At 39.8% G+C, this 137,288-nt stretch overlaps 9 protein-coding genes across 13 annotated transcripts in view; 4 read left to right on the top strand and 5 right to left on the bottom strand.

Moving 5' to 3' along the window:
• Positions 1 to 26,710: 26,710 nt before the first annotated feature.
• On the bottom strand, positions 26,711 to 35,598 carry csrnp2 (cysteine-serine-rich nuclear protein 2). The gene is made up of 5 exons (XM_042409254.1): positions 34,853 to 35,598; positions 32,277 to 32,449; positions 31,867 to 32,129; positions 30,386 to 30,682; positions 26,711 to 28,993 (listed from the first exon to the last, which is right to left on the bottom strand). The coding sequence occupies exons 2-5, from the start codon at positions 32,434 to 32,436 to the stop codon at positions 28,028 to 28,030; spliced, it is 1,686 nt and encodes a 561-aa protein (XP_042265188.1). The 5' UTR covers positions 32,437 to 32,449; positions 34,853 to 35,598; the 3' UTR covers positions 26,711 to 28,027.
• A 398-nt stretch (positions 35,599 to 35,996) lies between these two features.
• Positions 35,997 to 45,567, bottom strand: tfcp2 (transcription factor CP2). Its single transcript, XM_042410109.1, has 16 exons — positions 45,222 to 45,567; positions 44,665 to 44,853; positions 42,789 to 42,940; positions 42,236 to 42,312; positions 41,996 to 42,101; positions 41,609 to 41,715; positions 41,161 to 41,313; positions 40,949 to 41,059; positions 40,585 to 40,673; positions 40,323 to 40,371; positions 39,431 to 39,524; positions 38,918 to 39,008; positions 38,707 to 38,813; positions 37,623 to 37,765; positions 37,382 to 37,433; positions 35,997 to 37,293 (listed from the first exon to the last, which is right to left on the bottom strand). The coding sequence occupies exons 2-16, from the start codon at positions 44,784 to 44,786 to the stop codon at positions 37,256 to 37,258; spliced, it is 1,491 nt and encodes a 496-aa protein (XP_042266043.1). The 5' UTR covers positions 44,787 to 44,853; positions 45,222 to 45,567; the 3' UTR covers positions 35,997 to 37,255.
• A 211-nt stretch (positions 45,568 to 45,778) lies between these two features.
• pou6f1 (POU class 6 homeobox 1) lies at positions 45,779 to 57,034 on the bottom strand. 3 transcript variants are annotated; one of them, XM_042410425.1, is made up of 11 exons: positions 56,512 to 57,034; positions 55,732 to 55,827; positions 54,534 to 54,708; positions 54,247 to 54,383; positions 53,336 to 53,561; positions 51,290 to 51,549; positions 51,038 to 51,166; positions 50,077 to 50,310; positions 49,710 to 49,845; positions 49,458 to 49,626; positions 45,779 to 48,167 (listed from the first exon to the last, which is right to left on the bottom strand). In XM_042410425.1, exons 2-11 carry the CDS (start codon positions 55,783 to 55,785, stop codon positions 47,822 to 47,824), a joined length of 1,866 nt encoding a protein of 621 aa, XP_042266359.1. In that variant the 5' UTR covers positions 55,786 to 55,827; positions 56,512 to 57,034; the 3' UTR covers positions 45,779 to 47,821. The 3 variants fall into 3 exon arrangements, with proteins under 3 accessions (XP_042266359.1, XP_042266358.1, XP_042266360.1); XM_042410424.1 differs by lacking the exon at positions 56,512 to 57,034 and adding an exon at positions 56,417 to 56,474; XM_042410426.1 differs by lacking the exon at positions 56,512 to 57,034 and adding an exon at positions 55,092 to 55,171 and having other exon boundaries at positions 55,732 to 55,820.
• A 5,464-nt stretch (positions 57,035 to 62,498) lies between these two features.
• dazap2 (DAZ associated protein 2) lies at positions 62,499 to 68,174 on the top strand. The gene is made up of 4 exons (XM_042409764.1): positions 62,499 to 62,642; positions 64,664 to 64,782; positions 64,886 to 65,134; positions 65,295 to 68,174. Exons 1-4 carry the CDS (start codon positions 62,630 to 62,632, stop codon positions 65,421 to 65,423), a joined length of 510 nt encoding a protein of 169 aa, XP_042265698.1. The 5' UTR covers positions 62,499 to 62,629; the 3' UTR covers positions 65,424 to 68,174.
• A 6,301-nt stretch (positions 68,175 to 74,475) lies between these two features.
• bin2a (bridging integrator 2a) lies at positions 74,476 to 82,115 on the bottom strand. 3 transcript variants are annotated; one of them, XM_042410195.1, is made up of 13 exons: positions 81,857 to 82,115; positions 78,788 to 78,898; positions 78,605 to 78,685; positions 78,305 to 78,359; positions 78,127 to 78,221; positions 77,868 to 77,963; positions 77,577 to 77,684; positions 77,399 to 77,484; positions 77,233 to 77,308; positions 77,050 to 77,132; positions 75,993 to 76,554; positions 75,824 to 75,890; positions 74,476 to 75,709 (listed from the first exon to the last, which is right to left on the bottom strand). In XM_042410195.1, exons 2-12 carry the CDS (start codon positions 78,869 to 78,871, stop codon positions 75,846 to 75,848), a joined length of 1,371 nt encoding a protein of 456 aa, XP_042266129.1. In that variant the 5' UTR covers positions 78,872 to 78,898; positions 81,857 to 82,115; the 3' UTR covers positions 74,476 to 75,709; positions 75,824 to 75,845. The 3 variants fall into 3 exon arrangements, with proteins under 3 accessions (XP_042266129.1, XP_042266130.1, XP_042266128.1); XM_042410196.1 differs by lacking the exon at positions 81,857 to 82,115 and adding an exon at positions 80,354 to 80,478; XM_042410194.1 differs by lacking the exon at positions 81,857 to 82,115 and having other exon boundaries at positions 78,788 to 79,944.
• On the top strand, positions 80,751 to 84,246 carry si:ch211-210c8.6. The gene is made up of 5 exons (XM_042410199.1): positions 80,751 to 81,038; positions 82,124 to 82,229; positions 82,494 to 82,600; positions 82,831 to 83,003; positions 83,091 to 84,246. Exons 1-5 carry the CDS (start codon positions 80,882 to 80,884, stop codon positions 83,367 to 83,369), a joined length of 822 nt encoding a protein of 273 aa, XP_042266133.1. The 5' UTR covers positions 80,751 to 80,881; the 3' UTR covers positions 83,370 to 84,246.
• Positions 84,247 to 85,925: 1,679 nt separating this feature from the next.
• On the bottom strand, positions 85,926 to 94,016 carry racgap1 (Rac GTPase activating protein 1). The gene is made up of 17 exons (XM_042410343.1): positions 93,845 to 94,016; positions 92,949 to 93,051; positions 92,636 to 92,838; positions 92,366 to 92,508; positions 91,838 to 91,907; positions 91,673 to 91,726; positions 91,487 to 91,564; positions 91,218 to 91,335; positions 90,562 to 90,704; positions 89,970 to 90,134; positions 89,774 to 89,869; positions 88,826 to 89,024; positions 87,756 to 87,861; positions 87,217 to 87,349; positions 86,522 to 86,648; positions 86,307 to 86,406; positions 85,926 to 86,050 (listed from the first exon to the last, which is right to left on the bottom strand). Exons 2-17 carry the CDS (start codon positions 93,028 to 93,030, stop codon positions 85,975 to 85,977), a joined length of 1,893 nt encoding a protein of 630 aa, XP_042266277.1. The 5' UTR covers positions 93,031 to 93,051; positions 93,845 to 94,016; the 3' UTR covers positions 85,926 to 85,974.
• Positions 94,017 to 95,965: 1,949 nt separating this feature from the next.
• Positions 95,966 to 122,262, top strand: LOC121895691 (inactive dipeptidyl peptidase 10). Its single transcript, XM_042409102.1, is given in 26 exon segments — positions 95,966 to 96,023; positions 96,026 to 96,108; positions 101,988 to 102,102; positions 102,997 to 103,092; positions 103,267 to 103,361; positions 105,305 to 105,376; positions 110,723 to 110,775; positions 111,358 to 111,439; positions 111,947 to 112,067; positions 112,189 to 112,343; positions 114,053 to 114,150; positions 114,326 to 114,449; positions 114,856 to 114,897; positions 114,979 to 115,083; positions 115,764 to 115,855; positions 116,657 to 116,704; positions 118,178 to 118,296; positions 118,388 to 118,435; positions 118,747 to 118,845; positions 119,336 to 119,402; positions 119,543 to 119,737; positions 119,819 to 119,873; positions 119,979 to 120,078; positions 120,188 to 120,246; positions 120,606 to 120,678; positions 120,767 to 122,262. Coding segments are annotated over 26 exon segments (2,454 nt in total). The 5' UTR covers positions 95,966 to 95,983; the 3' UTR covers positions 120,985 to 122,262.
• Positions 122,263 to 125,787: 3,525 nt separating this feature from the next.
• cs (citrate synthase) overlaps positions 125,788 to 137,288 on the top strand; it is a 12,501-nt gene continuing 1,000 nt past the window's right edge. Inside the window, exons 1-11 of the mRNA XM_042408684.1 lie at positions 125,788 to 125,965; positions 129,359 to 129,409; positions 129,672 to 129,779; positions 130,734 to 130,799; positions 131,061 to 131,192; positions 132,286 to 132,474; positions 132,763 to 132,962; positions 133,869 to 133,998; positions 134,558 to 134,659; positions 135,816 to 136,025; positions 136,113 to 137,288. The exon at positions 136,113 to 137,288 is cut by the window's right edge and continues 1,000 nt beyond it. Of these exons, the coding sequence (XP_042264618.1) occupies positions 125,915 to 125,965; positions 129,359 to 129,409; positions 129,672 to 129,779; positions 130,734 to 130,799; positions 131,061 to 131,192; positions 132,286 to 132,474; positions 132,763 to 132,962; positions 133,869 to 133,998; positions 134,558 to 134,659; positions 135,816 to 136,025; positions 136,113 to 136,283 (1,410 nt within the window). The 5' untranslated portion in view covers positions 125,788 to 125,914 and the 3' untranslated portion in view covers positions 136,284 to 137,288. The remainder of the gene's footprint in view (positions 125,966 to 129,358; positions 129,410 to 129,671; positions 129,780 to 130,733; positions 130,800 to 131,060; positions 131,193 to 132,285; positions 132,475 to 132,762; positions 132,963 to 133,868; positions 133,999 to 134,557; positions 134,660 to 135,815; positions 136,026 to 136,112) is intronic.

Here is a 137,288-nt window from a genome sequence, read left to right as displayed (position 1 = left end):
CCGGGCAGGCTGGAATTAGTGACTGTTGGTTTAGCTGATTCACTCGAAGCCTCAGGGATTGAACACAGGGGCCAAATTTGGCTGTGTGGCAGTAGCAACATGAACTCTCTGTCAAGTGCTGCTCATATTTATAACTACTCTGAAGCACCCCGACACAGGGGGGGGGCGAAGAGTAGACCATACAGACCGGTGAGGGTAATCCTGAGTGTCTGGTAGGGGGGCCCGTTCACAGCTGTTGGGGGCACTTGATGGTTCACAGCCCTAATCCTGGAGTGGTCTCATTCTCTCGCTCTGTTTTTAGGTCTAAAAGACGAAGATGAAGGAGAAATGGGCTCCCAGGCGTGGTTGGGAGCCGTCAAAATGAGCCCAAACTTTCCCACCGGAATCGTGATTTGTTGTTTCGCAATAAACATGAGAAGATGTTTGTGCATCTGCCACAAACATACCAATGATTTTAAAATAGTGCGTCAGCTCATGCCAATTTGATTTGTGTATCTGGATATTCCAAAGGTCTGAAGCCATAGGTGGCCGTCATAGTCATGTACACAGAGAGCCATGACCTCATGTATGAGGTCAGTCAGAGGGGACAAACACATACTTTGGAAATAGATAATACTGGTATCAGCTGTTAGTCATTCTCTCCTTTACTGTCTGCCTTGAACTGAACAGCTCTTGTGTTATCTACACACACAATTATCTATTTGATCCCTTAAAGGATCATGATTTGACAAGAGAAATATTCCTTTCAAGTGTTTTGCCCCCTCTGTGTGTGTGTGTGTGTGTGTGTGTGCGCACGTGTGTGTGTCATCCAGTAGCAACTTAACCTGCAAGCCAGCACATATAAAAGTGTATTCCAACCGTTTGCATATTTTGTGTGTGAAGCCAGAGCCTGATTCTGCTTTTGGTGATGCGTAATTGGGTCTGGCTAACTGAACAATATTTTCCATCTTGCTCTAACTGTGATTTCCGTTGAAAAAAGGGGGTGTGGTTTTATTCCAGTGCCTCAGCTTTGACATCATCACTTGGCCGCTATGGCAACAGATCTGAAGTGCAGCAAAACACTTATGGAACATTTCACAGGACTCTACACAGCTGGCCGACTATTTTAAATATAGACCTGACAGATTGGCACTTCTGCAAGGCCAGGCGCGTATATATTGTATGTACATGCACGTAGACACACACACAGTCCATGAACACACACATTCAGCGACTCCTATTCCTCCTCTCTGGTAACTGAGCATATGTTTTCCGATATATAGTGAGACAAATTATTAATAGAGTTACCACAAGGCCTCTTAGTGCCGTCATCTTCACACGGTTATATCAAGATATGGGGGTGTGAACTTAGTGTGCTCACACTGCTTCTCAACTTTTTTTTATTTTACATATTTTTAACAGTTGGCATGATAGGTGTTATTAGGTCTTCTTATCTAACTAACTAACAAGAAAAAATTAGGAACTATTCCTTTAAAAAGTGGCAGACTGGTGACAAGTGATGTTTCCTTTCATATTTAATTAAATCTGTGTAATTGCCATATAATGATTTGTAATGTGTCACTGAAAGGAGAAGCAGCTGCTTGAGAACAGAGTTCACACCTTCATATTTTGATGACTGTGTGAAGATAATGACACTAAGAGAGGCCTTTGGGTGGTGCCCAGATGTTGAATGATTACTTTAAGTGTAAATCTAACTTTTACAACTCCTTCGCCTTCAGCGAGCAGTCACTATTTTTATCTTCCTCTTTCAAATGATCTTTATACCCGGAGTCCACAGCCTACACCCCCGTCCTCATCTCATTTCTCTTTCTGGCACAAACGGTGAGCTGACGTTGATGGGCTGCATGGGGGCGGGGTGGAAAGACACCCTGGTGGCTGCCATTAGGCAACTGTTAGCCTTTTAAGTCGCAGAATAAACACCATTTTACCACTCGGGAACAGACAGTAAATAAAGACCACAACAAGCGACTCAGTAGTTTGTACACACAAGCCACCAGTCACAACAATCAGGAGGATTTCACTTCTGTTTGTTCCTTTAAGCAGTTTGCCAGCTCCTTTTTGGGCTGTATTGGATTTGTGATTTAGTTGTGGATAAAAAGACTTGTTGAGTGAGGAAATTGGGGGGTAATGATGGAAAATGTGGTTGGTGAACAGAGGGCTATACTGTTGTGAGAAACAGAGGTCAGCTCTGAATCATATAAATCTCGGATTCAAACCTGCTCTTCATCTAAACCTTGAGCCAGAAACCTGTATTGAAATGCCTTTCAAACACACAGTGAACATTTCGCTTCCTCCTCCTCCTTCCTCTCTCTCTCTCTCTCCGTCTCTCCTCAACTGTAGAAACGCTGTGATACACATCTTAAAGGCAGGAAATTCCTCCAATGTAAAAGCCTGCCTGGGCTTCCTGTTTCAACGAGTTCCTTCTCTTTGCGTCTCTGTTCAACTCGCACACAAACACACACACACGCTTAAATACACTTACAATTCCTATCCTCTTTTCTTTCCCCTCCTGTTACATTCCCCATATACAAGGAGGAAGGGTGGTGAGGTGCTGCTGATTGCTCCAGCCAGTCCGAGACATTGCATACTGGATGACAGATTTGTCATGAAGAGGTGGAAGTCTTGAGCTGGCCAATGTTGCTGAGTGGACCGTCCATTGTTTTCAATACAAGCTCTTAGCAACGTAGTGGCTGAGTGAATCATATGATTGTTTTAGATGGAGAAATCATCCCGGAGGCTCCTTACAAGGCAAAGATCACCCGCCCTCCTGCATTATGGTTTCCTCTTGTGAGCTTTTACTGTCAATCCAGACAAATTGAGACAACGTGTGTGGGGAGCAAGATGATCCAAACAGTGTCCATTGTTTAGTTACCTTGTTAAAACAGCCACAAAAACGCTTGAAAATGAGCAGTTGTGTTTTTTTTATGTACATCTGCTAATCAGTCTGAGGGAACAGAGCAGTAAAGCAGCAGCATACAAGCTGCTGGGGGGGGGGGGGGGGGGGGGGGGGGAACTACTGTGCTCCCAGCGCCTGCAGCCTCATCCTACACCCAATAACATACACAAGTATCCCGAAACAGTCAACATTTACTGCCAGCGATGCGCTTCATGCAGTGTTTAGTCTCTGTCCTACCTCACTGAACTTGTTTGCTTAAAAAACGCAACTTTTTAAGAGACTGCATAAAATGCTTGACATCATTTAATGAGGGGTCACTGAGGCAGAGTGGCAAACCAAGACTAGATGCGAGCACTCGACTGCAAAACATGTTACAAGGTGGGCTTATGAGAAAATCCTTTTTAAATACCAGAATCAACAGTGAAACATAAAACTGGATCACAGCAGGCGATATTCGCAGGTTAGCATAATGAAACAATGAGAAATAAACCACAGGAGGATCCCGAAACCAGGTCAAACCCCCGTTATAGTGAACAGGAATGTTTGAACTGGAAGATAGCTTCGAACAAGACGTGCGTGCACAACCCGTGGTCCAGTTTCACGTTCAGGTCCCGTGTTCAGGGTGTCATGTTTTATTTGGATGGCCTATTTGTCTCTCAGAGTAATGGTGTGCCCCCTGACCCCCCTCCTGTGTTTTCCTATTGGGGCGGCCGTGCTGCAGGGCCGCCGACAGGCCTCGGAGTGAAGGAATGCGGCTGTAAAATGTGTGTATCTGGGGGTACAGCGGGAGAGGGCAGTGAATCAGTGTGATCACTGGAGAGCCTCGGGGTATTGTTTCACACACAAATATACTCACACACACACACAAACACACACACACACACACACACACACACATATATAACCATTCACACATTCCCTCCAATTTGCTGCTGTTGCTTTCCCACACCCACACCGCTGGCAAAACATGTCTGACACAATACATATGGAAACAGTCGCACCCGGCTTCCCATGACAAAAACAAACTGCACTTAATGTGAAAATAGATAAGTATAGCTACTGCTTCTTCTTATATTCACAGACGTAAACATAAACATGTTCTTTTTTTATTTTTATAGCCTCGGGATAAAAAAAAACAGAGTCAAGCGCATACATGTTTGTAGATGAAAGATTGAAGAGGGCACAACGCTCATAAAAAGGCCCTTGTATTCTGACTTGATGACAATCGTGCTATTTACAAATCAGGAATAGTTGAACCAATACTCCAAAAAAAACAGTTGTCCACACCACTTATCCACACCCTCGTTTCCTCTCGCCCAGACTACTCTAATTCTTCATTTACTTATCTGAGCAATGCAGCAGTTGCCCGACTACAGTTGGTACAAACACTAGACATAGAGAACATATCTCTGCAGTCCTGGCCAAAATACGTTGGCTCACATTTGGCTTACATTTGGCTTACATTTGTTTCAGAATTCAACTGAAGACTTCTCTATGTTTGACCACTCCTTGAAACTTCTTCTATATTCTATGATATTGTATTTTTCTGTGCACTTGTGAAGCACCTTTAAACTCTGGCGCTATCGAAATAAAGTTCACCCACATACTTACTTACTTGAGAAATCTCACGGTAAAGAATTGTTGATGGCACCAGTAGACACAACACCACGGTGGTGCCTTTCAACATTTCATCAGCCGAATGGCGACATGTTTTTCCTGCACTGATGGAGACATTTCTGGATGAGACTGATGGAACAACAATGACGGCAGAAACAAAGGCTCCCTATGTCTCCGCCACATGTTTGTAATAAGACAGATGGACAATAGAGCATGTTATTTTTTCCTGCATGTATCATCTACATTATAACAGATTAGACTTGAGTTTCCTCAATCTTTCTGTTTAATACGTTCAAGTTGTCTCCTCCCTCTTATAGTGGAAGTCCACATTTATCACTTTGATTTTTTTCCATACACTCATGCAGCAACAAAGTACTCAACACAGCCTGCCAAATGCTTATATACAGTACTTTGATTGTTTCCTTTTTGATTCATGTAGTAAAAACAGAATCCAAAACCTTTAACATGATGTGTTCTGGGGACTCATACTTTAAGAACTGCAATTATTTTTGCTTTATCTGTCATCTGACTCTACTTCCTGATGTATTGTGTGGTGCGTCCTGTCCAGACTACGCTCGAAAGAATGCACCCTACTTCAGCTGTGTCACATTCTGTAAACATTAAAAACAATGTTTGGGATGGTGAGTCACAATGTCCGTTAAAATGTTACACCTACCCCCCTGACTCCCCTTAATCTGTCTTGCTCCTCCTTATAAGTCAATGTTGATGTTAATGCTGTCCAGACCACCGAGGTGTCACACACGCTCGCACAGCCTTATATAGAAGCCATCAGGGGTTTATGATCAGTGCATTAGTCGTATCAGCTGGTGTGAACCAACATGCATGAGGGTATTCTGTCATGTTACTAATGTACAAGTCAGAGCGAGGTCACACAGTGGTGGTCTGGTGAAGCTGTTTAGTAAAAGCTCATACCCTTCCCTTATACAAGTCCTTCCCCCCCTGCTCAGCACAAGCATTGGACGAGGGGTCCTGGGATTTGATTGGCATGGTAATATCAGTTTTTGTGGTGGGTTCAGATGAATTAGGGAGTCAGAGGAGACTTGGCACGTATAGCGTGTCCTCTATCTAGATAGGGTTACATCCCAAACAAACCAAAGCATGCACACAAGCAAACAGCACAGAGGGGAAGTGAAGTGTCCTCTCTAATGAAAGAGTGTGAGGTCAGCAGCGTTATTATGGTTCAACTGCAGGTTTTTACCTCCACTTGTGATCTGACTCACCCTTCAGGTCCATGTGTTAAATACCAATAAATCTCCAGCTGTTTTCTGAGTCCACCTTTTAGTTTAAATAAAAAGAATTTATTTGTTCAATAATATGATATATATTGTGAAAAGGTTGCTCCTCTCCTAATATTACTAGTGCTTGTGTTTGTGTGTTTGTCCAATATTTATATCTATTTATTATATATCTTATATTTATCAGTCATGCTGCACAAATAACAGAATGCAAGGTTCAGTTGAGTAATTTATTTTTCACAAATTTAAGTTATATTTGTAGAATTTCTCTGGGTTCATTTTTGCCCGTCCCATTAATATTTTTGTTAAACATCAGCGCTTTTCTGCTTCGTCAACATACCTTTTTTTATATATATAGTTTTCCAGTTCCAGACAACATCATCTGCCCTTTTATACACAGACACACACACACACATATACATATATCATACATACATACAGACATGAAGTAAAGAGGAGTTGATATGAACATAAATTCATTGTTGAAATTCTTAAAACAATAGCCAATAGAGTGAACAGGCAGGTATTTTTATTGTTGCTGAATCGAGCTCTGGCACATCTCCATGGAAAATCTTTTTAGTAGGCCGTTTGCTTTTGGGACAGTCGTTAATTCTGAATCTGCTACAGCTTGTACGACTGCTCTCCTGGCTATAAGGCATCCATAATTCAAACAGCCTGCTCTTGACTAAAAATAGCTTCTCCATCTTGCTTTTTATTTTGCTCAGTATAGGTATCCAAACTCACATCCCAAGCACAGAGCGAGGTCCTGTTCACCTCTGTGTAACGCTGAATTGTAGAAATCGTATCAATTGGACACTCTTTGGTATGCTTTTATCAGGGAACACATGCTGCATCATTAGGAGGTTGCCATGTTGCCACAGCTCAGGACTGCAGTCAAACAATCCTAGATTTCCTGCGTTTGTGTTCAGGAATGTTGTGTTTTGGTCCTGCTGATGAATCGCCAGCTCTTCAAAGGGAAAAGAGACTCATTTCACAGCTTATTTAACGTCACATGTTGTTCGGGGCAAAAATGTTGACATCTCTATGTGTGACTACTTTATCTGAGGCCATAACGAATGCTGCATTAATGCGGTCATTGGAAAAACATGACAGTCTCACCCACTTTTCTTTAATCCACCATTTGCGTAACGCTGCTATAATTATATTAAATGCATTATGGTTATTATGGGTATAGCATTGACAAAATGCATTTTCCTGACCACAAACCGTATAACAGGCATAACTGGTAATGTAATATAAAATAGCCTAGGGCTCAGTGAAGGACCACCTACACACTGGAGCTACAGTAGTGTCTTCCCTGTGGGGAAAAGGACAAAATATACATTTTTAACAACAAAGCTTCCTCTTATTTCACTAAAAACAAATTTCAGGAGTGGAACACCCAGGTGGAAAACAACAGGAAGACATTATCTTGCCAGTAGATAACTTCCCATAAAACTAGTACAGGAGACGGAAGGTTTATATCACATATTTCTCATTAGGGTCAGATGCAACCAATAAAACATTCAGTAAGTTAGAGGCTCTTCATTTAACCTTTTTGGATATATATAGAAATTTATTTTAGACCTTTCTTATCAGGTTCATTCCTATTTTTGACATGTTTTTTATGATTTTCTGTTATTTTTATACAGATACACATATGATGTTGGATGTCTATGTTAAACATGGTCAAAGTTCCAAAACTTGTGGAACTTTGAATGTGAACGTAAGTAAAAATGCTGCCTGAGAGTCAAAAGCCTGGGCTTCAACCTGTGCTGAACACTTGGTCTGCAAAGTTACCTCCACTTCCTCCTCATGATGACATCAGATTTTCCATGCACGCCAATAAACGGCCATGCATTCAATAGCATTTGTTGCTAAGGTTGTTCCACAGGTTGTTCACATTGTCCACTTGCATATTTCAGATCAGATTTGGGCTGGAACATGCACAGATGTATCTGAGAAGTTTATACTTCGAGTAAAGAACAATAGAAAGAGAAAGAGCTATTGTTTGTTAACGTAGTCTCCAGAACTGCTGCAGGGAGCTGAAGAGACGGGCGCTAAAACTGCCTGTTTCAAGCAGAGGCTGATCTGAGGAGCTGCATAAAGAGCCAGTAAAAAGTAAATAAGGAGATTTTGCTAATCTTCCAAAGTTATACTAGTACAGCCTCGAGATATAAATATAGACCTGGAAATGAGTCACTTTGCAAGGCAGCTGGATGCGCGAGCTCACAACATCCCAATATCAAGAATCCATCTTGTCAGGTTTCAAGTTATGCGCTTGTTATGACCAATCAGCATCCTATGAGGATATCTCATGAGATTACAAGATCACTCAAACCCAGCTGCCTTGCAAGGTAATACAACAATAGACAGCGATACACAGATGGTTCATCCAATCATTTGCCAGATATTTTTTGAAAGTGCCTGCTCTTTTCCAAACAGTTTCCATGGACGACTTCTCAGATGGTTCTGTGAAACAAACCATCTAACGCGTCAGATTAGGAAATGAGCATGACACGTCACCTTTAATGAGTTTCATGGACACAATAAAGCATTTATGAGCAACTTGCAGCTTTTTCCATATAATCATTTCATTGCAGATTTTTTAAAAATGAAAATGAAATAATACATAACGATCATTTTACCAGTTTTTAAGACTTATTCGGGAAGTGATGGCCCCTGCTCTGAATGCTGATTCATCTCTTCCAACTGGAGACTAAATGCCTCACTTCTAGCAGGAATTGACCATTCATGGTCATACCTATCTTATGTAAAGTCTGCAAAGCATAAATACCAACACCTAATGTTTGTACTAAAATGCTGATTCATTCTCCCTAACGAATTCCCTCGGGAGAGATTATGCTGCCGATGCCTTGTGACTCAAACCGCCATCCAAATGTGATTCTAAATAAGGCAGTGTACTTCTCGGTACCGTTTATCAGCGTGTTCCCCACTCACTAGCACTCACTGTCCCTGCTTATGACCTGACTAACAGTACAAGCAGGCAGAAAAAGACTGAAGTGGAGCCACTGTTCTTACACAGCGGATGCCTCACACATGACCAGCATGGAGCTTCTCCAGGAGGCAAAGGGAGAGGGGTAAGATTGTAGAAAATATGAAACGGAAGTCTGCTTTATACAGTAAAAAAGAGGAGGAGAGGAGAGGAGAGGAGAGGAGAGGAGAGGGGAAAGGCAGCTGTAAGGAGGGTAAAAGGTCTGGTGGTCTTGAGAAAACATCTGATTCACAAAATTACAATGATGAGTCATCTGATCTGATGTCCCAATGTCCCAAATTACACAAGTACTTAAATTCTTCCCCCTCTATTCCCATATCACACATAGTTTGTCTCATAAGAAAGCATGATTACACCATATTCAACTTTTCACATGTGCAGTGGTTATCTTCTACAATACTGATGGCTATGTTTCAATATGCTAGTAAGTTCAAAGTTGAAGAAGCTGGGTGGTTATTGTGTGTGTGTGTGTGTGCATGTGGTTGTAGTTAGGAGCTTTATCCGTTAAGCCAATCAAAAAGATGTCAAGTGGTGGAGTATTTTCTCACATATACAGTAGACTGAGTTTTAAAGAATTATCTCAGTTAAGTGCTTTGCTGGCTTCCTCCTTATCAGTCAGCAGTACTCATCTTGTGAGTGGATGGAGAAATCTCAGATACAAAAAAAGGGAGTTAACGCTCCCGTCTCAGCCAGTCTCCGGGGGGTAAATGATAGTTGAAAGTTTGTTATCTGGTTCGGTTTATTTCTTTCTTTCTTTCTTTGCCTCCTTGACTTACCCTTCCCACCTCCTCCTCCTCCTCCTCCTCCTCCTGTTCTCTTCGGTCACTCCTCCAGTGGTTCCCTCTGGAGCTGTGCAGTGAAAGCCTCACTCCTCATGCGCCATGCGTCTGGTTTCTATTAGTGATTTGGCGCAGGCCTCTGCGTGCGTTCTGCCTAGGTACGGGAGCTGTTAAGGCAGAAATTTCCCTTTTACAACACAGCCCCCATCCCTCGGTCTGTCTCTCTTAGTTTGTTTCACGCACATATGCACATACAGTATATATATACGATGCATAAATCCACATCTGCCCCCCCCCACTGTCCCACCCCTGCGACCAGTGGACAGGAACGACATGGAACATCTGAGTTTCCAAGTAAACTTGTGTCCATTGGTTTCCACTGGTAACAAGGAGGGGTGGACTCCCCGAGGAGCTGCTGTCATGGGCGCGCCCGGCTTTTTTGGACGGACCCTCTTCAACTTGTCATGATCTGGCCGAAACACGGCAACTGAGGAGTTGGGTTAGTCTTGGAAGAGGTACCTTGTTTTTTTGTAATACCCCATGTGATGTGAACGATAATGACCTCTGCCTGAAGGAAAAAAATAGCACTGATATGATGGGAGGATCTGAGAAAATGCTGGATAAGCCTGTGAGAAGTAAGTGGTGAAGAAAAATTATCGTCTGGATTCGGAAATGATTACATGGACTTTATGAGAATCAAAGTCGTTGGTGTGAATCCAAGAAACAAATAGTGATTTCAAGGACCATATCATTGGTCTTGCATTTTTTTAGCCCATTAAGAACAAATTGCGTATACTTGACATTACTGCTAACCATTTTCAAAGCGTACCATAAATTCCTAGATTGAAATGCTTTCCTCAAGTCGTTACATTATGAGTGGGACTTGGGGATTCAATCATTCATCATCATCATCATTCAGCTGCTTTAATTTGTCAACGTTAAAATATTGTTTCATGGCACTGCGAACTTAAGAAGGGACAGCTTTTAAAAAGTCTTTTTTGGCTGCTCTGACATCTCAGTCAGCGGCTTAAGACCATTGCACATGTTGCATTGGGAAATCAATCCAAGGAGAGATAAACAATGATGAAAACCTGTGAAAAAGATCGTATTACTTTGGTCATTTCTTCCAATAAATTTTGGACATTGGAATATCCTTGAATTCAGTTTTTTTAAAATACTTCGGTCTCAACTTTAAATTCTCTTTTGGCTCATGTTCATACTCTACTACTAAGATGAATAGAAGTCAATCAAAAAATGCATGAAGTGCTTTGGAAAAGCATTGAAGGTGATGTAAAGTATAGATAGTTTGTAGTTAATGGGATAAAACATGCAAAAAGTGGGGTACTCCAGAAATGTATTGCTCCTTACTGTTTAGGGAAACATTTAACTTTACAAAAGATTCATTTAAATCAATGCAGCAGACACAGACTCCATTAGACAAAAGCGGGAAAGAGACTTAAGTAACGAGGAATGGTCTTTTTATGTTTAAAAACTCCAGACTGTTTCTATGATTTAAGGTAAAGTATGAACTCTCTCAAATCGAAACTGTACATAGAGGATATTACACAACAGAAAAAGCTCCATAGAATCAACTTTTATGTGTTGGCACTTTAAAAAGCAGAAGCAAATTTTTCCTTTAAATGTTGTAGCCCTGCAGTGTGTTACAACATTTCTTTATGTCGACATTTTGATATTCAAAAGTCACCTCGCCTTTGTCTATACTCGGCACAAGCAAGTCAGACCCTCGGGATAAGATTTTAAAAGAAATATATTGATCTTTCGCTTTTAGCTGCAAGAAAATGTATAACAATTAACTGGAAATCTGAATACCCACCTACAATCTCACATTGGCTAAATGAAGTTTCAAGTCACACCCCCCATTGACAAAATTTATTATAACATTCATTGTAAAAACCTTTTTGAAAAACTCACATACAGAGTTAATGGCTAACAGAGCTGCTGGTATGAAAAGGTTCTGATTTGTGCTTTGCTGCTGGTTTATATTGCTATGCATATATACATGTAGGTATACTTTTTATTATTATTTATTCATTTTTCTTTCTTTCTACTGTGTTGTTTGTGTCTGTCATAAGTTTTTGCATGGCATTTCTCCAGGGGTTGGGTCAAGTTTGAGGATGGGGAAAGAAGGACGGTGTCTATATTTGTTAGGCTTTTTTGAAAAACTTAAAAATAAGAAAGAAAAATCAGTGCAGCAGAGGCTGAGATATCACTGACTTGTACTCTGTAAACTACACTTACTCTCTAAACTACACTTACCCAAAATGTAACTTGATAGCATCTTTCATTATACCTCCCTGTCTGGTAAATGCCCATGTCTTTTAAACTCCACGCCCCGGTTGGTAATGTAATTTTCCTTTCAAAATTGAAAGTCTCCAAGCCCAAGTTGAGATCACTTTGATTTCATCATCAGGGTTATTTTTATCACTATAACTTCTCAAAACTTCTGCAGAGCCACAGAAAACTATACAAGTTTTCACAGGCTGAGTATTTCCTCTGATAAATGACCTGATCCTCTTGAGTAAAATAGCTGCCCCGTTAACTAACATACGCTCAAATCCCTTTGTTTTCCTGGTACGAGACATTAACAAAAAGTAAGTTTTCCTTCTCCCAACACCACTTTTCCTGATAATTTTCTTAGGTTTGCTCAGATTTGACTTCACCCTGCCTATACTGTATGTTCCTGTGCCTGCTGCTATAATTGCTTCCATGTCTCTCAGTTGTGGTGCAGGCCATGCTGATGATGTTAGTGAGAGGTGGAGAGGGGAGGTTTTGGATGAGCACAGCAGAGCCCAGCTGGGTGGGGTCATTTACTGGCTGTGGAGAGCTTATTCTCTCAGCTGAGAGTCCTGCACGCTGATGACACAGCTATGGAGACCTCTCTGTGTGTGCTGTATGAGTAAGGCTTTCCTTTGCTCATAACGTGCTATTTCCATGGCAGTCATGTCGGGCGTCCTTACGTCTTGAACCGCAACCTCCTACAGCCAATTAAAGTCACCACACGCTTAGCCAAAGTGGAATGAAGTAAATTCAGCACATGAAAACCTCTTATAGTTTTTTTTTTTTTTTTTTTGAAAGATCCTCAGATGTGAAGTGGAGATAGTTAGATTTGAAACACATTGAAAAGAATTTTTTTAGTATCATGCTTCCAGTTAAAGAACTCTTTTTGATCCGTGGAAATCTGCAGAAGCTTCTGAAGATTTTTTTTTTTTTTCACTTATCAACACATGTCAGACTGATAAACCCGCAGACAGACAGACCGTCAAAGTCAGGTATTTTTAGGGCAAACAGACTGAACTCAGTGTCCAGACTGTCTCCAGGTGTTTGGACGGACGCTCCACACCCCCTGACAGCAGGTGAGGAGGCTGAATTCCATCCACAGGTGAGATCTGGTCGTCCGTCTGCCAGGTGTTCCCATTTCTCAGAAGATGCCCTTTGATAAGAGCAGACTTTGCAGTGATACCAGGACAAACATGTGTGCCTTTCTTGAGAAGCAAAAAGAAAAAGGCACTGACGATTGAAATGATTAACTGATACCAACCTAATTCTATTCCCACATCACAGAGAAACTCAAGCAAGTCAAGCTGTAACAGCAATTTCATGAGAACAACCAATTGTTCCCCACTCCTGGGATCTGTGTCTTTATCCACCACATTACCACCAATTTGAGGGTGGCCTGCACTTTCTTTTCCAATGTTTACCACATAAAAAAACACTCAGATCATCTGTTAATAACACAACTCAGTGTGTAGTTAAAGGGGTTTGGTCGCTGACAGAGTCTTACATATGAGAAAATGTTGCAGTACAGAGAAATAGGATCTCACCCGCGTCCTCAGTCTGTGACTCCACACCTACTCACTTCCACCGTCTGGGGGTCTGCTGACTCTTCCCGTGGTTGCTTTTTAAACATACTTGACAGAATGAATAACAGGATAGCTGTTAAAATTGTTTATTTGTTTGCTCACAGAGTGGTGTGAGAGAGAACAATTTCACAGTTGTTGAAATACGAACCAGACAGGAAAATAAATAATAAAATAAATAAATGAGATACATGAGAGAGACAGAGATCATCTGTGACCTGATTCGTGACTGTGATGGGCACAGATTACTTAGAAATCATTATAATGTGAAACCTTTAAAAGAAAAAGTTAAAGGAATAGTTCAACATTTTGATTTTGTTTTTTTTTTATCTGCACAAAAATGTAAAAATGACAACTTGTGGTTTTACAGGGAGTTATGCTGTAACTATCTGCGGGGTACAGGAAAGTATGTATTAAACAAACAAGATATATTTCGTTAAATTCTACATTTTAGAGGTGCTGGTAGGTGGATTTTTAAACTTTAGACAGAACCAGGCTTACTTTTGCTCCCTGCTTCCAGTCTTTATGCTAAGCTAAGCTAACCGTCTCCTGACTCCAGCTTCATTTATAACAGACAGACATGAGAGCAGTATCGATCCTGTCATCTAACTCTCAACAAGAAAGTGATTAAGAGATTTTCCAAAATGTGAAACTATTCTTTTAAACTATGAGGGCAAAAAGAAAGGTTCCCTGTTTTACAAAGAACATTACACTGTACAAAGATATTTTATGTATTTTATGATGCAGCACCATTGCAAAGTATGGCAGTGCACAGGAATACAATTCAATCTGTACAGTAGGTGGATGAACATCAACAGAAAGACTAATAAAGTAATGTGCTGTAACACCATGAAGGTTGTTTGACCACAAAAAGCAACACCATGCAGAAATTCAGGGTGTGTATCCTCCTGTATTTGACTAACACATCTATGAGAAAGAAAGCAGTTTGAGGTCGTCACATTTGACACAATGACTAATTTTACTGGGTAACTTGCAAAGGTTGTACAATTTGAACCGACCTTGGGGCGTCTTCGAGACAGTGCTGTCTTCACTGCGAGTCTGTGACTTTATTTTCCTTTCAAGGGATAAAAAAGACAGATTTAATGCACTACGCTAAAGGCTCTGTAAACTGGAATGAAAAAAGCAATAAAGCTTATCTTAAGAGCGCTATTCTAAGAACACAGACCGATGTATGACGCCAGTATTCCTCAGGCCTCCTATTTATGTAGATATGTACATACACAGTAGCTGAAGAAATCAAGGGTCAAACAAAAACAGATTAATGTAAAGGAATAGTGCAACATTTTGGGAAATATGCTTATAAATTTTCCTGCCATGATTAAGCTAAGAAGATCAATACCTCACTCATGTCTGTTATATCAATCTAACGGTGGCAGCTGGTTATCTTAACTTAGCAAAAAGACTTGAAACAGGGGATACAGCTAGCCTGGTCGTTTCCTCTGGTTTCCAGTCTTTGTATTAAGCTAACCAGCTGCTGGCTGTACCTTCATATTCATAGCTGCGAAGCGTATTAAGTGTATTTCCCAAAATGTTGAACTATTCCTTTAAAAAATGAAGTGTTTAATGTTCATACACACTGTTATACAAACAGCTCAAAGTGTCCTTATGCTGACTTTCTATAAGACTGTGGAACATTTTTTTCTCAGTGCTTCTGGTAAAGAAATGATCCCTGCCCTGATCTTGTACACTTCCTCACACTGCAGCTCAATTTTCCCGCAACCTCCTCCGCATGCAAGAGCACCCATGCTGAGTTAAGGCACCGGGTACCTTCATTAACACAGCATGGGGCTCCAGCTTCCTTATTCTCAAATAGGGGACACACCCTGCTCCAGCAGTGATTTAAAGCCAAGCGTTAACGACATGGGTTCCTAAACTTTCCACATTCATATATCACTTCTATTTCTTCTAACCTCTCATCACTCTTCACCCTCCCGCTTCCCCTCCATCACCATTCTCCCTTTATCCCTCTCCTCTATGTAATCTGACTCATTATTTTCTAATCTGCTATAACTTTTGTTCCATTCATCACTTTTTTTTGAGGCATAAATTAAAGATGATACAGACAGAGAGAAACTGGAGCATTGCTTGGTCTGATTCTAAGCACGCAAGCATAGATGACCACAATAAATACAAGAACATGCCTCAGAAGAGTCCTCCCTTATGACAAAGAAAGAAAGGAAACATTAATGTAATGAACGAGCTGCAGCTGTTAGTTCAAACTCAACAAAGGTACTCTGACTCACCGGCTCTTACCCCATAATCAGCCAAAAAAAAAAAAAAACAGTCAGGGAGAAAACAGACATTCAGGTGATTCGACAAAGAGTGCGTTGATTCACCTGCCAGCTGCTGGTGAGGGGGGGTCTGGCTGCTCAGGAGGGGAGGCTGTGATTAGTTAAAGGCTGGGAGATGACCTCTCCTCCCTGGGTGAGTGGCCACACTCTGCAGGGGCCTAATGAAGGGGCCTGAATGCAAAGAATGGCCTGCAGGGTCAAAGTCTGATGTCAGTGAGAAACTACAGAACCCTCTAATCTAGTGACACCAAACACAGGGCGCAGAGGAACGGACACGTGTGTGTGTGTCTGTGTGTGTGTGTGTTTGTATGAACATATGATGTACCTGAAGGGTTCTTTAAACTGTTAGCTCACCCACAATGCAAAAACAATATTTTCTCTCTCACTGCAATTATTTTTACTAATTTATGTGTCTTGTAATTAATACTCAAAATGTAAAAACAACAACAAGTAATTTTGCGGTGGGTTACAGTACGAGTTTGAACAATTTCTTTGCCAGGAAAAACACGCCAACAACACATAAAACCGTAGCAACAACATTGGCAACCAAGGCTGCAGATCAGAGGGCTGTTTATGGGCATGTGTGAGCCAACATCAGCTCGTTTGCAAGGTAGAAAAAATCGTCATAAACAAAGTGTTCAGAGCATGAAGCTCTGGCTTTCGACTTGCAGGGAGCATTTCTACATACATTAACCTCAAGTTTTGTAACTTTGACCTTGTTTAACATAGGTATCTGACGTCATAACAGCATATAAATAACAGAAAACCAGAAACGGCATAATATGCCCCCTTTAACGGTTTTTATTAGGTCTTTTTACTTCAGGAGAGCAATTCCCATTAAAATAGGCTGATGGGGACACTGTTTAAGGAGGGAAAAGTTGCTTTGGTCATTTTCCAGCATTATGAAAACCCAAAATAGAATTTCACTCACCTCACTTGTGTTGGAGGGGAGACAGAAATCTCTTGACAAAAATCTCTGGACAAATAAAACCAAAATTGTTTGTTGGCAGAAACAATTTCACCTCTTGGTCCATTTAACCCAATTATATTATATGATCTTCATCAGCAGAGTTTGCTAAATTGTCATGGAATTGTAGAATAACTACTCGTAGAAATCTTTCTGCACGTGTACAGCGCCGGAGGTAAGAGAAAAAATATGTTTTCGTAATTTGAGTGGACCAACCCTTTAAAGGGCACGAAAGGTTTCACATGGAAACCAGACCCTTTAAAGAGGAAATGTATTTTAATAGTGACTCAGTGGGAAAAAGTAATTCGGCTAAAGATGTGAAATACGGGGATTACCCATCACTCACTGGGATGTAAGCCACGGTGTCTGCTCAGAAAAGGATCAGTATAAAATAAGTGTATCCGCTAACACAGTCAAAACATCCCTAAGAAGTCTGTGCCCACCCCCTAAAGATCCACATTCCCCCAGGTCTTCCAACACCAAATATATACAAATTTTTCACTTTAGTGTTTCATCAGTCCAGGGGGAAAACGCTAATGGCACCTATTTTTAAGCCTTTGCGCCACACCAAACAACGTCTTTTCAGCACTCGAGCTACAACATGATGGAAAAAAGTGGTGGCCTGTGGGAACCAACACCAGAGGGTGAAATGAGGCGTATCAGGACATATTCTAATCATTAACCATCTAGCTGCTCTCCAGTTCACATTACTTCTCCGAGAATTTATGGCAGTTTGAACTCCTCATCTCTCTCTCTCTCTCTCCATCGGTATCTCCGCTGGAGTTTAATCTCGGGGAGGTCGTTTTGGGTTTCTATTGAAATATTTTATCAGCTCCCAGGATGCTGTCTGACACGGGAGTCAAGTAAATCTGTACCAAGATCACAGCGGAGCCTTCTGATGTTTTTCAGGAACGCCTCGTCAGTCTCTGTTAACTCTTAAAACCCAGACAAATGAAGATCCCCCGGTAACCAGATTTCTTTTGCGATTCCCTTTGAGGCCCGGTGGGAAAACCATGAACCATGACGTTTTTTTCTGGGAGCAGCTGGGAGTGTCTGGTCAAGAAGAAGAAGGAGATCAAATTGACATTCAGCAGTGTCGTGACCCTCTCGCTTTGCCCTCTTGCTGCCACATAATCTCCCCTCTTTACCACTTTACACAGCTCAGGTGACTCTGCGTGCCAGTACTGGTATCTTTCGAATCCTGCTGACATGGATACTTGCAACATCTTCTAGAGTGGGTGTTTTTTTTAAGCAAAGCACATTGTAAAGCAGGGAAATAGGATTTTTCTGTTCTGCCGTCTTTATTTTGCACCTGGTTTAGTTTTCACTGATTTATTCTGAACATAAACTTTAAAAATGATCCAGAACAGAGGAGCAGCGTAAACAGAAACCAACTCGCCATTCCAGAGCATTTAAGAGCTTAACCCCGTGTTCATTTGGTTGAACTGATCTGTTATCTGTTACTGATTGCTAACACTTAAAAATTGACATCAGCTCACAGATGCGGAGCAGATCTTTAAACAGCCCAACTCCGAATGACCTCACATTACTTTGTTAAGCCCACAAGTCGAAGGGATGTCACTCAGTGTCCGGATGAGCGGTTTATTCCTCATAGAGAGGCCTCCGATACTTCCATTCTCTCAGAGGGGATCTGCTTTCCACTAAAACCCTAGAGAGAGGCTATAAATAATCGTCTGAAGTCATCCCTGATGTGTAATTAATTTTCAGTAGTAGTCCCCTACTGACGAAGCGCTGCAGTGTTATGACAAGCCCCTCCATCAAGCCCATCACCTGTTGGACTCACGCTACGCCTGTTTTTCCAGCAGTAATCTGAGAGCAGGCCCTGATTCCCACTCAGCACAACTTGGCACCAATGAGACAGCAGGTAAAAAATAGCATTTGTGCATTTCCTGACATTAAGGACACAAAAATATATTTTTAGATTTTGTTATATACCAGTTAGGATCTAATATGTAAAATTAGAATTACTAGCATTTTTGCTGGTGAATTTGAACCCGCTGCAAACTTTTACCACAAAAACCTAAAGTTTCCAAAGCAGGAACCATGTGGGAGTACTTTATAAACAAACCAGTGTGTAACACGGATGTGCAATTAGAATCCGTTCAGTAAACTTAAAGGGTTTACCAGAAATCTGTGATTAAAGTTTAAATTTTATCACATCACTTTAATCACCATTATCACTGCTTTTACGGGGAATAAGAAGCAGTCAGCCAAAATACAAGATTTCTTATCAGCATCAAACTAAACTGCACCTGTAAGCTTAAGCGGCACGTTTCCTGAGTAAACTCTACCCTTTCAGGTTATTCCACGAATGGAAAACACCCTCCACCCTCCAACATCCCACACACACATAAACATACACATACACACACCTCTGCCTGCTCCTGTATACATGTTTCCATGACACCACAGGCAACGAGAGGGGGAAAAAAAGTGTTAGCCCAGGGCACACAGTATGGAAACTCTTACCCACAGAGACGACAGAGCAAAGCATTGTTTTTACAGGTATATCAGCGAACCCCTCTGTAACAGGAAATGAGGTCATTTGGATAAAACAATCAATATATAAGACCGCTACTGAAAACTGAGCTACCATAAATGCCAGCACAGTCTGACTCCTGCTGGGAGTGACTATGACTGACCAGTTTTATACCATGAGAGAACCAAAAAGTACTGCAGGAATATGGCATTAATTAAGGAGTGATTTGCCTGCCGTGATGGGGGGTTAGATATTTGCCACAAGCAGGGACTTTTACATGATTCACTTAATTGTCCATTAGGGAATAGGGCACATGGACAGGAAGTGATTCTGCTTCCTTTCCCAGATTTTCGCAAACACATATCCCACTTATTCCCACAACTTCTCCAACACAAAGTCTGACCCCCACAAACATGCCATTGATCATGTGAGCCTGAGGCGACAGCAGCGGGACAGAGTTACAACAGCACTGTTAGAAAATGTAAGTGCATTTAGACAAAGGCTCATCTGTTGTAACACAGTGTAAACACATTGTTTCCCCTTCTTTCTTTTTCATTCTCAGGCTTCAATGTTTTGAAGGAATTACTGTAAAAACAAGAGTACACAGCCACACTAACAGCTCTGTGAGGGTGCTCTTAGGCACAACGTGGCCTCAGTTTGGGCCTCTCGTTTATTACGTTACAACCACGTCACAGAGCTTAGCATCCATTTCTCTTAAAAATAAAGATTTTTCAAACATCACTGGATATTTAGAGGAACAGATGCTTAGCTCTGTAATTTGTATATAACACTACATGGGAGGCACAAACCGGAGCTAAACACAGCGGTGCTTTCAGCTAAATGCTACCATCTGCGTACTAATATCACCAAATATTTACCAGCTTAGTTTAGCATGTTAGCAAGTTAACATTTGCTAATTAGTACCAAACACAAAGTACAGCTGCGGCTGATGTATTTGGTCATTAACCAAAGTATTGGACAAATAATAATTAACATAACCAAAGTTATTACAATTCATCTTGAGGGCAACTTGAATTTGATGGTAATCCATGCAATAGCTGTCAAAACATTTCACACAAAACCACAAATGTCAGCCTAATGGTTGCACTAGAGGAACAGTCAGGGGATCACCAACTAAATCATGATATACTAACTTTTGTGGCACTCCAACCAGTAGATGTGGAGATATTTCACTGAAAAAGTTTAAACTTCGGTTGACTGACTGACATACCGACAGTTCCATCTCTACAGCCTCACTGCTAGTGTGGCTAAAATGTGGTTTGGAGTGTAAGAGCATGAATTACATTCTTATGTAATTTGCAACATCATGACATAACAATACCATACTAGGAGGATGATATCACACACCACCTATGAGTCCCTGAACCTTGAGGTCTTTTGTCACATTACCGTCATTCGCTGTGACTGTTCACGTGCCATCTGACACCTTAAAAAACAAATAAAAGTAACCATGAACAAATCCTCAAGCAGGGATACAGTCAACAACCAAAATTACACACCGCTTTCATCAAATTCAAAAGAGACAATTTGTAAAGACTGTCTTTGTGTTTACACTGATTAAAAGCATCCTCAAGGCTTCACGGGTCAAACAAGACATGCGGATTCCTCTTTCTCCAGATACCTCTGATATGAAGTCATTTCTTTTCTGTCCTCGGGTAAGAAAGAAAACATTCAGATGAGGTTACCCACTGGTTGTTGTTAAGAGGCTATGTAAGCATATAGATATTTAAACTTCCACCTCGAGGAAAGCTGGGCACACAGCCAGTTGCTTAGCTAATGGGATGGTTTTTATTACAGGACTGAAAGGAAGCAAGAACATGTAACATTCAAAAAAAAAAAAAAAAAACCCACACACAAGGAAACATGCATAGAACAGAAACTACATGCTGATTTTTTTTTACAGTCACCGCCGTAGTGTATGCTGTTTTACAGTCATTGTTGTTTATACTTTATTTTTTTCAAAACTATATTCATGACAAAGAAAATGTGTAATCAAATGTGTTAAAGTGAGCAAACAAAACCAAAACCAAAAAAGAGGGAGATATGACCAACAGGTTTAACTTTTTGTAGGCTTTGTTAAATACATTCACATATAGGCTACATATATATATGTGTTTCCCATACATATACATCTGTGTATGCACACCTGAGGATACACGCTAATTGTAGAAAGTGGTCAGATATTCAGTAACATAGTCGTCCATAGTAGAGAAGAGTTGTTGCTGTTGTTAGGGAACTTGGATGTAGCATGACGGACATGTCCTTGGGGACCAGCAGGCAGAGCAAGACACGCCATATTTCAAACAGCTGTGGACACACAGCTGTTTTTCTGGTTCGGCTGGGAGTCACTCGCCTGTGCTGCCGTGTTTTGTTTTCATTTTTCACTTGTTCTGGCAGTGCCATCTTATAGAGGCTGATGACATACAAGAAATCATCTGGTTTTAGCTTTAATTTTTCTCGCATATTGAAATCCTTATTTAAAAACAGAACCTGGACTGCATTCATAGATATAGTGTCAGCTATCACAAATGAATTGTATACAATGTTTTGTTCTGTTACATGCACGTAAAACATATTTTCACTGGTGTTAATGATGATTCAGCATCTTTTGTACAGAATATTTTCTAGTTATACCCTATAAGTTTTTCATTATGACCACCTTCTCCCCTGTGATATGGAGGACCACAGGTGTCATGGCACAGTTTTAAAGCATTGTTTTAATTTATATCTAATTGAACAATAAAAACAAATTAATATTTCGATAAATTGATTGAATTATTTGATTCAATTGAATCAAACTCTCTGCAAGAAGTCAGTTGATCAGTGTACTTTATCTTCTGTTCCTCGCTATCTCTAATCTGACGCACCAGATGGTTTGTTTCACAGAACCATCTGAGGAGTCGTCCATGGAAACTGTTTGGAAAAGGGAAGGCACTTTCAAAAAGTACTTGGCAGGTGATTGAATGAAGCATCTGTTTATCACTGGATTTGCAATGCTGATTGGTCCGAACCACTGGTGGTTTTGGACAATTTGGAGAAGCTCATAACTTCAAGCCGGCCAAAATGGATTCTCGTGTGTTGTTGTAATGTCGTGATCTTGCAAATCCATTGGCCTTGTAAGGTATGACTACAACATCCTGTTGTTCTATTAGTACAAGGTAGCAGTTAAATATACAGTATGTGTCTATATGAGTGATGTAGCTATATTTCTATATGTATATGAGGATAAATGTAATGTCAAATGTACTTATATGTTTTTTTCATTCAACTTGTTTAATGTGCTTTCTTTTAATTTATTTTTGCTTTGCCTTTTCTGTTATGAATACTTCTACTCCATGAGTTGTTGAAATTGGAAACAGCATGTATAAAGACAACAAACAAATCAAAAAAACACATAAAACTATCTTCATGTCTAAAGCAACCCTTTAAGGCAATGGTTTCCAACATGGGGGGCCGTACCCTCTCAAGGGGCCGCAGGACAAATCTCACAGGTCATTAGATGACTAAGAGGATGTAAAAAAAGAGAGAGAGAAAAAAAACATTCATGTTCCACAAAATTGATTATCTTTCTCCAATTTTTTGTTTTTACTTTGTGAAATACTGGCTCATTTCACCTCTTCAGGCCTAAAAACGCCTCAAATGAAACAATCCGAGAGAAAAAAAATCTAATCTCTAATGTCAACATGAAGATTATAACCTGTGACGAGGTATCATTCTCTTTTTATGGGGTCACAAGGTCAAAAGGTTGGAACCACTGCTTTAAGGTTCCTTATAATATACAGTACATATTCAATAGGTACAATATGTACAGTACCAGTCAAACATCTGGACATGCTTCCTCATTCAAGTGAACAGGAAACTGTGTCCAAACTATGACTAGTACTGTATTAGAGAAACTGTGAAAGCATATATTTAGGGAAAGTTTAGGGATATATATATATTGCCAAAGAGAAAGTTTAAGTAGCTACAGGTATTGTTGACATTTACTGCCCTCATTGTTTCCTTCTTCCTGGTTTCAGGAGAATATTTAGATCCTCCCTCCTGAGCACACAGAGTGAACTTTTGTGCTGGAGGGTCTGGATTTCCCTCCTCAGTTCAGCCAGCATGTGAAGAGCAGTGCAGACTAGTGAAAATACCACGGACCAGTTTTATGAATAGTGCCATTTAAAAGGGATTGGTTTCGGTGAAGGCCTAATGATGCCATAGTGCTGGCGTCACAGAGAGAGAGGGGGGAAAGAGAGAGCATTCTTTCCAGGCGCTGGAGCAGCACTTTCAGACTGGTAGACTGGAGTGAGGTGGTCTGGCAACTTTCCATTTCACATACGTCACTCCTAATGCCCAGTTGCTCTCTATGTCTCTGTCCAGTCACAACAGTAAAATTGAAGCCCAGATAAAGCTGGTGATTTTGCACATCTGTCAACACCGGAATTTCTGGTGAGCCTTGAGATGACTGTGGGAGCCATTCTGTCCCCTGATTATGATGTTTTTTTAATGTCCTCACAGAATATTTCCACAGTCTTGTGATGGGCTCTATCACCAGCCCTGAAACTATCAGACCCGCCTAAGTTCTTCCGGCCATTGGTAAGGTACAACAATAGAAAACCAGAGGCCGGAAAGGTTAAACAGATGATGCATAGTTCTCAGAGCTGTGGACCGCTGCCACAATTGTTCCATGGGGTTCCAGAGGTAATTTGTTTCTGCGTGTTTGTGGTGTTTGTGTGAGCCTATTCCCAGTCCACTGGCTAACTAGATAATGATGTACACACAAACACAAACATACGGTTACTGGCAAAGAAAGAAAGAGACGGGGAATTTTAACTTCAAGTATAGAGACCCTTAAAGAGTTACTTCAGCAATTTAGTGTTTCACTTCCACAAAACTTCCAGGAAACTTGCAAGAGGCATGTTGATAACAGAAAGGTTCCCATAATGCAACTCAATAGCATCTTTTGTTAGACCTTGATAAATACCCACATCTTTCAAACTCCACAATCTCAGCTTGTAATATAGGTTTCTCTTATAAATTAAATAAGTATACCAACCTAAGATAACCCTGACAATGTCATCGGGTTTTTTTGGGGGGGGCGCGGGGGGGATTTGGTTATTTTTTGTTTATTTAGAAACCTCTTCTAGAGCCACAGAAGACATTATACAACAGGGATTTTACAGGGTGAGTAATACTTCTCAGGGTAAACACACTGAACTTCATGAGTAAAATTAGTGCAATTCCCTTTAATACGACAATATGATCTTCCTCTTTACGATAATAGCTGTCTCTGAGGAAGTCTCACAGTCACTGATGTTAATGTTATCTGTTCTAGGGTTATCAGTATTTATTTTGGAAAGCTAGTTTAAGGGAAGTAAATGAGTCACCCTGCGTACATCCTGCATCCCAGAGCAGAGACCTCACAGTTGTGTGGCACATTGGCAAAAGGCAGCACATAGGAAGCCACTTCTGGCTCATGAGCATGGGTAATAAAGGGGAGACATTGTGTCACTTTACCCAGCTAGCAACTTCCTGCTATTGAGGAGAAAAAAAGAGCAGATATTTTGGCTTCTGCAATCAGTTTTTATACCCAGTGTATAAACGAGAGGCTCCCCTATAAGCTATCAAATAATGTGTGATCTGCTTGTACAGATGCTGAAAAAGGTGTTTACTTACAGACACTGATCATTTAGAAGAATTAAAGTCAGGCTAGTGAGGGTGGAAACTGGTTTGTAAAAGAGGCTGTCCTACTTTAACAAAGTCTGCATCACATAGGTAAAGGAAACACTTTAAAGATGGATTATAACTGGATATGTTTATATCTCCTTTGGTACTGTAAGTCAGTGGCATGGATAAGATGTAGAGCCTCAGATTTCAGAGGAACAACTGGACTGAATGAACACTGCATGCAGCTGCATGCATGGAGCAGGTTGTGTTTAGTAGGAATTTGCTGAGTTTATGCTGCCATCTAGTGGCCAATAACCGTGCTGCACCTGGCAGACAGTCATTGTCATGACCTCCAGAGTCTGAATGAGGACAAAGGCGTTTCATTTTCTGCTATGTTCCCCTCCCTTTAGTGTGACTAAACTTATCCTACAGATTTGACACATTATTAGGTCAATCACATCAGTTCCAGTGGAAATAATCTTTCCTTAGATGCACACTATCAAGGGAAATTGATTAGATTCAAAGACTCCCTGTTAGTACAGTAATATTGAGAACAGTAAAAGCACAAAAATAGATCATCATTATGAGAGTTACCCATTTTTGAATACATTTTATATATGTCATCTTCTACACACTTCAGAATAGTTCGTTTTACATATAGTTACAGTTACTTCTGTGTATTAGTAATCCTACCAAATCCAACTCATAGCAAAAGGTGATCAAAGGCAGCATGACCCTGTAACCTCTCAGTTGTGATCACTCACCTACTGAAATCAACAAAACACACATGAATCTTTTTCCTTTTTGAAATGAGTACTTTATTGTTTTTATTTTGTATAAAAACCTTTTTGTCCACTTTAGGCAACAGTTAGCATGAGAGTACTTCTCACAGCTTTTAGATGAAGTCTAAACTTATCAGTCTTTTCAACAATCACACACACACACACCCCTTTCACACAGAGAAACACACAATCACATAGTGTACTGGAGTTAATTTGATGCAGTGATCCCAAACCTAAGTCTATTAGTAGAAAGCCGAGGACAATAGCTCAACGATAGGCAGCTTGTAATCATCATCACTTCAAAGATGGTACTATGTCAAGGCAAGTCACGCGAACACAAAGGGCCACAATCAATCTACAGCCTCACAACAACAACAGGAGACTGCTTTGTTAAAATCTGATGGATGAATGCATCGTTTCATTAGGTTTGAAACCACTGCTTTGGTGCAACTCTTAAGCGGGTTTATATTAAGACAATAACACAAAAAAAGAAAAAAAAAAGGCAAAGAAATACATCAGACATCTCATACACAGCAGCACATCCCCTGTTAGGCAAGCCGTTGCAAAAAAAAAAAAAAAAAAAGCAACAGCTGTAATTGTAGGCAACAAAACAAAGGACTGGTTTTGTGTAAGAAGAGTCGGCACACTTACGCAGATCAGTATTAATCAGACATAGCTTAAAAAAGACATTTAATGACCAGAAATGTTATACGATTGCATTTTACATACTCAATGACAAAAAACACCTCATTCCATAATCACCGTGTTAATGATTTGCAGTGCAGTAGCTATTGCGTTCCTACGAAGAGGCTCTCCAACCCTTTCGCTTCTTTAACGTCAGTCATCGAGAAACATATCTCCTTATTCGTTATCATTATATTTCTCGTGATGGTAGGGAGAAAAAGCAGTGAATTGTAAATCTGTAACATCAGCACCTTTCAGGAATAAAATATGTATCCTCACTAATATACTCCCCCCCGCCCCCTCCCCCATTCCCCTAATACAGTACATACACATGTACATGCACACACAGATGCATACACACCTTTCTCTCTCATACAGACACACACACACACACATACAGATTGAACAAAAAAAATATACAAATTCAGGGTGTCGTCAATCTGCTCCATAAATTAGTAACGTCACATCATGTCGTGTAACTACTTTCACGTTTTTTTCTTTGACTCTTTAAATGCTATTTTCTTCATATGAAATTTGACTCGGTTCAGAATTAGCTCTTCCTTCCGAGCACAACTCGTCGAAAGAGGTGAAAGACTAGGAAGGTCTATTCTGGTGTTTTACCGTAACATGACATGACTGACTACATGGCATTACAGTCTAGGAGTATTAAAGAAATAACGTTTCCTTTCACTCGAAAAAATAATAATAAAAGCAAAGACTGTGAGGACCTCAGCTTGCTCAAAACCAACAGTATCTAATCCACAAAAGACACGTTACTCAAAGAAATAATAAGTAATATCATAGGCATTGCAACTATTACAGGTAAACTAGTTTTTTTTTTTTTTCTGACAAATCGACTGCATTTGCAGCCCAAGGTGAGCGAGAACATCAGCTAAGGCCAGTGCTCGTCTGCTGCTCTGTTTGGGTTTACCTTCATGTCTCATTGCAGCAGAGCCACAACGCTCGCTGCCCCCCCCCCCTCTGTTCACAATGTGCATACAGATCAAAAAAAGCAGCAACCTCGGCTCTGTCTTGCACATTGTAAATGCATATACAGTACACAAAAACAAGTATTTCCAGGATTATTAGGTCTATTTTCAGCAGAGGATACTATCAGAGGCCTTCATTTGGCTTGACTACAGCACACGAGTTTGCTGTAATGGAAAGTGAGCCAGTAAGTATCTAACTACATCAGCTTCTTACGCGCACTGCAAAACAATTTTGTGTTTAGTGTTGATAGCTTTAAACATCACCAAACTAAAGGCTTATGTCAGCATTCACACACTGTGTTTTCTGTTTGCTTGCGTTTGGAAATTAACAAAGCACTACGAGCTGTACGGTCTCGTCGACAAATGACTCCTAAACACGAGTGTTTTTAATTTTTTCCATTAAGGCCGCATTCATCACCCCCGACAGAATCACATACGATGTTGCCCTGTAACTGCATCCATATTACTTCTGGGGAGTGATCTCTATGTGCTTTCAGCATCCCCCCCCCCCCCTCGCTCATGTATTGTAATACTCATTCTCCACATAACTCAATGACAGTCACTATTAGAGATTGCAACCTGTAATCATTCTTGATGATAGCAGTAATAAATGTGAAATGTGTAATTTATTCATCTTAGATGAAGCTATTGTGCAAAATATCTGCAGAGACGCTAATACTAAACTTCAGGAGGCAGTGGATCCACTTCTCCCTCCAAGCAGGACTCCACGTGGCACTGCTCTTCGGGGAGGCTCTGCTGCAGACTCGAGGGCCTCTCCTCCACTACTTCCACGCATTCCTCTGAGCGCAGAATCACATTGGTCAAAGACTTGCCCAAACTCTGCCTGCAGGTGACCTCTTCAGGACTATCATCCTTCGACTTCTCTCCTCTTTCTAGTTTGCTCTCCACACACTCGCCTCCTCCTGCGTCTTGTTCTCTCGCCGAGCGCTCCTCCTGCTCCACCTCCGCTGCTCTGGGCAGGGTCTCAAAGGCTACAGGCTCTATGGGACTGAGCTGGTAGTAGAGCAGAGAAGAGGAGTCTTTAAGGAGGTCGGAGGGGCTCTCCTCCTGGTTGTCAGTGATGCAGAGCACTGTGGCGCCCGTGGGGAACGGACCCTGCAGGAGCACCTGATCCACACCCGGCACCTCTGCTTGCTCGGGCAGCTCCCCTCCCAAAGCAGCGGGCAGGAGGCAGAGAGGCTGCTCGGCGAGACCTCTGGCGCCCAGCTCCTGCTGCACCGCTTCCCCGTCGGCCTCCTCCCTCTCCCTCCTCTCCTGCTCCTCGGCGCTCTGCAGGTGCAACACGGCTGTCTCGTTCTCTCGCTCCAGAATGTCCTGCTCCGCCAGGAGATCCTGAACCTCCATGACCGTCTGCACCTCGCTCTCCTCCAGCTCAGAGTCCAGGCCAGCGACTGAGGATAGGTCTGGCGATGTGGGGCAAGTGGAGGAAGGGGAGGACGTCGGGTCAGATTCAGCATACTGGTCCCCAGTCCCTTGTATCAGCATCCTCCTCTTCTCCAGGTCCAGCTTCATGATGGTGTGCAGGTAGTGAGTTCTGACACGGAGAGGGTTGAACTCGATACGGCCCGCCATGTTGCCACAGCCATCCCTCGAGCATCCACACGGGAAGGACATTCGATCCACCTGAGGGAACAAAGCAGAAGTTATTTCAGTTTTACTTGTATTTTAATCCAACAGGAAATAGTAAACACCTAGATTTACTGACTTACAACATGACTTATAACAACTTCCATAACACAAGTGGCATGGAAGTTGCAGAAATGTTTATAGCTTGACAGATGACACAGTACATGTTGCGGTAAGGAAAAATAAATGAAACTGAGAGATTATCTGGTTACTGTGTAATAAGTCAGGTTGAGACAGATGTGCATTTTCTACTAACAAGTGAAAACAGAGTCATTTATAAAGTTAAAAACTCCGATTTCTAACCTCAACTAACTAATCAAGCTAACTGGAGAAGAAAAAGAGCAGCTCAGGCAAAATATATGTCAGTATGTCATAACCTGAGGGACCAAGCATAAAGAAACCGCCTTTAATGTTTTATTCTCCTTCTTTTTCAATATAAAAATATTAAGTATATATCTTTTAATAGTTTTATTTATTCTAACTTCATACACACACAATCATAAACACTACTTATTGTTCAGTAGAAGGAACCAAATCATGCAGCAGCTCTGATCCTTCACTGTCAACACACTGACTCATACATTTACACACAAAAGGGTAAAATGATCTTAATATTCTGACTGTATCATTGTGTATCAATGCTATCTTGTCTTGAGGTTTTAGAGAGACGAGGTCAACAAGTAGATTGATTGATGATGGATTCCATACATCAGCGCATTGATTTAAAAATAATTCTGATCTCACTTTACTGATCAATAAACAACGGATGCATTTCAATCTCAATCCATCGATCTGGCGGCGAATCTGTATCGTACAGAAATGCTTTGAATATAATCTGCGTTTCTTGTCTGTATCTCTACTGTTGCTATCGAATGAAGGCAAAAAGAATGAAAACAAACAACAAAATGACACAGTAAAATCTGCCGTAACTACTCTGCACATGTGCGACGGGTGAACTACAGCACGGAAACTGGATTTCAATGCCAACGCAGACAGACAGACGGAGCGATCTGGACGTTTTCAGTTGATGGCAAGCAGCACTGTGGTTTCCAAAAATATCACAGTCAACTATATATACATATGCAGTGTGTAAATTTAGCAAAATTACAATGAAGAACTGCAGGAACACATGTGATCTATGCGATCACTTTTTAAAGCGACACGTTTTCATCTTTTCAAACAATATGAATAGTCTAAATGGAATAAATGAGCATGTTTATTTCATGCATATCCAAAACTGGCTGATAATTCAAGCAAAACATTTGCTCTTCAGATGAAATAAATGTGAAAATAAATGCTGGTACATATGACTTTACTGAGCAGTGAAGACTGACTCATTCGGGTTTCTTCTTCCTTCACACGCACACGAGATAAGCCAGCAATCCTTACCTGGCACTTAATGCCAGCTTGGCTGCAGCCACAGTGGCGAGGGTCACAGTACAAGCGGCAGTCGCAGCCACATTCCTCCCGTGAAAGGCGGATCGCTCTGAGCTCAGCTTTCTCTCGCGCGTCTATGCGGGCGATGCCAGAGGCTCGCAGGAGGGCTCGGCGGCGTTTAGTGGGTAAAGGCTGGAGGAAGAAACAGTCGTCAACCTCCACCCCGTCCACGTCCAGGTCCTCGTCTGATACGTCCTCCAGAGTCAGCAGGTCTGCCTGAGCGCACTCCACGGTGCCGTTCCTCGTCAGCTGTGGATGACAGTCGGTGTAGAACTGTGAGCTGAAGACAATATGAGACTGATTCTCTATTCAAAGCACAAGTGGATGATAATTATCCTCAACACTGATACTTCAAAAACAGCTTCATCTGCAGCTTCATAGTAAAACTTTTAAACAGAAAATGGAGGAACAAGTACTCAGATCCTTTATTTAAGTAAAAGTAGCAGTACTAGATTGTAAAAATACTCCTTTATATGTAAAAGTCCTGCATTTAAAACCCTACTTACATAAGTACAGGAGTATTATAAATAAAATGTACTTCAAGCATCAAAAGTAAAAATATTTGCCCTGCAGGAAATCTGCCCCTGTAGTTAACATATTATTATAAATGTATATTACATTATTAGATTGTTAATACTGTTGCCTTTATATGTAAGCAGCATTTTACTGTTGCACTACTACTACTACTACTACTACTACTACTTTACATATAATTTGGTAGCTTAGTTTCTAAACTGGGGTTCGGCTCCCTCTAAAGATAAACCTGAGTGGTGGTGAGATGATTAATGGGGTAGGAAAGGAGAAAAATGTTCTGCCACACAAATATTATTCATTTTTCTCTAATCTTTTTTATTTTTGTGAAATATTGAAGTGGTTCACCTCTATTGAGCCTCAAACAATAGTGGTATTGAATGAAAGGGAAGTTTAAATGGTGGAACTGCTAATAAATAATGTGACAAAGGGCCCAAAGTAGACGCTGCTCGTCAGGAGTCACAAGCCAGAAAGATTGGGATTACATGAAATCTTAATCTGAAGAGTAACTAATAACTGTAGTGGGATAAAAAGTATCTCAAAACTGTACTTGAGTAATTGTGCTTAATTACTTTGCACCGCTGCAAAAGGAAACATCTGCTTTTCAAAAGAGACCCCTGATTGGGCCAGAAGTTTTGTCAAGACACTTGACCCAATTCCCGACTAGATCTATATTTACAGTTACAAATAGTAATGTACCCTCATTTTTTAAGATGTTCTACATGTCAAGTAAAACAAGACACAGGGCTCACTAACAAAAATTCTGATCAATAAAGGCTACATAACATTTTGGAAGACATCATGTCATGCCGTATACTTGACCCAAAGAAAGAAAGGCACAAGATGTTATTATCAGACTCATCCCTTTAATCCACCGATCAGATGAAATGTCTTAAATCTACCTTCATCTTGCGGGCATTGAGCTTTTCTTGGCGCAGATGCTGGCGTAAAGTGTGGCGGTGGCTGGTTTCCTGTTCGCGGGCGAACTCGCCCAGCGTGTAGCGTCTGATGGAGGAGTGGTGACGGGCCATACCCAGGGAGCTGCCCCCTTGGCTGGGCACGCTGGTGAAGCCCTGCCGCCGGGGGAAGTAATACACCGTCACCACGTCGAAACGTACCCGTTTCCCCCCCGGTGACGGCTTGTGCTGTCTGAGGATGGAAGTGGCTGATGTGTGGGGGGGGCGGGGGGGGAAGAGGGAGAAGAGATTTGGGATGCGATGTTACACATGAGTAATTCAATACGTGTGCTAATTAACTGTTTGATTTCAAGTGGGTATATTGCCTTTAATGTGTGTCTTCTGTTGTTCCTTACGGGTAAATGCGGTGCTGGAGGGAGGGTTGAGGCTGTCACAGCTGTCAGCGCTGTCACTACTGGAGATGTCATCGTCAGAGTCCTTAGGTGTAGAGAATGGAGAGCTGTTGTCCACCTCTTCATATCTTCGTTTGAGGCTGAGGGACGAACCTGCCTCCATGGAAACTCGGTGTCTGAGGGGCACAGAGTCGAGCCACAGTCAGCATCGGGGTGTATAAATGTGATGAGGATGATGATAATTTGCATCAGAGAGAGACTGAGTGAATATTAATTTGCGGAGCTGTGTTTAATACTTGTTTACTAACTGAAAAGCTTAAACACAAACTGTTCCTGTCTAAGGTCACAGAGGAAAAAAAAAAAAAGTGACATCTTGACAGCTTTTGGCCCTGTCTCCTTTCATCTGTATTCCAGCTCCATCATTTCCTGTCTCTGTACCCCCCCCCCCCCCCCCCCCCCCCCCCCCTTCCCTACACCCCCCTCTCCACTTTGAAATCATCAAGTGAAGAAACGTCACCATGGCAACTAGGCAAGCACGGTTTATGCGAACAGCCTTGAAGCAAATTATCTGTATGGCTTCACAGTCATTTTTTTTCTTCTTCTCTTAATTCAGCTATAAACAGTGCAGGGAGGGGGGGCGGGGGGGGGGGGAGTCAATATGAATGAATCTGAAAGCTAATCAATCACATCAGAGGGGGAGGTCAAACAAGGTGAATGAAAGCAACTGAATATATTATATCTTAGACTATATAACGTCCTGAAGGTTTGTGGTCGAACTGCATCTCACAAAGTTTAGTATCTTAAAGATCAATCAATCCAGATGAATGAATACTCACACTGACTTTACATAAAGACTGTGCCTTAAGCTTATCTTCCTAGTATGAGTAAGATACTTCTAACTGTAATTAATGATTCACTACGTCTGCACACATCTTTACTGGGCCTGTGTTAACATGTCACACGCTTTATCTTCATTCCTACATGGGACATCAAATGAGCTGTTATCCATTCTGGTTTCACAGTTATCAAAGGGAAAATGCAAACTTAAAGGATAGGTTCACAATCTTTCAAGTCTGCCCTTTAAAACAACAGTCAGGAGCCCAAATGAACACTGAAATTCTTGCTGTAATCATTCCTCCTGTTCATACTGACCGTTAGAAGATCCGTCGTGAAATGTGCTTACAACGTAAGTGATGGTGGACAAAATCCACAGTCCTCGTTTTGAGCGAAAATGTATTTTAAAGTTTATCTGAAGATAATATGAGGCTTCGGCCATGTGAGTTATTCAAAAAAAAAAAAAAGGGAAATGTTCCACAGTTAGTTATTTTAGTAACAAAAATTACCTCTTTGTGTTTCCTCAGACAGTGTTTTCCTGTTCAGCTGCAGTGGGAGGATTGTGACTAAAAAAGGGAATTTTGGCACTAAAAAGACTTTAACTTTACAAGATATTGACTTGATTTGACTAATTTGGACAATTGAAGCATATTACCTTCGAATAAACTTTGAAATGCACTTTTGCACAGAAGGAGGCTTGTGGATTTTGTCTCTCATCACTTAAATTGTTAGCGCATCATGAGGCTGATCTGTTAATGGTCATTATGAACAGGAAGGAATGATTACAGCAAGAAAAAACATGTGTCAGTGTTCATTTGGGCTCCTGACTGTTGTTTTAGGACAGACTTGAACAATTGTGGATCTATCCTTTAAAAAAGGTTATTACTATGATATTTTACTGTACAGTGAAGTTTGTCCTTAAGCCAAACAGCGAAGACAGACTGTAGCAATGATGTCACACAGAGCCAGATCCTGGAGCTGCTCTGTGGACAGCGAATGACGAAACACCTGCCGTCGTAGTAATATTACTGGGATATGAGGATGCTTTCTGTGGAAAAAATACAAACCTGATTTAATACCTCTAACACGGAATATGTGCTCTCTCTCACCGATTCATGTCTTCATGCTCGGAGAGATGCTGCAACTGTCTGACATGTTACTGTGCACAGTCACTGAAACAGCGCAGAAATTCAGTTTTTATGTGGATTTTCCCTTTTTGAATGAGGTTCTGAACTAAATTTAACCCCTGAAGAGGCTGTGACGAACATGGGTTGGTCTTAAAGGTTCCTGCAGATCCAAAAATGAATCGTTTTGCAACTGGGACTCCAGTATAAATAGAGCAAATAGAGCAAGAGGCTGAATTTTTGATAGTAGGTTCATTTCCCTTATGAAAATCAAGAATCACCCTCCTGTTCCTTTAAGGACTTACAGTAGTTGGACTGTTAAGAGTGTGGCTACAGTGTGTTTACAGACAATTGTGACTTGATGGTGTATTTACATGCAGTGTGGATGAGGTATTTGTATAACTGGGTACACCTTTGGTGGATGCAGCGACTGACCAGGCCAACTGTGTTGGGGGAGGTTGGATGTTTATCAGCCTGACAGGCAAAGACAACCGCCCTCTCTCTCTCTCTCTCTCTCTCCAGTATACTGCCCAGTTTTTACATACACATACACACACACACACACACATACAGGCACACAATGGCAAACCGCCCGGTTAATGTAATACTAAACCCTCTTACCTGGGGCAGAATCAGGGACCCTTTTTCCAACCAACTCGTAGGTCGTTTCCCTTTTCCAACGCGAGCTGCACATCAATCTTTTAACGCCCTATGAAGATGCCTTTTTTTGTGTGCCAAAACCGATATCCCTGAACCGAGTATCCACACTGCAACCGTGGAGCAATGGTAACCCGAAGTGATTCGCCTGAAAGCTTTCCTGATTGTCAATCTGCAACACTTAACATCTGACTATAGAATAGGCTACTTAAGCTCCATGCTCATTGTTCTGCACACTGAAAGATCACGAAGAGAGCAGGGGCTTTCTGTGAGACCTGCGGGTTTCATTTAAATGTTGCATGCCTATCCACTAAAAAAAAAAAAAAGAAAAAAAAAAAAAAAAAAAAAAGACAGACGAAAGGGGGAAGAAAAGAGGGACGTCATATGATTCGCTGCGATTTATTTCCCAACATTTTCGGTGCAACATGAATAATGTAAACAGTCGAATGTCTTATCTTCCTGATGTAAGCCTTGAATTGCTTGCAATGGAGAAATCCGCTGACATCTGTGTTCGTTTATCCTTTTTTTTTTCTCACCGGGGCGGGTTCAGTCGGTTAGGCTTACTTCGTAGTCTTCTTGCATTAACGCGGATTTGGCCCCGTTTCGTTTAGTGTCAGAAATGTTGCAGTGTGGGTTTTTTTTTCCTAACGAGAAGACGCCTTTCTCCCCGTTTCGCCCCTGCCCCGTTTGTTACAATGTAACAATGGAGGAAGAAATTCTTCCCTGTAGCCGTATATATACTTATTGTGACATCACAGGCATGCCCGGCGCCGGGGCATGCTGGGAAATGAAGTGATTTTTCTTTTTTTTTTTCTTCTTCTTCTTCTGTTTTGTTTTGCAGAAAGCAAAGCAGACATAAAATTTTTACAGTCTAACCACATGGATGGCATTTAACACAAAGCAGCATCTTCTTCACTCATCCTGATTTACAGTGACATGACATTATCATTATTATGTCTTGTCAAAACTAGTTTCCATGGCAACAAAATGACTGTGCATGTGTGTAGTAAGCCTCCACATTTGTCAAACAAAGGAAAATATTCTGTGTATATTAAATTATATCACCTTTGAACATTATCTGAGGAGCTTAATAACAGTTAGGACGTTGTTTAAAAACCACATTTTTTTATTTTATTTTTGCAAATATTACCAGGACAGAGACAACAGATGGCGGCCGTTACATGGGTAAGTATTTTAATAAGGCTGATGAGATGGGGCAAAGATATCTAAAATGTCAAGCTATCGATTTCATGTAAGCAGTACAATGGATTGAACATAAACTAACCATATCTTTTCACATGCAGCTCTGGTGTGCCCAACAACTCATTACATGTAGTAGTATCTGGAAGTGGTATTATCCAAAAAAACAATGACGGAGAAACATAAGTATGTTAAAAAGATTATAAAATCTGCCAACATAATGCATGATTCATTGAAAAAAAAAACATTTAGAACAACGATCTACATAAAAAAAAGTTGGAAAATGCCAAAAAAAAAAACAAAACAAACAAAACAAAAAAACTTAATGAAATGCTGATGTGCTAAATAAGCTGATAGGAATAGGAAGGACAAGGACCGGAGACGATTTGCTGGTGTTGCCGTTGCGATCGCTAACATAGACAGTGTTTCATCGTCATTCAAGATTCATATGTAACAACCATGAGTGCCAATACTACACTAACTACAAGATCCTAACAGTGTTTGGGAGTCTGAAAAGACACAGTTAGCCTTCCGAAGGAATCACAGGACAGCTGGATTCATAACAGCTTCGCTTAACGTCCTGATTGTTGATGCCTCTTGTGGTGCTTTCGTATAACGGTGTGATTGTATGAGCTATATCGTGTTTCTTGCAGTCCGGCTTACGTGAATCCCAGTAAGGCCAAATTCTTGTCAGTTTAACTGTCTCTCTTTTGTCGCTTTGACTTCTTTTTTTTTCCCTTTTTGGTTATTGTTTTCATAAAAGAGACAACAAACTCGATTCTGAAGCACAGAGCTTTGGCACACCAGATGCTCAGCAAGCTAACAGCGATAGCAGCTGTAAGTGCCACTAACCTCTTTCATGAGACATAAGTGACAAGAGGGAAAATGCAACCGTTTTAAGGGAGACGATGGCGGGGGGGCGAGAAGGAGAATGTGTTACGTCGCTGTGGTAACAGGGTCACTCCCTCAAAAAAAGTAAGACAGTAAGTGAGGAGAGGCCAGAGGAGAGGCCAGGTGCTTCAGTCGCGTGTTCCTTCTAGCAGCCTCGAGAGGTGTCTTGGGGGCATCTCCACATATTCCAGGAACAGCAGGGAGTATGAAGCTCTAGAGGGGCTGACTGGATCGGGTCTAAGGAGAACAAGGCTACGCTATTGTCCTGCCCAGTATTCACTTCAAGATGATGTGGTAGCCGTCATTTGTCTCATCTGGCAAGAAAAGGAAAAATAATCAGTAATAAGAAAGTCCATCATGGGTATGTGTTAAATATAGAAAAAAAAAACAACGTTCAAATACCTTTCATTGTGTCCAAAACAAAACATACTTCATCTTGGAAGTTTTGAATCATCTATGAAGAGGAGAGCAAATGTTAAAATGCAGAAACACTCAGTAGTCCATAATCTCATTATATATAGTATTAATTCACAATATGTATGCGTAATGACAACTAGTCTCTATAGGTGTCATCTCATACGTCAAAGTGTCGCCTTGGTGGAGGTAGAAAGCAGAGGCAGCATAGAAAAGCACAGGGTCTTACCTCATCACTAACGAGTACATGGATGCCGGTGGGGCCCTGTTTAAAGATCTGGTTAATCTGTCTGGGTGAGATGTTGAAGAGCTGAGCGATCTTTTCTGTCAGCTCAGCAGCTGTGAGGTCCTCCAGGTAAATGGCGTGATATACTGCGGGCAGGTAGAGAAACAGGTCATTCGTTTTTTGTGCCCGATGTGCACAGCAAGTAATGCATTTTACTTTTTAGAGCTACACCAACAGCAACTTGTTTGACATAAATTCATTATCCGGGGGGAGTAGTCATGAGCAAAAGCAGCAACCACAGCTTAACAAAAAGCCTAGAGATACACTCGAATGTAAAGGAATAGTTTAATATGTGGGAAAGATTGCTACCATTGCTACCTGACCGTGTCAGTATGCTAAATATATAGAGCCAGCAGGCCTGCTTAGCTTAGCATAAGTTAGCATTGACTGAAAGCAAGGGAAAACAGCTAGCCTGGTTCTGTCAAATGGTAAAAATATCCCTGTACCAGCACCACAATGAAGTGTAAAAAACAACAATTTGTGGTTTTGTTGATTTCTATTACTTGATTAATCTTTATACAATGCAAGAAATTAGTGAAGAATGCCCATGACAATTACCATAAGCCTGAGTTGATGTCATCAAATCACTTGCTCTCCCTGAACAACTCTCCAAAACCCCAGAAATATTCAGTTTACTATGAAATAATAAGCAGCAGATTTTCAAAATTGAGAAGCTGAGACTGGAGATTAATCTGTTATCAAAACACTGTTGTAATATGATTATTGTAATATATCAACAAATAAGAATTCATGTTCCAACATTCTCCAATTCAAGCTTCTCAACTGTGAGAATCTGCTCTGAATAATCAACTGATTGTTTTTAGCTCTGTTGCATTTCAGCAAAGATGCTGCCAAAATTTAAATGAACATAATCCTCAAAGTGCTTTATGTGGATTACCACTTTTATAACTTTTTATTCCAATGCAGTGATGTGCATAACAATGTCTGCTAGACAGACACTGACGCCGTGTATATCAAACATTCATTTATTCACTTTGCTACCCATGAACTATGAACGTGCGCTCACCAAAAAAAGTGTTGGCGGCAGCGTCTCCGTTTTCATGTTTCGGTTGCTGCTCGCGTGCCTGCTGAGACTCCTGGCATACGTAGATGGTCAGCCTCGGACGCACCACCCTGTACGCAGCATCCACAGAGAGAAACGACAAAAACGCCTGTAAATTCAGACTTGCTTGCTATGTTTCGTAAGTGACAGGACTACAAAAAAAAAGAAGACCCACCGTCCCTTCAGAGCGTTGAAGAGTCTAATACCGTCAGCTGGACCACAGATCTGAATGACATCCTCCCTGGTCAGCTTCAACAGGTCTGCCCCTGGTACACAAAACAAGATATTATTCCCAACATCTATATGGTAAAATCCTTCCCTCTAAATCTAAACCTGAATTATACAACAAGTTTGTTTTGGAGGAGTGCAATATTTTACTACATGCGCAGCAAAATTATATAAAAAAAGACGACAAACCACAGTCATAGGGGGCTGACAGGGATTCAGTGTCTTGCTGAAGGACACTTTAGCAGATTTGTGTCATGCAGGTTGAGGCCTCGATCGACACTATTCTACCCTGCAACACCTAAATAATACCAGATTTCTTCTCTATGGCTCTTTAATTTCTAAAATGTTACACAGGACCAGCAGCACCAGCAAGGGCTTCACTCAAGGTACACCACCGCTGAAAATGAAAGTGCTGAATTTGTAATAATTCTGCATTCGGGGGGGGGGGGGGCTGTTTTACCTGAGAAGTTCGTGAAGAGACGACAGAAGGGTGAGAAGCGGTTTCTAAGAAGCCACTGTTGTGCATCCTGCGGTGTGGCTGTGGGTAACAAATTCTGAGAAAAAAAAAAAAGACAAGAGTTCAAGTCAAAATAACAACAGTGTCAAAAGGTGAACGTTCTCACTGAAGTTGTGTTAAAATCACCGGAGTGTTTTTACAGCCACTTTATGTCATATCTGTCCTGAACTTGAAAAAAAACATTAAAATAGAAAAAAAAATGTAGAATGCACAAAGATGATTAGCAGATTCATCCTGTTTCATTAAAATGGAGGAATTTTTGAATAGTCATAATCTTGTGATTAGACAAAACAAACAATTACAGAAACTGACAGAACATTAGACTCTTGTTAACCAATCTTGCTGACCAATCTTTGTACCATTGATTTAACTTGGAGTTAATTTATAATGTGGGCAACAAATTAATTTGTGCAGAGCTTTATTAATGTTTATTCATCCTACTTGGGTTACATAATCTTACCATCATTTCTCAATAGGTCTATGTGGGTAAAGCATAAAAACATATCAGCCAGACAGCTGCCTAAAGTTTCACACCAGAAGCTTTGAATCATTGGCTAGTTTAAGGTATAAAGAATTTCTCCAGGAAGTTGAATCTGACCCTTGTATTTGTGATTTATCATTAACAAATGTTATCACTCACACCTTGAGGCAGGAAAGGCTTATTTTTTTGTTTGTTTTAGGTTTTCTTTTGGTGCTTCAGTGAATCTACCGGGAGGCAGAGGTTTAACATCGAGATGTCAGCTTTGCGTTTGTGAATATTAATACGCAGCGGTTCGGTGCAGGCAGGAGGTAGCCAGGCAATAAATCCAGAAAGTGAAAATACAGTTGTACTCACGTCTGCTACCTGAACGACAGGCTCCGGCTGGTGGCTTGGTGATCCGTTTCTAAAAAAGGAAATGTGACCGTGTTAGAAAATACTGAGATCATGATGGTTTCCTTCCTCGTGGTCATCTACATTAATAAGGAGAATCCGAACGTCACGTGTTTTCCTCACTAACTGCATACAACCACAATGTGGGTTTTACGGTTAATTACATTAACGTACTGCAGCCAGCATTCATCGTGAAGTATTGATGGAAATTGTTAAACACACATACCCTTCCGCGACTGGGAAGCTGTTTTGTGTGCTGTTGAAGCCGGGAGATGGGGAGTTGTTGACATATGTGATCTCAGGCCAGGGAGAGCACTGCGAAAGACCAACACTTGTTATTATGACATTTAAATAACCTCAGAAATGAATTTTTGCTGCTGCCAGTTATGAGCTGCAGTTTGCTCCTCCGTCTGTTTGTGTGTCATCCACACCGTGGTCGTTATTTGCAGCTCTAGATGGAATACATACAGACTTTTTGATGTTGACCCACTTCCTATCACACATACAGTATATTCTTCATTGGCGTTCATGGGTAAATAAAGCTATGTTTATCATTGACGACCCTTTAAAGTTTAAAGTAACATGCTAACCTCTGTAAGGATTGTGGTTTCATACGAGGGCTGATACTTCTCCTTTTCCTGCGGCGCTCTCTTCTCCATTTTCTCCCTGTCTGTCTTCTGCTTTCTGTCTGCACCTTTAGGCTGAAATAGATCATGTAGAGGTCATTGAGGTGGCACATCACCATCACCAGGGACGATTAAAACAAATGTTTCCAAGACTTTTTTTTTCTCATCCCTCTCACCTTAAAGACTTTGACCTGGCAGGAGGCTGAGTGGAGATGTTCTGTGTACTCTCCACTCTCGTTCTCTTTGAACGTGTCGATCTGAACGCGAAAAGGAACACCCTTTTCCCCTCCGTGCTTGCGCATGGTAAATTCTGTGCTGATGCAGTGAACCTAAAAAAAGAATAGCGATGTAAAATTAAAATATATACAGGAATGATGACATAACACCAAACATAGATCAGAAAAACCGGTAACTTAACAGGATTTTGGCAGAATTGTATTAGTAATTCTTGCCTGCAGAATGACATTCAGATTACTTGCCATTTTGCCAAACACAATAGATGAGTAAACTTAATATTGACAAGCTTAGCTCTAAAATGCCAGAATGCTCTAAATTACCTCAGATTACTGTCATTGCTTTTAATGAATCAAAGTAATTCAGGATCAGTGTTGTCCATCATGCTACCTGGATAAAAACTGAGGTTCTTTTTGATGGTTCCCAAAGGAACTCCACAGTGTTAAGCTGAGTAGGGTTAGCCCTGGGGTCGATTATGCCAACTGACATGGGGATATCTGCAATGGATCAATGTAAAACAGGCTGTTATCAAACGAGTTCTTAATGCACACCATCTTGTCCACAATATCAGCACTGTCATCTCAACCTTGTGTTTACATTAAAGGTTAACAGTCAATATTCGAAACTGATTTAATCCAAAAACTATTGGATGGTTAATATACATACAAGGCAACACAGCAACATACTTTCCACACACAAATCTAATACAACACATAAGAACCAGAACTTTCTGGAACAATCAAAGTGGACGAGACATTTTTCTCATCCAGTGCTCACCCAGGTCCAGGATACGATCACCAGGCCTGTTCCAGCGCCAGCCTTCCAGCTGCTGGTGCTCTGTGTACTGAAGTCGTCTGTCGTGAAACACCACGCGGATAATGCTCTGAAATTAAGAAAAAAATTATCTTTACAAAAGGATTTAAGGCAGATGTTAACGCTATTGAAGCTAACACATGTATGCTTGTCCTGTGCAAATATATTGTAACGTATGATTGAACCGGCGTGTCAGAATCTTACCTTTACCATTTTACCAGTGATTTCCGGAAGTTCCCCAATTTTCCGATTGTCAAGCATTATAATTTCATAGGACTGCCCTGCAATGACGAGTCCACATGTGAAAAAATCACTTCATTCCAACAAGGCTGTCACAAAACACCAAATATTCACAGCTGATATCTAACCTTGGTAGTCTAACTAATCACAGTCATGCTAACACAGTAATAATTTGCACACACTTGTTTGGTCACTGTTTCCCGTGGTAACTATGGCATTACTATATAGCCAATTTTAAAATACCACATACAGTACACTGCCAGCAGGTAATCATTTATGATACATCACAATATCTGTGCTACAGAGGAGGAAAAGATATCTTATAAACTATTTACAGGCTTAACTGCCAGACATGAAAGTATTGCTATATCGGTGCCAATGTATCAAAAAATATTCATAGTCATCCAGGTGATAAATTATCTATGAGTACCAGGTTTGCCTCAAGGCACTTTTGACTTGGTATAGATATCAATAGATTTACTGAGAAGTACACTGTGGCTGGGATCCACATGCTGACCTTGGTTGAGGTAGGTGAGTGTTTCATCATGCAGTTTAACGGCTGGCGAGGTAGCTGCACACAGAACATACTGGAAGGGAAGGATCTTGTTGTCGGTGTCTGGAGGCAGGTTGGACTCCTCCTGCTTGAAGATGGGGAGGGCGAGTACATCGCTGGAGAACAGGCAAAACAAAAACGACGCTGTTAATAAACTGCCAGAGCTGTGACAAATTCACTCTTTCCTTTTCATAAAACAATTCTACAGGAAATGAATGTTGACAGCTGAAAACTGTTAAATTAAAAAGGAGACTCTCACACTGCCCACCGTCACCAGTTACCACTCGAGGCTGAATGGCTGGTTATTGTGTTCTCTAGCTTTGCAGTTCATTAGTTATAATGGAGGCAACTAGGGCAACACTACCAAATACCAAGGTATCCAGTCTGGATCTCATTGCTCCTCTCAACAGAAGAATTTCAGGAACAAGTGGGCACTTTGCAGCTTGTACAGTATCATATAACAGAGCACTTAACCAGCCAGGAGAGGGACACAAAAGAGAAGGATCTTTCACTAGCCGAGCAATAAGTCAGCAAAATCTAAATTGATTTTACATAACTTTCAATATCTCTGCATGAGGACATTTCAAGCAACAGGGGTCATTAATATCTGTTTGGACATTAAAGTCTTGAATAAGTCCTCCTCAAATGAAAAAACACCTAGCGGAGAACAGCTCGAATCATATTTCATCTTTCATCTGACTGTCAGAAGTGTATTGCTTTCCAATTCATATGCATTTGGTAATTAATTTTCCCTTCTGCTATTCATGTTCAAATCCAAAGTGTAAAGACATTTCTCTGCTCAAAAGGCACACAGACATGGACACAAAGCCCAGCTCAGAGGGAATATTAGTATTATTATTAGTAGTAGTGGTATTAATAATAATAATAATAATAATAATAATAATAATAATAATAATAATAATAATAATGTATATAGCGCCTTTAAAAACAGTTTACAAAGTTCTTTGACAGACAAAAAAAAAGCAGGATACTCAAAAGGTAATATAACTACAAAAAGCCAAACAATAAGGCCAAACAAAAGGAACACAAAATGAAAGTAGTTCAGATAAAGTTAAAACGAGAAGACAAAAGACACAAAAACACAGTAGAGAGAAGACAGTAGGATGATGAAAGAAAAGACGGTAAAAGAGACAAAAGACAATTAAAAGAACATTAAAAAATGTAAATATAAATAGATATAAATAAAAATAATAAAAGCAATAAAAAATACAACATCACATAAAAGCAGGTCTGTAAAAAAGGGTTTTTAGAGATGATTTAAAAGAAGTCACTGATTCTACGAGCCTCATCTCCTCAGGCAGGTTATTCCAAAGCCGAGAGATCCTGATGGCAAAAGTGCGGTCACCCCTGTAGATTTCAGCCTCGACTTGAAATGAAACACTGCACGTGAATAAATTTGATAACTAATCTTTAAACTAGAGCAAATATCTTCATAAAACAGCTCATACCCACAAAAACATGCTCTGCCAATAATTTTGAATAATAAAAACGTAAGGAACAAACTACAAGTCGAGGTCAGAAGTCATAAAATTGTCCTGTTAAAGCTCCGGGTCAAGTGAAAGCACAAACTGCTGACGTTTAAGGTCAAGCAGGTGAGACAGTTTCACTAACTTTAGAAAGTGTCAACAGAAAGAGATATATCACTTTGTGGGTCGCATTACTACCACTGCCTTTTACAACTACACCCCCTTGAAAACACATAAACAAACAAGTTTTGACTGTATTAAATTAAGTCACAAATACATATCAATGAACAACAGAAGCAGAAGAACTCAGTCCAACAATATTCTTGACACTGAGGGCTCGACTTATACTGTACCTCATGCTGTATGCCCCAGCACCAAGCTCCTGACCAATGCCCGACAGACTGGCATCAAAGTCCTGGACCAGTCCGGACTCAATCACTTCATCCGTGAGAGGCAACTTTAGAGCCCAAGCCATGATGACGATCTTACGGAGTGCCTTCCCGGTTAAAACTGGAGCCAAGTTTCACCTGTTTCCCACCAACCTTCAGTGGAGAAAAGTGAAGGAATTAATGTGCCATCACTGAAATGTGGCTGCAACTTGAATCCAGTTAAAATAAAGCAACAACTAACTACGTCTTTAATCGACATACGCACAAAACAAACAAGACACAGGGATCAAATTAGCTGTTTGTGTGCTTGTCAGTAACAGGTTATCATGCTGAACAATGCAAAGCTGTTGTGGTTAACGGTAACGATAGTCTGTACTCATGTTTTATGCAACCGTGCATTGCCGCACAGTTAAGATGCATACAACTTGAGTTAAGCCATATTATTATTATTATTATTATTACGCGTCTTTATTTTTTTATTTGGTTAAGTCACGTTAAACAAGCAAAGACATATAGCTTACCTTTAGTGAAAGAAGTGCAGCCACTTGCTATCACTGCGACAGTTTCATGCCATCATGTCGCGCTCCTTCGCCCAGCACTAAAATAAACATGTCGAGCTAAACACTTAGCTATTTTAGCCTGCAAGCTAACTTAGCTAGTCTGATGTTAGCCCTTCTTTTTTACTGTTATTGGGGCTTCAAGGGAACAAATTGTCCCCGATATACATGCTTTAAATAAAATAACGTCAATACATATCTCAGACTACGAAATAAATGTAATATAATATCTTGCTTTTGTTTGTTTATCTAGCTTCGTCAGGAAAAGGAGCTGCCGTAATTTCCGCTTCGTCTTCTTCGTGGTATTATTTAATAGTACTAATAATGAACACGCGGGCTCATTACCGCCATCTACCTCGTCTACATGATAAAACACGAGGTTAGTTGTGTTGTGTTGTTACATTTTTCTTGAAAAAATAGCTTTTTCTCCCAGTTTCTCCATTTTATAATAACCATTGGACACTATCAGCTACTCTAAAGGATACAAATGAGTTGTATGAACACACAACAATACAAAGTAATTAATAAAGACAGGGTTTATTTTATTTATTTGACAAAAAAAATGACAAAAACTTATGTCCCCCTCCCCATCTCGCAAAGACCTGAACTTTGTATGTGCTTTGCAGAGTCAAATGACTAATAAATGATATCTTATTATTCTAATTTAGCTCTTCTTTACTCTAGTCATAACTTAGTATAGACTATTAAACAATATCATATATTGTCTTCCCATATTGAACATGAAAGTATAACACATGTTAAAGCAAGACCTTTGCAATATTAATTATTGTTTAGGTGTATGTCCACTGAAAAATAAGCCTACTCAAAAGGCAAATATGAGATGGACCATAAAATGCACCATTCAATGTGTCACTGACAAAACCAAAAATCTTTTAAAGATGTGATTAATGCATATTAGCTTTAATATTTCATCTGCATAAAAATTACATTAATCTTAATTATCGATGTTGCTTGTCATGTTGATGATTGCAATTTTGCCAGTACTGCTACATTTTGCAAAGCTTTTTGCTGTCCAAGAACATTGAAACACAGAAATTAAATTCTCTCCCAAACATGACTGGAAATTTGCACTGTACAAAACCATTCGTAACCCTTTTACTCCTCCTGCTGTCACTAAAGTGCAAAGAATTCTTGAAGAATTGCCAAAGGTAAAAATAACTGCCATTATATTGTTCCTACAGAAAATAACTCCATACTGCACATGCAAACACACTCATTCAACTTAAAAGTCATGACACATTAAACCACAATACCCCTTCCTTGGCTGAGCAGTTATTCAAATAAATGTAATTCTGTTAATCAATTTGATTCATATTAGGCTTATTAAGGATATCTAAAAAAAAATCTGGCACTACTGTATCAGGCAATGCAAGACTATTTTAAGTTGACTGGGCCAATTAAGCTCCTATTTTAAAATATATACTGGATCTGCCTTGGGGTGAAAATGCAGCAGAAGCAATGTCAGGCCATTAAGGGAACAGTTACAACAACGAACAACGAGAAAAACACAGAATACTCTCAGAGTATCATAAGCACATTAAACAGAATGTGTAAAAACAGGACGGACTGTGGTGAAATCACAATCATTTGTGTAACCACATGTACAGTATGTGTCAGCAACTCACAAATGAAACAAACTATATAAAAAAAAATGAAATATGTTTACAGTTCTGGCATCATAGGCAATAGCCTAAACTACAACTTGATTTTAAAAAGAACCAATTGTCCATGGAACGTCAAAAATGATTCTCACTATGAACACATTTCACACTGCTGAAGAAATGTACGACATTCAAAGTATCAAAGCCAAACAAGAGGACATGACTACAGCTTTAACTTCACCTTAGTGATTATCAATAATATCAAAATGATGATTGTCCCAAAACAGTTATTGCAGAGTCAGGAGTCCATGGAGGGTAACATGATTTCTGATGTTCCTTAGACAACTAATTCTGATTAAAATATGGTTAGGTTAGAGGTTACTGCCTACATATTGCCTACAGAATCTCTGCTTAATTTAATATATTCTATGTTTGTTTTTGGAGAGCTGCTCCTGTAGTACAAATACCATGTGAGTATAAAATAAATGAGCAGCAAATATTCAAAAAAAAAATCCATGGTGGCAAAAGCATATTATTCAAATATCAGGGTAATATCAGTCATTGTGCCAAAGTGACATTTATGTGACTAAAATCAATGTGACTTAATGTAAACCAGAGGGGTATCCTAGAAAACCACTTGTATAAAAGTTCAACAAATGTTTTTTTTATGTTATTATCAATGTATTATCACTGTATATGATAAGAGGACCATGCAGTTTGACTTAGTACCCACCACAAACAAGTAGTGAACACATATACAGCCTTAAAACACAATAACTTATTTCAGTACTCTTGCATAAGGCTTGAAATATGTGTAATTTCCTTCATTTTCTCATATTCTTTAAATCTCAATGGAGTTTAAGTCATATTACAGACAGACTTCAAAGTTCAACTTCCCAAAAGGACAAAAGATTTGTAGCAAGCTCTGCCAGAACTAGGTCACTACTGGACCTGGAAGACATTGATCTTGCTTGTGTTTTTCAGCGTCTGTCGCCGGTTGCAGAACCATACTCGTACAACCTCTCGGTCATAGTTTAGCTCCCTTGCAATTTCTGTAATCTCTTGGCCTGTTGGCAGAGCGTTCTTCTCAAAGTAGGAGTTAAGGACTTCTATTGCCTGTGGTGTGAAACTGGTGCGCCGCTTGCGTTTTTTTGATGGTTCACCGCCAACAAACTCCATCAGGTTCTGCTGGCCTTTCTGGTTCCAATGCTCAGCTTCGGCCAACCACTTCTCCAACACCGGCTTCAACTTCTGAGCGCTCTTCGGAGTGATATCCAGCTTTTCAAACCTGCGAGACAAAAGACAGTTCAATCTGAACTACTTTGTAAGAACACATTGCATTTAACTGAGAAATTAAATCAATTCCATCCATTCACATAGACCCAATTATCAGGGCAGTAACTTATACTGTACATTTTAGGTACTAGTCCACCGAGCTTTTACCAGACTATTGACAAATGCCTCATTACTTAACCTACTTTATTACCACTATATAATGATGACTCCATTGCTGTCCATATCAAAATGATCTTGAACCATTTGGACAATTTTTCAATTCATCTTCACTGACTATTTTATTTCCATGTAGAATAAAGCCCAAGCAAGGAAACTGTTGAATGTTATTTTTATATTACCTAATTACATCCACATTTATGCATTCATTAAAAGAAACGGTTCGACATTTTGAGAAATACTCTTATTTGCTTTCTTGCTGAGATTTAAATGAGACCATCGATACCACTCTCATTTTTGTACACTTCATATAAAGCTACAGCTATCAGCCAGTTATCTTAACAGCTGTTGCCTGTCTTTGTATAAAGGTAACATAATCCGCCTAGCAGCCCCTCTATAGTTCAGTAATTAACACAATATATCTTGCTTGTTAAATCCACACAAAACAAAAAAGTGTAAAAATAACTGTTTCTTGGCTGGGTGCACTGACTTCCTTCGCAGTGAGTCCCACACCCTGTAAAAACATAACCTCATTTTTTACACTTTGGTTTTATACAACTTTAGAGGTGCTGATAGTATTTTGTTATTATTATATTTTCAGTTATTTTCAGTATTTTGTTACCTTCAGAAAAAGCCAAGCAAGCTGTTTCTTTCTGTTTCAAGTTTTTATGCTAAGCTAAGCAAACTGACTGCTGCTGACTGTAACCTCATATGTAACAAGACGTGAGAGTGGTATTGATCCTCTCATCTAACTCTTGGCAAGAAGGCAAATAAGCTTATTTCTAAAATGTCGAGCTATTGCTTTAAGGATTTAATACCATCATCTGTTACAAATGTCACACTTCTGTTACTGCGATTGCACTTAACCCACTAAGCATGACTGTACTAACTCAATCAGTATAGATAAGTAGATGTTTGCAAGGCTGCCTACATTAATATTTTACTTGTATTACAACTGCAATTTATTATAGGCAAACAAGGTCAATATATGCACAAATGCACTCTTTACACCCTGACATTGATGCATCACTGATGCTTTACAAAGAGAAATAAATAGATCTTTTACAGTAAATTACTGAAAAAAGCTTCCATATTAAGAGGCAACATGAACAAGCATGTGATTTACCTGCAAATAGCAGACTGGCTGTAGGCTGGACCCTCAGTTGCAGTCAGGGCCTGCCCTACTTGTGTCTGAGTAAGCCCCAAGGACAGCCGACGGATCTTGAAATTCTTGGCAAACTCTCGAATTTCCTCGAGATTAATGCCCTCCTCGCTGCTGACTACCTGTTGGGGTTCTATAATTGTGAAGAGTCTGGTTAAAAATATCTACCTGCTTAAAAAGGATCTATGTTTTGATAGGAGAAGCAGGTGTACGTACTGCTGACAAGCTGGCCCACTTTTGCCACATCTCCACAGGTGATTGGTACTGTGGAGGAGAGCGTGGTGGCGGTCTTCAGTACAGACGGCTGCGGGGCGATGACAACCGGTGACTGAGTGACAGCTGTTACTGAAGCCTGCGAGGGAACAAATAAATCCTGAATAAATACATAATAATCTTGAAACTGTAATAATGAAAATGGCAAAATGTCATAATATTTAAATACCTTCAGGAATTAATTATCTGCCAATCAACTGAGTCTATTTAAGGATCATGCAGTAATTTTTTTTTTCTGTTTCAGCTTTCAAGTGTAGCTGCGTCCTCTTTAATCCTAAAAAAAAATTTGGACAGATTTTTGTTTGTCTACCTGCGTGCTTGGTTTGGAAAGTGTTGGAGTAGCAGCAGCTTTGGGCAGAACTGAAGCAGAAGTCGTGACAGTGGTGGGTCCGTTCCCTACAGTGGCAATGATCTGGCCCTGGGTGTTGAAAAGCAGCTGTGGGGTGACAGTCTGGACCTGGAGACCCTGGAGGGGAAGGGTGGGAGTCGCAGCCCCTCCAGCCAGAGAGGCTGGGTTCACCAAGAGTGGGAGAGTTCCTATGACCTATAAACATATGATATATTTGAATGCAACCCTCGGTCATAGTATTTACTTACCAAACCCACTTCAAGAATATCAAAGGACCTGTCATGACAGTGTTTTTGTGTCTCCAAAATAATCCTATTAGCAATTCACTTGGAAGGAAATCATGTCTTTCTAGATTAAACACTGCACTACTAACCCCAATGAGCTGCAATAATGATAAGATTGAGTAATGGAATTGCTTGAGAGGACAATCAGTTTTCACAGAGACTGTCTTATGCTCCACTGATTTGAAAAAGCACTGCTGATCATCCAGATGTTAACTGGAGACTGGCGCTTGTTTTAAGAAAAACAGAAACTAAGCATGAAAACATTCTGATTGTCCTTAAAGAGGGTTTGATTATCTCCCAGTATGAACATTTCCAAAAATGTGAATAGCAATAGGGAAAACACATTTTCAGTGAATTACTTGTTCTTATACCTTTCTCATTTTGTTATGAAGTCTGTTATGTGTTCTAGTCAGACAAGGGTCAAAGATTTCTTTTTGGCTAATGATACACTACTACAAGGACAAGGATGATGTTTTTTCCAGATCATTCATTATATGTAAGGCACATTCCCTTTAGCTGGAAGTATACAGCAGAGAGACTGCAGGCAGTTGGGGGAAGGTGCACAAGAGATGGATCATAAGTCAAGTCCATATAATATGATACAATACAATACAATTCAATAATTTTAGGTTACCCACCTGCCCCTGGGCATTTGTGATAATCTGGCTGGTGATGCCAGCCATGCTGGACATGGCACTGGTGATGATGGGAGTGGAGGTGAGGGAACTGAGGAACTGAGGCTGCGCTCCCAGGGAAGCCGCATTGATCTGAGCACAAAATCACAACATGAGCATAGAGCATAGGAAAATAAACGCACACGACTGACTTATCAGATGTAAACAGAGTAGAGTTGTAGGAACAGATTTAAATCTTTGACTTGGCACTCTTACAATGGCAGGATTGATGGAGAGTCCTGCAGTCTGAAGAGCTGCTATAGATATGTTGGACTGAGAGACGGGGGTGGTGATCGGGGTCGCCTGCGTTGCCGCAACCTGAGCAGCAGTAACTTGTGTATTGGTCACCTGTGTTGGCTGAGACGTCACCTGCTGCATAGCAGCCTGCACTTGCTGTAAAGAAGCTGCTTGAGGCTGGAACACCGTCTGCGCATTTGTCTGTAGCTGGGGCTGGACCGAGTTCAGGACTGTTGCAGCTGAGAGAAAATTTAAAAATATGTTATTATATATCTGTTATTGTTCTGTGGTGAAGTTATTCATTGTGAGAAAACATTTTAACAAATGGTCTGTGAGCTGCTAGTGTGACACAGGAAGCTGTACTGAGACACAGCAGTGCTTTGAGCTGAACGCTAACGTCAGCATGGTGACATGTTCACAGTGACAATGTTAGTACGCTCATGTTTATCAGATATAATGTTTTCTATATGCAACAACTTAGTTCAGTATGTTAGCATTCTAACATTTGATAATCAGCACTAAACACAAAGAACAGCTGAGGCTGATGGGAATGTTATAAACCAAAGTATGGCACTAGAGGAAAAGTTAAGAGATCACAAAAATTATTACAATTCATCCCAAGGGGGGCATGAATGTTTGAACCAAACTTCAAACATTTCCATTTCTACATTTCCAATTTCCACCCAATAGTTGTTGATACATTTTACTGAAAAACACATATGTGAACCTCATGGTGGTGGAAAAGTCAGGGGATTATCCAAATCGTTGCAATTCATCCTCTGGGAAACAATCTGAACTATCTTCCAAATGTAATACAATCCATCAAATAGCTGAGATATTTCAGTCTGGACCAAAGATGTGGACTGATCAACTGATACTGCCAACCTATTGTCAATGTAAATTGAGTGTGCATATTGTTTCTTTTTTTTGTGATCAGTTTTTTATTGGTATTTAAACATGATTATATAGAGGTGGGGTTACAAGTTCGTAGATCCCAGATAAAGTAGATGAATAGAATCGCAAATGTCCATTAATCAGCACAGAACTGGCAAGCAACTAAAACAAAACAAAAGAGAAGAAATAAGAGCATTTGTTTTGCAAATCCCTCTCCCATATCCTTCCCTTTGGCTCCCTCCCACCCAACCCACCTTATGGACCAAGAGAACAGTTATATTAAGGATGTTATTATAGTAATCGCTTGTTTCCAGTGTGAAATATTTTCTGTTTTTGCCTGGTGCATGTTGGCAGCCCAGAGTTCCACGCTTGCTATGTCTATGAAGTCAAGAAGCCATCTCTGTATATTGACAGAATGAGGAGCTTTCCATCTACAAGCTATTAGTCACTTGGCAGCTGTAAGACCAGCTAGCCAGAGACGTCTCTGCTTAACACAGAGCTCCAAGTTGGAGCTGTCATTAAGTAACAGGACTTCTGGCAAGTAAAGAACTGTTTTGGACAATATGCTTGATAGCATCTCTGAAACCTTCTTCCAGAACTCCGCAACCCTTGGGCACTCCCACACCTTATGAAAAAATGTACCTTATGCATTTTGATTGCATAAGGTGCAGTTTGGTGATGGTAAAGCTTTCATTTTATGCAATGTGCAGGGAGTGAAGTATGTTCTGTGCATGACATTAAAATGAATAATTTGATGGTTGGGGTTCCTGGAAGATAGTTGCATGTTATGCCAGATTAGTTTCCAATTTGGGTTGGAGCTATGTGAGGAGAGGTCCACCTTCCACAGTCTGTCAATAGATAGGGGCTTACAGGAGGCCTTATGCAAGATGGAATATATTGTCGAGACCAGTCCGCTGAGGATGGTCAGAGCTGTATGAAATAGAAAGATGCACCAGGTAGACTGAAATGTTTCCGGATGTCTTGAAATACTCAGAGGCCCACAGGACCATAAATGTCAGCCCTTTACTGCTCCATTGAGGGAATGAAATTTGTTGGCTATTGGAGGTTATTGTTATGAAAAATGCATATTGTGTTTATGTACTACATATGCACAAACAGTTTGTGTTTTACCTTGGAGGCCAGCAAAGGGCAGCTTGAGGAGGCTTCCAGCTGTGTTAGCTGCTGCGAGCCCAGGGAGAGTGGCGACGTTGGTGGTAGGGAGGGTGAGAACAGCCAGACCACCCTGGCCGCCGATGGAGCCCGCCATGCTGATGGGGATGAGCAGGGGCTGGCCTAGTGACCCTGTCTGAGCCATCATACCAGTCATCAGAGTGGCCAAACTTTCCTGGGTCAGCACCTGATGTAATATAGTAAAATATTCGTTTTACATAAACTTTTGTGGCTGTAATGAAAAGTCAGATGGTATTTTTACCTCTTTTATCTACTTTCACTGGCATTCTGGTGTTTTTACAGGAGGAATTTCACTGAACTAAAGAGTAATACATTTTTAATTTCACATGTGCTTTATGTTGTTTAATTTTGCATTATTGCATGTTTTAATTTTTGTTGAGGCAGCAGTATGTATTAGTTAGAATTTTCTCCAGTTGCTGACTTTGTTTTGCCAACAGTTTCTACAACCTCAGACTATGTATTCAGGTGTTTGGGATCAAATTTGTTCCATTTATCACGCTGACGGTGCACTAGAGACAACTGCCTCTGCCAGAGACTTCAGTAAATCACCTACCGTAGCCTGTGGCTGACAATAGTGATATTAATCCTTCTGACACATGAATATTGGACAAGAAATAATATGTGAACAAGGTGAAATGCACAAAGGGTACCCTATGAATTGAAGGATTTACTTTGGCTCCCTCATTTTTATTTTACAGATATTTCCTGCAATGTCAAGGCCGATGCAACGGTCCACAGCCCTTGTTAATTTCTGACTCGGAGACCACCAAACTAATGACCACAACTGTCTCTGATGGCTAAAGATGAATACAGAAAGAGCAGTGAATGTGTTGATTCACAGTCATACCTACCTGTGGACAGCCTTGTACAGAGATGGGCATGGCGGCCTGGGGCTGCGGCAAGGACACACTGATGGGAACAGCAGGAGTCAGCGTTTGGATAGCAGGGGCCGGAGCCTCTACAGAGACCACCTGCTGCTCACCCGGCACTGCAAGAGCACAGCCACGGTTGGTTCTTACTGACATTTGAAGTGTTTCTCACAGCTGTCATCCCTATTTGCATTACAGCCGTGTGTCATGTATGTATGTGTAATAAGACATCTGCTATCCATTGTCATCATAGTTTAACCGTGGCTTACCTACTCCCCCGGTGTTCTGAGGTACGGCGTGGCCATCGTCAGGTTGCTCTGCGGCCCGAGTTACTCCCTCCTCAGCTTTGCCTTCACTCTTCCCATCAGGTATTGATGATGGCAGAGATGCATCGACCTCTACCTCTAGCACACGAATAGTCTCATGGCCAGACATCACAATCACCTGCATAGCAATCAGGAATAAAAGCTGAGATGACTCAAATCAAAAAAAAAGGAGCTGCCTACTATATTCTACTTCTTCAGTGTTCTGTTAAGATTATATAATAAATAAATCACCAGTTTAAGTAAATAAAACATTTAAAAAGTGGTAAAAGCATCACTTGATCTACCACCTGAAGGGTCACAAAAAAATAGCCAAATTTAGTATTTTTCCACCTCACTTCTCCCTCTAACTACATGCAGCTACATGTAGTAAATCTGACTTTTACTTGACAGATGATTCATGGTATGCAATAATGAAAGGCCTAGAGGAGAGGCAGCGAGACAACCTGGGCCGGAGGACAAGGTGCAGAGAGACAATGCAGGAAGAGAGAGGAAGATGCATACCTGGTTGTCTTTGGCAGGGAATTTCAAAGTGCAGGGTTTAAATGGCTGAAAAAAGACTTCTGCAGTCAGACAGTGAATGGCTAAGGAGAACAGAGAAGCCGAGCACATGTTAGGACACAATGACCCAAAACAAACAAACAAACAAACAAACACACAAAAAAAAAAGAGACACAAATGAAAAGAGCATGAGTACACAAAAACAATGACAAGAGCATCAGCCAACAAGCAGCTCAAGCAATGCTTTCTTCAAGCTGCCCTCTGTGCATCCGTGAAGAGCATTGCTTTTGTTTGCTGACTATGTCTACACAGCATGTTACTAGAGAGAGAAAAAACACAATTAATTATTAAGCATGGCATTTTAAAGATCGGTAACCCTCACAAGCATAGAGCAGCAGGTATTAATAGGTGGTAAAACACGAAAAAAAAAAGTGGGTCCTGATCTCAATGAACTGCTGTGTGGAGTTAATCGTTCCATTATGATATGGTATGTTGTCGGCACATGGAGGGTGACAGGAGCAAACAGCAGCAAAGAACTTCAAGACAACATAAGTTATAGAGGGGGGGGTTCGGGTCAGCTCAGTGCACTTATAGAAGGAAGAGAAAGCCCTTCACTGTGCTTTAACAGACAGGTGTGTGTTACCTGCTCATTGACAGTGAGTGGGGCATCTTTGGCAGGGAGATCCTGGGAGTTCATGGCTCGCTGCTGCACCACCACGGTCACTTTCTTCCTGGCATTCTGAGCAAACAAACACAGCTTAGATAAACTCTGAGAAACTTATCTCTGTGACTAGTCTGTTTGTGCAGCCATTTAAGGAATAAAAGCATATATCCAGTGTCATGATTGTGTCCCACGTTACTCCCAGTTTAGAGACAAATGTTGGCTTAGACAGACCAACACATGCAGAGGACTGTTTTTTTTAATTCATGGCTATTTCTGTCATTGCAAGACCACACTATTTAGAGGGGCCTATAAACAGGCCACACTGTGTTGCACTTAAGCTTCAAGAAAACGTGATGAAACACGCTGATCGTAGACATGAAGTGTTTACAAATTCATCACAGAACCAAAAAAAGATCCAAGGTGATGCATTTCCTGCTGCAATGCCCCGTTAGAAATGAGGATCTGTCAAAACTTCAGCGGGTGTTGATGGGCTCCCCACCCCCATCCTGGCCAATAAAAGTCTCGCCGCGTCGGCCACTTTTGAACACAAGCTGTAACCACCGAGCGCAGGCGACAGAAATCATCTCACACCCGTGCCTAGAGACCGAATATTATGTATTTCCCTCTCTTTATCATAAATATATAAATTATGCTAATTACGAACATTGCATATTAACCAAAACTCATTTCCTCTCGCCATTTCGCTGCTATGCGCGAAGAGCAGGCTACAACAGTGTCCGGTTATTGAATTCAACTTACCGCGTAAATGCAGCTTATTTTCTGTAATCCCCCGCTCTTATAAAGGTCCTTGTCACAGTTTGTTTCAGTCACACATAATTAAAAATTCATCTCAGCTCCCAGACAGGCGCTGTGACTGCACACAAAAGAGGTATTTGCATTGATAAGGAGGGTTGCAATGTTAGGATCTCCTCTCTCTTAATATTTAATGACGATGCCCTTTCTGCAACAGTTCAGACAATCAAAAATCCTCGAGGTGTCTCACAAAATCCTATTTGAGCTGTAAAGTCGGACAAAATTGCTACAAAATTGGCCTTTTGCACTACGTCATGAACATAATTTATGCAAGAAAAAATCTTGCATTGAAAAATGTCTGCCTGGACTTGAGAGGTGCCATGGTTCTCTTAAAGGGGACGTACCTCCTAATAAAAGCTCAACACTGAAAGCAGCAATGAAGCACTGACACATCCACATAATAGATGAAAGATGTTGCCGTTACACGAACAGTTTACTTACGTCTGTTTATTTAACTAAATCTACGGCAGAATAAGAGTTCACACCTGTTTACTTCTGTTAATGAGTACAAAATTATGAAAATAACCAGGGTGCAATTCGCAGGGAGGGGTGGTGGTGGTGGTGGTGGGGGGGGGGTTGGTCTACATAGCCCTGCTTCACTGAGTTATTTATAGGGACAAAAATGTATCCCCTTCATAGTGATTTATGCTGCCTCACCCAGAGACCATATAAAATATCCAAAATAAAAACAGGCTATTTAAAAGAATCTAAGTGAAGCGCTGCAATGTGAGAACAGTCATTGGTGCAAACAACAATAAAATCAGAAATGGACTTGACAATGAGTGACAGTAAAGATGACACTGCGTCTAGGCTACGTGGTGACGCAGTGAATGGACCAGTGAGTTGTCTCGTTCTCCCAGCTTCCCTGAGATTTGCAGGGTAAAAGAGGGGCGACACGCCACGGATGACCCCTCCACAAGACAGCATAAAAAGAAGACAGAAGCCCGTCATCAAAACAGAACTGTGTCTTTAGTCTGACAAGTAGACATCTACTGTAGCTTGTTTATTCTTATGATGACTAAACGTTGTTCTATTACATGTTGTGATTATTTTCTATTCAGTATGGAAGTTTGCTGAGTGCTTCGCAGAGAGCTGAATTAGGATACATTCACACTGCAAGCCTCAAGGCTGATTTATGGTAAGTCACTCGACACTTTTCAACAGAAAAACGTATGGGTCGACACTTTCCGTTCATGTTGCACATTTTCTTTCTCTACGTGATTGGGGAGTGTCACTAACGTCGCCATAGAGATTGTAGTTCTTACTTAACTTCCTTATTGATATTTTGGTCTGTAACTTAAGATAATTTGTGACTAGGGCTGGGTGATATGGACAAAACTAAATGTCACAATATTTTTGACCAAATACCTCGATATCGATATTATGACAATATTGTAGGGATCGGTGCTTTCACAAAATGTGTACACAATGATATTTTTGATAAATAATCATCAGTTTTGTGGATATAATGACTATGTGGGTAAAGGCAAATAATAGAACAGCTAGAACAATCTGGTAAGTTCAGAAAATTACATCACTTTACTGTGATGCAGCCTTTAAGACGAGAAAAAGACAACACTTATATCACGATATTACAATATCCAATATAGCCAATCTAGTCTATCACGATATCGATATATTGGCCAGCCCTACTTGTAGCGTCCATGTTTAATTAGTCTGGGTTGGGATGATAAGGCTAATGTAACTAAACAAGACGACTGGAGGATGGCGTCTGGTTACCATGGAGACAACTGAAACCCTTTGCCAAGTATAAATTGAAAACTCTTTGACTCTTTAATTTCTGTTGAGCAACACTTGTCAAAAGTGTCAAGCAACCTACCGTTAATCAACCTTTTGTGCTCAATTCAGAGCTCAGAGCCGTTTTGTTTTTTTTGCTTGGTTGTTCACAGTATTATTTTTTTAAATGTGGACAATATTAGGTTCCAGGGTGAAATGGTCACGGTCCTGAACTGACCCGCATGCGCAAAAGAACAATAACACCGACGTCACACGCAGCACGCTGTAGTACGGAAGTAAACATGGAGGCCGCTGAAGCCAGCGTTTACGGTTTAATTTATAAGTTGACGTGCAGTGGAAGCGAGCGAGTTTGTGAGCAGATGATAACGAGGATGAGGAGAAAGAGAGCCACATTTTTAATTATGGCTCTTTGTGGCGAAATGGCTGATATACTTCTGTACAGAGGTGTGTGTGTGTGTGTGGATGCGGAGTCGGAGGAATCGTGACGTGAATGGCATCATAGAAACAGATTTCATCCAAAATTTCCAGATGTTAAGGACTACTTTTAAGTACATCTGTCAGCGCCTCTCCACAAGACACAAGACAATCAGTTCCGGCGACCAATCTCTCTGAGAAAGCGTGTAGGAGTTGAGTTGTTTTGGGTGGAGTGACGTTAAGTAACATGAATGTGAAAGTGGCAAAAAGATCAGATTCCATGTGATTTGTGCTGTTCACACTGCTCTGAAACAAATAGATCTGAGGGGGGGGGGATCGGATTTGAGCCGCTATTGCCTGCAGTCTGAACGTAGCCTTAAACAGTAGTATTGGTATGTAACAAGTATATTAGTATGTCTGGTTGAGTGGCGCCATCCACAGTACTGAAGGGAGGCTGAGGGTTAATTCTGGCATGTAAAATTAGCATTTAACCTTTTGTATATGATCACATCTGCTGTGTGTCCAGGAAGGGATGTGAGGAAAGGATAAGGCAGGAACATTACATCACATCCCTGAGAGTGAAAATATCACACTACTTGATGAATTATTTAAATTAGTTTATAAATGCTACTGTAACAGCTGCAGTGTGATTCATTGTCAATATAGGCCCACTGTGGTTCTGATTTATTTTCATGAATAAAAACGTTTCAAAAACACACCCCTCTGATATGTTTTCATAAATCACACCCTGTAAACAACATCGGAGGATTCCTCAAAACCAAAAAAGTACTTTTGTATAGAATGGAGAGGGTTTGTTTTTTTTTGTTTTTTTTTTACTATTGCACTGCTAATATATGTATCTATAATATGTATTTTTGTTTATTGAAAACTCAATAAATATAGTCCTATTCATGGACCTTCCTTCCTTCTACCTAAATTACAATCTGACTGTTTGTGTAGTTGTGTCATACCTGCTGTGTTTTTGTGTGTGCTTTGTTAAGTTAGTTAAAAGAAAATGTGTACTGTATGTATTTCTAATTGGATGAACGTATTTTAACTGTTAATACCACAAATAAATAAAAAATATGGAGGAAAAACTGATCATTATTGTAGCCAGATTGCTCACATATTAATGTATGATAGCCTACTCTATATATTCACCTACTACAGTAGTTCTTTTTGTCAAAGAAATTACAATCTTACCATTTGACAACTAAATATTTGTAAGCTGAAAAAAGTATATAGATCTATTCATAAAAACATTGTTATTTATAAATCTGAATTTCTACATAATACATAAGTGAATCACTTTTATCCTTTAGCATCTGGGCATCCCTGCAGCATATGAGATCAGTATCTGTAAATGTTCAGTGATGGAAATTAAGTATACCACCTTTTAACAATTGTAAGTCAGTAAAACTTTATTTCTATAGCTCTTTTCAAAACCAGGGTTACAAAGTGCTTCATAGTTACAAATGGAAGAATGTGAGTACAAACAGTAACAAAAAGCATATAAATAAATATTTTAGTAAAAGATGTGTGAATTTAAAAATAATAGTGCTAAAAGGTTAATAATACCTTGACTGTCCAATCCTGCAAACACAGAATTATATTTAATGTGTGACTGGATGTGCCAACCTTACTTCCAGTTAAATAATGATTAAACTCAAATCATTGTGTTTGGTGCCAAAGAAGAATGATTAACTTTCAATCCCCAATGTCAAAGACCACAGACCAAGCCAGAAATTTGGCTGGATTTAAGAACATTTACTTGACTCTTTTCATCCACATTAAGACAGTTACACAAAATCAGGCTACATTACTTTTATCATTAGTAGGCTTAACTTCTGTAATGGTCCCTTTACACATCTCCCTGAGACAGCTAAAGCTTTCACTGTTGGAGCCAAGAAAGTGGAACACATCACTCCGGCTCACAATTTGAATACTACTATTGATTTAGAAAGAACTTCACGGGCCAAATATATATTTCTGATCTGCTGCTACATTTGTGGACCACAAACTCGAAGAAAACTTGGGGCCTGCTCTAAACCCTGACAAGACAATGGAACAGATTGACAAACTTATAATTGAAGGCTTCTTCTTCTTGATCTACTGTGGCCTGGCTTGTAACTAATTTGTACCTCACTTTTGACAAAAGCATCTGCCAAATGAATAAATGTAAGTGTAAATCTATGCCTTGTCTTTCATGTCTTCAGTAAAGTACCTTTAATTGCCTTGTGGTTGAAAGGTGATATACAATCTTGCCTTACCTTGCCGCAAAAGGCCTTTTGTTTTCTGTTGTTGCTACATAGATATTATCACTATAAAACAACAATGAACCAATACATTGTGTGAGCAACACAGATATTTCACTATGCCTGCCTATGAACATTTGTTTGTGAATTTCAGCTCGTGTTCTAAAATATGTCTTTGTCCTGTGTATATTTTACTATCAGTTAGTTAGTTAGTTAGTTAGTTAGTTAGTTAGTTAGTTAGTTAGTTAGTTAGTTAGTGAAAATGTCTCCTAGAGTGAAGTGGCAGCCAGTAAGCGTGTTGTCCATCAAAGAGTAAAACAATTAACTGAACGATATAGTGTTCTGAGACTAGCATTTGTTTTACTTTTTAATAAAATCAATATGAGGCCTAAAAGAAAATTCAGAATCAATCCAAAGTCCCAAGTATTCAAATTTATCAACTTTATTAAGTAAAGATCCATCAGTAAAACTAATAGACAACTCAGCAGATGAATGATTAAGATTATAACTACCAAAAAACATACTACAATACTTCTGTTTGTTTAATATGAGATTGTTATTTAAAACATTTTTTTTTTTCAAAAGAACATTCTGACTGCAGAGAGCTTTGAATTTTAGTTATATCGGAGTCAGATGTGTATATAACCGTGTCATCTGTAACTGAATAGAGCAATTAAACCAAATTTTTGGAATCATTACTGGATCATTAATAAATATAGAGAAAAGTAAAGGTCCCAAAATAGATCCTTGTGGTACACTCCTTTCAACAATTAAATAATCTAATTGGCTGTGATGAAAAGAGACACACTGATGACGGTTGTGAGGGTAAGAATTAAACCAAAATAATGCCTGTTGAGAAACACCAATAGCATAAGGTTTATCAAGAAGAAGATAATGGTCAACCAAATTGAAAGTCTTGGTTAAATCAATAAAAACTGCACCTGTAAATTGACCTTTGTATAACGATCATCACTGTATCATTGGTAAACTTTACAAGGGCAGTAGTAGTAGAAAAATTCGAACAAAAGCCGGACTGAAAGGGGGATAAAATATTGAGATTATTAATATACAGTGATAATTTATTAAAAATTAAATTCTCAAATACTTTAACTGTGGTGCAAATAATAGAAATTTTTCTATAATTATTAAGCTCTAGTGGATCTCCTCCTTTGTGAAGTGGAGTTATTTTAGCACATTTCCAAATACATGGAAGACTACAAGTAGATAGGGACATATACATCCTGATACGCTATACTTCTATGCCATTGTTTCTCTGTGATCGGCCATTTTTATATTTATTCAGTCAGTTATTTAAACTTCTCTTAGAAACATATACATTCCTGATTGTAAGGCTAAAGTCAATTTTTTATTTTGCCTTTTCAAAAAAAGTCACTGTTGAACTCCCCTCCCGTCCCCGCTATGGGTGCATCCGTGATTCCGGCCTGTAGGGGGAGCACGTTGGTGAAACACGTAGCACGTACAACCACAGATAGAGAACGAGTGACGTCAACACTCGACAACAACAAGAAGCTGAAAAACAAGGAAGTGAATGATTGTAAACCGTAATAAGGCCGTGACAAGATACGCAGAGCTCAGTTTAATCCGAAATTCCTCAGCCTCCGGATCAGTCGAGAACAATGAACAACAAAGGTATTTATCCGGACATTATTTAGTCAGCTGTTCGCTACATGACGTTGACGTTAAAGCGAGACATGAAGAGCCTCCGTTATGGCCATCTGAAGCGGGCTTCACGTTTAGCTACGTACACGACAATAAACTGACGTTTTCTGCATAGCAATGTAGCATTCACGTTGAGCTTTTATTACCTTTTTTATGATCAAATACGGTAATTGTTAATAATAAACGCTTAAATTAACCGTCACTGTGTATTACTATTTGTGGCTAGGTCACTTTTCAGTTGGCTAAACATGACTAAATACAGTCAAGGTTTTAAAAGCGAAGCTAACATGATTTCACTGTTTTGGTTCACCGTTTCCTCATGTTTTGTAAGACTCAAGCAAGGGACTCCAAATCTGTGTCAGTAATGTTAATAGTATTAATCCTTATAGTCCGTTTTTATTTGCTAATTTGCACGGTTATTTGCACGGTTATCTATATGTTTTATCTTTTTACTCTGCTATATGCATCTCATTTTTGCACCCGAGTTTTGATGCACCCGTACACTTCAGATGTAGGCCGGTGTTACACCGTATTTGGTGACCCATCAGATTATGTGACCTGCAGTGTTGGAAGATGTACTTAGAGCCTTTTACGTAAGTACAAGTGGCCTTATCAATACCACAATGTACAAATACTTCATTACAAGTAAAAATCCTGCCTTTAAAATCATACTTTAGTGAAAGTATAGAAGTGTTACCAGCTAAATTTACTTAAAGTACTAATTTTGCAGAAAATCGGGATAAGACTGATATATTAAAATGCTGCCTCTGCATTGACTCATCAGTATTAATGATGTACTTTGCTAAATATATTTAATATATCAGATACTTTTACTCAAGTAAAGGATCTGAGTACTTCTTCCAACACTGCAGGTCACAGAATCTGATGGGTCACCAAATACGGTGTAACACTGGCAATTAATAATTATTTTCAATATTGATTAATCTACCACTTATTTTCTCCATTAATCATTTGATCTATAGAATTTTAGCAAATAGATGGAAAAAAGGCCCATCACATGTTTACCAGAGCTCATTGTGACATCTTAAGAGTTTTCTTTTGTTCACCAGAAGACAAAGAAAACCAGAAATTAGTCACATTTAAGAAATTAGAACCAGAGATTTTTTGCCATTTTTGTTTGCAAATTACTTAAACAATTAATCGATCATTAAAATGGTTGCAGATTAAGTTTGCATCGATCAACTAATTAATTAATTGACTAATCGTTTAAGCTCTATATAGATATTTTATAATTTCATGTTTTTCTTTTTTTTCTCCCAGTTTTACAGACTGGTCCTAAATACACCGCATTTGCATTTTTTATATTTGGATTTGACAAACTTCAACCTGAAGTTGTGTACAGTTTCGTCGTGTTAACATTAAAGGATTTATTAAATAATTTATCTTAGGGTCCCTTTTCTGTTTTTTGAAAATACATGTCACTTTAGACAATAAGTAATTTAACCGATTTAAAGAAACTTAATCGGCAACTATTTTGACAATCAATTAATTGATTCAGTAATTTTTTAAGCAAAAATGCCAAATGTTCATTAGTTCAAGCTTCTTAAATGTGACGATTTGCTGTTTTTCTTTGTCATATATTACAGTAAATTGAATATCTTAAGGTTTTGGACTGTTAGTCTGGCAAAACAAGCAATTAAAGACATCACTATTTTGTAACATTTCATTGACAAAACAATTAATTGATTAACCAAAAAAATAATCAGCAGATTAATCAACTGTGAAACTATCATTAATTACAGACCTAAAAAAATTCCTCTTTGAAGATTTTCCTATTACTGATGAAACTCTGGTATTCCTCGCTGTAGTCTGCCAGTAAACATGTCTTTGTCGTGTCCTCTTTAGCATATTTTGCTATTTCAGAAAAACAGGTCTGACCTCGAAAATTCTTGTTTTACCGCTGAAACGTTTCACAACTCTTTACCACAAAAAACGCCACCGCTCACTGAAAGTCAAATCTTGTTTTGCAGGTTCATATCCACAGCAGGCTGTGTACCCTCAGCAGAGCACTGCACCTGTATACCCTCCTGCTATGCAAATGTCTCCTCAGGCACCTCCTTACACAGACACACCACCTGCATACTCTGAGGTAACTATAGCATTTATAAGTCAAACGATAACACAAGCAACAAACACCACATGAACATCATTGTAAGAGTTAAAAATGTTTTTTTTCACCTCTGTCTCTGCAGATATACCAGCCCAGATATGTGCTTCCACCTCAGGTGCCTGGTCAGGTGCCTCAGATGTCCTCTCACTACCCTGGTGCTCAGATGTTTATGCCCATGCAGCCACACATGTCTGTTGGGCCAGTGGGTCAAAATGTCCCCATGGCTTACTATCCCATGGGAGCTGTGTACCCCGCTGGCTCAACAGTGATGGTGGACAGCGCCTATGATACTGGTGCTCGCTTCACAGCAGGCAGCAGTGTTTCCATCCCAGTGAGTATCCACCCAGTCAAGTGATTTAAAGGAGGCAGATTGATCGCAATTAGGATATTGTTGAGATTGCGGTTCTATCTTATCTAATGCCTGGAGGACAGAATAAGCCAAATTCGTAAAGTTGATCAGCTCTCTATCTCTTGTTTGTGCTTATTTCTAGCCCCCACCTCCTGGACATCCCCCAAACGCAGCTCAGTTGGCTGCCATGCAGGGTGCCAACGTTATGATGACACAGCGCAAGAACAACTTCTTCCTGGGTGGATCCAGTGGAGGTTATACCATCTGGTAACAGCAACTCCTCAACTCCTCCTTCATGCCTAAACCGTGTCCCCGTCCCAAATGATGCCCCGGTTCTTTCCCCATCCCATACGCCTCCCTCTTCAGGCTGCTTGGCCATGCCACAATACTGATATCACCTAACGGAATGTAATATTTTAGAGCCCTTGTGTAAGGTACAGTACTCCACTTCTGACGTAGAGATCAAACGATGAATGCCACTGCCTGGAGAGGACAAATGCAAATTTTTAATGTTGTTGAATTCATTCCATAATCCTTCATTGGGTCTAACCTTTTTGGTCATTCCAGATAGGACCTCTTTCAGGCATCTGTATTTGTTCAAGAGACCTGGTCTCCTTTTGATTGAATGGATCACAAATTTACATTGAGATGTTCTTGTATACCTGTAAAGCTACGTAAATGAAATGTTGACATATCAGACCCGCATTAACTAGTTTAGCAGCTTTATGGTGAAAGTGAAACGCAGTTACAAAGTGGCAGTTAAAACGCAAAAAAGAAGCCTCCACTTGTCTTTTTTGAAAACTTTTAGTGTAGTTAAATTACTAGATGTGTAATAGTTCCATGTAAATACCAGTATGATGATCATGAGAAAATTACTTCTCAGCTATACAAAAAAAAAAAGAAACTCAGCATCTTGGATGCTTTTTAGCTAGAATTGTCTTGTCTTTTGCACAGTATCCAAAATACCATGGCAAATTTGTTGCATAGTGAACTGTCTAACTGACAGATTATTACATTTAAATCACTTGTAAATTAAATAAATTAAATTAAAGCAAATAGTTCAAGAAAAGATTCCATGCAATATCCAAAGTGGTTTACTGTACCTTGTTGGGCAACTTGTAGATGAACATAGTCAAGTGCCAAAGAGCACTGGGGATAGCCCTAATTTAAAGCAAATTAACTTCAGTAAACTTAAAGGAAAGAAATTAAGTAAATCCAAATAGTAAGTTGAATGGGAAGGGGTGGTTGGTGTAACATTTTAGCTTTTTTTTTTTTTTTTTTTTTTGTCTCCTGTTTCTATTTCACAGTCGGATACCCAGAGTTTATACACTAAATGTTTTAATGTACATATTTCAAGAACTCACCACCATTGTTTCTCTTAGTCTTTACACAAAGTATAATTTGGTATCATCAAACAGAGTCTTAAAGTATTTATTCACTGTAGAAACATAGGATAGCGTTGTGATAGCAGTAGTTTCTAGTCAACATTTTCAAAGGTTGAGGAGACTTTAATAAATATTCCATTGTTTTTTTTTTTTTTCCTTCATTACTTTTCCACATTTAAGTGATTTACAGAAGTAGTTAGGGTAATAAATTTGTTAGTATAACCAATGAGCTGGTTGTACCAAAGATTTGGTCTACAATGCACTTGTGTTTGGTTGTGACTTGAAATTTTAAACTTCACAATTTAAAAGCAAACATATCATCGAATAAACAGTCATGAGGTTGTCGGTTAGACCTTCAGTCTGACACGACGGCAGTCGTTAGTTAACGTCACTTTAAGTGAGTCAATTGCATCTTTAAGTTGTTGCATACTTTTGCACCTTTGCTATGTACAAATTTGATTAAATACTTTTTATCTGAGATGCACTGCTAAAGCAAATCTTAAGAAGTTGCAGACAAGGGGCTACTCTCTTTTTTTATTCTGGTTTCATGTCTTTTTAAAGAAAGCTGTGAGATTTTTGAACATTTTTAGATTTTAAAGATGCTACTTACACATCAAATCTAGTCCATTTAAAAAAAAAAAAGAAAAAAAAAAAAAAGAAGTAACATCAAAACGCGTCATGTTGTTCAGAAGCCTGAACGTATATGCAGACTTTTTGCAATGAGGCTATATCACTGTCAGTATAATTCTTCATTTCCAGGACATTTGTGTGCTGCTAATGAAACTCCTTTTAGAATCTTTACATAATTACGTTATCTTACAAACTTAAAAGTATCTGAAAGTAGGTAAGTCCAAGTACGGATACCATCAACTGATGTTTGTAGATATTCTTCATTTTGGTGTCTGGTAGCGTCAATGTGTCACTGGGTATCCGACATACCATATCAAGTTTTAACAGCTGTGGCCCCCCCCAGTAAAGACACGCTGTTGCTGTCAACCAACATTTAGTTATTTCAGTGTTATTGAGGTCAGAAAGACCAGCTGTCTGGGAAACCTGCTTCATTCATTGGATGAATCTCCTCTCAAGCAGCGCGTATGAAAAGCTACTCTACCAGACCGCGCATTTATTGTGCCATCATTCCACACAACGCTCCTGGGGAAGAAGCCACAGCTATTAAAACTTTTTTTAAAAAATTTTGATTAAAACAAAAATATTTTCTTTTTTTTTTTCCTTCCATCTCTGCTCTGATTGTGTTTGTAAAGCAGCATAATGGTGGCTTTGTCCCAGCAATATGAAGTACTGTAAACTACAGCTGACCAGTAGATGCTATGCCAACCACAGCCAGCAAAAGGATTACTCTTTGTTGAAGGATTATGGACATTTATAGTTCAGGGATTCTCTTTACAATATTTTGTAAAATAGATGTATGTACTAAAGTGATGTGATGGACTTTGGTACACATTCTATCTTTTAAGATTACTAAAGGAGACGAGCGTCACTACAGTTTGCTGAGACATGTCAAAGATGGAATACTTTGAAAAAAAAAAAAAAGAACTTAGGTGCACTTAACTTTTTTATACTAAACTTAAAATTTAAAATGTAAGTTTAGAATAAAGGTTATTTTGGAAATTTGAAAAGCTGCGAGTTTGTTTAATTTTATTCATATGTACGATGTATTAAAAAAACGGGGGCAGATATGTTGTGATTTTTAGCTTATATGTTGTCTTTTCACGGTCAGATTGCATCACAGGTATTTCATTGTTCAAGGTGAGTAAGATGATGATGATGACTTCGACTTACTTGGCCTTCATATTAACATCCCTAAAGATTTGTTGTAATTTTAGTCTGTAACCTGTACGAACAAACCAACAGTCACACCTAAATTTTTTTCCACTTTGATATAAAAGGTATTGAGTCAAAAATATGGATGTTTTTTTTTTCCCCCCGACCTAGCTGACACTCAGTTGCCAGTTACTCGTGTCCACCTACACACATCTGTTGCTGTTTAATCCAACAGCTCACAATAAAGCACACCTTTTATAAGCCTCATTATATTCAGTTCTTGTTGACACTGTCAGAGAGGATTTGACTCACATCTATGCTAATCATTTTGCAGGTGTGGTGTGTTGTATTAGGATTAATAATACTGAGAGGTGTTCATATTTTGTCCACCTGAATTTATATCAGCTTAAAAAACTTAACATAAGCTTCATAATTGTGAGTTTTTGTATGGGATTATATTGGGTGTACCTCTGTATTTACCAAGCTGGCGACTCAGTGTAATGTACAGCGTGTTCTCTTTGTCTATTCAAAGTCAAATTGTGGGCAGCGACGCACAATGTATAGTGACAGCAGTCTGAAAACAAGTTTTATTGCCTTCCATATTTATCTCAAACAAGGAAGTCATTAGTAACCATGTCTGGAACTATACAAAACAAAGCCAGGTACAATATTCATCAAATACAAACACAAAGTTTAGCTGTCTGGGACTCAGAAAAACAAGATATTTTCTGGCAAGCTTATAAAAAGAATTGCATAGAAAAACTATCATTTTTAAAATCAATAAAAAAAAGTAACTGCCCCAAACAGCACCAGAACATCTTATAGAGGGTGCGTGAGAGGGGGAGAAAAAAAAAAAAAAAAAAAAGCACTGAGAAATACAGTATCTCTGAATAAAACAACATAGTGCAGATACTTGAAGAGATAAACAAACATTGCTGATAAATAGTGTAGCGGATGATCTAGTCTTACATTTTATTGCTACCGGAGTATTCACTGATCCGAGCGACTTTGACATTTTCAAATCCCACCACCTGTTTTCATGCCTAACTCTGCTAATCTGTGCACACCTGTTGCTCGTCACCTGCTCCACATCCATCAATATACACTTTTCCCCCATTAATAATCTCTTCTTTGGTTTTACTTTTGCATCTCTCTGTGTTTTTTTAAGAATATAAAAATCTCAAGGTGTTTTCTCTGACCAGTGTGCAGCAAGTAGATAGTGAAAAAAAACATTACTTTTTCACTCTTCAACAGACATTTTTTTTTCCTTCCTTCCTTAAGTCCCCACATCCACCAGGTTCATATGAAGTATTCCTTCTTTTCGCTCACAGCCTGGTTATTGTACTCCTCATCGGGGTCCTCTCCTGGAGCCAGTTCCCCCGTTGTCCTGTAGTCTCCCTTGTTATGGCAGAGATACCGGTAAAGCAGGGCGCCCAAAGCAGCCACCGTCAGCAGAATGAGAACAATAACCACTGGAGAAAAAAAAAAAAAGGCATAATTTAAGAAAAAGAGACATAACTGTACAGTGGGACAACAAATAGATCAGAATAAAGTGTTACCTGCAATAACTGCAGAGTCTGTACTTGAGGGGACTGCTGTTGTTACCACTGAGAAACAAACATTAAAACAAGGTTATAACTGAGAGGAAGTGCCTCACTGGTGAGTGGACGTCTCAGATGAATCCAGGCAGAGACTGTTTGTTTTTTGTTTTTTTACACCAGTAATAGAAAACATTAAAACAAAAAAAAGTGTATAAGTTACCCTGAATCATAGTGGTGGCTGCTTGTGTGGGAAGTGATGTTAAAGGCTCCATATCTGATGCTGAAAGAAAAACAACAAGCAATACAATGTGTTGATAAAACAGCACAAACTATAAGGTCATGATATCGGAATACTTGGCTACGATTCAGCTTTTCAAAACCAATTCAGTACATTCAGAAAGAGATCTAAAAAAAAAAAAAAAACCCACAGCGTACTTACCCTCTGTTGTGTTTATGCCTGGGGAGATTGTTGTTAAAGGCGCCGTATCTGGAGCCGAAAGATAAAAAAGCATGTTAAAAATGTCCCATGGCTCTATCTTCGACTTGTGTAACTGTGCATAGCCGCTGGTCTGGCTGCGGAGGGCAATATTAAGTGTTGTGACACAGTAAATCAGATTATTAAGGGCTGGGACTGAAACAAACCTGTCAACTTCTTATTTATGTCTGAATACCCTGTGATGCAATGATTTAATCAGAGAACACGTTGTGCACAAGCTGGTGATTTTTTTTTAATAATCAAAAAATCAAGTGTGAAAGAAGCAGTGGTGGAAGAAGTATTCAGATCATTTACTTTAAGTAAAAGTACCAATACAGCAAAGTAAAAATACAACATTACAAGTAAAAGTCCTGCATGATGAATCCTACTTATCAGCAGCTGATATATTACTGTATATGACATCATTAGATATTTAATATTGAAGCATCAGTGTGTGAGCAGCATTTAACTCTTGATCTACTTTATATACAGTTTGCTAGTTTAGTCCAGTGGTTCCCAACCTAGGGGTCAGGCCCCTCTAAACCGTCACCAGATAAATATGAGGGGTCGTGAGATGATTAATGGGTTCTGATACACAAATCTGTTTTCAGTTTTTTGGACTTTTTCCTCTAATCTTTGATTTTTGGTGAAATATTGGATCATTTGTACATTTATTAAATGAAACTATGTGAGAAGTTTAGAGGGAAAAATCACTATTTGGTGGAGTTGTTAACAACTCAGACATCTGAAACGTGACCCCGACGACACACTGCTTTTTGTGAGACGTCAAAAGCCAAAAAGGTTGGAAACCACTAGTTTCATCTTTAACAATGTGTATTTTAAAAGCTTGTTATATTATCCATTGTGTCAAATCTTCATCTGAAACGTAACTAAAGCTGGCAGATAAACGTAGTGGAGTAGGAAGTAGGGCTGGGCGATATGGGCAAAATCAAATATCGGGATGAAACAATACACAACGAGATTTTTGATAAGTGATCATCATTGATGTTGATATAATGACTAAGTCGGTAAAGGCAAATAATAGAAGAGCTAGAACAGTCTGATAAGTCCAGAAAATTACATCACTTTACAGTCATGCAGCCTTTAAAACCAGGAAAAGACAACACCTATATCACATTACAATATCCAAAATCTAAGACCATATCTAGTCTCATATCACCATATCAATATAATTAAGATATACTGCCCAGCCCTAGTAGAAAGTACAATATTTCCCTCTGAAATGTGGTGGAGTGGAAGTATGAATAAGCACCAAATGGAAATAGTAAAGCACCTAAAAACTGGACTTAAGTGCAGCACGTGAGTAAATGTATTTAGTTACTTTCCACCACTGGAAAGGAGACATTTGCAATGATGAAGTGAAGAAGAAAGGGGAACTTACCATTCATGGTTAGTTACAAGCTGGATAACTCTGTGGCTACCTGTAAGAAACACGCAGCGTTGTGAAAACCAAGAAACAACCACATATTGTTGACATTTCCGCAAACTTCTAAATCACGTTCAAGTAGGCCTGCATGTTAGACATTTTACTAAAAATGGAAAATGCCGGCCGTTCAACAGGTTTTCCTCCATTATCACCCGACATCAAACTTCACTGATCAGCTGTTTCTTTCTTTGTCTCCTTAAAAAGTAAACTTCTGACCTTTTAAGGGAAAGCAAACACATCTTCACCCTTCATGAACTTAGCTTGCTTTGACACAAACTAACCCGGAGACAAACTCCACATGTGACCTACATTTTCAGGTAACGTATCCGCGATTTGAAATGAAAGAAGAAAAAAAAAAAAGCACATTGAACAATCAAGACATCACAGCTGTGGAGGGAGCTTACCTGGGCGCAGCCGAGCGCGTCACAAACCAACGAATCAAACGTGCTCACAAACTGAACTTTGACTGTGGAGAAAAGAAACGCACACTTGTGTCTAAAAGCTGCCTGAAGTTTGACTTTTAGACGCCGACTGACTCTGTTTAAAAAAAAAAAAGGCGTCTGAAACTGCGTCGCTGAAATACGGTAAGCAGTTATACTTTTTTCTCTCAGCGCTCGTGAGTCATGCGGCGCACGCTCTCGATTTCCGCCCCTCCCTTTCCTCTCGGTCTTCTCCGCGCGCGTAAAGATCGTCTATAAACCAAGATGAATCACTTCCGAGTCAAAAAATGTGGATTGTGGAGAAAAACTTTCCACTACTTTGCTTGGAAATCTTTGTTTTTTGGGTTTTTTTTAAAAGATCCCCTTCAGGTTTGTTATAAGATGTATAAAAATACTACTCTGCTTTGAATTATTGTTTGTGTCTTGTATTTTTCCACCGAAAAAAGTTAAGTTACCTCATGAGAATCCTTCAATCCTTAATCCGTATGTATTAAGACATAAAAAAAATACTCTGGAACAATAAGGTGTGTCTGATATGATCCCTCATTAAAAAAATTCCCCCAATCAATAAACATGCAAATATGTTTTATTTCAGAAGTTGAACTACTGAACACAAGATGTCCATTCTCAGTGTTTGGGCACTGTGGAGGCTTAAAGTTTTCACATCACACCGGTGTAGGTTGAATATTGGACCACAGTTTGCTTCCAAAGTAGTTGAGAGGTCACAAATTATGCTTGTGGGTTCACCTTTTCAAATCTGATTTTCAGTGAGCACAGAGGAACTTTCCACTTTCAGCAGATGAGTGTGAAAACAGCCTTTAAATGTCAAACTCTGCACAGTGAAGCACAAACATTCAAGTGAAGTAAACACATTCTTGAGTGGAGGGGGTTACCTCAGTAGGATGTTTGTTGACTGATTGTGACAAAAAAAAGAGGGAATTTGGCACTAAAAAGACAGTAACTTTGAAAGATATTGACTTGATTTGACTAATTTGGATGACTGAAGCTTCATATTAGCTTAAAATAAACTTTAAATACATTTTTGCACTAAAGGAGGATCACTTACATTGAAAGTGTGTTATGCAAAAACAAAATTCGTCATTGTTCATTTGGGCACCTGACTGTAATTTTAAGACAGACTTGAAAATACAGGGACACTGTCAGTGTAATGTATGTCATTGTAAATTTAGTGCTCTTACCACTATGACAAAATCAACTGTCTGCTGTGAAAAAAGCCTATGTGGCTGCGTCTGTGTGCTACTTGTTACATGGCAACAAGAGCAGAGAAACACATAGAAATGGAGCACAGGTGGCATCAGAGGTGGCAGATATGTTGTTAAATCTCTATCAGCTGATAATTGAACAAAAGCAGGTGATGGAGACGCTATTGTAAACTTTAATCCAATCATATCACAGCATTTAAGTGTTGCTAGAGACAGTAAAGTACCTTTTCCATTTGGATTCAGCCACAAAAAATGCAAAAAATATGTGTTTAGTCCGTATTGTTAACAATGCTGTTGAGAAATGTGCAGCACAGTGCAGTCATTTCAGGTCAGAACAAGAGGCCTTTTTTGGGTCCCAAAATTAAAACAAAACATCTTTCATACTCCACACTCAAGCAGAGATGATATCTCTAATGACACCATCAGGGTTATACTCTCAGAGTTTATGAAGCTCCCTTGAAAGTCAAACGTGTTTTCACAGGCTGATGACAAATCAACTGATCTTTGTGTGTAAAAAAAAAAAAAAACAAGTGTATGTGCGATGATGTATGTCCAACATACTGGAGGAAGTCTGCAGACACTTGCCTGGCAGTGATGCCAGATAATAAAGTTAGGCATCATTCCAAAAACACAGCATGAAGATGATGCATGGTTATACTGTATACTGACATTGCCCAGTCATAAAAGCAATGGTCCTTCTCCTCTGCTTTTGTGAACAAAAAAAACATCTTCCAGTCCGCCCACTCTCTGTTGTTGGCTTTAAACTAACTGTGTGACAAGTTATACAGAGCTCATGTCACAGAACAATAAACATCCGGATGTCATGACAGTTAAAAGAAAGGGTTTTTGAAAGGGTTCACTGATTCAAATTTGCTTAAAACTACAAAGCAGAAATGAGCTTCATAGCTGTCATTCGATATTTTTTCTACTCTGTGGTTGTTGTTAGTCGGCTTAGTCAGTTGACTTCACATTTCACAGAGAAGCAGGTGTTTCACTGTCACCCACGTAATCTGAGGAAGCAGCAGAGTAGTACCATAATAAACATTTGTGTTGTTACAGCTCAAGAAGAGAGATATTCGGGTCAATTGACCACACCAAATTTCAGGAAGCTCACACCTGTTGTATTTCTTTTATAACAAATGAAGTATAAATAAAAACACACATTATGTTTTAACATATTGATCCAGTAGAGGCTAACCTCTCTTAGCCAGACTATTCCCGACATTTTAGCTCTGGAATTTGATATTACGCTCAGTCTTGTTTAGAGTTTGGTCCAAATAAACCTCAGAGTATTTAAAATGATGGATACTCGTTGCAAAAAGCCATAACTCCCAGCTTGTCCAGTAATGCAAGTTATGTTGTTGACATTTTTAGAGCAGTGAAATCCGGGCTGAGTGAGACCTCGTTTCTCATTTTGAATCTCAGTGAGCAGAGCAGCAACCTCAGCTGTTGACAAGTTTGAAATTTAATGCATTTTTATTATTTAACTGAACATATTTCACAATAATTCCTATATATATGTATATATTAACCTTATATATGCGTATTAATCAATTCATTCAAATAGAAAAAATAGAAAAAGCTTTAGTATAAACATGATTCAAAAAAGATAGAAAGTAAGTTACATGTGGATTTATCTTCCTAGTGTGCAGCTAGTTCATAGATTCCAATATTGTGAGTAAAAGTGATCAAACATACATTTATTTCAAGCTAAAATGGCAACAGAAGTTTTTAAAAAATAATGAATCTTAAGTAAATCCCTGCTATCAACTGGTTAAAATGGCAACGTGACAGTGAAGCGTAGCTTAGTTCCTTATGAAACTGACACCATAGCACAATACATCTGCATACAGTGACTATGCTGTAGTCAGTAAGTGTTTGAATAATGTAAACCTAGTAGTGTGTTAACTAGTATTCAGCTCATAAGATAAGTACTCTGATTTTAAAATGTACCTGCTTAGTGCAGAATATGATGCAATGAGTGGGATAATCACCCTGCTGTAATGTATCCATATTTGAAAGGATAATTAAGATGAAACAGATAAAACAGATGAAAGATGAATTTAAGTTTTGCCCATAATGTATACTGTGTGTGCAACTAATTCTAATAAAAGATACATTAAAAAAAACAAACTAACAGCAACAAGTCAACACGCAACATGTATCTGTGAAGCTCTGACGCCACAGTTGGATACTTGAGTGCGGCTGTCTCCAGATTTTTTTTCTCTTTTGCAGCTGTCGGCTTCAATCTCTTCAGGGCTATCCTGTTCAAAACAACATAGGGCAGACGCAGATGCATGAAAAACATCAATTAAGAATCAAAGGAACAAGATGAATTATATTATGTGATGGATTATATGCATTAAAATTGCACAAACCTGTGCAAAAAGTGTAAGAACTTTAAACCTCTGTGCTTTTTGAGTCATGTTTTTCTGCAGAAGCATCCTAGAGAGGGCACAAAAAAGAGTCATGACACAAAACAATGCATAGAGGAGGCCTGCACTGCAGATCACCACATCTCATCTTTGTGCCAATCAAGAGACAAACCTTCTGAGCGTCAGGGTTAAACCCAGAAACTTCACCGTTCTTCAGTCTGCTTGGTTTAGGAGTGCTGAGTGTTACTGAGCTGTCGTCCCCTTCTTCAATGTGCAGCGGGTTGTTGTCTGCTGCAGACAGCTGGAGCTCCAAGCTCTCTGAATCACAGGAGTTGTTCAGTTCAGAGCTGCTATAACTCAGTGGAGCTTTCTCAGCACTCTTATTATCAGATTCTGCAGGAGGCTTTGGCTCAGACTCTTCTTCTTTCAGGCCCTTTTCCCCTTCCACCTGATCGCTGTCTTTGTCTGGCTTCAGCTCATTTCCAGCCGCCCCCGCTGCGCTGTCATCTTGTGCAGCAGGATCGCTTCGGCTGGATTCTGCGTCCAGATCCCTGGACATGGATTTTGGGGAGACTGCATGGAAGCTGCTCCCTCTGGGCAGTGAACTATGGCGAGGTTTGTCCGGGGACTTAAAACTAAATCTCCCAGTTTTAGGACTGAGGCTCCTGTGAAACTCAGAGAAGCTGGTCCTCCATTGCCTAGGTGACAGAGTTCGTCTCTTCAAGGAGCCATACCTGAAATATTTAGCGAGAGTAATATCAGATGAAAAGCAATGATTTGGATGTTTAGCTTCTCTCCCCAAATACAGACATGAGCTTATAAAAAGAATAATTCAACCCGGGATAGAAGCAAGTTCACTGGTATGCAATTTATCAGAGGACTCAGCTCAGTGCTGTGTGTGTACAGAAACCAAAGCATTGCGAATGGGGAAAAATATAACAAATTATGTAGTAAATATTGGAGCTTTGGAGCCACAGTGCAACTGTTCCACTGCAAAACATTTGGAATATCAACATTAAATGCCTTTAAGAGTTGGAAAAAAACAACGTGTTAACATCAGTAGTTTGGGAGAGGGCTGAGAAGAGACTGTGGGAGGTAATCTGTGAAATTTAGTGGAGCTTTAACCGTCATGAGTAAATGACATAATTTTGCGGCAAACTATGTCTTTAAATCGCCAAGCGTTAAAATAAAATGACTTCAAAACTCAAAGCTAAAAAGAAGAAACTAACCGTTGCAGCCCTTTCACAGTAAACACTTTGTCTGGATGCTGGGCCTGCAGCTCCTTCATCACATTGTGTAGATCAAGGTTGAGCTAAAAAAAAAAAAAAAAAAAGGAGAAAACACACTTTTTAAAATTGAGTGCTGTGTGCCAACTGAATTTAGTTGCTCAGCCAACTAAGAGCAAAACATACCTTGCTCATTTCCTTATAGAAGATGTCTCGTACATTTGATACGGCTGAGAAGACTGACACATAGCATCCGATGCGGCTAAAAAAAAAAAGAAAAACGTCAAAACAAAACATTAGAAATGAGTATATCCACACTTATCATATGTTAACAGAAACTATTCTATCAGACCTGTCACTGAGTGCAGGGAGCTCGTCTTTTAGCTCGTTGTTGATGTCTTCATAAACACTTTTGGCAGCGTTCAGCTCTTCCTCTGCCTGCAAGCAAGTGAAAGGAATTCATTTTCATGTATATTTTTGAACAAATGAAGGTTTAAATACACAGTGAAATGAATCATTTTTTTCATGACCTTGTTTATCTTGACATCATCCTTCTTCTTAGCAGTCTGCAGTGCCTCCAGGTGGTGACGGGCAGAGTCGTAGTCGACCAGCTTTCTTCCCCTCTTGGCAACTTTCTCCTACAGATCGGAAAAGGCAGAAGATCCGGATGCATTATCTGTGTGATAGTGATAGTGTGTGTGTGTGTGTGGGAGAACTACATGCACGCCTTTGTTGGTTTTCTACGTGTTTGCTCTCGGGCCTTTTGTCTGTCTGTGTGTTCGCTTCTGTTTGTTTGCACACTTAAGTGTCTCTTAACTTACCCTGACATCTGGGAATTGGCTCACATATGACTCCATGGTTCGTGCGGCCTGGTCTAATAGCTTCACCTCGTAGTCATTCCACAAGAGGTCCTCCCCCTTATTAAAAGGCGCAGCACAAATATTGCATTAATTATGTATGAAGAGAGGAGAAGAAAGGGGTTTTTTGGTCCCCTGGCAGTGTATGAATCTTCCAGCTTTTGCACTTATAAAAGAAAAAATGTGCAGTGGTTCATACTGGCTTATCTTATTAGATTTTTACCTCAACAATGGCTCCTAAGTCATCCTCTCCGACCCAGTCAGATTCATAAGCATCAAACAAAGACTGGGAAAGACGTCTTGAAGCTTCCCGCATGTCTGTAGAAAAGCAGAAGTGTCTATTTGAGACCTAGAAGAAACACACGCAATCTACAGTTCTGCAGCACAAAAGGATTTTTCACCTCTGACTGCATTAATGTAGGCCCTCAGATCCTTGAATATTCGGTTCCCGTCAGTCTGCAAACAGACAGAAAGGTTTTCAGGATGATTCACTGAGTGTATTCAATAAATCATCACAGTATTCCCACACATGGTGAAACAACACTGGAGGGTTGTTTGTTTTGAACTGAAAGCAATTTTTCTATATATATACTGTAAATCTTTTTCAGTTGTTTAAACCTTTAAATCTGTTTTACTGTCCAAATAAACACAGAAAAGTGACGCCGTACTCTATTCTGTTAATGAAGCAGGGGAATGATTACCTGCTGGTCAGTAAACTGTTGGATACAATGTTCAAACTGGTCATCTCTGGTCTCCACGGTCTTCCCCAGCTTTTGCAGTACCTACAATAACAAAATAAGAATACATATCTCAAAGCAACATCAATAAAAAGGTTATATCTTCTTCTCCTGTCATTTGGGAAACAAGAACTTGCAGAGTATTACCTTTTCTTTGCCTCTGCTCAGCTGTCTTTGGACTTTTTTAGTAAAGACGCCAGAGTTGCCCTTTTGACCAGCGCTGTCTGCCATTTTTTTTGTCTGTCTTTGTGTTTATTCCTGAGATGAAGGCAAACAGAGAAGAAAGAGTACATTATAAACTCTGGCCTGTAACACCATGACTGTCAAGTACAGTTCTGAAGAATTTAAAGAACAAATACTTTCCTCCTGAAAGTAATGTCAACATTTTTGATTATATTTTATTATCTTAACAAAATTAAATAAATTGATCCATCCTCTCCAACCTCTCTGGCCTCTATAGTGATTTTTACACATGGACATCATTAGATAAGTCAGCATTCGGCTTTAATGTTGCACTCTGCCCAGTTTTCACACCTTTGCACTGTTTGATTCCTGTTTACAGACCACAGAAACAGTTTCACCTGTATACAGACAGTCCTTTTGTATCTGAAGCTTGTTGTGTTGTTCTTTTGTGTAAGAACATTGAGAGCCACTAAACCAGAGTCAGATTCCTTGTATATATCAACATAGTTGGCCAATAAAGATGATTCTGATTGAAAAACACCTGTGCTTTATCCTCAATTATATATTTCTACTATTATTTTTATTATTACTATATGAGTAGAAATATAAGTGGTGGCAACATATCTAACTCTACATTGCAATGCATAATGTCATATAAGTACTACTATACCACCACTTATACTATTATTATTGTACTTTTAAATTATATGCTACAAATCATGGTACTCTGTTATGGATATTTCATAGTATTGTATTATTATTGTATGGTGTATATCACTTGTACTGCACAGACTGGATTTGGGTTTGTCATTACAGGATTTAAATCTAATTACATTAGATAAGGAAGCAACAATTGGGAGAGTGACGAATATGAGAGTAATGTCTCTGTGGTCACCTCAGTGAGCAAAGTGAGAGTAGCAATACTACACATTAAAAATACTCCATTACAAGTAAAAGTCCAGCATTTAAAACTTGGGAATTGGTAAGTGTTATCATAAATGTGTGCATAAAGGACGGATTCACAATTTTTAAAGTCTGCCTTCGAACAACAGTCAGGTGCTTAAATGAACACTGAATGAGGTATTTCTTACTGTAATCGTTCCTCCTGTTCATACTGGCTATTAAAAGATCTCCTTCAAATGTGCTTTCAATGTAAGTGAATCTAGAGTCCTTGTTTTAAGCAAAAATATATTTAAAGATTTGTCCGAGGATAATATGAAGCTTCATCCATTTGAGTTAGTCAAATAAAGTGGATATCTTCCTCATTTACAGTCTTTTTAGTAAAAAAATTCCCTCTTTGTGTCATGGCGGACAGTGTTTTACTGTTCAGCTGCAGCGGAGGGATAGTAACAAAATGAGGAAATTTGGCACCAAAAAGTGTATATATGTAAAATTATTATGTAAAATTAGATTTTAGTAACTAGCAGCCTAACTATAGCTTTCAGATAACTGTAATGGAATAAAATAATCTCTCTGAAATGGATAGCTGAATAGCTAGAATATGAAGTAACAGTAATGGTAAGTAAGTACCTCATCACTGTGATAAAAGTCCAGTACTTAATTAAAAAAGTACTTAGTTACATTCCACCACTGGCCATGTTGATACAGTTGACATTTGTTATTGTTGAGGAATGTCAAGTAATAAAATAATGATAATAAAGAAAGAAGAATACAACAATAAATAAATAGATAAATAAATTAACAAAAAAGTAAGACATCTCACTCAAATCTCTTTAAAAAATCTTGGAGCAAACTGTTTGTGCACATTTCTTATTATTAATAAATTTAATAAAGTCAATATAATGTCCAAATTTAATGATGAAAAGTTAAAAAGATGAACGAGCTTTAGAAAAATTTGGGATTTATGGTTGTGAAACTTTCCATCACTGCCTCTCAATGACCAACGAAGGCTCCTTGCTGCTCATAGTCTGCTGCTGCTGCTCTAATAACTACAATACCCAGCGTCCCTTGCGGTGAAGCCATTCCTAGCAGTAGTATGGCAGCGGTGGACTTTAAACAGACGGTTTATTTTTCTTTGGGTGTTGGGGGAGTGGTCTTATGACAAACTTTCATATTCCTGAGCTGCTCTCCGGCCTGCAGGACGTGATCATGGGCAGCACTCTCGCCAAATGTGCCGTCACAGACCTGAGCATCCAGTGGGCCGGCTGGGCTCTGGCTGCAGCCTTCAAAACAGAGAAGTTCTACGATTTGGCAGGTAAAGGCTGAAAAAACAGGCGATCATTTCGATTTGCTGCCACGTGCTGACTAGTTTTGCAGGCTGGTTTGTTATTCAGCTGAATTAATTGGTGTAAACTCGACTCGACAGAAAAGCGATTCACATTTAAGCCTTTGTCAGCAAATTAAACCGTAAGTGAGCTGTTGATTTTAAAAAGAAAGAAGTGTTTTTGCCTCTGCGATTAGAGGTTGAAGGGTCATCATTATAAAACCTGTGTTATCTAAAATAGATTTGTTGTGAAACAGCCCCAGAGCTCCTCCTTCAGCTTAACAAACGGCATATTGATCCAATCAGCTTAAAGCTTTAACTTAATGGTCCCGTGTCAGCAGGGGCGTGTAGAGAGAAAAAAAAGGGCTTTTTGGGAGCCCAATCAAGAAGTGACACCCCAATATTGATTACACTGGTATGCTGGTAACCGAACAAATCATAATGCATCTTTGTCACTACCTGGTCTCACTTTTTCATTGCTAAAAAAAAGTATTTCACCTCCAATTCAAACAGTCTAAACTGTAGTAAAAAGTAAGTAATGTCATAATTAACACAGCTGTTAACAATGTTGATCAAATAAGAATTAATGTGTGCTCAAATTAATTCTTAATTTTCTCATGCTTTCATTCTTTCACCATCTCTGTAACATTCAGCAAGTTTTATTTAACATTTGTGGCAACTTCTGAGCATAAAAAGCTGCAGCCAATGAGGAAGTCACAGATTTCTGATTAATTAGGTCAAATATCTAAATACACCTATATAAAGTCAATTATCAAATCATTTGTTGCATGTAGAACAACGTAGCTTACCTGTCGACACCGTTGACCTGATTTCTTTTTAAATTTGGCAAACGGATCACCTTGGCGCTTCTTATACGTCCTCTTGTGGTGCTCCACTGTGCGCTGTGGCTGTGTTTTTACCCTTGAACTTTGGAACCAATCATCTGCAGTTACCCGGGTAGAAGATTTATCGAACACGCCTTACTCTGTGACAAGTAGAGCCATCTGCCATGCCCATGTCCCAACCACCCTGAGTCTGCAGTTTTATCACCGTCTCTTGTTTTTTTTTTCCTCCAGGATCTGGCACATTTATACTACTTGCCCACCTGAGTCGGATCTGGGGAGGAGCCAAACATATCCGTCAGAATGTGCAGACAGGGCTGGTGACAGCATGGGGACTCAGGTGGGTTGGCAGTATTGACCCCTCAGTATTATACATCCAGCGAGACTACTGAAACACAGTCACATAAAACTCCAGCAGATGCATGCAGAGATTCCTCGTATATCTACTTGTTGCATTAAAACCCACAGAGTTTTGTATCAGTCCAGTCATGGAGGGTCACTGGCGAGGTCAGAGGAGGAACTAATGAATGTAAAACCTTACAGGCAAGTTAATGAATAATGCCTTGGTTAATGTGAACGGACGTTAACCTTGTTCTTTCTGCAGGCTGGGGACATTCCTCTTCATGCGAATCTTGAAGGACGGCCATGACCGCAGGTTCAACAATGTCAGAGACAGCCCAGGGACTTTCTTTGTATATTGGACCATTCAAGGTAATTGGAAGTGAGGTAAACGCTTTCCTCGCTGAAATTCTCATTACCATAGTCCTTGACCAACTGTTCGAAGGGAGGGGGGGGGTCCTGTATAAATCATTGTCTAATTTAAAGCTTTTTATATGCATTTATTCTTGCTAGGAGCTGTTGGTTATGTTGGAGTTAAAGTAAGCTTACTGTATTTAGTACGTGCAGTATCAAGGCAATCATTTTTTCCCTGTTTCTTTCAGCTCTCTGGGTATTTATGACCCTCCTGCCCACCCTCATGCTAAACAGTGAGAAGCGAGACGTGCCTCTGGGAACGAGGGACTACATTGGCTGGGCTGTATGGGGCCTTGGCTTTGCTACTGAGGCTATTGCTGACCAGCAGAAACTGCTTTTCAAGCGTGACCCAGATAATGCTGTAAGTTAAACAGACTTCATGAGTTGTTTCTCCAGACTGCATCAGAGTATAACAACTGTAGCGCCCAATTTACTTTTCTGCCTCCAGGGGAAGTTCATCCAGAGTGGGCTCTGGGCCTACAGCAGACACCCAAACTATTTTGGAGAGATCCTGCAGTGGTCGGGTCTGTGGCTCTCAGCTTCGTCGGTAATGCAGGGTCACCAGTACCTGAGCGTGGCGTCACCTCTCTTTGTTTGGTTCTTGCTACGTTACGTCAGCGGCGTCCCCATCCTGGAGAAGCAGGCCATGAAGAGATGGGGATCAGACCCAGCCTTCCAGGACTACATCAAGAACACTCCTCTTCTCTGGCCATGGCCTAGATTTTGATGTTAGACATTTGTTATAACATTTAAAACACTTTCTCAACTGTTATCTACCAATAATTACCTCACAGAGTACATTATACACACTCAAGTCCAACAGAAATCACATTTAGCCATCCCTTTTTGCAGTCAAACAAAATGTCAACGTGTTTTTCAAAGGTACTGTTAATAGTTTTTCATTGTTAAAAAGGAAGAAACAAAAGATCTTTGGGAAACTATCAGAAATGCTCCTTTTCATATCATCCGGCTGGAGGTGTGTCTGTTCGATTAACAGCAGCTGGCAGGCTGAGCTACAGCAGGAGGAGGGACAAAGTAAACAAATTTGTGCCATAACTACAAGTCACGGGCATGCAGTGTGTTATTATCAGTGATGCTGAAGAGAAAAGGACCACACCAGCATCTAAACGGACCAAAATAACATTTGCACCTACATTTACATGCTGTTTAATGGGCTGCAGCTAATTAGCAATCTAGCCTGCGAACTGACATTAGCAAGGGGGTTTTTTTCACCAGTAAATGTTTGTCTGGTGACTCATTCAACGAGCTACGGTGGAGGACAAGACATATGTTCATGTTTGTAGGTTAGATAAGGAGACTTAAGCGGGAAAGATAATGTGGGTTGTTCAGTCTGTGGTTCTATATGTTGAATAGCAGGATGCTATCAGGCTCAGTGTGACCGTTTGCTCTCCCTACACATAAACAGATAACTGTTCTGGTGAATTAATGCAGAAATGTACTCATTTCTCCCTTTTGAATTTCCTCTCAATGTCTCAGGACATGATTTACAGAGCAGATATGTGTGCTGTAGCAGACAAAACATGCAATCTCATTTCAGTTGGACTTTTGAGTGTTATGAATAAAACTCAACTATTTTAAAATGAGTATGTAGTTATAATTCACATTTGCTGTCACTTTGTAAGTATTCTTTTAAATTCAAATGTATCACTACTGGTTTCCACAAATTATCTTCCTGTGTAAGATCAATAAGTGCATTTTATTGGATGGAGCAGGACTGAACTATAAAGCTAACTTTATTTTCACCTTTTAGTCTCTAAAGGTTGAGAATCTCTACAATGAAGATGTCTGTTAAGATTCTCAATCATGTGAGATGTTGAATCGTTAAACTGGTGGTTTTAAGGCGGAGTGTAGGAGGCCATCTTGGTCAAACTGGAACACCCATCAGTCCACATGATAATACACCACTTTCATTATGGTCTTGACATCCTCCCAGGCACTTTAAAGACCGATTCACACCGTGACTCATGTGATTACAGCAAATTTTATGACAGCTGGCTGAACTGATGACCCAGATGTGACTTTAACCACTCCCAAGGTGTGAATGAACATTTGGAGGTTAAATACCCAACTGCTAATTAAAACTGAAGAAGCTTTTTGAATGACAGGCGAAACATCCAATACAAATTGTACCCCAACAGGACATTTAAGTACATGTTTCTTATCTCGTCTCAGCCTCCAACTCAGAATTCAAAAAGTTAATTAAACAGCACTCAACATTCAAACAGAAAGGACACCAGACATTTTTTGTAAATGTTAGAAATGTATTTTATAAGTTACATGAATTTTAGAGTGTGTTTGTGTACAAAATTTGTGCCATGAGTTAATGAAATAATGCCACGGTAACTGAACTGGCTAATTTTACAAAGCAACTGCCTTTTGCACAGAGTTTCTCATAAGCAACCTCCCGCAGTACAAACATTATACAGTGCAATAAACACAGAGGGAGCTAAACTATCCGACCAAGAGCCAAGATTACAGCCTGACATAAACCAGTGGACAATGTTCCTGATGATCACTGGCAGTGCAGGATATACTGTAAAAAAAACACAAGGACAGTGAAGACTCTTTGTCCCCTTTCACAAACAATAGCACCCATGAGTCATGCTTGTAGGTGACAATTCAAAGAATTAGTTGATGTGAAAGGTCCTAAAACTACTGTTTGTAGTTGAAGTATAAAAGGATTATAAACATTTACAGCACAATTCTCTGGGGGGAGGACGGGGGTGAAGACAATCGAACTTGAATAGAGATAAAAATGAAATACAAACATCAAAACTAGAAGATCTTACAAGCACACAAACATTCAATTACAACCTAGATTGAAATGCCAAAGAATCAGCTCTTCAACTTCTGAGTGACACATGAGTTGAAAAGCGAGAGAAATGATTAAATTTAGAAGCGCCGAACGATAAAAACTGTGCATATACAGTAATATTTTCAACTATGCGCACATTTCTCTAAAAGATTACAAAGTAAGTACATTCTCATTTGTTAAGAGGTGAAATGAGAATGTCGTGTTAAACATTTAGCAAAAATTGCAGCTCTAAAGACACAAGTGTGCCCATAGATGAGGAAACCTGCTATTTGGTTCAAAAAAGAATCCTTTTACAAACATGTAAAATTGTCAAAATACAACTCTTACCATTGTGAAATATTAAAAATGATTATAAGTATATGAAGGAAGACTAAGATGGAGGTGTTTATAGTTATTATCAAAGCAGTACCATGTTGTGTATTATGCATAGATGCAAAAACGCTTTGCTCGTTTGTTATTGCAGTTTTAATGAAGGGTTAAGTGTAGCTGCTTTGGATTACTTCAGAAGTGGAGATGCAAAGAATTTCCCTTGGCGATTAAATCCGACTGCTGATTTGCTCTTGCTCCCAAATCTGCAACAAAGAGTGCACATAATGACGTTTAATGGAATTAGGAGTCAGTCAATAAAAGGGAGTCAATGAAGGATAATGAGATATTGTACAGTAGATTAACTTCAACGAAGATGTTTGAAGGAGTCAGCTACTCTTTAAATTTTAAAAAAACGTTACAGCTTTTCAGTACACATCAGCGCCGAATAATCGTTACATTATGGTTTGTAAAAAAGAGTTAAAAAGCAGGGGCAGAGGCGGGCTGTGCTTGTGTGTTTACCTGGGTGTCAGAGAGGATTTCATGCGCTGAGACAAGGAGCTGGAGGAGGGAGTTTTATTGAGCTGGTGCTCTGGAGTGGTCAGAGGTCCCAGCATGCTCACTGCAACAGATCAAACAGTCAATAATGCGATCTCAACCGTGCTCAGACTCATATTAAGTGCACTTCAGAACAACACACACACACACACACAAAAAAAAGTTTTGTGAGCCCGTACTTCTTTCAGGGGTGGCGTAGCAGTTTGCGTTCTCGATGATCAGGTGATCCAGGTTCGGATGCTCGTTTTCTGCCATCACAAACTGGCCCCAGTAATCCGCAGGCAGAGCCAACAGACGCTCCACAACCTGAACAGAAAGGGATTAGTAAAAAAAATGCAAAAGGATCAAGGGCATTTCAGTGTGTTGCCTCATCCTCTTCCAACAATGGCGAGCTGGTTATGAAGATGCCTCGGGCAAGACGGAGGGGGATTACTGAAATTGGGATGATTTTCTGAAGTGTAACATACAGTTAAGAGCTTTTTAGTGGTGTCCATCTTTTGTAATAGTTCAGTCTTATACATTACACAATTTAAATAAATTAATTTTGCTTGATATTGTGAGCTGTTGATCACAGTTTCTGTTAATCTACATTGTAAATAACTTTAGTATAAAGTCAGGAAGTTGTGATATGTAGCACAACAAGCTAACAAACACTGGAAAATGAACTACATTCCTGCACATGCCACAGGGAACAACTCTCAGGAGACTAAAAACTGGCACAACATGGGGTAGCATTTACTGTGAATCAGTCACCCAATCAACCAGGTCTGAAATCTTAAGAATAACTTTAAAACTTTGTGCAGAAGTGGATTATATGACTAAGAATTGAAGAAACATGATATACAATTATACATGATCAATCATTCAGGTGTACCCTGGGTTGTCGTTTGGTGTCCTGTAGGATCGTCATGGGGTCGGGGTTGGGGACGGTGTGACCCACAATAGTCGGACCAAAGACCCGAGCCAGGTTGCTGATGTCCATCTTAGTGTCCAGACTCTCTGCAACTCTGAAAGATTTTATAAAGATCCAGTTTAGATTATTCAGTCTCTTTAATGATGGATATCTTTTTTTTCAAATTGATCAAAGTTTCTTTCATATTAAAATAAACTTTATTTCTCCAAGAAAACAAATCATTGCCTTGTTTAAAATTCAGGAAATTAGATACAGTTGATGTGCTGGGAACACATTTTTGCCTAAAGCAAAACAATTAAATTTAGATGGTACAGCAAAATTCAAAAAAGGTCAGACAGACTGGAGTGTTGTGTGAATATCAACATATCCCAAAACTGCTTTGATGGCTTGCATATTTCTGCTACAAATTCAGATCAAATACTTTTTAATTAGCTGTGTCGTGACACGCATAGCTCAGTTAGGTTTCCTAGTATTGTATTCAGAAGAAAGTAGCTGCTGACCTCTGAAGGTGACAGACTAAGAAAGCCAGCGTGTCTCTGTTGGGCTGCGGCAGGTCACCGATGGTTTGGTACATCAGAGCTATGCTGTTGTCGTCATCTGAAACCTCTGAGAGAGAGAGAACAAAGAAAACAGTTTTGTCAGCAGGGATAAAAACCTAGAGGTTGTGTGGATTTATGAACAACTTGAAAGAAAACTTATCAGACTCCAGCAACAAAACAAATACAAAAAAAAGGCTAACAAAGTGAAAGATCAATCTGTTTTTTTGTTCCAGGCTACTGCCCACCTGAAGTTTCCATCACTGCTCTGAAGAAATTGCAAAAACAAAGTAGACGCACTTATGAGTCCTGCATTTAATGGGTCTGTTGGGGACATTTCTGCTGTTACACAGGTTGCATTATTTAAAGGGGACCCATTGTATTTTTCCTTATTTTCAGTCATATATATAATGTTACAACGTCGGATGTTCATATTCAACGTGGCCAAAGTTTCAAATAATGAGGTAAACGTATGTAAAAGTAATCCCTGAGGCTTCAGACTACTCTGAATACTAGGCTCCCAACGTGTTTTTTTTTCTACATTCAAGACGAACTGACGGATCTTGTGATCGTGACCGATTTCCTTATATGGTCATCTGCTCCAGGCAAAGTGTGCCCACAAGTGCTGCAGTGTGTGTTGGCGGGCTGCTCTCACAAGTGAGTTATATACAAATTGACATACAGTTGACAAGCACGGGGAAATTAGCTATAGAGACCAAAACCGTTTTTTTGTACCAGGCTGTAAACATGTTGCTGCTGTTAAGTTGGGCATTTTAACATGAAGGTCTATGGGGATTGACTCGCTTTTGGAGCCAGCCTCAAGTGGTCGTTTGGGGAACTGCAGTTTTTGGCACTTGCACATTGGCTTTATTTTTCAGCCCTGGAAGTTGCCACCTGACTGCCAGTACAAGATAAATAAGGATTTTTTTGAACTATGAATCATGCAAAGCTACTCTAGTGGAGTCCCAGAATAACAACAGGTCCCCTTTAAAGGTCCTGCTATAAATTTCTTTTATTTAGTCACACACACATACCGGCTGCCTCCATGAAGGGACGGTTGAGGCGGAAGGTCAGAAGAGGCTCCTTGAGGTTCCTAAGAAAGTCCTTGAGGAGACCAGTGATGGCATGGATATCGTCCACCTTGCTGAGCACAGGAACAGTTTTGCTACGGAGAAACTTCTCCTTCAGGTCCTTCACTGTGCGATCAGCACCAGACAAACGGTACAGTCCAGCCTAAAAGGGAATAAAGGCAATTAGTCACTATTCATTGTTGAATTTTTTTTCCATAGAACTTTGGGATGTCGCTGCAGCCACTAGCCACCAAGAAATGTCTCTTCTGGCTCTAGCTTCATATTTCGCAAGAAAGCAAATAAGTATATTTTGCAAGATGTCAAACTATTCCTGTATGTTCTGCCTTTCCCACTATTTAAAAAGGAACAAATAACCAACATGCAAATTACCCACTTCCCTTAAAATCCCCCTTAAAAAATTGTCAGGTTTGGCCATGGAGCTAAGATATTTTATTGCAAAAGCAAAAAAAAAAGAGAGAGAAAGAAGAGAATGTGAGACAGAAACAAAACAGTAAATTACAAAGCGACACAGTCACACAACAATCAGCCAAAGTTAAGTCATTTTAAGTAGATTTGGAGCCGTAACACCACCCAATTACAATTTTAATCTCCCAGGAACACATTGTAAAATCTTATGTGAGACGGAAACAAAACAGTAAACAAGAAAGAAGAGACAGCGACACAGCCACACAGCCACACAAGCAATCAGCCGGAGTTAAGTCATTTTAAATAGATTTGGAGCCCTACCACCGCCCAATTACAATTTTAATCTCCCAGGAACAAATTGTAAAATCTTAGTTACAGCTCTCCGTCTCAGCTCAAGGGTACGCAATTAAAGATAACAACTGTTATGTGCGACTTAACTACCTTTTACATTTCTGCATGACATTAGGACAAGAGAACATCACTCACCTCGTGCAGCCCCCTTTGCTCGATCTCACTGATACAGTGGACTACGAGAGGAGGAATCATGGGCGACGTGTCAGAGACGTAGTCTGCAAGCACGCCCTGAAAACAGACAAGAAATGGGGTGAACTGTCAGTACTATGTACCCGCACATCAAGAGAGAAATCAGGTATAAAAAAAAATGAAATAAAATATTACACACCTCCCCGATTTTGACCGGTGTACCACCCAGGTTGGGAATGCACGGCAGAGGGCAACGCTCGCGACACTCGGGGTGCGAGACCACCCTGCAGTCACGGCACTTCAGAGCAATCTTGCCAAACTTGATCCTCTTTCCACAGGGGACGCAGGATTCAGGCTTAATGACCTGTAAAAGACAACAGATGGCACTTAGGAGGGCTGGTAAAGATAGTGGGGCAACAGACACATTTATGTTCAGCTAAAGCTAAAAAAACTGAACCTTGTTTTGGCAAAAAACTCAAGTAATATATACTGCATACATAAGAACAAGGAGCAGTTTGAAATCTTTCCAATACTGGTGCCAATGAGGTGCTGCACAGTCACCAAAATAAGCCTATAAAAGTACAATTTAAGAAATTAATTATACTACAATGCAAGAACCAGATGATGGACAAATAAGTAAACTTATTGCCATAATGGAAAAAGGAAGCAATAAAATAACTAGGTTGAAAATAACCAGAATACCAGAACCTGAATCCAGCAGAAAATTATCTTTTCTTGTCCTTTTAATGCACTCAATTCTCACAATTTTCTCACACAAATGGCATTCTTACAGTTTTGGAGACAAACTCGTGATGACGGACACCTCCGTGGCTCTGAGGAGTGCTGGGCTCAGCTTTTCTCTGTTCCTCAGGGTTGCAAGGCTGCTTGAAGATATCCTCAGACTTGACAGATTCAGAGTCCCACTCCATGGCAGCTGAACAGGAGAGATAAAAAAAAAATAAATACCTGCGTGTTATATACCATGACCATTCTGCAGTTATGAGAAAATATACAGTTGAATCACTGCTGCAGCACATTTAAAGTATATTCAGACTCAAGGAACCCATCAAAATAAGAACATTGTGATTAATATGCAGATGAGCACAATCAGCTTTAATTAAGTTGTCATTTGATGTTTATCTGCATCACAACGGGGTCCTGATCGTATCTCGGTAATTGAGTTACGGTAAATTGATTTTGTAGTTGATCATTTGAAAGGAGCCTAAATTTTTCAGTTCCTCCAGCATGACTCAAAGTTTATAATGTTGCCATAATTTCATAACAGCCATATGCATTTAATAAATTTCATCTAATATTAATAGATTAATCTAGAGCGGAGTGACAACAATTTCACACTGATTTTCACTGCAAAAAGTATTGTATAATTATCCCCAAAAGGCTGAAAGAAAATTAGTCTCTTAGCCCTAAATTGATTTTTCAGTCTTACCAGTCTTTCTCCTGCTGCGAGTCCAATAGGGAACGGTCTCAATGGTAGAAACTGCCTCAACGGTCCCTCCATTCAGAGGCACAGTCACTGTGGTCTTTGTCAGAAGAGTCTCATTTCCCTGTCAGAACAACCACATACAACCATGTCAGAGCCCGAAAATAATTCTTAAGACAAATTGCATCAGCTTTTGGTTCCCAATGACACAACATATTTCAGATTTCTGTCATGACGAAGTGATAAAGATATCCAGTCTGGAGCAAAGATCTTACCCTCTCTGAGGTTCTGCCTGTTGATCGAGACCTTTTGGAGGCCATTGGAGGACCATCGACATGATTTCTGGAGGAGCGCTGAAATCCAGACAGCAGAAATTACATCTAAACCTCCAGAGAAGATAAAGCTATTCTTTCAAAAACAAACGTTTGAAAGAGGAAAAAGTGCACAAGTACTTAACATACCCTCTTTTCTCGTTTCTTGAGTCGCACCGTCCTCACAGTGGAGGAGTCCCAATCCTGTCACAGATCAAGCGTGCAAGAACGTCATTTAAAAATTACAGTTAAAGGAGAGTCTTTTAAATTGTAAAATATGGATTAAAACATGACACTGAAAATCAAAGTACTTACAAGAGAGTCATCAGTTTTATCGTAGCTGATATCTGATAAGATGGAAGCAGACTCATCTATCGTCATCAGTCTATAAGGAGCAAAAGAAAACGTGTGTCAGAGCTAGTCCGCAGTGTTCTCCACATGTAGAATTTATTTGAGCTGCCAACACATTTTTACTAATTGTTTTAATTATCATTTCATCCTTTAAAAAAATCTAAATGGAAATGCAGTTGAAAGATTTGGAATAATTAACTGGATGCAAATGAGAGCAGTTGGAAATAACTCCCCAGTTTAAAGTTAGCTTGTGAAAACAATCTCGTATTGCATCTCAAATCTAAGTGTCAGATGTTCCCACGTGCAAATGATCCCCCCACTGGGTTAACCAGCAGGAATACTGACGCCTGTATTATATCATGTGGCTCGAACATCAGCTATTGTAGCAGACACAGCACTGATAAGGCAGGTTTCCAAAATAGAAACTCTGTTGGCCACAGACAAGAACTATAAAACATGTCTACACTATATAACTGTATGAGAGTTTCTTACCTTCGGCTGGTATTCAGGTTGGCTGCTGCCTGACAGTTTGTGTTCAGGAAGGCCAGAGCTGAGCGCTGCTCTGCACTCAGCTGAATGCTGTTTGTGGAGCCCTCGGTGGTCAGGAGGTCCCTGATCAACTGAATTTGACGGTCCTGCATTATAGAAACGCAAGCAGAGCACAAATGAAAAACTACTTGAACCAGATGATAAACTAACAAGAGTAGACTTACTATATCAAGATATGTTAGCAAACAAAGGTAGACATTTGCTCCGACATACCAACTTCTCACAATCAGCCTCGGCCTTTTGTCTGCGCCGGATCTCCACATCAACTTGATTGCGGGCATGTTTCAGTTTGACCTCCAAGGCTCCCCTCTCCGTTTCGGCTTTGGTGAGAATCTCTTTGCAAGAGTCAAGCTCCTGCTCTGACCTCAGCCATTTGCGACGGCAGTCATCAAAGTTTTGTGCCATCTGAATGAAGTCTGGGAAAGAGGATGGACATAGTAAGGTGGCAGGCATCCGTATAGGAACCTAAGGCATCTGTGTCAAATGATATATTGTCAAGATAAATAAAGAACCATAAACTACTCACTGGGTTCAATGTTCTCGTTCAGAATGTCAGCTTGCATCCTCAGCTTATCATATAAGCTCTGGAGGCTCAGCACAGCCTCCATGATGTTCTATAGGTTCAGACCCTTAAAGGAAATACTTTACAGGTTAATTACATTTAACTCATAGGATAACATGGGTTATATAGACAGAGTTGGTGTATGGTTGCAATGTAGCTATATTAAGACATCTGACAAATTAAGAGGAAATCAGCCATAAACTTACAGCAAGTTACTGGTCAAAAGTTTGGACACACCTTCCCATTCACTTCAATGAAAAGGTGTGTCCAAACTTTTGACTGGTTACTATAACTGCAATGAAAACAATGCATTAAAATATCCAACACCCCCAAGTGTACGCACATGTTGATATCTAGATCTGCAACGATTAATTAGTCGCTTAAGTTAATCGATTAGCTGCCAACAATTAAATTAATCTGCGACTATTTTGATATTCAATCAACGTTAATCGTTTTGAGTCATTTTTTGACAGTAAACTGAATATTTTTGGGTTGTGGACAAAACAAGACATTTGATGTTGCATCATTGGCTTTGGGAAACAGCGATCATGTTTTCACCATTTTCTGACATTTTCTGGACCAAACAACTAGTTAATGGATGAATCAAGAAAATAATCGATAATGAATATAATCGTTAGTTGAAGCTCTATTGAAATAACGTTATATTACAAAATTTCATCTTCGAAAATAGAACTATTTTGATTCTATCCTACTACTTCTCCGGGGAATAACGTTACACACACTAAACCGTTTGATTGAAAAATAACACGGCGGTTACGTTGAGTCTGACGTTAGCGGTTAACGTTAACTTTTGTTTTCAACCCCACGTAAGCAAAAAAAGATACCCAGCAGTTACTTACCGTTTCTGAGAAAATGTTGGACAGCAAAACCCTTTCGGTGAGGTTTATCAAACCGCTTATTTCCTGTTCTTTTTCTTAGCAATCACCAGCGTTGCACCTTTGTCCGCATCCTGAGCGCGTTGCATTTCAAATTTCGCCTTTGGCCAATGAGCTGCCGCCTCACCGCGCTGCTGCGTCACTGCAGACAGAGAGGGAGGAGAAGTGACTTCCGTGTTCGTACTTTCAAATGTAAACCCCTGCGTACTGCACTCACACAACATCTAGAAACGACAAAAATCGATAATTAAATGTTAGTTAAAATATATAAGGTTATCAATTGGTTATCAATCTGTCACAATCAAAAACAAAAGAAAAAAATAGAGAATCAAGAAGAAGAAAAATGCTACACTTCCGGTCGCAACTTTCAAAATAAAATCCATACCAGCCATCTAGTCTATTACAGTAGTTCTCAAAGTGGGGTCCGGGGATCCCCAGGAGACCTTGAGGGAGTATTAGAGGGTGCACAGCAAAAAGGGGAATAATTGATTTTCACTATAATTCCTCCATAAGTAGCACAATGACAGAATGTACGACTATTCTGGTCACAGGTTTCATACACCTTCTGTAATAAAACATATAAAAATAAAAATTTTATCAAATGGGAGTCTGTGGTCTAATTTGTGTCACTTTAAGGGTCCTTGATGTGAAAAAGTTTGACCACTGGTCTATGATATTAGCAGAGGGACTTTTTTTTTCATGGAGCATGTAAGTGGAAAAATAACGACCACAGAAAGTCTGCCTAAGAGCTACTGCATGCAGTTGAGCTGGCAATGTTTGTATGCCACGCCTGTGAGGGAAAGGTGTCCTGCATCTATGGCTCTGTGTCAAAAACTGTTTTTCAAAAAAATGTTTTAAATGAGTGCATCCCTACAGCCATGTGTGGTTTGTCAAAGTGCCTGAATTTCTGTGGTGGAAGAAGAAGTACTCAGATACATAAGTAAAAGTAGTAATACCACAATGAAAAAATACTCAATTACAAGCACACTAAAAGTCCTACATTCATCTTACTTCATCATATCTTACTTTAGTAAAAGTCGGCTACATAAGTATTGTAATCAAAATGTACTTAAAGTATCAAAAGTGAAGGTACTCATTTTTCAAAATGGTCACATCTAGCACATCTAGAGTGTTATATTTGTTATACATGTATATATAAAATATGAATATTAAAACTGAGTTCATGTGTACATGTCAGAAGCATTTTAACGTTGAGTTAGAGCAACACCTTACACCTAGTGTTGAATCTATATGAATCTCTATAACATGTTGTTATATATAACAAACTGATCATATATTTATGTATAAAATATTGATCTAAGAAGTAACTAGTAACTACAGCTGTGATATAAATGTAGTGGAGTAAAAAGTACAATATTTCCCTCTGAAATGTAGTGGAGTGGATGTCTAAAGTAGCACAAAATCGAAATACGCAAGTAAAGTACAAGTACCTCAAAATTGTACTTAAGTACAGTGTCCCATCACTACTGACTTTGACCAAGACACCTACCCCAATTACTCCTCTTTTAAATAAGTTATATTTATAGCCTGTATTTGTACACCATTGTGTTCATCTGTGGATATGAAATACTCTTAATTTGTGCTAAAATGTCTTTAAAGGTCTTTGAGCAATTAAAACACTGCAGCATTTCTCCAATTAAACGTATTCTATCGTGTTCTACTCTACATTATTGTATCATCAAACACACTACTAGCTTAGATGATGAGCTTATGATCATTATAATAATTGAACTGACACATTATTTTTAATTAGCAAGGATCCAATTGGGTTATAGCAGCAAAATATAAAATGCGTATCAATAAAATTGGCTGTTGATGGTTCACTAAATATTATATTGTCTTATAATTACTGAATTTCGACTGTTAGGAATGCTGAGGCAGCTGAAGTCGCACGGTAGCCTATACCATCACACTGTCATGATTAATTTCTGAGCCAATCAATAGCCTATAAGGAGATTGGAAGAGGGCGAATTAACGAAGAGAGTGAGAGAGAGAGAGAGAGAGAGAGAGAGAGAGAGAGAGAGAGAGAGAGAGAGAGAGAGACCACTAACCCAGTGAGGACAAACTTGAAAGAAGCGGGGCATGCAGAAAAAGCTCCGCAAGACAACAGTGCAGCTGCTCGGCGGGTTTTGAGGCTACAGAGGCAGCGGAGCTTGTTGCGGATTACAATGATTGCCACAACTCAACAAAACATGACCACGGAGCTGGTATGTGTGTGTTCGTTATTATTATTATTATTATCAATAATATTATTATTGTTTTATCCTCACTTCCTCAGATTCCTCAGATGTGTGAGTGTGTGCGCGCAGTGTGTGTGTGCGTGTGTGTGTGTGAAGAAGGGAGATCCTCTGGTGTGCAGTGGGGAATTCCTCGTGTATGGTCACTATGCATGCATGCAATAACCATCGATTAGTATTTTAGCCTTTTCGCACATTCAGAGTTTTTCCCACATCAATATCCGTCTCACTCTGTGCACTGCGGTGCAGACTGCTGTAGTAACTCGACGTCCAGTCCTGCTTACTCTGTTGTCTCTCTGTCCCATGCAGACTTTTTATAGCATAATATCTGCATCAGTAACATGCTCATTTTTCAAATATTCAGACATAAGTCCCAGCAGACTTTTCCCCCTACAGCTTGGACCTGCACAGGGTCTCAAAACTACAGCCTGCATGATTGATTATCCCTCTGCTGTGTAGGTGTATTGTCATTGAAGACTATAATCCAACATCTTCTATTTTCTGATCACATACTATGCATTTACTACTGCATTTAGTCAAATATCTTTTAATGATCTGTAAATTATTATTTAATGCAGCTCTGCTATTCAATTGTAACATACATGTCAGCTCCAATGTGACTTTGAGACTTTCTCTGGTTTATTTATAAGGCAGTTCATCTTTGTTTGTATGTCAGAACTTGTGAACACACAGTGAATTTCACACATTACAGAGATTCATTGTTCGGATTTCATTCATTGGATTTTACATAATTCATAAGGCTTTTTATTGGCTTAAAGTGTATAGAATTCTTTAAAATATCAGTTAAATGTTTGATAGTGTTAAATGTTTGTATCTGAGTAATCATTACACTAAGATTTCATTGCATGACTAATATCTCTGCATAACAAATATGCTTTATTTCCTTCTTTGTATAAAAGTTTCTTATTCTGTATTATCAGTCAATGTCCAGAAATCTTACTGTGGTGCTTCTGTTTCTGCACAGTGCAGTGCACAGTGCAAAAGCTTGCCAAGTTGACTAATTAACAAATCTAATCAAACTGTCACCCCTCTTGGGAAAGAGTTTCAATCATGAGATCATTAGTACACAGTTGCCCTGGTGGAGAAAGTGTTGTGTGAGAGAGTAGATAGGAGTAGTAAAAAATTATTAGTTTAATTATGTTTAATTGGTATGTAATATGATGCTGAGCACAGTGATGTTTGACGTGAAGTGACACACCGACCATTAGTTCTGTTACTCACATGCTAATGCGATGAAATCTTGGTGAAACACGCCTGAAGCGTCTGTGTGATAATCCTGCAGCATTGTTGTCTCCCCGAGGGGGCCACACACAGGGCTGCGGGGCGTACAGACAATCCATTACCTACAAATGTCGCAACATCTCATGTCACAGCCCCCAATCAATATGCTTTACACAGTGAAGCGATTAATGAGCTAAACCAGGTTTTGTTCATTTTGGGTTACAGTGTCTCACATGTGTCTCTGCAGAGTAAATGCAACGGTTAAGGGGATATCTCTGGGTGCTACTTATGTTTGTGTGTTGTAATATTAGACACATTGTGATACAGTGGGTGCAAAGTGCATTGCGGAGACCTTATAAATGTCTAATGATATCACACATTACCACATCCAACTAAAAAAGCAATGTCACAATTTTGTGCTAGAAAAACATAATACTTTTTGTTCTGGTTCAGTTAATCTAAAGGAGAAAATCACAGTGATTTAATTACTTTTTTTTTTTTTTAAGGCAAATATGTTTTCATTCTTGACACTGATAATGTGACAATATCTCATAGTAAATACATAGACTGTAAATCTTGATCATATCATTTGCTGATAGAGTATTTCTATAGAGTCTCAGCCACCTGCAATACATATTCTGTCTCATATTCTACTATAACTGTACATCATGTCATACGCAGCTCTCCCGCATGTGTTTTACTGTCACTGCTTGTTTCCTAAGGCAGGAGCACAGCCGCTATGAGTGGCCGGACATGCTGAGGAAAAGCTATACAGGACCCTTTTGTATAGTAATATTCTTATGCATGATGGGGAGCATGAAAAGAATAAGACAGTAGGGCAGCCTTGCAGCAGTAGAGGCTAAAGCGGCAGGTCTTTTATTTCACTAAGGCTTGTGCTGCATTGTCAGGCAATAGCCTCGAGGCCAAAAAAAATCTGCCCAGTTAGTCCCATATGGTGTCTATACCACCTACTACTACTACTTTTTTTTTTTTTTTAAAGATAAAAAACACCAGAAAGGGAGAAACGGTGGCGCAGTGAGTAGCAGCACAGATATTACTCTGGATGTGATGAAATATAGCCTGGATAGGAATCAATATCAAGCTGTAGTGTCTCATTACTTCAGCGGGTTGGTTACCATTTATTCCAAACTGGCTAAAGTTACAGCTTGCTCTAATGATGACCTTCATTCTAAATGAGGCAGTGAGAGATATTGACAAGGTAATACATACGTGGGTTACTTGCTAATCTACAGCTTTCCCTTGTGAGCAATTACAATGAATCATTAAAATCAGGTGCATGTAGGCTATATTGAGGGTTGTATGTGTCTGCCAATAGACCCCCCACCCCCCACCCCCCACCCCTTTTTATGGTGGCGGTTATATCTTTGATGCCTCTGCCAATGTCATGTATGTAATAAATATCATTGCCTGATGTTAAATTGGGGTTTAGAGGTATGTAAATCCACAGCCGGTATCCACAAACAGCCCACATTCGTTCCCTCATTCCTCTGCATGTGATTTATTGTTGGATTCTGTGCGCCTCAAAGACACAGAAGATGGAGTTAAGGAGGTCTCCTGAGCCTAATTTATGAATTCTTAGCACCGCCTGGATTCTGCAACCTAGTTGTGGTACATGCTGTGCAGATTGAGTAAATGTGTTTGGCGTGGTTTGCTCTTTGAGGCTGCATTCTCAATCAATACAATTGGAATTGTTTGATTTTGTTTGCAGCGCTCTGAGAAAAAGGCGCCAGTTAGCTGGAATCTGTTTGTGCACAGTTTAATAAACGGCTCCAATCCGACAGGTATGATTTTTAAGTTGAAACGGTGGAAAGGTCAGAATAGGTCTAGGTATTCCACATGGATATGTCACACTTTGCAAGAAACAGTGCTTAACAGAGCTCGCCTATCTAAAAGTCTGCTTTACGGCTATATCCCCTCTATTAATTGTTTCCCTCTGGACCTTGTGCAACTGTACAACTTATCGATTCTCTTATTTGGTTGAGTGAAAATCCCCAAGCTCTGCTGGCAAAAGTAAAAGCTCTCTTTTCTCTAATGCAGTTCTGCATGGTCGGCCAAAAAGCCATCTCAAGGGGATTCCTTCAGGAGAGTTATCCATAAACATAAGGACCTTTGATTTGCATTCTAGCACTCTTAGGTGTTTGACTGACACCTCATCTTGGCTTCCACTCTGACGCCCACGGGATCACGCCAGCTGAATAAAATAGATGGCTCACTGAGGAAGGTCTACGTGTGATTCATTTTTGATCAGCAGAAAACCTGCTCTGAGATGTATTTGCTTGTCCATCAGGGTACTGACTGAAGTCTGGTCTGTCACCCGGCCCAGCTCATCATCTGTTCACCTGTGCCAGCAGTTTGTACTTTATTAGATTTCCTCGTACATTGTGACCAGCAGCCAGTCGTCACTATCAGCTTTGCCAGTGTTCACTCTGGAATTCTGCTCAGCGTGTCGGTACCCCATTTGCAAGTGTGACAAAACTCCTCGTTCACCCAAATGTGTGATACTCCCTGTCTGTCTTAACAACTATACAACCTTAATTGGAAGTGTGCTCTAATGTCTGGGCTCAAGGGAATGATAGGAGCTGTGCATTACATTAGGAGGATGTTTCAGCTCTCACGTTGCACAGAGTAATTAGAGAGAGGACTTGGAAATGAAAACACAATGTGATGGAATCAGTCAAGTGGAGAAATTTAATTTAAAGCGACATTTTCTACTATGAGATCTTGGAATCACTATATAATTCATTATATGTTTAAATGATATGTAACCATGATACAAAACCATTGCTATTCATGCAGTTTTATACAGTATAGGCCCAGTTTGCTATGTTAAAATTCAGTCATACAGAAAGTGCTGAAGTTGCAGTATGATTCAGTATTGACTGTATACTCCCAAAGCCCCCGTAGACTACTGTAGGTTTCATTTCTGATGGAAGGATAATGATGGTTCACTGAGAGATTGCGTGCCGCGAGGGCAAGAGAATAAGATAAAAACAGTGTTAGAAAGGCTAGTAGATACAGAGCCTTGGACATCAATCACCTAGCTCTGGCCTACACCGAGGGTTCAAATATCACTTAAAAGTTATCCCTTCAGGTGCAACTGGTAGTGGTTTTTAATTTGAACATGTTATTATACTGCACCCAAGGAGATCTATTAAAGATGAGACCTTGGCAGGAGTCCTACGCTGGCAACCGGTCGAGATAAAGCAGACCTCATATGTCTTCCATTCATCTCAGAATAAAGTAAACCTGATTCCTTACAGTGAGGTGAAAGCTCCTGAAATGAATTCTGTGATTAAAAATGTGCATCAAGGATTTTACGCTATAATGAATTAGATGCCATATGGAGCCATAAAGGGAGTAAAGAAATCCCACTGATTCAGGTTCAACCGCAACAATCTTTAATCTTCTTGCAGAATTCATCATGTTGGACTACTCTGAAATGGGTTTTAAGACATTTTGACTCGAGTTATGTAAGTACACTATCAGTTTTTTTAGCACTTTAATACACCAAGTGCCAGATGTTCAAGGAAGATAAAGAGATGTATGTTTGTGTGTGTGAAGAGGAAGTGCAGGTGGGGGTATTAAGGCAAGTGTGGCCGATATCACAGATTCAGGGGAAACTGGTGTCACCCAGGGAGCACGGAGGAGTAGCAATCTGTCGACCAGTGAACCGCTTAGATGCCCTCCTTCCACTGCCCGCCTCCCCATGGCCTGGAGGAAGGTGATCGGGACAGGCAAGGCTGTGAGGGTTAAGCTAAAGGGGTGGCCAGCCATCAGGAAGGCTGAGTTTTATGGCTGCTCTGTGATTGAACTCTCACACTCCAGCAGGCATGTGGCTCCAGCAGCACCAGCCTCTCATTATGAGGGAGTGGAGCGCAGCCTGGGAACGGTATGCAATTGTGTTTAATTGTGACCGATACTTATGCCGGCTCAATCCATCAGTTCCCCCTGATCGCATATAGAGGGTACACAAGGACTTGAGTCTAAACTTTTTGTTTTGTTGGTTTTTTTTCTAAGTTTTGCTCTCTTGGTAGCTTTATTCATAACTCACCGTATAGTTATACAGTCCCATCTTATTTTATTGCCTCATTAACAACTTCATCCAATGCTGTTGAATAAATCCTGATGTTCTGAAGTACCTCTTTGCAGATGAAGTAGCTTTTTCTTGAAAGCACACTATATTTTAAGACACCACACATTTCACGACAACTCTGCCACCAACCTCCCCCCCCCCATATTTTAACCATACCACATGCCCCATCAGTCATGTAGCAGGTGAAATGAAGCGATAGTGAGGAGAAATTATGGTGTGGCCAAAATTGCTACCACAATTATAGTCTAATTTTTCATATGCGACAATTTAATGCAGTTCTCATATGGAAAATTTGTGTAATTCAGCGAGATCTCTGTGAAGCTGAAGACTGGTCTCAATCCCCCCGAGGCTCACTGTACTGATATGCCTGTCGGGGAGAAATTTCTGTGAGACTGTGGAAATGAAGCAGCACTAATGTCCTCCCCCTCCTCGGCTGTGCTTGCATTCATCACTGTGTTTGTGTGGGTGTGTGTGTGTGTTTTTTTCATGTCAGGACCTGGGGAGTTCAGATGGTCCTCCGCGGAACTGGAAGGGCATAGGAATCGCCATGGTGGTGATCCTGGCTGTCATGTCTTTGGTTATTCTCTCCGTCATCGTCCTCACGCCTGGTAAGAATGTTGAAAAAAGACATGACAAAAAGGGTGTGAAGAGATGAGGGGAAGAGTAGCAGAGTTAAAGGATAGGGCTTGCAATTTTTTTCTACATTTTTCTTATTGTCAACAAATCTCATGTGCAGAGCCGAACCAAACAATGGACTGATCTACTTATAAATATTGTGTGTGTATCCAAAGCCTGATATATTGTATTCCTCCATGCCATAGACCTCCTTTATGATCCAAAAACAAATCAAAAACACTATGAGACATGTTCCTTCATGATGAAGAGTTTTGGGCGCATGAGTTTGTTTAGAAAAGTTTCAAAAGACTATCGATCATGTTTTCAGTCACCAGAGAGTGGCTCCGTGTAAGGCACTGTGCATTTTGACTGTGTACTAAAGTTCTTTGAGGAATTTACAATGTCGTACAGAGTCAAGATTGTGATATGTAGCACAACAAGCTAGCAAAGCTCTGTAAACAGAACCACCTTCCTGCTTATGCTCAGTGGCCTTACACAGAACTTCTCTCCGGAGACTGAAAATCTGATCTGATGTCTTTTGAACCATTTCTAAACAAACATATATGCCCTTCCCAACTGAAAACATGTCACCCAGTGCAACGTTGAGGCTCATTGACATGTTTTTAATTGCCGGTTTGGCTCTGCACTCTGAGAATAAAAATATAGAAAATCACCAGTCACATCCTTTACGTTGTAATGTGGAGACTAGAGGAAGGCGTAATGCATAAACATATCAATAGTGACATTGAAAATGCAAAAACTGAATCCAAGACTTATGCAGAAAGCCAGGATGTAAGCCAGGCTGCAGACATGCTTAGAATTCACTTTTCTGTAAACAGGAGAGACTTTCTGATGAGATAACTAACTCTGCCTGTTTACTTTTGAAGATGAATCTCACATGTTACTCCGTTCCCATCTCACCATGGAGGATCTGGAGAGTGAAGATTTCAAAGTTCATGACCCCAGTGTGGCATGGTTGAATGGTAAGACTCCTGACTGACAAAGTGCTCTTGACAGCTTATAACCACTTTAGTTATCTAGTGTGAAACTGAGCCACTAGTTTGCACAAAAAAAGCAATTGTTGCTGCCTCTGTGGATTTCTGTCATCACTCTAATAACACAGGACCCTCTTCCCTGAACTGTCTTAACCCTGTCAGAACACGAAGTGGCTCTCCGCACCAGAGAGGGACACGTCCTGTCATTCAGCCTCAACAGCAATCTCACCACTACCCTGTTGGACAACAGCTCCCTGGTGAGTTGTAGCCATACAGCTTATGAGGACAGAGGACAGATTTCAGTATTGATTGGCTCATATCCACGGACAGCTGGACAAATTAACTGGCCAATAGAGAGGTGCTCCCAGATTGAGAGAGAGTGGCTTTAGAGCCCCACTGGTTCATGTTCCACAGTTGAGACAAAAAAAGATTTGGCTGACAATATCAGCTCATTTCTCCCCCAATCTGGCTTTTCTGTGAGCCCCTTCAAAGAGAATTTTCCAAGCAAGGGCATCATTTTGAACACCGCCTCTGCACGACACTGACAGACTTATATGGGTCATCACTGTGGAGCTTAAAGCAGGGTTGTGTTGTCAGGTTGAGAAGAAGTCTCTACGTGGTGTTGTGATATGGTGTGTCATCTCTGCTGCTCTTGTTAGTTCCAGAAAAAGATATTTGCTTGTATGAACGCCAGCTGTTGGATTTCCCTACATAAATGAATAGCTGAGGCAATTTTAGCTAAATATAGTGTCAAAATATGAGATTAAGATTCACAGTGCACAAACAAAACTTTTTGTATATAGCACTTTTTAAAACCAGGGTTTCAACATGCTTTACAGTCACAAAAAAGATAATAAAATTCATCTGAATGAATATTTAAATCAAAGACAAGCAAAAAATGTTAAAGAATAAGAACAAATTAGGGCAAGGAAGCATTAATAAATGAGAAGGATTTTGAATTCTGTCCTGAATATTAAAGAGAGCCAGTGTAGTCAAGCCATCAGGGGTTAATATGGGAAAATTAGGGAGTTTTAGATAGTAATCCTGCAGCAGAATTTTGAAGTGATTGTAATCATGCTACAGCCTCATGGTTTCAACAAGTTTACAATTCATTATAATAGTCAAAACATGAGGAGATGAAACAATAGATGATGCATTTAAGCTGGTGGAAAGACAAGAAGGGGCTTAGTTTGAAGCGTTGCCAGATGTTAAAGTGTTGTACCAGAGGTTTAATATTATCATATTTTGAAGAAAATTATCATATGAGAGTCATAATCGAGAGAACAAATAGGTGTAAATGTGTAATTTTTAATCACATTTATTGAGACAAACACGTTTTTGACACCGCCTACATATCTAGACACATTGTTTAAAAAAAATAAAAAATTGCTGACATAGTTGTATGATGCGTGGAAGGGGGTAGTCTAGAGTTGTAGCCTATTCAGCACCTACATGGAAATTAAATAAGTAAGGTGTTTACCTTATTAGCTCAAGTTCCACATAGCCTACTGTTGTGCAATCTTCAAATAGGCTGCTCTATGTGTCCATAACTCCGTCGGTCTGATTCAGCACTCATTTTCTTCATTTTTTTCACATGGATGCAGCAGTAAACTATCTGGAATGACGTAGGATCCATATTTTGCTACCCTGATCATGTCGGGAAATTAATTAAAATGAGATAGCCTAGACTGTTTGTACACTGTTGGATATTATAAAACATATTATAAAGGCAGCAAGTTAAATGATGAAACTGATGCCAGAGAGAATTCACTGTGAGAAGTGGGGGTGATCATTCCTCACTCCCATGTTCACAACAGTCATTTATTAAGGTTTCAGCAACTCTTGTCTGAATAAAGCCGTAGGGAACATGAAAAAAAACCATCACTTTAACAAATAGATGAAGCCAGTGATGCTACTTATTCCATGCCTGAATCAGCATAGCAATGATAAGAGACACAGTTAAACTGACAGATAAGCCTGTTAAGGGAGAAAAACAGTGGACCCAAGATTGACCCTTGGGGAACTCCTCAGGTGAGAGCAGCACAATCTGATACTTAATCAGCAATGGATAGAAAGAAGTTATGATTAGATTAATAGGAATAAAACCCTTCAAGTGCGATACCAGATATCCTGACCCACTTCCCCCACAAGAGAGCAAATGAAAGTTCTGATTATCTAATTTTGCTCTTTTTTCCTACAGGACCTGACCACTACTAAATTCCAGGTGTCTGCAGACAAGAGGTTTGTCCTCTTGTCATATAACATTAGACTGGTAAGTTTTCTCTTTATGCCAAGTTGACTATTCCAAAAAGCACCATCAAGATTTTTACCTTCAGGGAACATTCAGATCCATAAATTATCCACTAATATCAAAGACAAGCTGTTATTCATGACAAACCGCTGCATGTCTAGCAGGCCACTAGTGACTGTGAAACAACGGTGACATGCATCTTAATCAGGGCCCCTCAGAAACAACAGAGAGAAGGAGTGTGAACATGAAGGAGGAGGTTGAGGAGAAGGGGTGTGTGTTTGTGTGTAAGTGTGCTGATTCTTTTGCTGCAGTAGTCCTTAGCTCCAAAACGCAGCCCGCCAAATGACTGGGATAACATATGGGGAGTTGAATATTTAAACTGGCTGATGGAGGAAGGTGCAGGGGGTTGAGGAAAGCTTTGAGTGAGTGATCAGCGTGAATTGGATGGTGGAAAGGCGGGGGAGGGGAGATCAAGGAGAGGAGGTAAAGTTGGAGTTGCGGTAATGAAATCGCCCCAGTAGTTCGGTGGGGAATTTTAATGAGAAGCTGGCGAGAATCACAACTGCAGGTGGTTTCAGATAAGTGCCAGGGTTAGACACAAAACACAAATCTTTCACTTTACTTTAGCACCATATAGCCCCATTCCTCCACCCCCCCCCCCCCCCCCACCAGCCGTCACACTCTGTAAATACCCGCACCATTAATAAATAGTTGACTCTTTCCTCAAAGGGCAGGCAAGTTGTGTAATGTGCTAGTAATCGCTGAGGGAAGAAAACAGAATTAGAAGGAAATAGAGCCCTCAGCACATTTCCCTCGCATTTTTATTAAAAATCTGAAAACAGATTTTACTGTTGTTTGGCTCTCTCGTACTCTCATTCGTTCAGTCCCTTCTCCCTCTCTGGGTTTCCTCTAAAGATCTGCTTCTGCTCTAATCACTGTGTGTCATATTTTCTGTGTGTGGGGGGAATGAGCCTGTTGCTGTGTTACGGCATTCGTCACACACACAGTGCATCCATTCTAACTGAATTATTGAGTGTTTAACATACGTTCCATCAGTTTTCAGTTATCTCAGTAGAGAAAGGGCTCAGCTCTTTGCCCAGTTTATGGGTTGCTATGGTAGATTTATGCCATTTCATTAGCATACTTCCTTTGATATCTGCAGGCATTGTCTATTCTCATTTGTATGCTCAGTATGTACGCACACTCAAAGAAATCAGCGACAGTGGGAATGCCACCTTGAATCATGTGAATATTTAGAAATGTGTATATGTGTGAGCATGGTTGTCATTTTATGCGTGGGGGCTATTCCTCCATTCTCCCCTTCTTTCTAGCTCCCTCCTTCTCTCTCCTGCTTCATCTTCATCGCCCTCACTCACTTTATTCTGTCTATCTCTGGGGGGATTTGTGCTGACTGAAGCAGTTTGCACCAGGCACCAGCTTTGCTGTTCGGAAGAGGAGCTGCTGAGAGTGGCAGAGAACCAGAGAGAAAAACAGGGAGAGCAGCAGGGAAAGCCACATGCAATGGAGGAGGGGGAGAAAAATGGGATATGTACAATTTTCCCAAATACACTGCCCAGTTAAAATCAATCAGAATGGCTATCAAAGAATAACAGAGATGCTATAAGACGAGTACTGCATTGGAGAGAAATGGATGAGCAGGCTGTGGGTAAAGTTAAAAGGCTTCTCTGGATTTTGTATTAGCTCTGGAGGCTTTAGGGAGGGTTTTGTGCCTGGTGGGTGAAAATAAATGGATTTTGATAAGGGGTTATACATAGAAGTGACTTAGGGATTTGACCATATAGGGACAACAGAAAGCAGATTCCCTACAAGAAAATGTCTTTTCTCAAAGCCTGTGTAAATTCAGCAGGTTTATGTGTGTGTGCATGAGAGAGGGGAGAAGGAGAAAGAGAAGACATACATATTTTTAAAAGAGCGATGGCCGGATAGTTTAGAGGAGATGGAGGTTTTTGGGATTGATGAGCTCAGTTGAACTGACTGGTGCCTGCCAAGACAGTGCAGTTTAGGGACAAATAAAATGCCAAGAGAGTCGTGTCTGCACTCTGCAGCAAACGCTGATGGGTGCTGGTATCAAAGGCAGCGCATTGTGGAGCTGCTAAGAAATGCTTGTAAGGCAGGAACAATGTTGAGAAGGAAAGATACTGCTATCTCTGTATTGTCTGTCTTGCAGCGCACACTTGATCCCAATAGCTGCGCTCATGCAAAGGGTGTTTTAATCACTGTGTTTTCTTTTGTCATTCGAGATTCAAGAGATTTATTTGTCACATGCATAGTTGCACATGTACAACAGCAGTGAAATAAAATTCCAACAACTGTGCAAATAACAAACCATGTAAATAGCAATTGTGCAAATAGCAAATGTAAAGCTATATAGCCATATAAAAAAATCAATTAAAAAATATAAAGCTACACACAGGGAAAAGTAAAGGACTATAATAATGATAATATAAAGCTATATACAGTAGAAAATAACAGATTATCCCAGAATCTATATTTACATAATAAAAATAAGGTAAAAATAAAATAAGAAAGAAATATGGCAAGTTATAAACAATCTACAGTGTGAAGGGGACAATGGGCAAAACGCAAAGTGGTAAGGTGATGAAGGTGCTGAGCTGCAAAAAAATACAGAGTGCAAAATACGTGCAGATGTGTGTTGTGTAGGTTTTAAGTGTTTATGGACTGTATGGCCTGGGGGGAAAAGCTCCTTCTCAACCGCAGTCTTGGCCATTAGGGAGGGGAGAGGCTTGCCAGAGGGTAACTACTGAAATAGTTTGTGACTGGGGTGGTGAATCTCCTTAATGATCCAGTTTGCCCCAGACCTGCACTGCCTGGTGTAGATGTCCTGGAGGCAGGGAAGTGCTGTCCTGGTGATGCGTTCGACACACCGGATCACTCTGTGAAAGGCTTTACTATTCTGAGAGCTGTAATTACCGTACCAGGCAGTGATGCTTCCAGAGAGTACAGACCCTACTGTTGCGGTGTACAAGGATTTCTGGAGCACTGTGGAAATCTTGGATTTCCTCAGCTGCCTGAGGTGATACAAGCCTTGCCTTGCCTTTTTCACTAGGGTGGTGATGTGTGTAGACCATGTCAGGTCCTCAGAGATGTGAACTCCAAGGTACCTGCAGGTGGTCACTTTCTCCACCGGAGTCCTGTAGATCCTGAGTGGTGTGAAATGGATCCCCTGCTTCTCCCTCCTGAAGTCTACCACCATCTCCTTGGTCTTGGAGACATTCAGGTCCAAGTTGTCCTTACACCATGATGACAGCACCTCCACATCGTCCAGATAGGCTGTCTCGTTGTTGTTTGAGATCAGGCCTACCACCACATCCATTCATGAATCTCACAATGATGGTGGAGCTATGCAATCATAGGTGTAAACAGAGTAGAGCAGAGGACTCAGGACACAGCCTTGGGGGCTGCCAGTGTTGAGGATTCAGATATTGGAGGTGCAGGTTCCAACCGTCACCACCTGTGGTCTGTCAGTCAGGAAGCTCTGAACCCCAGAGTGAGGAGCTCAACCCCAGGTCCCTGAGCTTGGTGACCAGTCTGGTGGTGGGAGGAACTATAGTATTAAACGCTGAACTGTAATCAATGAACAGCGAGCGCACATAATTCCTATTGTCATGTTATCCCACGCTATTTTCTGAGTGTTTAATCTGTGTGTTGTGCCCCCCACCCCCGGTTTTGGCGGCATGGATTGGAGAACAGGCGGATAGTGAAAGGGGATGACAAGCAGAGCGATCTGGAGGATTTATGACATACTACTGGCAGCTACATTAGAATTCACTCTGCCGCTCTCTGACTGTTTATCACACCGACACACAATAACGTACGGTCTGTGCCGCCGGCTTCATGATGTTAAATCACGATCAGAATCACTGCGTTCCTTAACAAATCATAAACAGCTGATTGAACATGGTGCTCATGGCAATGCTGCCCCCTTTGGTCTCGAAGAGTGAGAGCCCTGCTCTCTCTAAAACTCAAAATACTGTCAACTCTGGCTGTCAGCCAGTGCCGCTCCCCTCTCTGCATCCTTTCCTTCCTTCCTGTCTTTGTTTCTTTCTCTCTATCACCTTCCCTCACTTTTCCCTTCAGTGTTTGGTCAATCCATCCCTTCCTCTTCCTGTTCTTGCTGTTATATTTTGTTGTAACGCAGCTGTTTCCCTGTACACTGCCTTCCCCTCATGCTCACCGCAATCAGATTTCAATTTCATTTAGATAGCTTTAGAATTTATTTCCCCTCTTTTATCCCTGCAGCTTTAACCCTGCGTCACTCCACCCATGCATTTTCCAACAACAGACAAACAACACGGAAAGAAATCCAATTTCACTGCTAAGTGTGCTGTATAGAGGATGTGACATTTAATTTCTTTAGGGACTGCTTTTCTAGGAGGCTCAGGCTTTCAGAGGCCAGTGGGCAAATAGCCTGCTTCCAACCCTTTGTTTGTAAAAAAAAAAAAAAAAGAATGGTAGAAATCAATATATTACATAGAATTCATCAGGTAATGCTTTGATCAATTGCGGTTAACACATACACACATACACACACACACACAGTCATTGATTCTGGTCCTTAGTCTTCTTCGGCGTGTTAATTTAATTATTCATCGAGCTGCTGATGCTTTTGTCAGGGTTGAGACAGACTTGTCAGCCACAATAGATCTCAGTGGGAAGGATATTAGCTGTAATGATGCTATTTAATAAGAATGTCTGTCTTACTTTCTATACTTTCCTTTCCAATCTCATGTCTCGTTGTCTCTTTTACTAAGTCTTAAGGGTCCAAGTGATACAAATTTTTATTATTCAGATATGATCTCAGTAATGATGTAATATGGATGAAATTGTTACCAGTGGTTTAATAACTGATATAAATCAAGTCTGGTAATTTCAGTAACAATCAAAGCAATATTGAAACCCTTAATGTGCTAAAAATGACCACAGATAATTACAGTAAGAGGCTGTTTTTTTTAGATAAAAGAAAAAATTCTAAATTATTATATATATAACTATTATCAACTAAATTATTTAAGGTGTGTTGAACATTTTTCTTTCTAATTTTGTAGCTTTATCATGTGTTGCTGCCATTTTATAAAAGCAATAAGCCACTTGATGCAGTGCTTTGCAGTGATTGTAGAAGAACCTAGAAAATGCAAACACAGCTTCCTGTTGCTTATTGCTCATGTTAAAGATTGGCCTCAGCAGTGTCCTTCATAACCTCTGTTTCATTTTCATTTAACCTTATTTATACATGTGTACGTATGAGCATGTGTGAGCACTAAAATGTGTGTGTTGTCATCTTAAGTGTGGCACACCTGTATGCATGATATCCTCTACCTCTTTCAGGTGTTCTCTCAGTCCTTCACAGCCTCCTATGCTATCTACAATGTGGCTAATGGGTAGGTGGAATCATGAATGCTAATGCATGGGCTGCACTGGGCATGAGCGTTACCAATGCAAGCAGACCTGAGGATTGAAAAAAAGTACTTCGTTCAAGTGTGTCTCATCCAATCAGAGCCTCGTGTTTCTGTCAGACATGCATTCATTCGTCAGTGATCCTTCCAGGTTCCATTTCCCAACATGAGGTTTGTACTGTACTTCAGATTTCACTGCTTGAGATTCATATACAGCATTAAATCAGTGATGAAACTCTGTGGTAGCTATGTGGATGATCCCTGGAACTTCTGAGGAATGGTTCTGCAAAGGATTTCAGGAGAGAGCTACAAAATTGATCATTGCCTGAGTATGCCTTGGAAGAAAAAGTGCAGCTAGAAATATGGGAAAAGAAATGTTGCACTCTTGCATGAATCAACCCTGTTCTCTGTTTGGTTTTCCCTCTCTGCATCTTGCTCTCTTGTCCTCACAGTGCAGTCTCTCTCTCTCGAGCAAAGCTCAAGGGCATGGATGGACCTCAGAGGGCTTTAAACAGGACAGTTGTCTCCTAATGGAGGGCTTATGTCTGAGCTGTGTGTGTGTTCCAGGGATCTGATGGAGCTTAACCCACCAGATATGGAGAAGGCAGTGCTACAATATGCCTCCTGGGGGCCACAGGGGAACCAGCTGGTAAGCCAGGCACTTCCTCATTCACCTGATCAATCTATTTTTGTTTGTTGCCTGCATCTACTAACCTGTCAAAATGATTTAAAAAAAAGATTCTCTCAACCCCTGCAGTCTATAATACTGTAGTCTGTCTATGAATGGAGCCTCCTTTTGACATCATTTTCATAATGATAACATCAATGATACTGTGTCTTTGTGATTATGAGATGAACTCCAGCTGGGAGGTTATTGCAGAGACCGCTTTGCTATAATGGGTTTGTTTTACACTGATAATAAAATTCATCTACTTTCCCTGTATCGTAATTGGCGTCTGCTGCTATGTCGGTGCTCATCTGCAGCATATTAACTGGCAAGTAAAGATGTATTGGCTCTCACCCATGTGTGTGGGCCAATGATTCATTCATTCTTGGATGGCGTCCGACGCTCGATTCATGCAGCCATCGATGGAGGCTGCAACCAAACTGTCTTTGATAATGGATTGGCACTGTCTGTCTGTGCTGCTCGTTCCAGGTTTATGTGTTTGACGGAGATATCTATTACAAGCCGAGTGTGACCAGCAAACCCCTGCGTCTCACATCTACTGACCAGGAGCAGAATGTGGTGAACGGGCTCTCTGACTGGACTTATGAGGGTAGGATTTAGTCCAGATTCATGAAAGAGTTGAAAAATCAGCCAAACCAAGTTGACAGGAATAGTCATGAAACACAGGTGTATGCTTTGAGTTTAAAAACGTTTTCTATCTTTTAAAACAGAGGAGGTTCTCTTGACATATGTTGCCCACTGGTGGTCTATGGACGGAGCCCGGCTGGCGTACCTCACCATCAACAACTCTGCCACACCTGTGATGGAAATACCCCACTTCTTAGGTGGTCTCTACCCCTCCAATGTGTTCTTCCCCTACCCCAAGGTGAAAACTAGTTCAAATAAAACTAATGCTGTGTCACAATTCTATACTACTTATTCAGTGCGTTTACATGCACACAATTATCCTGGTTTTGATCGCATTCTGGATATGGCATTAACATGAAACATGAGAAACCTGGTTATCTGTAACAGTTGCAGGTTTTTAATCATCTGTGTCCAGTTGTGTCTTTATTCTGCAAAATCTCAGCCACTCATTTCTCTACCCACAGAGAATATGGAGAAACCTGGATGAGGTGTTTATGTGACAAAGTATCCTGGTTTCTATTGGAGTACTCTAAGTAGCATATCCAGGTTTCTCAAAATCACAATAAGGTTTCTAAAACCTGGATAAGAAGTGCAACACATAACAGGAATACTCCAAAAACCTGATCATAACCAGGATAATGGTGCGCATGTAAACACACTCACTGATTCTGAGCAGGTATTTAGAATTTAGTGTGTTTACACTGAAAATATCAAATATAATCAAAACAGACAGAATGGATACTAAATACAGTGGATTTGTGGGTGTGCTGTTGATTCACACTATTCTCCCACATTGCAATGCACAAAGGAAATGGAGGGAGTGCATGCTGTATGGATTTGGGATGCAGCTTTAAGGATCACAATTTTTCAAGTCTGTCTTAAAACAATAGTGAGGTGCCCAAATGAACACTGAAACAGGTGGTGCTCGCTGTAATCCTTCCTCCTGTTAATACTGACCATCACATTCCTAATGAGCTTTCAATGCATGGGATGGGGTACAAAATCCACAGTCCCCCTTCCATGCAAAACTGCTTCAGCCATCCAGATTAGTCAAATCAAGTGGATATATTTCAAAGTTACTGTCTTTTTTTTTTTTTTTTTACTAAATTCCTTCTTCTCTTCTCAATCTTCTCAACTCCTGTTGAGCTGAGGTATAAGGATTGTAGCTGTCCAGGGAAACACCAAGAGGGAATCTTGTATTGAAAAGATATCCACTTAATTTTCTTAACTCGCCCTGCTGAAGCTTCATATTAGCTTCAGATACACTTTTAATCACCCTTTAATGGCTAGTATGAACACGAGGAATGATTACAGCAAGCAAAAAATCTTTCAGCGTTGTAATAGGCACCTGACTGTTGTTTTAAGACAGACTTGAAAAATTGTGAATCTCTCCTTTAAGTCTCCACAGCCATGCTAGTGACTGTGTGAGGATGCACTGAGGAGGCACAGCAGTGCTGCATGCTAATACCAGCATGCTAACATGCACACAATACTAACATGGTGATGTTTAACAAATATAATGTCACCATCTTAGTTTAGCGTGTTAGCATGGTAGCATTTCCCAATTAGCACTACAGAAAGTATTACCATAAAGTACAGTTGAGGCTGATGGGGATGACATTGGTTTTACAGGTATTTGTTTGAGCCTAATTTCATGGAAATCCATTTCATATTTATTGAGTGGAAAAGAAAGGGGATCATTGGGATTCGTCGTTTGGGATCCATGTATGTCTGTACCAAATTTTGTGCCAATTCATCTAATAGTTGTTAAGATATTTCAGTCTGGATCAAAGCAGTGGAAGAACAAACCGACCCACATTGCCATCCCTAGGCCCACACTGCTAGCATGTCTAATAAGATTTACAAAACTTACACATAACATTATTCATGAGTTCATTTGATCATGAGCATATTGATTTTTTTTTTTTCTTTTACTTGTGCTCACAGGCCGGCTCAAGTATCCCATCAGTCAGTCTGTTTGTGGTGAATCTGTATGGTCCAGCTCACACTCTGGAGATGATGCCTCCTGACTCCCTCAGGACCAGGTAGTGCACATCTTTGTGAATAAAAGACCGAATAAACCTTTAGGACCTTAGGAACTGCCTGTCATAAATGATTACATACTGTAGGTCCAGGTTCCTCTCCTCCTCATCACTGCTTCTTTTTTCCTTTGCACCACTTTCCAATCCTCGTTTATTATTTTCTGCATCAACTCTTCAGAGACAGCTACATCTCCATGGTGACTTGGATCAGCAGCACCCGCCTTGCGGTTCGTTGGCTGAATCGTGCCCAGAACCAATCAGTGCTCTGCGTGTGTGAGGCCACCACAGGGGCATGCTCAGAGGTGAGCGGTCATCAGTCGTTCCACATTAGTAATCCGAAGCGCCTTGGCTGCAATGTACAGCTTTAATAGAATTTCACTTCTTTTACACAGTGTTGGGAGTTAGGATTGATTTCCTTAAGCTCTCAAATCTCTGCTGGCAGGATTAATATTTAAGGTCATTTGCTGCATGAGAAGAATTTTCAGTGATGTACTGCAGTATTTTATTTCTTGTTCCCTTTCTGTAAACCCACACAGATTTCAGTTTACCCATTGCCAATTACCTATTAATGCCATATTTAATAATTAATAAACATAATAAGCTTTGTTTATGCAATGCTGTTAATATCAGCCTTAGATGTTCATGTGAGTGTGTTTTAAATAGTGTGACTAAGACATTTATCTATATTGTGTGATTTTAAATCCACAGAAACACAAAATGGCCATGGACATAATGCAAAACCAGCGGCAGGTACGCATTGCTTATGTTATTTATCATTATTTATTGTCTGCTTTATTTCTCTCGACTCAATATTTTCCTCTGGCTCAACAGGACGTGCCGTTGTTTTCTGCAGACGGCTCTGTGTTTTATACGATCCTGCCAGCAAAACAGGGCGCTCGTGGAGAGTTTCACCACATCGCCGGTCTGTCAGCCCAGGTCAGTTCGAGGGTAGTTAACTTTTACTCCCTCCTGTCATCCTCGAATAATTTCTGACAAAACTGGTCGTTAACATTTCAGTAGGAGGTCACATTAAACAGAGTGTGATTACAGATCTCCGCAGCACAGAGCCAATGCCTTCCTCCTCCTCCTCCTCCTCCTCCTCCTTCTCCCTCACTATCGAAGCAATTTGTTTGCATTTATTTTCTCCCTAATTATGCAAACAATTACTGAAACGCCATTTTATCTTAGGAGTTATTTCTCTCGTTAATACTTTCATGGTCGTTTGCCCTTTCCCTTTTCGAAGGAATTCAGTTCATTTCAATTAAATAACTCATCCCCCACAGGGCAAATTAAGAAAGTTTAATGATGCTTTTTTTTTTTTTAGAAACATAAGCAATGAAGGAGGAAATTACATCTGCTCCCTTTTTTCTTTCTCATTGAAGTATTAAGTTGTTTGAGTCCCACACCTTTAGGCCCAGAATTCACTCCCAATGTCAAAATAAACAATAATTAAAAAGTACTTCTCTGAACTCTCTCTGTAGCCATCAGTGTCTTCATTCGGTTTATGAACCTATCTTTCCCATCTTGTGACAGGCACTCGCTGTATCGCTGCACCTATTTTTATTCTGTATATGTGCCTGCTCCTACATTCATCTCTGTATTTCTCTGTAACGCAGCCTGCCATCCCTTCTGTCCCTCCTCGCTTCTTGACATCAGGGATCTGGGACGTCACCCTGCTCTGCGCCCTAGACGAGAAGGCTGGAAAGATGTACGTGAGAGCCACAGTGTGTGGAACGGGGTTGAATCATCCTTTATATCGCCTCACGCCTTCGTCAGCTCACAGCTCCTTACTATGAATGTACAAGTGACAAGAAGGGAGAGCGGAATAGCAACCACCATCATTAAAATAATCATTTCTTGCTGTAAGCTTAGAGCAAAGTCTAGATGCGTCAACTGCTGGGGAGCAAACTTCTTCATTTGGTTGGATTCTGGGAATGGTACACATCATTTAAGACAGTACAGTATAGTGTATAGCATTGATCTTGGTGAAACTGGCAAAAGAAATGTGTTTTCTTGCGGCATTTGAAGGGGACAAAGGATTACTTGCATTTGACCAGAACACATTATTGCTGAAATCTGTCTTTATCCTACTGGGGACAGAAACCCCTCATGAACACATTAACTGCAGTGTGAACGTCACGGAGAAGTAAACATAGTCAGTCGAAGATCTTTCCAGTTGTCTTCAGTCCCAGACATCACAAACAAGTCATTCTCCTCTGCAATACTCTTTTTACATTAACAAAGAAGTGGTCAGCATAATGTACACTGATGTATATCCACTGTTCAAATAATTTAATCCAACATCTCTAGCGGTGCTTTAGAAATTAAATGGGATACGCTGACTTCATCAACACATTGAAATATGTAAATATATGCAGATAGATTCCTGTCATGAATAATTGATAACCTGGATAATTATGATGAAGTAAAGACACCCAAAGGTGATCAGCAGTTTTCAAATAGTGTTAATTAACTTGCTGTGTCTGAGGTTCATTTTTCTCATCAACAGTTATTTCCTGAGCACAGAAGAATCCAGACAAAGCAGACACCTCTACAGGTAAGCACATGTTCCTGTGGGAAATGCTCTAACTTTGACCTAATACTGATTCTATACAACACTATAAACAGATTCAATACTGTCATTATCGTAAGATACAATGCCTTGTTGAGACTTATGTGTTCTTATTTGTTGAGTTTTAAATTTTAAAACAGACTCCCCTTTTATTCAGTAAAACTGAGGACTATGGGGATGCCATTCATTTTGAAAGTGTTTGGTCATAAACCTGTTTTTTTTTTTTTAAATGACCTGAATGTGGCTCTGGAGAGAAAGTGAACGGATCACGAAAGTTATTACGATTCACCCTGAGGTGATCAGAGTCAGCTTTATTGGCCAAATATGTTTGAACCCAAAAAAATTTGATTCCAGTTTCTAGTGGAAACTCTCTCAGTGTGCTCAGATACAATGTACTGAAAGATACATACATACAGAAGACATGCAGCTAAACAAGTACAGCAGGCTGACAGAGATAAGCAGTATAAACATATAGCTGTTATGTACAGGCAAGTAGGTGAAAAAGAAGAAAATGGACAACAACATACATGCAATGTCTATACGGTCAAACTGTCACTGTAAACTTTGTACAGCAGTGCAAATAATATGGGTGATGTAATACGTTACATTAGGTGCATACACTGGGTTACGTACAGTATATGCATGTAGATATATACACATTTTTGTCCAGCATGTACAGTCATTTACAACAATTTGTACATGTTTATTGCACAATTTGAATCTAAACTGAATATGATTTGCATATATGATTAGTTGATGTAATCGATTAGTGGTCAATTTATAGTACAGGGTTACTGCAGAGAAACTTTGTTGTCAGTCCATCTTGTAGATGTTTCAAAGGATAAGTGAAAACTTAGATGTTCTGGTGGCGTCAAATGGTGAAGTCATTATTCGTCATCGTCTGGGGTCCTTGAATGTCTTTTCAAAAGGCCAACAGCTGAATTCACGCATTTATAACAGAAAAAAACCCACTCAGATGACAAGGAAGATCCTCTGTGCTGCTGAGGCCCGAGTCACTGACACTTATGGTCCTACCTGTCTGTGATAAACACACTTGTCTGTAATCTCATCAACCTCCCAAGTTTCATATGTTTTATTGGCTTACATAGCTTTGGGCTTCAGGAGACAGATCAGTATTATGGAGGAGGGAAGTTGTCTTGTTGAAACTGCCTGTGTGATTAATCCAGTATGAAATCTATAAGCAGCGGTGTGTAGAGGGACATCTAGAGACTGGGCACCGCCCAACAGGGCAATCAGTGTAACGGCTTTTATGTCTTACCTTACTGAACCCCATTTGTTCCCGAAAAGTCAGCTGCCTGACTAGTTTGTCTCTAGACACTGACACTTTTGCTTAATATCTTAGCAATCAATCGCCCCTCTCCCGGAGCAAATCAAACCGCTTTAGACTATCCAGTTCCTCTTAAGTGTTGTCAATAACCCTCCTCTCTTATTTCCAAGTGTGGACCTTGATGGAGTGTTTCAGCGCCAGTGCATCTCCTGTAACCTCATAGATGGGTGTCGCTTCTTTAAAGCTGAATTCAGCCCCAATCAAACCCACTTTATCCTCTACTGCTTAGGTAAATGAGACATACACTTACATGGGATGTGAAAGCTTCACACAGCTCTGACAGTTGGTTTTATAATGTTGTCATTTGAAAAACTCCCCAGGCCCGGGAATCCCTAAAGTGACACTTCACAGTACAAAGGACCCCTCCAGTGAGTGTTACATCTGCTTGTCTGACTAATGATGCAATTACACACATACACAGACACAAAAACACACACACACATACACATAGGCTGTCAGCAGCTTCACATGACAGCCTGTAGAGGGCGTTATATTCAAGCAGACCGGAATAGAGATTCATTAATGTCATGTTTGTGAACACTGCCCTCTGTCCGTGGCTCTCAGTTAGAGACATTTCTGCAGACATAATCTAGATTTGAGCCACAACCTCATGGGTTTCTGTGTCTATCTTAATGTTCAGGATAAAAAATATGACACACTGGTGTTTTATCTCTTGTAGGATACGTTGTCTTGGAGGATAACGACGCTCTGTCTAAGGCCCTGGAGGACAAGAGCCTCCCTGAGACTCTGTTCAGGACACTTCCAGCTGACAACCATGGTACAGCAAGAAAAACATTGGCTATATTTTTTTTTGTTTTGACTCTCACCTTATTAAATAACCAGTCTGCTCTCTAAACAAGAGGGTTGTGGTTAGATATACTAGATATTGGTTACACAAATACAACCACAAAGCAGTCACATAAACCATTTATTGCCTTTCTCGAGCAATTAAGCGGTCGGACTAAATTCAGCAGTGACAATTGAGCTCTGGCTGCTAGTATCTCAGCCTGGAAGGGACAAATATAATTAAATACCAACCAAAGCGGTAATTTCTTCTATTTGGTGATTAGATAATTAGTGTGAGTCATGCCCACCCTCCAGCACCAGCGCCAAGTGTTCCTTCAGAGAACAACTGTGTATATTTGTTCACGTTTTGTTCAAATTAAGATTGTCTTTTTTTAGAGGCTCAGATGAGGCCCGAAATTCTTGTAGTTATCCTGATATGTAAACAGACATATGACCTTGTTCAACCCGTTTGCTCTCCTCAGATCTGCACCTGAAATTATCTCTACCTCAGGGTTACGAGGCCAACCTGCACCCTCTCCTCATCATTGTGTAAGTGTCATTGAACAAGTACGCTACGAGCTATTTTGTGTCACCTGTTTTGCAACCTATGATCCTTTAGCCCTTCCTTTACTCCTCCGAGCCGAACACCTGTCACCATACTAGCTGATCTTGTTCGTCTTGTCACTCAGAGACGGCCTTCCCGGCAGTCAGTCGGTGACGGAGGAATTTGCCCTCGACTGGCCTCATGTCCTCTCCAGCACGCACAATGTGGCCTTGGCCTGGGTGGACGGCAGGAGTGGGGTGGGCCGTGGGCAGAAGACCACCGCTGTGGATCCACGCAAGCTTGGCTCACTTAAAGTCAAAGATCATCTGGATGTTGTAGAGTCAGTACAGTTATGCAACAACATGACAGACAGACATGTCAGAGTATGTGAAACTAACAGGCTTTTATGATGTTCCCACAGGTTGTTGATGCAGCTGCCTTATATCGATGATCGTCGGATGGCCCTCTATGGCAAGGTTACAGTATTTTCTAAATTTGGCAACTCAATATTCCAAATAACTCTTTCTACAAAGCTGTAGCATGCTTTGTGTTTTTTAGCACTTTTCTATTTCTATCTACAGGCATTTGGTGGTTACTTGACTCTCAAGATGTTAGCTGCAACAGATAAGCTCTTCCAATGCACCGCCGCTGTGGCGCCGATAACTGACTTTAGGCTTTATAGTGAGTTGAGATCATGTCATTGACTATTTGTACAATGAGGTCATGGAAATAGTGATAAAACTCTGAAACAGTTCATGTACTAAAGTAAAAGTTATTCCACTGTTTTCAGGTGCTGCCTTCTCAGAGAGATATCTAGGCCTTCCAGCAAAGGAGGAACACGTTTACTCGGTGAGGCTCTGAAACCAATGCTCTGAACTGTGGATATACACTATCTTGCAAGTTTATTACCTAAAACATTATCTTCACAATGAGTATAATATTCAATTTTTGTTGTCTAATATTTTGTCCACCCCATTTATATTAATGAGGGTAGATTTAATAATATAAACATCTCTCAGTATAACACAATACAATTCAACTGCACCACAACAGCCTCCAAAATAACCATAAAGTTCACTAAAACAACAAAAACATTAAAGCCTTTATGACGGTGAGATTTATTTCAGGAATGTTGTAATAGACTGCATTACTTTTAGCCAGGTAGTGTTATCTCATAAACCACTTATATTGCGATGATATCTTTTCAGACTGCCTCTTTGCTGGAGGAGGTTAACAAGCTGAAAGATGAGAACTTCCTTATATTACATGGAACTGCAGATGGTAAGAGTTCATTCAATTTTATATTAACTTTTATATATTTTGAGTTTTCCTACTCCAGTTTATATGTTTGTGTATCTTTGTGCCAAAGCGAGGGTACACTTCCAGCACAGCGCTGAGCTCCTGAGCCGACTGGTGAAGGTGGAAGCCAACTACTCGCTGCAGCTGTACCCCGACGAGGGCCACGTCCTGAGAGAGCCGCGCAGCATCCAGCACTTCCAGCGGACAGTGGTGAACTACCTCCAAAGCTGCTTGAAGCACAGCGTCCTCTTAGATCCCGTAGATGACGAAGAGGAGGAAGATGACTGAGCCCAGAGTTCCCCTTCCCTTCTTCTGGAAGGACTCTTTTCAGACTGTATGCCATCTTACCTTGGGTCAGATTACCAGGCACAAGAGCACAGGAGTGGGGACCAAACACATCAGATCACCTCCTACAACTTCTGGAAAATTTGATGTACTGTATACCTTGTTGCACACAATTATTTCTGCTGTTATACTGTATGTTTTGAGGCCCTGTTTGTTTACAAAATTCACATGAGATGATGTGTTTTAGTAGGCTACTGATTCTGCCAAAAGTTTACAAAGTTTAGACATGCATGTCGTAATGGCTGCATGATGTGGAGTAGTTTACATTGCATTTTCTGTGTTTTGCAGGTCTAAATCTCACCCATCAGGGTTAAAAGTGCAAAATCTGCCAACAGCTGGGAACACACTAGAAGACTTACAGTACCAGTCAAAACCAGTTTGGACACACCTTCCCATCCACTTGAATGAGAAGGTGTGGCCAAACCCTTTGACTTGTACTGTAAATAATCCTTGTTGATGCTTCGAGAAGACTCAGCATCAGTGTTACACTTTTAATGGCTGCATAAAATGACTGAAGTTCCTTACAGGTTTCTGAATAAACCAGCTCAGACTATCACATTCAGATTTGTGCAGATTCCAGTCATACAAATCAAGCAACTGGGACAACTCTGATGTAAGAGATTTGAATCCTAAACTTTAAGATAAAGCTGTCCATCACAACCAGCCCTACTGGTCACAGGCCAGCCCTACTGGTCACAAGCCAGTACATAATCTCCACAATCTTCAAGATGTCATTGTAAATTATTACAGGTATTTTGTACAGTGTGTTCCCAGCTTAGATAAAGTTAGATGAAGCTAGTTAGATTCTAAATGTGCCAAAAACATTTTGTGGACTTTATCCACGTGTTTTATTAGCGTTACTTGCATTACTGTGATTAAGAATGATTATGCAACTGAGATTATTTACACCACAAGCTCCGATTCAAGAATGACTGCAACAACAAACAAGCATAAATTTCTGTCTATGTACGTAGGTCTGTTTATCAACTGTATATGTAAGAACGGTATGTTTCTGTTTTGATACATCTCTGCATTTGAATCATTTCTTGTACTGTATATTGCAGAATTAAATTTCACTGGACAAACTGTTGAGCAATTGCTTTACAGTCCACAAAGGCCTGACCATAAAACTATCAACCAAACCATAATGGTGAGCTGCATGCAGATGTTTTGGAAATGAATGCCCTTGACTCTAAACAACAGGCTACTCCTTTTTTTCCAACAATCCTTGACAATAAAGATTGAACTTATGGTTTTACAGCAAAAATGTACTTTGGTTTCATTAACCTTCATGGCTATATTCTAAACTGAGCCATTTGGGAGGATAATTTAAAAAAAAGTATCATGTGCTAACCAACTTTGATCCCTGAAAAGTACAGCTCTGGCATTCACAGCAAATATTATCTGCAATTATTACTCTAAAGGGCTACAAAGATCAGCGGCCGCTGATATTCATTTAAAGTGTCTGCCAATACTGATAATCATCAGAGATTAGACCATCATTAAATTCAGAAAATCAGGTCACTTCGTCTCCATTGTAATGTCCCTCATTGACCTTGTTACCACATTTTGATACTGGAGAGACATTTACATTTTTAAGTCTATTGGAGCCACATGTAAGATGCACCTGTGAAGAGAGAAGACTTTAAAAGACGGGTTCACAATTTTTCAAGTCTGTCGTAAAACAACAGTCAGGTGCCCAAATGAACATTCAAATAGGTTTTTCTTGTTATAATCATCCCTCCTGCTGATACTGGCCATTAGAGGATAATAATGCACTTACAATGTAAGTGATGGGGGCCAAAATCCACAAACCTCCTTCTGAGCAAAAATGTATGTAAAAGTTTATCGAAGCTAATGTGAAGCTTCAGCCGTCCAAATGAGTCAAATCAAATAGATATCTTTTTTAGCATTACAGTCTTTTTAATGCCAAAGTCCCTCTTTTTGTTACTATACTTCCACTGCAGCTCAACAGGGAAACACTACAAGGAAACACAAACAGGGAATTTGATGCTAAAAAGACTGTAAATGTGGCAGATATCCACTTGATATGATTAACTCAGACTGCTGAATTGTCATCTAAGCTTCAGATAAACTTTTAAATGCATTTTAGCACAAAATGACTGTGTGGACACACTGTGGATTTTGGCCCCCATCACTTACTTTGAGAGCACAATTGAAGGGGATCTTTTAACAGCCAGTATGAACAGGAGGAATGATTACAGTGGGGAAAACCTCTTCACTGTTCATATGAGAACCTGACTGCTGTTTTAAGACAGACTTGAAAAATTGTGAATCTATCCTTTAAATAATGGATTGTTGGAAAGGGATCGTTGGACCGGGTACTTTATCAACAGTAGTCAATATCATATTAGTTTTTCTGTAACCATATGTAACAATAGTATGAGACTCATTCATTTTTTTCATAAACAGCTTTATAGAAACAAATACACAACAAGTTAATAGTATCTTGTGTCTACAAACACACCAGGGGGACTAAAGGTTGTTATAAAAAATAAATACTTAATTAAATATCTTGTAAAGCTTACAATATTTATACATTTTAACAGCTTTTTTTGTTTCAGATATTGAATAAATGTGTTGTTTGATATTGACAGTCAGTTCTGAAAAGTTTGGCTTTAGCTTAAGAATACTGATTTGTGAATATAAAATTTGGTCAAAATAGAAAGTGAATTAATCAAATAGAATTGCGAACAGAGATTCTCGTCATATTCAGTGAATTCAAACAATACATTTTCCCAAAGTAATGTGAAGTGAGGGTAGATATGATCAGCAATAAACCGTGTCAATTTACTCCACAGTTGTTCTGTATGCCAGCAATGTTCCAGCGTTTCTCTGAGCTTCCCACAAAAGGTTCAACTTTCATCAATGTCTGAGTTTCTGCAAATAATGATTAGTTGGATAAAACCTGTGAAGCATTTTAAAAGACACCTCTTTGACTCATGATAATAGCAAAACTCAAATGTGGACCAATATGATGAAGCAGAGGGTGTACTTATGATGTTTTGTTGAAAAAATTGACAGATTACCTTATTTTTACTCTCAGTTTGCCATGAAAAACAAGTTTTCCCAGCAATTGTTTCAGTTATATCTAACAGTGTAGGGTGATTGCCATTTCCCTTAAAACCTTTAAAAAGCTTAACAATACTCAAGGGGACAACATCAAAGACAACTGTGAAATCCTTTGGAGAAACAGAGATTTCATAGTGTTGAATAAGTTGAGTATAATTATAGAGTTGACCATGTTGGTTGACTGACTTTTACTCATTACTGCATATTTAAACAGACTGCATACACTGTACACAACCACCTACTACATGTATACAAAGTAACATGTCTTTTTTCTTTTACCATTTAATAGTTATCTCATCACTCCATGCACTCTTCACTTCTTTGCACTATTTGTATGCTGTTTACATCCCACAGAAATTCCTTGTGTATATTTCTGGAGATTGTTGTGTAATTATTCTGTGTAAGTAGATTGAGAGCCACTAAACTGGAATCAAATTCTTTGCATGTGTAAATATACTGTACTTGGCCAATAAAAATGATTCTGATTCTGAGACTTGTTCTTTTGTTCCTGTTTTTTCTCAATTTTATTGGTCAGAATATGACATACAAAACACACACAAATAGTACACAAATACAGGAAATCATCACACGAAATAAACAGTCGAACAAATCCATAAAGGACAAAGAACAACATAAAAATCACAGGAATAAAATCATATATACAGTATGTATAAAAACAACAACAACAAAACCCCAAAAAGAAATAAGAGAACTGAAGACAATAAATAAGTAAATTACATGTTTACATAAGTTCTGAGTGTCAAGACAGTAGTCATGCACTTATGTGGTTCTTCATATTGCTTAAGGATTGCAAGAAAACACAGAAAACTAGGGAGGGGATTTAGAAAATTTACGCTTGTGGATATAAAATTTAGCCATCAAAATATAAAAACTGACAATCTATAAGGAATTATGGATTATAGATCTATAAGGAAATGTTCTCATGTCAGAAAAATATAAAAACATCTTACAAAATAAAAGTACAAGGCTTATCAATGAAGCTGAAAATATGGGTAGCAAGTTCTTGCCAACAGGTTTATATATAAGACTTGTTCTTTTTCTCAGTTTTCAATATTCTAGCTCTTTGTTTCTTGACATAGCTAATATCTGTCACTTACAGCATGTGACATTAATTAAGACAATAACAGAAAACACTTAAGCATCATAATGAAATAAAGATCACATAATAGGCATGCCTTCACTTTCAATTGGTTGATAGATTCAACATGGTAACAGGACATAGGGTAAAAGTAATAATAGTAAAATTGAATAAAAAATAACATAAACAGAAATTAACAGATTTCTTTTTTTTTTAAATCTTTGGAGCTTACTGGCTGTATGTACGCTTTTCTTTTCGTTTATGAGTTGAATAGACTCAAAATAAAAAGTTAAAGCGATAGGCGAGACGTCGAGAACTTGGATTCCTAAATGTGAAATTTTCCAAGTAAAATTAATAAATTGGCAGTCTGGTTTTTCTGGTTTTTGTTTTATTTGAGACTTGTTCTTGAACAGACCCTGGTCATCAGCTGTCGTCATACACAGCAGGAGGGCTTCTGTCCAATCAGCACACAGCCGATGGCGCTTTAGCCAATGAAATCTGTCTACGCTATTGTAACGATCCGACCCATCGTCCAATCAACAGCGCTGCTACTTGCGGGCCTGAATCCCTCTTCAACCTTCTGCTTTCCGGAGGGGCACCTTCAACCAGCTCCGCGGTGCACCGGCAGCGGCTTACTTAGTTGTAAAGAAGAAGTGGAAATAACACTTTGACACAGACACAATGTCTTTTCTGTCGGTCAGCAGGCTAGCGCCTAAACTCCTCAATTCAAAGGTAAGAGGGCAAGAAACGGCCGCGATGTCACTTTTCTCAGTCAAAGCCGTTGACGTTACTCTGAAAGCTAACGGAAGGTTAGCCGGCTAACGACGTAATGGCAAGCTAGTTAACAGTTAGCTCGCTTAGCTCTGTCAGCCACATTGTGAAATGCCAAGAGCGTGGCTAATATTAGCAGCGTAGCAGCATAAAACAGCGTTAAGAGTTTTATTAATAGTATATCTTGCTTGTTGCACATTGTTTATATAATATGTTAAAGCTTTTTAACACATGTGTCTTGTTAGCTACCGTTAGCTTCGTTGCTCTTCATGCTGGCCTGGTATTGTCACAGCCTGAACATGTTCAGTAGTGACCGTGTTAACTTGGTTTGATGGTAGTGACTCGCCTGTCCCTTTTCTTTTGTTATCAGAATTGCAAATAATAATTATTTTTAAGCCACTTACAGACACTGTGATTGCTTTTAGACTCGGCATCAACTTTGCGTCTCTTCACCACCACCCCGTTGACCTTCAAGTTAAGATTTCAGCCCAATTAATCTAATGTCTGATTATATGGTGAAGTCCTCAAAATATGTCTTATGTTCTTTAACATTTAAAAGTCACTCAGCACTGTGGAAGAAGGTGTGCATTCAGACATCTAACACCAGGCTGAAACATCTATTCTCAGTTGGCAGATTTGGCCATTTTAGAAGATGAGTTGGAAATGGGAACGGCTTTAATAGCTGAGTATGTTGTAATTATACCTCCTCAATTCTTAATATGCTTTTGCCTGCCAATTAGCCATCAAGTAAGCCTTGCCTTTCCATGCTGATTGTAACCTTCCCGTGACTATAACCTACTGTCTTACTCCACTGACCTCTCAACCCAGACAACTTACATTTAATGACCCTCATATCAACTTTTGTCACCCACTACTGAAGAATTCATAACAACTTACTAGATATTCCTCGCCTCAAGAAAATTATCAGTGACTAGATAACTTCCTTCCTTGAACTCTGTACAAACTAGGGGGAAATGTGTCCGTTATCAGTCTTGTAATTAGGAGTATGTACAGCTAACCTTTGTCACACTCACCCCTTCCTCTCTTATCAGTTGTAATCTTTGCTCAGGAGATTTATTAGTGTGCATTTTTTTGTGTGGTTATTACATAACATTCTTTGATCATAACATTTTTTTTCTCTGAAAATCATATGATTCACATTTTGAGAGCAAGGACAGCATTCATGTGAAGGTCTCATAAAATTTTTCTTGCTTCAGATCACTTCAGTTCTTCAAAGGAGAAAGTAGACTTTCATGTATCTCTAGATTTTTATGTCACAAAAATTTAAAATGTCAAAACCTGTTCCCCTTATTTTAAAAAGTGCAGGAAAGAAATGAGTGGAGATGTGGATTCAACTAATTCTTAATTTTTCTGAACTTTGACTATTGATGTTAGAATAAATGCAGAGTTTCTCTGTTGTGTAGAAGTTAAAGTGTCACTAACAGATACAAAACACGCCAGGGTTTTAATCTCAACAATGGTTCATCCTCAAGTCAGGTTCCATGTTTAGTTTTGTTAGCCTAAGAGAAGATTTAGATTTACAGAACATTTAGTTGTTTCTTTTACACACAGCCTCTGGGTTGCCTCCTATATCCTTCTTTTAGGTGTAGTTGCTCTAACCTTTCTCCCAGGCAGGTGGAAGCTGGGAGTGACTGAGAGAAACTGGCGCTCTATATTTAAGACCCTGAGCTGTTACATAACCTCTCTCTCAGCTGTGTAGTGACGCAAGGTCCTACCTTTTTGTTGCGGTGATCCTTGTCTGTCCTTTACTCCTCCCACCCATTGTGGTCATGGGAAGGAGAGCCTAGCGGGACCAGAGCCAGCTGTCCCCTGTCCCCCCCAGACTCCTCCCTCACCCATTGAAATTTTAAATAAGCTGACAGAGGAGTCCTGTTTCGGTGGTGAGCAGCAGCAGGCTCGACTTCTTACTACCGTCACTGAGCTTCCAACAAGATTACTAGCCTCCAAACACTTTCATAACCTGGGCTGGCCTCAACTATGAGTCAGTGTGTGTGTGTTTTTTTTTTTTTTTTTTAATCTCTCCTATATCCCCTAGTCTTGTCCCAGTTGTAGCAACAGTTCATAGCTTTTTTTTCCATTGCAGAGTTAATCTGAACATGGCAGCAGAAAACCCTTCAGAATATCCTGTATTTGATCAACTAGCATGAAATTCATAATAAGTTGTGATTTGTTAGGCTGACACAGTCCAAATTTGAGCCTGGAATGCCTTGAAGGGTATGCCTGTACTTTACTAAAGGTTAAATCTAAAAGTAAAATAAAAAGACTAGGAGCATTTATAACTGTGTCCACAATGCTATAAATGGCAAATGTTCATAAAGTATCTAAAAGAATTAGGGGATGCTTTGGATGAGAAATGAGAAAATCTGAAAATTCTCTGGATTTGAAAATATAGTTTGATTGTTTCACACTAGCTAGAATTATGGGAAAGAGAAAACCAAATGAACACATAAATCAATGAACATGTTGACATATTGTGGACTGGTGGTGTGATCATGATGTGGCATGTTGTTGGGTGTTTTTTTTTTTTTTTTTTTTTTGGCACCCACAAATGTTGCTCCAGAAGTGGATATTGCTCCAGAAGTGGAGCAATATGTGTGCAACTCAGAACATCTTTACATCATTGTCAATCAGTTGCAAGCCTTCAGTTTGTGAACATATTTTTGGGGGGGCAGGATAATTTTCCTTATGTCATGAGAGGAATGTCCAGCAATAGTCATCACCACATGTTACTTGTTGCAGCTGTTTGTACTAATCTGACCAATCACCTCATCTCAGTGTAAATTTTGGATAAGGTGGAGTAGAAATTAACCACTAATCAACTACAATGGAAACAAGATGGTCAAGCATCCTGATTGGACACTTGATAAAGATGAGGAGTTGAGGCTGCATACAGATGAGAAATGAAATGCTTGTCAATATAAGAGAGGAAGGATTAAAAATTTAGATCCTTGATTAATTTCTAGCATTCACATTGTTTAGGAGTTTATGATGATCCAATTACTTAAGGATGATTGATTTAAAACCTATTCAGTTACTGAGTTCATAGATGTTTGAACTGGGAGACTGTTAAAAGACAGAGCTGCAGTTCTTCATGTTTGACACAGTTGCAAGATCATCTGACTTGTGAACTAACAAGAAGTCATAACAGTATGATGTTATTGTCCAAAATATTTAGAGTGTTCAAACACGATGTAACTTTTAAGCTGCTGCAAGGTTGTCTCAGTTCATATGTGTGAGGAGCTTTAGTCATCTAGAAATGCAGCTGTGTCCACTAAATTATTTGTTAGGGTTTTTCATTGTGCTACTAATACCAATTCTTTGTCTGCTCCACAGAATGCCACTTACTTCCTTGTGGCTGCCAGAAATGCCAGCGCATCAACAACAGTAAGTTCACTACAAGGTCGTCTGCTTTATTTTTTTCCCCAGGTTGCCCTTCTTTTAGTATAAGAGGTAATCTGTATGCATTATTTGGGGAAGACATTGCATTTCATACTGTATTCTCAACACACTGACCTCTGTGGAGCTACAGATCAATTTTTTTGGTCCTGAAATGTTTACATAAACTGTTTGATTAACCCTTGTTCATATTAGAGGAATGAGTTTTATTTTAAGACTAGATGTTTATTTTAATGTTGTGTTTTTACAGAATTTGAAGGATGTTCTGGCAGACCTCATCCCTAAAGAACAGTCCAGGATCAAGAACTTTAAACAGCAGTATGGCAAAACCAACATAGGACAAATCACTGTTGACATGGTGAGTAACTCTTCAGCTCTGAAACCGCAAATAAATAAGTTTGCTCGTTTCTTGTGTGACACGTTAATATAGGAAGGAGCAGCATGTAGGCGTCAACCGTGATGCAAATTAGACATGGCATGTTAGTCTACTTAATCCGTCTGGGCCTGCCCAGCCTTATTTACTGTGTCAGGTATCACTGCCCGGTCATCTTCCAGAGGTCACAATATGAAACCACACTGCTCTCTAACATCAGAGACATTTTTAGCTGAGTCACTCAAACCTTTACTCTACATTGCCAGTCTCAAACTCGTAACAATGTCGTCCTCTTCTGTTTATCATCCGTTTCACCTCTGACCTCTGGATAGTTGCCACAGGGATTTTAGTCGAATTTCTTGGGTCAGTGGGTCTGTTTCACTTTCACACAATGAATAGGCATCAATAAACAACACGTATTTCAGTTAGAGCTGCAACGATGAGGCGACTGTTGACTAGGACAATTTTGATAATAGATTAATTGTTGTAAGTAATTTTTATTAAGAAATCGTGCCAAAATTATCTGGTTTCAGATTCTTAAATGTGAATATTTTCTGGTTTCTTTAGTCTTCTATGATAGTAAACTGAATAATTTGGGTTTTGAACTGTTGGTTGAGACAGAACTTGACATTTGCAGTTGCACCTTGGGCTTTGAGGAACAATAATCGACATTTTTCACCATTTTATAGGCCAAGTTAAATACGTAAATTTAATTTTTTTTTAATTCTTGTTATCATGACAGGAAGAAGTTGATAACTCCTTACTGTCATTACTAACCAAAATCGGCAACTGTTGAGTTTCAAGAATATGATGTAATAGTAAAACAGTCAGATCTTGCCTTAAAAGGTGTAGTGTTAAATAACTGCAGTTACTACAAATGTACAACTGTATATATGAAATGTCTGTATAGGCTTATGTTTTGTATGTTCTGATCCACAGGTCTATGGAGGTATGAGGGGGATGAAGGGTCTGGTGTATGAGACCTCTGTGTTGGATCCTGAGGAGGTCAGTATACTGATAGTTGAAAGTAGCACAAAGCATTAAGATGGTAGACATTCTCACAGTGGTTTTATATTTTGAACACCCTTGGCACCTTTGAGATTAGCCTTCCTTTTAGGCACTTATCTTGATTGCTCTCTTACTTAACCTGAGAGCTGTCAGTGGCAGAATGGCACAGTTGTCTTAAATCTTCTTGTTTTTTTGTTTTTTTTAAATCACAACATCTATTCAGTTTGCGTCTCTTCCTCTGTCTCCATTGATACACAGGGCATCCGTTTCCGGGGCTACAGCATTCCAGAGTGTCAGAAGTTGCTGCCCAAAGCTCCAGGAGGCGAGGAGCCGCTGCCTGAGGGCCTCTTCTGGCTGCTGGTCACAGGACAGGTGCCCACTGAGGAGCAGGTGAGTGGGAGAGGGGCATTGCTGTTGCAAAGACCATTTTACACTATAATAAAAATGAGGAGGGGCTGTGCAGATTCTGGCAGAAAATCCTCATGTGTCATCATCCCTGTATTTTAGCATTCTCAGCATATTGCTGCAATGAAATGTCAGACGAGGTGACATTCATATACATTTATAAACATGGGAAGGTGGATCACAAGACGTTTGGCAGCCAAATGATTGTATATGACTTGTCTATCTATGACTTCAGAAAGTTGTCTTATATGAGCTATAGATTGTTTTATAACTGGGATAACAAGACGCAATCTGTACCTTTTACATAGGCCTTTTTAGTGCAGCCGGCTATCTCCTTAAAGGGTGATATGAGGATAACCTTACTGATAAGCCTTCTCGTTTTAGCTTACCACAAGTTTTCACTTAAAGAAATGCTTTCACCTCTTTGTCCTTTTGATAGTGTAATTTTTATAAATGAATCTGCTGTTGACTTAAAGGATTTGGCTGATCATTTTCCATTTTTTTCTTATTGTCACAAATTTCATGTGCCAAGTCAAACCATTAATGAACTCAAACTTCATGTATCCAAAGCCTGATATATCTTATTCCTCTAAGCTGTAGACTTCCGTTGTTGTCCAAAAACTATTAAAAACATGTCAATGAGTCACACCGTTGCACTGGGTGACATGTTCCTTCATCCCTGAAAACTGCAGCTACTGTAACTTGTTTAGAAACGGTTCCAAATAGGATATATCAGACTATCAGACATAATACTTGTTAGTAAATAAATTCATTGTTGGTTTGACTCTGCATATGAGATTTGTTGACAGTAAGAAAAATAAAAAGTATAAAAAATCACCAGCCAAATCCTTTTAAAGAAGTCAGCTAAGGAGAACAGGTCACATTTATCTTTTTCCTCCATAACCAAAAAGTTTGGTCTCCTTGGCTTTGTGGTTGTACATGGCGAGAAAATAAATGAACGACTTAACCTCCCAACTCGTGTCTGTATCATGCTCTGTAAACAACATGTAAGCTTTATATAGAAAGGGCAGAAAAGCAAGTATTAAGGTCACTTACATTGTGTGCTCCTGTTTCCCAGGTGAACTGGGTGTCCAAAGAATGGGCGAAGAGAGCAGCGCTTCCCTCTCACGTCGTCACCATGTTGGATAATTTCCCCACAAACCTACACCCCATGTCTCAGTTCAGCGCTGCCATCACAGCCCTGAACAGCGAGAGCAGCTTTGCACGGGCCTACTCTGAGGGTGTCCACAAGACCAAGTACTGGGAGGTGAGTTTACAGCTACACACACAGGAAACCTATCTTATCTGAAACCACGCTGGTGACTTGGCACTAACGGAAATGTGAAATATTTTGACAACCAGTAGATGGATTGTCAAGGAATTCGGTACAGTGTGTAAATCACATTACAGCGTTGCTAGCATGACTGTAGCCTGGTTTTATCTTTTCCTTCCTAAACCTTGACAGTGAATTACATACATAAATTTAATCCAACTTATTGTTTGTGCTTGCCGCTCACACACGATCGTTTCTCTGTTTTCACACTGATTCTCTTAGTTTGTCTATGAAGACTCCATGGACTTGATTGCAAAGCTGCCCTGCATTGCCGCCAAGATCTACCGCAACCTGTATCGTGAAGGCAGCAGCATCGGAGCCATCGACTCCAACCTGGACTGGTCCCACAACTTCACCAACATGCTGGGCTACAGTGAAGCCCAGTTCACTGAGCTGATGAGGCTTTACCTCACCATCCACAGGTGCAACTTGAAACACATCCCACTAGATTATAAACCTTCATTTCTTCATTTCTGTTTCTAGTCCCACTTTGATCAAAGTCACTCAGTTTTAATGTCGAGCTTGTAACAAACTCAAAGTGTTTTAAGAATTGGAAACCACTTCAAACAGAGCAAAACATAAGGTTGATAATGGTATATAATATACACAGTGTCATAATAGGATAAAGAAAAAAGTGAAAACATTTTGTCTAGTAACTGTAACCGAAATAACTGTCCAACGTTAAGCTAATATATAACTAAATACTAAAATAATGAGCATAATGTGGTGACTCAGGATTGCTCCTTTTGTTAAAACTTGTCATCTTAAGAGCCCCAAAGATGAGCCTAAACCTAACCTGTAAAAGTCCTCTAGATTTAGACAACTTGACATGTAATTTGAGATTGTTCACTACATATTATCTCAAGGCACCTTACCTGACTGCATACTGGTTGTGACGGTTTACCGATGCCACATGTAGCTACATGAGGAGGTTTTCAGAAGCCTACTCAGTAATGCAGCCGTTTGTGTGGTACAACTTCTGCTGTTTCTACCCCGAGCTACACCGACAACAGTCCTATCCTGTATTTCCTGTTACTCACACGAGTTCAAAGAGGTGAATTTACTAAAAACTGTAGCTTGTTTGGACATCAAACTGGTCCACCAAGCAGAACAGGTGCAATCAAAGTTGACATTATCAGAGTAAAGTGTACATTTGTGCACATGCCCATTTCAGATAGCAGCATCCAGATAGCAGCATTGCTGTCACCTAGTGTTGACATGGGCAGAACACCAGTATAATGAGACAATTTTAATCTTATGCTGCTGTAGAAATGATACTTTTTTTAATTGCTTGATTTGTATATTTTTATTATTCTGTGATGTTACAGTGACCATGAAGGAGGCAACGTCAGTGCCCACACCAGCCACTTGGTGGGTAGCGCCCTGTCTGACCCCTACCTGTCCTTCAGCGCTGCCATGAATGGTCTGGCTGGTCCTCTGCACGGTCTGGCCAATCAGGTTTGTACCAAACGGCTCATTTTTTTTCACAAACAGAAAATGCAACGCTGCTGGCTATTTTCACACATGAAATGACATGAAATGAGTTTTTTTTCTTTTTCTCCTCACCACGATGTAGTTTTTTATTATTAGTTAATTAGTGTAATTAATGACTCTGCTGCCCATTTTAAACATCTGACAGCCCCCAAGCCCCTACAGTTTAAACAAGATGTCAGTTTTTGGCTCTCATTTTATTCTCAATTTGGTCACATACTAATGAGTTTTACAGTAAAATGGCTTTGGGCTTCTGTCAAATATGATGCCAACATTTTAAATTGCCAGAACACCTACAGCATGGTACCATATGGTGGGAGGTGTGAAACAGGCTTTACTAGTTTCTGCTACACCCCCCTGCAGTGGTATTTGTACTGAAAAGCAGCATAAGCTTCATATCAAGTAAATGTATAATCATATACTTTGTGTTATTTAGGATGATGTATGATTATTGCACAGAATGACTGTATATACTGATGACTGCAGACACACAAATTCAGTTATATTTTTCTCCTGCATTTCACAGGAGGTGCTGGTCTGGCTGACTGCCCTGCAGAAGGAGATGGGAGGAGAGGTGTCTGATGAGAGGATGAGGGATTACATCTGGAACACACTCAAGTCTGGAAGGGTAAAGACACACCCTGTTCACAACCAGTTCTAGTTGTCAATATGAACTGACATTCAGCAATATCAGGATACGGCTGGTAGTTTGGCAGATAAGGCCCTGTCATCTCCTGTCATTGTTTCTGTGGAACTTAAGCCCTGTTTCAACCAGAAGTTCCAGGTACTTTGGAACAAGATGATCTAATCTCAGGAACTAAACTTGGAACTTTAAGTCCCTGTTGTGCAATCCTGTTTGTGTTTTCACCGTATCTGAGGAACCAGGTAGATCATGAGTAGACCCATGTGGGATTTAAAAAATTATGGCGGCGTTGAAATGTAGCTTTCACATATGAGGGAAAAACAGAGATTTGTCCTGTTCTTTGTATTTTCTGTTGTATGAGGTTTATGTAATGAATGAATGAATGAATGAATGAATGAATGAATGAATGAAAAGGAGAAATGCAAACGAGGAAATGAAACAGAAACTAAGAGCGTTTGTCACCACAGTAAATCATCTGTTGAGTGTCTGATGGTTATTTATTTCTGCTTTAGAACGTAACCGCCATGAAACAACCACAAAATAACGTTTTATTTCTCTCATTCACTGGCTTTGTTCTCACTACTGACACTCCCTCTCTTCATTTACTCTCCAGCTCGCTCAACCACCGCAGTGCTCTCTCTCTCTCTTTCTCTTTCTCTTGCTGGCTCATGTTCTGAGCTCACTCATACTCTCTCTTTTAAACGAGTCAGGAAGCCGACAACAAAACCCAACATTACTTTTAACGTTAACAAACACAAAGAGAAATGTCCTCCACTTGTCATAAATTGATACTAGAATACGTCCTTAGTTTGTGAATGAAGCGGTACACAAGGTGAAGCAGCCGCGCTGTGTGTGTTTGACCAATCATCAATGGTCATCCCTGCAAACCCCAACCCCAAAGTTCCTGTTCTTTTGGAAAATACTAACCCCCCCAGCAGGGACTCTTTAAAACTTTTTTTTTTTAATAGATTTGTCTATAACTTGCCTCACTTAGCTTGTTCCTTGTTGTCGCTTAGCTTATCCCATCAATTATTAACTGTTTGAAATAATGCTTTGCATAGATTACAAGCAATAGGAGGAGTGTCAGTATGTTGGCAGAGTTCAAAAGTTGAGGAAAATTTCTCCTCTCTCTTGGCTGTAGGTGGTGCCCGGCTATGGCCATGCTGTCCTGAGGAAGACTGACCCACGTTACACCTGCCAGCGTGAGTTTGCCCTGAAGCACCTGCCCAACGACCCCATGTTCAAGTTGGTCGCCCAGCTTTACAAGATTGTTCCCAACGTGCTCCTGGAGCAGGGTAAGGCCAAGAACCCCTGGCCCAATGTGGACGCCCACAGCGGAGTGCTGCTGCAGGTAAGACACGCGATGGCTTTTAATCATACATGTATGTCGTCTCATGGCAAATATAGATCCTGATGTGTCTTTGTTCACTCTGTGCAGTACTACGGCATGACTGAGATGAATTACTACACTGTGCTGTTCGGTGTGTCCCGAGCCCTCGGCGTGCTGGCTCAGCTGGTGTGGAGTAGAGCCCTCGGCTTCCCCTTGGAGCGCCCCAAGTCCATGAGCACAGAGGGACTGATGACACTGGTGGGAGCAAAGTCAGGCTGAAGAATAACCTGAGAGGAGTTGGGGGTTAGTGTAAAGGGTGGGAGGAGGTGGAGATATCAAAAGGCAGACATAAGTTGACCCCCTGTCATTCCCGACCCCAGGGATTCAATGGGATTCAAAGAGACAGTACGCTTTTAATGTCATTTCACAAAAGAAGGGCCTTTTAAATCGTCACACCATTAGTGTTTGAGTGTGTTTAGTTAACCACTGACAAGTTTTCCCATCATGTCTCCATACTTGGAGCATGTGAGGTGAAAACTTAAAGACACACATACATGTAACCCATTGTAGGCTCAAATTACGAACCATTATAAGTCTGCTAGCATCGCTAAGATTTTCCCCCTGAGACATTTGTGCAGTGCCTGCCTGTTTGTCATTGGGCGCACTGGGTCTGAACTATGAATAGGCAGTGGCATTCAAAGGGAATTGTGGAAGTGAATTACACTTCCTTTGTATTTGTTTTAAAGATCTAAAGTTAAATACCTGACTGAACCTTTGCTGCTTTCGGCTGATGCTGTGATTCTTTTTGTTTTAGAGGACATCCCCAAGCAAAAGAACTTTTTTTTCCCAAATTAAGACTTAACTTAGTTTCTTCTATGCAACGTTCCCAGATGTTATCCCACCCAGTCTATCCATGCGTTTCACTCCCATTAATGAACACTCCAGTTTAGAAAATAAAAACGGTCCTCACCAGTGAAATTAGCAAACTTTTCAAGTTATACATTAAAAACAACATGAAAATCGGTTAAAAGATACTGCCCCTTTAAATCTTTGGTCTCCCCTTTTTCTCCAACTTATAGTTCTTTTTTTTTTTTTCTTTTTAATGATGACATGTCTTACCTCTATGATCAAAATAACTGTCTTGTCTATATAGAGATTACTTTCTTTACACTTTTTCATTAACATGCTTTACTATTTTTAATGGGGCTCTCTGCTCAAAAGGGTCTTCTGAATGGTAGAGAATCAAGAATAATGTACAGTAACAGAATCACTTTGAGCAAAGGG

This window comes from Thunnus maccoyii, chromosome 4 (assembly GCF_910596095.1).
Source record: "Thunnus maccoyii chromosome 4, fThuMac1.1, whole genome shotgun sequence".
Taxonomy (NCBI): Eukaryota; Metazoa; Chordata; class Actinopteri; order Scombriformes; family Scombridae; genus Thunnus; species Thunnus maccoyii.
The sequence above is the reverse complement of the archived record's forward strand: the minus strand, read 5'-3'. Positions and strand labels throughout refer to the sequence as shown.

Excerpts from the sequence above, each read along its gene's own strand:
- csrnp2 (XM_042409254.1), bottom strand. The coding sequence starts at position 32,436 with ATGGAGGCAGGTTCGTCCCTCAGCCTCAAACGAAGATATGAAGAGGTG. Across the intron at positions 32,130-32,276 it reads CTCCAGCACCGCATTTACCC|CCACTTCCATCCTCAGACAG; the intron begins GTAAGGAACAAC and ends CCCACACATCAG. Across the intron at positions 28,994-30,385 it reads AAGCTGGCATTAAGTGCCAG|GTGGATCGAATGTCCTTCCC; the intron begins GTAAGGATTGCT and ends TTGTTCCCTCAG.
- pou6f1 (XM_042410424.1), bottom strand. The coding sequence starts at position 56,452 with ATGGCGAGAGGAAATGAGTTTTGGTTAATATGCAAT. Across the intron at positions 51,550-53,335 it reads GCCCTTTGCTGGCCTCCAAG|CTGCAACAGTCCTGAACTCG; the intron begins GTAAAACACAAA and ends ATTTTCTCTCAG. Across the intron at positions 49,627-49,709 it reads AGTGGGCCAGCTTGTCAGCA|AACCCCAACAGGTAGTCAGC; the intron begins GTACGTACACCT and ends TCACAATTATAG.
- tfcp2 (XM_042410109.1), bottom strand. The coding sequence starts at position 44,786 with ATGGCTTGGGCTCTAAAGTTGCCTCTCACGGATGAAGTGATTGAGTCC. Across the intron at positions 41,314-41,608 it reads GAACCTCAGTTTTTATCCAG|GTTCACTGCATCAGCACAGA; the intron begins GTAGCATGATGG and ends TTCTTTTTTTAG. Across the intron at positions 40,674-40,948 it reads AAACCACAATCCTTACAGAG|TGCTCTCCCTGGCCTGAGAT; the intron begins GTTAGCATGTTA and ends GGTCTTTCGCAG.
- dazap2 (XM_042409764.1), top strand. Across the intron at positions 64,783-64,885 it reads CACCACCTGCATACTCTGAG|ATATACCAGCCCAGATATGT; the intron begins GTAACTATAGCA and ends CTGTCTCTGCAG. Across the intron at positions 65,135-65,294 it reads GCAGCAGTGTTTCCATCCCA|CCCCCACCTCCTGGACATCC; the intron begins GTGAGTATCCAC and ends GCTTATTTCTAG.
- bin2a (XM_042410195.1), bottom strand. The coding sequence starts at position 78,871 with ATGGCAGACAGCGCTGGTCAAAAGGGCAACTCTGGCGTCTTTACTAAA. Across the intron at positions 78,222-78,304 it reads CTACATTAATGCAGTCAGAG|ACATGCGGGAAGCTTCAAGA; the intron begins GTGAAAAATCCT and ends GCTTTTCTACAG. Across the intron at positions 77,309-77,398 it reads CTCCCTGCACTCAGTGACAG|CCGCATCGGATGCTATGTGT; the intron begins GTCTGATAGAAT and ends TTTTTTTTTTAG.
- racgap1 (XM_042410343.1), bottom strand. The coding sequence starts at position 93,030 with ATGGAGGCTGTGCTGAGCCTCCAGAGCTTATATGATAAGCTGAGGATG. Across the intron at positions 92,509-92,635 it reads AGGCTGATTGTGAGAAGTTG|GACCGTCAAATTCAGTTGAT; the intron begins GTATGTCGGAGC and ends TCTATAATGCAG. Across the intron at positions 90,705-91,217 it reads TCGCAGCAGGAGAAAGACTG|CTGCCATGGAGTGGGACTCT; the intron begins GTAAGACTGAAA and ends TCTCCTGTTCAG.
- si:ch211-210c8.6 (XM_042410199.1), top strand. The coding sequence starts at position 80,882 with ATGACAAACTTTCATATTCCTGAGCTGCTCTCCGGCCTGCAGGACGTG. Across the intron at positions 81,039-82,123 it reads GAAGTTCTACGATTTGGCAG|GATCTGGCACATTTATACTA; the intron begins GTAAAGGCTGAA and ends TTTTTCCTCCAG. Across the intron at positions 83,004-83,090 it reads AGCGTGACCCAGATAATGCT|GGGAAGTTCATCCAGAGTGG; the intron begins GTAAGTTAAACA and ends TTCTGCCTCCAG.